Source organism: Lepisosteus platostomus, chromosome 16, assembly GCF_059453375.1.
Source record: "Lepisosteus platostomus isolate fLepPlt1 chromosome 16, fLepPlt1.hap1, whole genome shotgun sequence".
NCBI classification, from domain to species: domain Eukaryota; kingdom Metazoa; phylum Chordata; class Actinopteri; order Semionotiformes; family Lepisosteidae; genus Lepisosteus; species Lepisosteus platostomus.
In genome coordinates, this window is record NC_142626.1 from 19,873,710 (window position 1) to 20,017,888 (window position 144,179).

Below are 144,179 nucleotides of genomic sequence, written 5' to 3' on the forward strand. Positions count from 1 at the left end.
TTATAAATCATGTTCAGATATGTAGCACTGCAGATATTATCATCATCATCCAGCAGAGGGCAGTGCTCAACACAGTGTCTTCAACCTCTGCCTGTAAACTCTTTTACTTTTTATCGAGTGTCTCTCCTCTGACCTGGATTGCAAAGAGGGAAGAGTATGCTGGTTGCTCACTGAATTCATCTTGCCAGCCTGGGCAGCTGTGTTTTTTGTTGTGTCTGTTCTTCCTTTCTTCAGCAGCCATTTTGATACAGTGACCGGAGTAGCTAGTTTTCAGTTATATCAGAATATGAGACTGCTTGATGCCATCAGCGCCTCTAGCTGTTCCACACGGTCCCAACTGAGTGCTTCTGCTCCTCCTCCGGTAACTCTGCTCACTCACACTCTTCTCCTCCAGTAACTCTGCTCACACACAATCTTCTCCTACAGTAACTCTGCTCACACACACTCTTCTCCTACAGTAATTCTGCTCATTCACAATGGAGTTTATTTAATTAAAGTTCGGGAGGGATGACAACAACCACGCTCAATCATCCCCAGCTGTCAGCGATTAGCAATCACTCCCTTTGTCCTTCCTCCACCGAATGCTATAAATACCAAATGCAATATCTCCCTCTCCCTCACGTGCGACTTTTGCATCCCACCTCCACCCCAACTCCACCTCTGCAACTGCCCCTTGGTTACCTTGTGGGGGGGTCCTGGCCTCCTCGTCCTATGGCCAGGAGGTTGGCCCTCAGTCAAGTGTGTTAAGCCAAATATTCACTCCACAATAGTTCGCCACGCTCTGATTTTGGGGCGTTGTCATTCCTCGTGAACTCCTCTCCTTCAGTAACTCTGCTCACTCACACTCTTTCCTACACTAACTCTGCTCACACACACTCTTCTCCTCCAGTAACTCTGCCTACTCACACTCTTCTGCTACAGTAACTCTTCTTACTCACACACACTCACATGTCCATGTCTCTTCAGTGATTTCACACAAACCAAGGCTATTTCCCTTTGAAGATTCAGGTTCTCCAGTCTGTATGCAATAACTCAATCTGATGTTCAGGTGTTCTAAATAGTATTCTGTATCAATTGACTGATGAACAGGCTTTGTGTGTTTTTACTTCCTGTCATTTACTTTACCCAAATCAGGGCTGAGGAAGAGCTTATCCCATACAGAAACTGCCCTGGTCAAAGTCACTAACGATCTTCTAATAGTTTCTGATTCTGGTTCTCTTTCTATACTCATCCTTCTTGATCTCAGTGCTGCTTTTGACACTGTTGACCATAACATCCTACTTTCTCGTCTTGAGACTGTGTTTGGAGTTTCTGACACTGCTCTCAGATGGTTCAAATCTTACCTCACTGATCGCTGCCACTTTGTCTCTCTTAATGGGTACAGGTCTGAAATTAATTCTTGTTAAGTCTGGTGTTCCTCAGGGCTCAATACTGGGCCCCTTGCTCTTCATCATTTACATGTTTCCACTTGTTCAGCTTTTAAGATCACATGGCCTCAGCTTTCATTTCTACGCTGATGCAAATATACATCCATACCAAACCTGACACTGATGTGGCTGTCTCTATTCTATCTAATTGCATCTCTGACATAAAAATTTGGATGACTCAAAACTTCCTTCATCTTAACTGTGACAAGACTGAAGTCATGCTTATTGGCACCCCCATCAACTTCGTAAAACCAGTCCTTTAACCCTATCTATAGATGGTTCTGTACTTGAACTTCAATCTAAATTGAAAAACTTTGGGGTTATATTCGATTCTGGCTTAACATTCGACCCACATGTGCAGCATACTGTCAAAACATCTTTTTTTCACCTCAGAAATATTGCTAGACTACGTCCTATGCTATTACTAACTGTGGCTGAAAAGCTGATCAACACATTTGTGTTCTCTCGAATTGACTACTGTAATGCTCTACTTGCTGGGGTATCTAAATCTACTTTGAACAAACTGCAGTACAGTATGTCCAAAACTCAGCAGCCAGAATCCTGACCAGGTCTAGTGCAAATGATCACATTACTCTTATCCTGGAGTCCTTACACTGGCTTCCAGTCAAATTAAGTGTAGACTTTAAAATCCTCATGCTCACCTATAAGGTTCTACATGGCTTGGCACCTCAGTACCTGTCTGAACTATTACCGCCCTACTCCCCACCTTGCAACCTTCGTTCTTCTAATTCTGCTCAACTTACTGTCCCCAAAGCCCGTCTACATTGTATGGGTGACAGGGCCTTCTCCTGTTATGCCCCCAAGCTCTGGAACTCTCTCCCCAAGGATATCAGAGAGTCACCTTCTCTAAACTCCTTCAAATCCAGACTCAAAACCCTCTTCTTCAGAAAAGCCTTTACTTAACTGGTTCCATTCTTCACCCCTCTGCTTTTCTTAGTACCACCATCCACGGTCTCCTCTATATATTGTAATTGCGTTTTATCTTGTGTATTCTTTTTATTTATTGTTGTTGTGATTCTGTAAAGTGCTTTGAGAAGCCACCTTTAAAGGCGCTATATAAAATAAAGTTTTTTATTATTATTATTATTATTATTATTATTATTATTATTATTATTATTATTATTATTATCCCAGCTGACAACAGGCGCAGGGCAGAATACATGCTAGGTGGGACACCAGCAAACACACACCAGGGCCAGTTTTCCCAGAAGCTAAGTCAGCTACCAGTACAGTAAAGAAATAAGTAAAGGTTGAAACCTTTACTTGTTCCTTTGCAGCCTACACATGCTGACACAGCTGCCAACTTGAACTACCAGTACAGTATGTCTTTGGACTGTGGGGGTAAAACAAAGAATCTGGAGAAAACCTACAGTAAGCAAACCTGAGGAGAACATTCAAACTTCACACAGATACCCACCTCAGGTTCAGAATTGAACCCAGGGTCCCAGTCCTGTGAGGCAGCAATGCTGACCACTCTGTGACCCACTCAGAAATTTCACCCTACATATACAGTATATACACACACACATTACTAATGACTGAGCATGGCAAATTGTCCAATTTCAGGAAAGGTTCCATTTACACACAGATATTATTGCTACTGTACTATTATTATTACTACAATACAGTTTATGGAATATTAGTAAATACATTAAAATGTAATCACTTATAACTAAGAAATGTATTTAACACCGTTAAACATGTCTTCACGGCACATTCACACATACTGTACATCAGTAAAATTAGTCACACCTCATAGGAGATGCTTAAACCACCTAATTACTGAAATATGTAGTTAATATTTATAAGCCCTCAGTGACTTTTTATATAAAGTGTTATTGGGAGTTATGTTTAAAACATTCTGACCAGACCCATGACCTGCTCTCTTGCTTTCCTACTCATGAACAGGTGCAGTTCTCTGACACCCCCACAGTATGACACTTCCCTCAACCAGCCCATTCTCCCCTTGCTAGGCAAATCAGCCCAGCTGCGCTCAGCTCAGACTGTCCCCGGGGTATTTTTGGCTGTGAAATCGCAAGATGTGGCGAGAAACTGAAGCTGTTGCTGGGAGGATTTGCATAGACAGGATGAGCCCTGCAGCTGGGCCAGGGCAGGACAGCCCAGATGGAGAAGAGTCTCCAGGGGCTCCTCTCCCTTTAACACTGCTGTCTACATCATAACACAAGGGCTGGGTTTAACTATCTTCTACTGTACCTGCTCTGAGAGTCTGTCTCTCCCTCTCTGGCACCCAGAACAGCTGACAGGTCCCTTTTAAAGACTCTAGATAATTATTAATATTCATGTGCACTAATTATTCTATTGCAGCATAACTCAACAAAGTCAAACTGTGATGAAGACTGAAAGAAACATTGAATCCACCTGATGGTTAGAAGCTTGATAATCCAGGGTCTTACTGCTGACTCTTCAGCTCACTGTATATACTCTGCTGCTAATAGTTTGTGCTCTGTCCTGTTGTTTTTGAGAAAATTGATAAGAAGGTACTGATGATCTGTGTTCTACGTCTTACCCAGACAAAATAAAATACTATCCACTACAGGGCACAAAGCAAGGGCTTGATACTGTAGTTCCCAACGAATATCAATTCATTATCTACTATTATTTTTATTGATAATTACCAATCCTATCATTATGTCACAAAAGAAGGAAACACCTCAAAGTGTTTGGCATTACAAAAATATTTAAACAATACCAAGCATGAATACATAAATGTTCAAAAACACAACATATACAATATAAAATCATAACTATTAAAGGACAGCAAAGAGAAAGGCAATAGGTTTAGACCTCAGGAGGACACTGCTGTTGGACCTTTGAACTAAAACCTTTCATTCAGATTGCTCGTACACACCCCGCAATATAAACATGTCTCTCAGTTGTCATTGAAAACAGAACTTGTCCTCAATTGACTCAATTTATTACTCATCTATCTTATTTAATAAAAAACATATTGCAGATAAAGTGAAAAAGTGGTCTTAGTAACTTTAAACAGTTAAATTGCACAGTCCAAACTAGGATAAATACTCCTGACAGACAGTCCTATAGCCTATAAAAAATCCCAGTCTGATCTGCCAGTGTTAGTAGGAGTTTTTCTCAGGGACTAGAAAACTGTGCCTTCCTTGGAAAATCGGGTGATGGCAGATTATCCATCCCTCCATTTTCTAAACATTTTTACTCAATATAGGGTTGCAGAGGACACAGAACCTATCCCAGTAAGCAAAAGGCACAAGGACATATTGCAGAACAGACAGACAAACACACACACACACTAGGCCCAGTTTTCCCAGAAGCCAATTAACCTGCCACTATGTCTTCTGACTATGGGAGGAAACTGGGGCACCTGGAGGAAACCCACACAAACATGGGAAGAACATACAGACCTCAATGGAGATAACCCACCAGGAACTGAACCCAGGGCCCACATTCTGCAAGGCAGCATTGCTAACTACTGTGCCACTGTGCTGCCCTTTTGGAAGAACTACCTTTTGATTTGGATCTTGTGGATCTGACTGATGTGATAATCAGGTGTAGGTTGTTTATTTGCCTTTTGCGATATTGTTTATCTTGAGTATTGCCAGTTTCTGTCAGATGATCAGTCTCCTGCAAGATCATTTACAATTTGAAACACTAGTAAAGACAACGTGAAAAAACAAGCCATCAGGGAACACCCTTAAATGTACAGAACACTTGAGGGTAAAACTAGAAGGATATTTAACTCAAGGTGTTACATGTAACTGATCCCTGGTGCTTGACTGCCAACCTCATGCCCCAGAAAAGCCCTGTTCCACTGAAGTGCACCCCTGTACCCCAAAACAGAACAGATAGTGACCACTGTGGTCTTCACACCCATGATCATGCAGCTCATTAACATCTCAGGTGATGACAATATGGTCATTACTGGGAGACTCAAGCTGGAGCAGAGGGTTCAGAGTGAGCAGAGAGGTGATGCTCCATTAGACCCAGAAAATCATTTAACCCCCTGAGTCTCCAGTCTCTGCACAAAAAAAATATCAGTAAAACTATCAAAGAAGGATCTGCATCAGGCATCTCCAGCTCTATTCCTAGAAGACCTGAAGTCTTCTGCTTTTTGTTCCAACCTGGACAGTTAATTCAGCCAATTATATTCCGAGTTACACATGGAATTCTTGTTACTGTTTGTGTAACACCACTGCACTATCCTGACACTCCAGGAAGTGAGACTGAGACCCCTAATCTTCTTGCTGACACAGAGGCAGATTTATCAGGTTTTTCGCATAACTGTGTGTAAGTTTTCCACCATGCAACACATTCTTACTGGCAGCAGTTCAAACTGAAGGCCAGAGGCAGCACAGCACCATGAACAGAGCTGTCTGAGGCTTGCTGTAATACTTGTTTTCATCAGTAATCACTTCTGTAAAACATGAAAGAATACCAACCATCTAATTTTTTTTTACAATTACTCCTTCATATTTTGGTTATTTTTTCTTATTTAAGCTAAGCAATGTGATGGGTAGCAGAGAATGATCTTTTTCTGGCAGGATTACACTTCTTTATAGAAAAGGGTGACAGTTAGACCTGCTCTGTCAGGGATCATCAGCAGTGTTCTTTATAATTCCTAACGTGCACTCACAGGTTGTTTTACACACCATTAGCGTCTGCCAGTCTTGAACACCCAGCTATAAATAATTCACAATCAAATCAGAACAACATGCATTTATGGGGTGCTTTATTTATAATAAAGATCAGGACGAATAATTTCATGATTCAAAAATTCTTTATTACTATTATTTTTCTCTCACTAACAGCACGTACAACAGGACTAAACAACACGCACACATGGACAGCGGCTGATGGAGAAGCTCAGTGCGTCTAAAACGTTGCTAACAAACATGTCTGAGTACTGAGCGGCGCAACAAGGTTACAGTCACAGAGATAAAGCTAAAACACAACACAGCCATCAGCAATGCGGCGCTGCCCTCTGTATGGGCTACTCTGGGCAGTCGGATTTGTTCAGGGTCTTCTGGACAGTAGCCTGGGACCCCTGGCTGGCCTCGCAGGTCACGGAGTGCAGCGATTTCCAGTCGGCCTCGGACAGCGTCAGGGTGCTGCTCCAGCTGTAGGTGCCGTCGCTCTCCAGGATGCCGGGGGTCTTGGTGACGCTGCTGCTCTTGGAGCTGCCGTCGATCTTCCACTGCAGGCTCCAGTCGGACGGGAAGCCCTTGTTGGCCAGACACAGCAGCGTGGCGCTTCTCTTGGCGCTCAGCTCCACAGTGGAGGGCGGCAGGAGGGACAGAGACGGCAGCGCGTTACCTGCAGACGGAAACCGGTTGGAATGAGATCAGAGAGACTCACAGCCGCCTTGGAGAGACTCTCACCGACCCACAAGGAGCAAGAACCCGAACTGTCGCAAAATAGACATTATTTCACTATTGACAGATAGCTGAAAAAAGGAAAAGGAAGTTTAGAGTTCTACACGTTTGTACAGGGTTTGAATAACTGTTTCAGGACATTCAGGACTAAAGTTCTTCAGTTGGAAATACATGTATTTAAAATTCATTAAATACACCTCATTTTGGTAATGTCTGAAAGTTTATTTCCCTAAATGTGTTTTAACCATATCTTGCTTATTGAGGACTACAAACTAAAGCTGTATCCCTGCTGCCTCCTGTGTTAAAAGCCCAACGTGGCACCTCTCGCCTCCCGCTAAATAAAACTGACCCGTAACGACATGATCGTTTCACTGTCTGCAGGATCCATCAGCACCGGCGGGTACTAAGGCTTTATAAGTACAAGACGCTACAAATAACTGTGAAATTCGCGAGTGTATTCACCTGGAGAAGAAAACATATGCCTGCTATGAGATATAAAGTACAAATAAAACACTTTTTTTAATTAAGTGTTTAATAAAACACTTCTTGTTGGATTAAGCATTTTTGGAGCTTAATATGATGACTGTACAGTTACTACAAAAAGTATATTTTCTTGTCTTCATTTCCGCTGTCCCTACAGCTTATTCAAAATCTTTCAAAGTGCAAATCCAAAAGCAATTATGAACCCAAGAGCAGAGATCATTTAGCGAGACATAAAACAATCGAAAACAATATTATTCAATTTTTAAACCGTCAAAGCTTCGTGTAGCCCCTGAATTGTAAAATAATTATTAACGCTAACGGGAACATTGAAACGACACTAATCTACTTCAACACTTAGCTGATCTGTACACATTGAATTATGATTTTTCTGTTCTTCAAAAAAAGATTTAAAAAAGATGCTTTATGTTAATATGTTGTAATTGAACAGCAATAACTCGAGTGCATACTGTATATACGAATTCATATTCCTGATATTTGAGTTTGGGTTCTGTCAGCCCCCGGAGTGCAGCGGGAGCGGAGACGCACAGCCCACAGCCCACACAGCCCGCGCCTGTCAGCTCTTCTCCGCCTGAAATGGACCCGAGTCAGCGGCTACACTGCGGCATCACTGGTCTCACTTGGACTGGCAGGGTCTGAACACAACAGTCTCAATCGGGTTTCAGACCATGGGAAGTGGAAACATTCCGCTGTGCGCTTTTGACACCAACTCTGTATCTCCAGTACCAGCAGGATTAATGCACATTTAACGTTGAAGCCTACTCAAAATAGAAGCATTCATACTATAAAGCAAACATAATAAATTGACACTCAGGATTTACACGAGATGAAGCCTGTAAAGTATCCCGCACTGTAGAGGAGCGCCGCAGCTTAGCCGGGCTGAGGCTAACCGAGCTGACACCACGCTCCCGAATCGCTCTTCTCAACTCAACACTCTCCAACTTTATAAAGTAAGAACTTTAAAAAAAACGCCTAACATGAGCTTCAGAGTTGCAATTTCTGTGACAAAAAAATAATTTCAGAAAAACACACAGAAACAGCGCTGAAAAGACGGAGAGATCACTTACTTCCAACGCTCAGTCTGGTGCCGCCGCCGAAAGTGTACCACAGTGCTTGAACCTGATTCAGCGCTCGTACAAAAACCTGCTCCCGGACCAGAAGAGCATCTACAGCGTTTCTACAGGTTTATATCTTCCTTTATCTCGCCTGGAAACCCAAGGATCCTGACGTTTAAACTATTTTATATCCAGATCGTGGAAGGTGTTAAATACAGGACATTAATAATCTCAACATTAAATATGATCATAAAAGCGCCCGTGTTTCTCTAAGAGCCGCGCAGTCCTGCGGGGTTTGTCTGCGCGGAGAGCCCGGGAGGAAGACGGCGAGGCTGTGCTGTACTTACTGCCCACACTCAGTCTGGTCCCGCCGCCGAAAGTCCACCACGGTGATTGACTCTGATAGAGCGCCTGTACAAAAACCTGCCCAGCGCGCCTGGAGCTGCCCCCGGCGCTCACACTGGACAAGCTACCTCCCCGAGCTCTCTGCCCGGTAAAACTGCCTTGTTACGATTCTGGTTTTAGTGAACCGAATTATTGATACGTTTTTAAAATCTCTCACCTGTCCGTTTTTAGTGCTATTTAGTTTATCCTTATTGAGTCGTGACGAACCCGGCAATCACAAGTCGCAAGCCGAGATGTCTCCCTGGACTGGACGCAGGAGTATTTTACCACAAACATACAAAAAGGACGAGGCTGCATTTTTCCCATCAGCTTCATAAAGTGTGAACAAGAAAACATAAAACAACTGTAGCGTTTGCAGGTTCTTCTCAGAACAAGGACGAGTGGAGACGCGATTAACAAACAAGCATTAGCTTTATTCGTTTACAACCACACAAAACCAAACAGAGGATCTACACACACATGAGGAGACTGACGGAACACGTACAAATATTTAGGGTGGTAATTACCTAACAACACACTACCCTTTTACAGGACTACACAGGGCACTAGAATTACTAGGACATTATTTACACAGGTAAGGTCAGCCGCTGGTCATCGTGCTGACCCTCGGACTCTCCCCGGTTACCACTCCCAGCATGCCCAGCGGTACTACGAGCGCCTAGGGGCACTTCCTCCTCACCACCAGGCGAGGGCGTTACACTGCCCCCACCTGAAGCGTCTGGCGTCTCGCTGACGTCGAACACCCCCCTCAGGCTGTACTCGTATTCGGCCAACTGCTGCGGAACCCTGCGTGAGCGGCCGCTGCGCCGCGGTGACGGCTGGCGACCCACGGACGCCCCACTATCGGCCGGCTCCAGCCCCGGCTGCTCCTCTAGAGCCTCCCCACACGGCTCCTCCTCCCGGGCCCGGTAGGGGGCCAGGCGGTCTCGGTGCAGGACCACCACTCTCCCCCGTGTTCGCAACCGGACACGGTAGCAGACCTCGCCCACCACCCCGAGTACCTCAGCGGGCCCCTCCCACGACGGCGCCAGCTTAGGGCTGAGGCCTTTGCGGCGGCGCGGGTTGTACACCCAAATCGAGTCCCCGGGCTGGAAGGCAGGCCCCCTGCAGCGCAGGTCGTAGTACCGCTTCTGCCAGACCCCCGCCTGTGTCAGGTGGGTCCGTGCAAAGCTGTGCACCCGCTTCATCCGCTGCCGCAGGTCCCACTCGTAGTCCGGTCCAGCCGGCGGTGCCGACCCGTCTCCGGGCGGCGGGCCGAAGACCAGGTCCACCGGTGTTCGCATTTCCCGGCCCAGCATGAGCGAGGCCGGGGTGCACCCGGTGGATTCCTGGACCGCGGTCCTGTACGCCCAGAGCGCAAGGGGGAGGTGGCGGTCCCAGTCCCGTTGGTGCCGGGACACCAGGGTGGCAAGCGTCCGATGAAACCGCTCCACCAACCCGTCGCTCTGGGGATGCAGCGGTGTGGTCCACGTCTTAGTGATCCCCAGGCGCTGGCACACTCTGGCGAAGACCTGGGACTCGAAGTTACGCCCCTGGTCACTGTGTAACTCCTCCGGCACCCCCAGCCTGGCAAACATCCCCTCCAGCAGTGCATCGGCCACCGTGGGGGCACTCTGGTCCGGGAGGGCGTAGGCCTCCGGCCACTTCGTAAAATAATCCATGGCCACCAAGACGTAACGGTTCCCGGCCTCGGTGTGCGGAAACGGGCCCAAAACGTCCACCCCCACCCGCTCCATAGGAGCCCCCACCTGGTGTTGTTGGAGGGGGGCCCGGGAGCGCTCGGGGGGACCCTTCTGCGCCACGCACACCGCACACGTTCGGCAGTACCGCTCCACGTCCCGGTGGCAAAGACCCCAATAAAAATGGCCTCGGAGACGCTGCAGGGATTTTTTACCGCCGAAGTGCCCCACGCCCGGCTGGCCGTGCACCGCTCGGAGCACCGCCCCGCAGAGCGATCGAGGCACCACCAGCTGCCACCGTACCTCGCCACTGGAGGGTACCCGCCACCCCCGGCGCAGCACCCCGTCCTTTACCTCCAAGGCCTCCCACAGGGCACAGAGGGCCTTGACGGACTTCGGGTGCGGGGCGAGCTCCTCTCGCGTAGGCCGCACTCCTGCTGCCCTCCAGCAGAGCACCGGCCCCACGTCAGGATCAGCTGCCTGACGCTGCGCCAGGTCTGGCAGGCCCACCCCCAGCGGCCCCTCCCGGGCCGTGGCCGCGGTGCTCACCCCCGCCACGGTGCGGACAGCCTCCTCACGCTGCTCCCGCCGGGCGCAGTGGTGGCAGTCCGTGGCCTCGCAGGGGCGCCACGAGAGAGCGTCAGCATTGAGATGGCGAGACCCCGCACGGTGCACGACAGTGAAGTCGTACTCCTGCAGGATCTCTATCCATCGCGCCATCTGCCCCTCCGGCTCCTTAAAGTGGAGCAGCCAGGTGAAGGACGCATGGTCGGTCCTCAGCCGGAACCGGGTCCCGAACAGGTACGGCCTGAAGTGGTGGACCGCCGCCATCACCGCCAGCAGCTCGCGACGGGTCACGCAGTAGTTCCGCTCAGGCCTAGTCAAAGCCCGACTATAGTAGGCCACTACGCGCTCCCCATCCGGCCCCTCCTGCGCCAACACCGCGCCCACCCCCGAGTCACTCGCGTCGGTATCGAGAACATACGGCAACCGCGGGTTGGGGTAGGCCAGCACGGGGGCCCCCACCAGAGCTTCACGCAACCGGCCGAAGGCAGTCTCACAGCCCGAGTCCCAGTCAAAACGGCGGCCCTTGTCGGTGAGGCGGTGCAGCGGGGCAGCGATGCTGGCAAAGTCCCGGACGAACCTCCGGTAGTACGAGGCCAACCCCAGAAAGCTGCGCAGCTCCGCCTTCGGGCGAGCATCAGGAGCAAGCGGTACCTGCCAGTAGCCGCAGCGGAGGTCCAGGGAGCTGAACCAGGTCGACCCAGTGATGTAGTCTAGGGCGTCATCTATCCTCGGCAGGGGGTAGGAATCTTTCCGGGTGACCTCGTTCAGCTTGCGGTAGTTGACGCAGAACCTCCACGAGCCGTCTTTTTTTTTTACCAGTACAGCTGGCGCCGACCACGGGCTTGCGGAGGGCTCAATCACCCCCGCTGCGGCCATCTCCCGGATCTTTTCCTCGGCGGAGGTCCGCTTGGCGTGAATCATGCGTCCCGGTGGGATGCGGATGGGCTGAGCGTCGCTGGTGTTGATCTCGTGTTGGACCAGGGCAGTGCGGGTGCAGTCCTCATCTCTCGCCGCAAAGAGATCCTCGTTCTGGGCGAGTAGTTCCTGGAGCCGCTGCCGCTGGTCCTGATCAAGGCCCTCGCAGCTCCGCTGGTAGAGATCCTCAACGGCGCGCCTCGCTTCCACGCAACGCTCGGCCCCCGCCGCCGCCGCCTTGTCTGGCCCCCCGGCTGACTCGGGAGCAGGATCCGGCACGCTCGCTACCCGGCTCACAGGCCTGGTCTGCCCCGGCGACTGCCGCCGCCGCCACTGCCTCTTTTTCTCCCGGCTCCGGCAAGCCCGCGTCCCTCGGCTTTCGCCGGGCCTGCCCTCCACCAGGTGAAGTCGCTCCCCCTGCCACACCAACTCCTGCCGGCTCAAGTCCAAACTGGCCCCCACTCGCTGCAGTACATCCAGCCCCAGAATGCAGTCCTCCTGGATGGGTGCGAGGTAGCAGGGGTGGCGCACCGTCGCTGCACCTAGACGGAAGGCAAGCACCTGTTTCCCCCGGACTGCAGCAAGCTGTCCCGTCACGGTCCTTAGCCGCAGGCTGGAAGCCTCCCATCCTGGGGGGTTGGTGCCCTCGGTGTCGGGGAGGACGTCCGGCCGGAGTAGGGTTACCGATGAACCGGTGTCGAGTAGGGCCAGGCAGGGTTGGTCCTCGATTTTGCAGTGGAGGTACAGGCCCCGGCTACAGCCGACTCGCCCCACGGTGGCGTGAGGGGCGCCGGTCTTAACAGCGCTCTCCGGAGCGGGGGTTGAGGTGTTCGAGGGGCGGCCTTCCCCACGCTGAGCCGCCCCGTTCCCGTTTCCCGACGCCGATCGAGGAGTGCGAGGTTCGGGTGCCCGGCAGAACAGGGCTCAGTGTCCCCTCTTCCCGCAGCGGTTGCAAATCAGCGTGCGGGGCTGTTCCGCGGGGGTCGCTGCCTGGGCTGGCTCCTCTTCCCCCTCGCTGGATCCCTCCGTCGCCGTCTCGGTCAGCCGGCAGGGCGCACTGCGTCTGCTGGCGCTTCCAGCCACCCCGAACACGGCCTCAGCCCGTGTAGCAAGGGCCAAGGCCTGCTCCAGCAATGTTGGCGCGGCCAGCTGCACGTGGCGCCGCAGCTCCTCGGGTGAGAGGGCCTTGAGAAAAGCCTGGAGAGCCATCTCCCGCTGCGCCTCCCGGGGGAAAGTTGGGTATCCTCGGCGGGCGAGGAACGCGACATCAGCGGCAACCGGGCCCAGTTGCTCTCCTGGTTGGCGCCGCCGCAGGACCAGCTTCTCCCGCATCAAGTCCGGCGCCTCCTCCACACCGAAGCGCAGCTGGAGAGCCGCCGCCAGCGCCGTGTATTCGCCTCTGTCCTCCTCCGGGACATCCAGGAGCGCCTGGCAGGCCGCTCCTTCCAGCGCCGCCGCCCGGCTCCAGCCATTCGTCCGGGCCGCGAGCTGGAACTGCGCCTCGTAGATTTCCCACGGCGCTTCCCCATTGTAGCGACCTGGTCTCACCCGCGCTGATGGGTGTGGGAATCGCTGATCGGCTCCGGCAGGGAGAGTATCCTTTATCTGGGGTGCTCGCTGACCAGGAGTAGCGGCCGGTTGCCCCAAATCTACCGGCGGAACCACTATTGAATAGCCCTGGTAAGGGCTGTGGCCACCTGTGGCACCCAGGAGTTGCTCAGGCTCCCTATGCGTGCTGCCGATGGGTTTGTTTCTCCCAGCGTCAGCCGGCGCTTAATAGAATCGGGTACTGTCTGCCACGAGTTGTCCATTCTGCCCGCTCTGACACCAATGTAGCGTTTGCAGGTTCTTCTCAGAACAAGAACGAGTGGAGACGCGATTAACAAACAAGCATTAGCTTTATTCATTTACAACCACACAAAACCGAACACAGGATCTACACACACATGAGGAGACTGACGGAACACGTACACATATTTAGGGTGGTAATTACCTAACAACACACTACACTTTTACAGGACTACACAGGGCACTAGAATTACTAGATTACTAGAATATCTGGATCCAAGCTGGACAACTTTAGCCTCATGTCCGGAAGCAGACGAAGACATCACATCAAGCACACCTTCTGCTTCCTTGCACATCACATTCATCAAGCTCTTGGAATTAGAATTCCAGCACTGCTGGTATGGTTCACAAATTACCTCACTCACATTTTCACTTCTATTCTGCATCTTACTTGCACCTGTGCTGTCACTATCGTCGCTATATTTGCATTTCAGAGTTCCAGATTTGAGCCAGTGCTCCATAATAAGCCTTCTGCTTCTTTAAATTACACTCAGAACTTTCAAACTCAAAGTAAGACATTATAATAATAATTAATAGATGCTTATACTTATATAGTGCTGTTGTAACAGAAGAAACAAGGTTCTTGATCCCGAGATGAAGTAAAACAGATGAGTTTATTGCATGCAAGGAACAATAAAGCCGAAGTCTTGTTTCTCGCAAGAAACAACAAAACCGAAGTATTGTTCCCCGTATTGTTACAAACTTTTGGGTTATATACAGTTTTCTTCTCCGTTTCTGACGTCACTCGGTCTGATGGTAAAGAGGGGGGTTCATGGTATTTGGCCAGTTTATGATGTTCTGGGCAAATGGTCAGTTTAACATTACACCCAGGGGGGTTCCTAGCTGGCATCTGCACTCCTTATCAGTTAACCCCCTTTCCTGCCATAAACCCCTGCTTGTGACTTGGAAGTCTAAACCCCCTACAGAAAAGATTAAATACAAACCCCCGTCTTCACATCTTTCTTCATTCCCCCCTTATAAAATATGGCATACGTCAGTGTAGCCTATTTTTATACATACAATGTCAGGGCAGATCTTTCCTTTCTTGGCGAACAGGTATGTATTGCCATGACATTGTTCGTTCCACGGTTATGGCAAGATGTGATACATGTTTTTGTGCACGTGATGATTACAATTACACATATAAACAATACTATTCCTACAAATAAACACTGTAAAAAAGTTCCGCCCCAGGCCCCAAACACAGACTTTACCCAAGATCCAATTCCCCAATTTTCAGTATAATAGTCCTGATATTTCTGTCCCTCATTGTAAATGTGTTGGGCCAGATCTGAGATGTGCTCAGAATTATCAGGGATATATGTGCAGCATTCAGTGCCAATTACTGCACAAGTTCCTCCTTGGGCCGCCAGTACATAATCTAAAGCTAGTCGGTTCTGCATGGCCACTGTTCTGAGGGCTACCATCTCATCATTAACAGCCTTCAGACTAGATGAGGTAGAATTTGCTAATTCTTCTAAAGTCGAAGCCATTTGAATTAACTCTCGACTCAGAAAGTTCATGCCGGCTTGTGGAAATATTATACCTAAATAATATTCCCAATCAGCCAATTTTCTTTGTGGTCTGTGGTTAGGTCCGAAGGGGGTGTGGGTTTGAACACGGATATGAGGAACCACATATCCTAAATAACATGAGCCAGACCACTGGGCTGGCAACCATGGGTAGGCTCGTTTTCCACAAATGAAATATGTTCCGTTTGGCGCTCCCCATGCCTCTGAAAATAAGAAACTTATACCGAATTGTGGGGTGTGCCGATCCCATCCTGGAATTTGGAAGGTAGAGGTGGATATATTTGCAGCGATGGTAAGGTTGCAACGACTCCATCCAACCAAGTGCAGACCATTAGTGTGCTGAAAGCATATGTTTCCCTCACGTTCCTTATTTAGAGTCAGGTATGGTGGTGTATGGCTTCTGTTATATTTAGGAGCGTAAGAGCCTGTGAAACTCGTGGGCTCTAAGCCTCGCTCCTGTAGATACTGTAATGTTGTGCAGGTTAAAGTCGTGTTATGGCAACCCCCATAGTTTGTCATATTAAAATCTCCTAAATTATCCCTCCAAATGATCATGCCTATGACTTCCTCGAGACGCCAAGGAATGGCCCCCATAGGAAGTCCTCCCTGTACATATTTGGGTAATGCGGCACACACCCAGCAGGCACTTTGGTTGGTTTTCTTAGCTGTCAGATAGGAGAGGCCTAAAAAGGAATTAATTCCATGTTCTCCTTTGTGGGAGAGATGATCATTAATCCCTGCGGAACATAGTTCTACAGCAACAATTATCATTATTGACAGAAATGTTTTCATTCTGGGTCCGGGGATGAGGCTCGTCGGCAGTGTGACGCGTGGATCCAGCGATCTTTTCCTTCCACTCGAACCGCAGACTCGGTTGTCAACAGGATCTGGTAGGGTCCGTCCCACCTGGGCTGGAGAACCTGTGAAGGAAATTTCCTGATCCACACCCACTCTCCTGGGATGAGGTCGTGCCCTCCTTCAGGTGGTGGTCCCCACGCCTCCAGGACCTGCTCACGGGCTCCTTGGGTGGCCTCTGTCAGCAACTTGCAATACTGTAACAGAGAATCAGTTAGTATACTCAAGCCTACTCTGTCATGTCCTGGAGAGTCACTCAGTCTCATGGGACGCCCCGTGATCACCTCAAACGGGCTCAGCCCCACTATTCGATTTGTCCCAGCCCGGATGCTGCACAGTACGGCGGGCAATGCATCCACCCAGGGGATCCCTCCCAAGTGGTACTTTGTCAATTTAGCTTTCAAAGTCCGGTTCACCCGTTCCACCATGCCGGAGGACTGCGGGTGATGAGGGCAATGCAGGTCCCATTTGATCCCTAGTAGGTCTGCCACCACCTGACACACTTTTCCAGTAAAATGTGTGCCCTGGTCTGAGTCTATGCGACACGGGAGTCCCCATCGGGGAATTACTTCTGTCACGAGATATTTGGCAGTTGTCTGCGCAGTCTCTCGTTTGACAGGGACAGCCTCCACCCATCTAGAAAACTGGTCCACCATCACTAGGAGGCCTGTTTTCCCTTTACAGGGTGGCAGTGAACAATAGTCTATTTGCCAGTGTCTAAAGGGCCCCTCGGGTGCAGGACGTCGAAGATTAGGAGCCCGAACCGGCGGTGCTCCAGAGGCTTTTTGGCACTCTCCACAGCGTTGTACCACATCAGCTGCGAAGGGTGTGAAGCCTGTGCCCACCCAGCTCTGAGCAAAGCGTCGAGTCATTTGGCTAACGCCTGGGTGCCCTGTGGAGTGTATTTGTTGTGCCAGGTAGGGCATTAGTTGCTTGGGACAGGCGGGTCTGCCCGTACGCTGGCACCTCCAGGTCCCATCCTTCTGCAGCCCCACATTGCGTTCCATCCAGGTCCATTTCTCAATCCTTGGAGCCTGGGCCTGGAGCTCGCTGAGCTGTTCCGTCCGGAGTGCCTGTATGTTCACTGTGCAAACTGAAATAATCTGAAGAGGTTTTTCTATAGCCCACTCCTCCCATTGCCCCAGGGCAGCTTGACGTGCTGTCCAGTCTGCTAGCTTATTGCCCCTGGCCTCGGGAGTGTCCTCTCTGCTGTGGCCCTTACATTTGACTACAGCTACCTGCTTTGGGAGTTGGAGAGCCGCAAGCAGCTCAGACACCAGATCTGCATTCTTTACCGGAGTGCCAGCAGAGGTTAAAAAATCCCTATTACTCCATAACCTTCCAAAATCATGGCATACTCCAAATGCGTATCGTGAGTCTGTGTATATTGTGGTGGTCTTGCCTTTTGCTAATTTACAGGCTTCCACCAAAGCTTTCAGTTCAGCTCGCTGTGCTGACGTGGGTACTTCAAATCTTCCCCCACATTGGATATCATGTTCTGTAGTCACAGCCCAACCCGCTTTCCTCTCCCCACTAGAATTTATGAATGAAGTTCCATCAGTGAAAAGGATGAGGTCTTCATTCCTTAGTGGTTGCTCGGCTATTTTGATGCCCTCATCTTCTCCCATTGCCCAAACATCACAGCTGTGTTCTAACATGTAGGCTTCTGATGGGTCAGGTAACAATGTGGCTGGATTAAGAGCTCCTTCACGTTCAATGGTAATATTTGGAGCCTCTAACAAGACCTGCCACTTGCTCCATCGTATCGCATTAACCTGACTGACCCGATTCAGGGACATGAGGGTGTGTACCGCATGTGGGCATCGAACAATCAGTTGTTGATCTAGCACTATGTTATTGACTGCCTGTACTGCTAGACAGACGGCCTGAACGGCTCGTAGACATGGTCCCCAGCCCCTGGCTACCTCGTCCAAGGATCCAGAGTAATACCCTACCGGGCGGTACCTACCCCCATGTTCCTGTGTTAGTACAGCTGTCCAAAATCCATTCTTTTCACTTACGTAGAGGTAGAATGGTTGGTCTGTCTGAGGAAACCCCAATGCAGGAGCCTGTAACAGAGCTTGTTTTAAATCATTAAAAGCATGTTCAGCTTCAGGACTCCAAGCAATAGGATCAAGGGACCTCCCTCCCCCCTTTAATAGGTCTGTAAGTGGTTTGGCCCTTTCAGAAAAAGCATCAACCCAATTTCTATTGAAATTGCACAGACCCAGAAATGATCGGAGCTCTCTCACCGTATTGGGACTAGGGTGTGTTCGGATTGCCTGGGCCCGATCTTCTGTCAATTCCCTTTTTCCCTGACTAATCTTTTGTCCCAAGTAAATTACGGTGTCTAGGCATAACTGTGCTTTGCTATAACTAGCCTTGTGTCCTTTTTTAACCAAATGGTTGAGAATAATTTGGAGGTCCTTCTTGTGGGTTTCCTCGTCAGGAGACGCGATTAAAATATCATCCACATATTGGATAACGACGGAGGACACTTGAGGCAGCTCCCGGAGATGCCTCCGAAGTGCCATGTGATACACGGTGGGGCTGTTATGAAACCCCTGTGGTAACCTGGTCCAAGTATATTGTTCTCCATCTACAACAAAGGCGAACCAATCTTGTACCTCTGGGTGTAGAGGAACAGACCAGAACCCATTAGCCATGTCAATTACTGAAAACACCTGGTGCTCAGGGGTCAGTAGTTGAAAAATAGCAGAGGGGTCTGCTACTAAGGGGGTGAGACGGTTGATGTGTTGATTAGCTTTTGAGTAATCAACTGTGAATCGCCATGCTCCGCTGGCTTTCTTTACGGGCCATATTGGACTGTTGCTTGTACTATGTGTTTTTCGTACAATGCCTTGAGTCAATAGTTTTTGTATTACTGGTCGAACCCCTTCCTCCGCCTCTTTGTTGATTTTATATGGCTTTGTGTATGGCGGGGATTTCCCAGTAAATGTGGCGGGTTCCATATCCAGAAGCCCGCATTCGTCCTTATCCATAGTCCAAATTGGATGCCCTTTTAGTTCGTCTTTTTGGAGGGACCAGATGTTTACCTCCACCCTCTCCTCATGTACGGTTAATGTAACCCCTTGTAGGTATTTCAGAGCATCCCATCCCAACAGATCTGGGGTAGATCCTACCCACATGACAGCATTAAATGTTACCTCCCCATCTCCTAGTCTAATCTTGAGTTCTTGAGTTTCTCTGAGTGTTATTCTATTCTGATTTCTCCTTCATGCTAATCTGCCACCTCAGGTGTCGGCCGATCACCAGGGCTGCAACTAAATCTTTGTTTTTGTTCCAATGTTCGTACGCTTTTTTACAGGCATCTTCGCCCCAAACTCCTTCTGACAGACTCAGCTTCTTCCTATATTTCTCTTCCCTTTCAGTCAATTTACACTTTTCTGATATGTAATCAGATACTTCCACCACTTTCTCAAACACCCAATTAGCACACATGTTTGGTTTCTTTAAGATTTACTTTTGTCGTGTGTGAGGTAACAGCTCATTCAGTAGGGGGATGTTTTCACTTGGAAAAACCTGTGCATTACTGCACTCATTCAGCTAAGGGCGTCTGTTACCTCCAGATCTAAATGCCTCTCCGAGACTTTAGAGAGGACTTACACCGCACTGTTCACAGGTAAGAAACGAGACCTCGAAAACCCCCTTTCTTGATCAGTAATTCACCATCCCCAGAACGCCAGCATCGCTGCTTTTGCCCCGGGGTGGACTTACGCACTGAGCTCAATCAGGGCGATTCTCGGGTCTCAACGTCCTTTAAATCCTGCTACTTAATGCTTTGCTCTTTTATTATGAGGTGTGTTTATGTTAGTGTAGTGCGTGTGTATATGTATTTCACAAACAAGGAAAACACCAAAAACATACATACATATATCTCTTCTACTCCTGTTTCCTTTAAAACAAAAAAAAAACCACGCCACGCCAATCTGTGCACGATCAAGGCGTAGCTAATCTCAGGACCCCGGGCGTAATTAAAGCCCACACCAATCCTGGATTATACGTGCATTTAATGCACCACTCAGCTCCAGAACCCCGGGCGCAATTAAGGCCCACACCGATCCCGAGCCACAGAACTCCGGGTGCAATTAAGACCCACACCAGTTCTGACCTTCAGAACTCCGGGTGCAACTAAGACCCACACCAGTCCTGAACTACGTGCATTTAATGCACCACTTGCTCTAGAACCCCGGGCGCAATTAAGGCCCACACCGATTCAGAGCATCAGAACTCCGGGTGCAATTAAGACCCAAACCAGTTCTGACCTTCAGAACTCCGGGTGCAATTAAGACCCACACCAGTCCTGACTTCACGGTAAGGGTCCAAAACCCGTTCAAAACTCCACGCGCAATTAAGGCATACACCAGCTTCGAACGCCTGTACACAATACCGCGGAACCCCTGCCAGACCAAATTCTGGGCTTACAGCAAACAACCCATTACATACACCGGTGCCTTCCCCGGGCCAGAGGAATTCAGAAACTCACGTTTACTCCGTCATCTCGGGCGATTCTCGCAGGGAGCAGAGATTTCCCAATCGGTTAGAGAGAGTCGGGACTTTTAAATAAAAGAGGAGTCCTTACCTCTTAGTTATGTGCGCGCTGACCGTCTCTCCTGCCGATGGGAAGTTCTGCGCCTTCTGGAGCATCCGCCGACTACGCCAAATTTGTTGTAACAGAAGAAACAAGGTTCTTGATCCCGAGATGAAGTAAAACAGATGAGTTAATTGCATGCAAGGAACAATAAAGCCGAAGTCTTGTTTCTCGCAAGAAACAACAAAACCGAAGTATTGTTCCCCGTATTGTTACAAACTTTTGGGTTATATACAGTTTTCTTCTCCGTTTCTGACGTCACTCGGTCTGATGGTAAAGAGGGGGGTTCATGGTATTTGGCCAGTTTATGATGTTCTGGGCAAATGGTCAGTTTAACATTACACCCAGGGGGGTTCCTAGCTGGCATCTGCACTCCTTATCAGTTAACCCCCTTTCCTGCCATAAACCCCTGCTTGTGACTTGGAAGTCTAAACCCCCTACAGAAAAGATTAAATACAAACCCCCGTCTTCACATCTTTCTTCAGTGCTTTTCTTCACACTCCACTCAAAGCGCTTTACAGGTAATGTAATCACCTGCATCCACCTTATAAGAGAAATTCAGGCTCAGAGTGGAAAGTGCCCTTTGTTCCCAGCACAGCAGAAAAGACACTGGCACACAAATACAGCGTCATCGGGCTATAACACGCTCGGGACATTTGGGGTACAGGTACTATAGGGTGGTTAAGTGGTTACAGGTATAAAGGGGTATAAACCGGGGATAACTATTTACATGGCAGCCCAACAGCCCACTTCAATGTGCAACCACACCAGATGGTCAACCCGCGCTGGCCAGTAGCCCTCAGTCCCCCCTTTGTCTCCTCCTCCTATCCTGCACCTCTCCACGCACCTCAGCTGGGCGCTCCTCGGCCGCAATATTCAAAAGTAAGAACAAAATGGTACGAACAATAAGAGCAATGGTCGAACCACACTCGCATATCAAAACGTAAACAGCGTAACCACGCAGTCATGATAACTTGTGATGCGTGGATTCACTTGTTTTAAAAAAAAAGATTTTAGATTGGGTTGGGCTGGTGACCCGTGCATCACTAACAACAATACACGGCGCCAAGGACATCACTGCCAAACTGACTCGTTTTCAATGTGTGACATAATTTCACTCGTGGTGCATAAAACTAAAACACTGAAGCAATAGGCGCTGATGGGGAAAATAAAGAGGCGAGGTGGTCTGCAATAACTCAGGCTTCATTAAAACACAAAGGCAACAGAAGGGTACAGCCAAGGAGAACGAATGGAAACTTTGTCCTTTCGGCAAACCCTCAAGCCAGCCAAGCCTATGACTAGGCTGGTGCTCGCCCCATTACTGACACACACAGTCCATCCCCTCAATGGCTGGTGAAACTCCAATACCTAGAATCAACACACAAGTCCCTCCTCCCACTTTTTACAGCTTGCAGTTCTTAGTAGCGAACACTACAATATTCTTTCCTCTGACTTAAACTTAAACAGCGTAGACTTGTTTTAAGAAAGATGATTAGGTCAGCCCGTGGACCACCTGGCGCATGCTCCCAGATGACTGGTGGTCCGCGGACCACACTTTGAGAACCACTGCTATAACTAACGTAGTAGGAAACCAGCAGGTTGTTAAAGGTGGAACATAAGGATGAATTATCTTTTGTCATTTACTGTCATCTTTTACCCCATTTTTAGAAGTGTAAAAGTCCCCTTTGCAGCAGGGATAAGATTCTGTGATCATGGCAGTGGTAAGGATGCAGCTCCGACTGCTCATAGAAAACCTGTAATCCTGTCTCTTGGGGATTCAGAGCTGCAGGAAGGACATCTGGGTGTTTATGCTGATTCTTCAGGGTCATCAGGACAGTCTCGGGTAAAACACTGACCGACAGCTTTTGTATTTGGCACAAAGAGTGGAATTTAAACCCAGAGTAGATCTTCAATGCACTAGTAATACCTACTGTAATGCAGAACAGCCCTCTGTTTTACTCACTGCACCTCAAAGTGATTTTATCCTTAGAAAGAGCTGGAAGAATAAGAATGGTCCTTGGTCTCTATGGATAAACCATCAGTCAGTCGGTTTCTATAGAGACAGGTTAAAGGAGCTTAATCTCTTCAGTCTAGAACAAGACAGACTTAAAGAAGGTTTGAACAATCTCAATCCTGACAGGGGCAGCTCAATGGACACTTCAGACCCTGTAGCTCATTGAGGATGGAAGATCACATTCAGAAAATAAAATGCTCCACCCAGGTGGTTCAGGTCCAAGGTCTGGTCTCTCCTTCAAGAAGCTTCTAGATACAATTTGAGATTCACTCGTTTGAAAAGTCACATGAGCAAGATGGACCAAATGGCTTCCTCTTGTTTACTGTTCTTTGATAATGTTATTTCCAATGCTTAGCTTGGAATTAAGAAGTGGTTGTAAAACAGAAAATGAACCCATGGTCTGGGTGAAAGAGAGACAAGAACAGAAGACTGTGGACAGCACAGACAGACAGGGCCAAGTTGTGGTGAGCATGCAGGCACGTGTGGCGCAGCACAGCCTGGGGACACCAGCAGAGACTGGTGCAGGCAGACAGTCCAGATCTGGGGTCAGAAGCAAGTGTTGCCCGATGCCATAGAGACACAGTGAAGGTACTAAGGGGAAAATGGCCAATCCAGAATCACAGTTAAGACAAGCAGGCAAAGGTCAAGCATGAGTAATACACAGGTTGTTAGCACAAAAGGGAAATCCAGGTGTGATGTGCTCAGAGCAAAGTAAGAGTCAAACATCCAAGACACAGCACAAGGTATTAGAGAACTAGGAAACTAAGGAACTCGAGATGAGGAATACAGGGTTGCTCTGAGCAGACTCAATCACAGAGCCAAACTCTACACCAGAGCACCATGTATTGTCTCAGCAGACCTTAATTATTCTGCACCACCAGGTGTGGATGTAAATTGCCTGCAGGTAATACAGGTTTCCTATCATAAATCGTAACTGACACTGAGTGACAGGTGAGTTACCATGACAAATGCCAGCTCACTCAGCAGTCCCCCTGCAAAAGTGAGCTTAGATTATTTTACACTTTCAAAACCAAACTGACTTCCCAGTGGGACTGTGTCTTTCAGTTAGAGAGGCACTGGACAGTCTAAAGCTGAGATCTGACACTCTGCTCCTGAAGAGATACACTGATGTCTGGTTTTCAATCTGATTATACCTGTTAAACTCCGACTCAACAGGTACAATCAATTCACTTCAGGAGTACTTAAGGACTTAAGGTGATTTTCCAAAACACTTTTTTAAAAAAGGACTGATGACTTCAAGAGGACCTTCAACACGTAACCACCTGGAAAGACCACAGTCCCAAATTCCGGGAGGATTCCTGCTTGATTTTGGAAAAGGGTTTAATAAAGACTCAGACTTCTGTACAATAAACACTGATGTAGAGAGGGTAACTACCAAAACTAAACCACCTTTACAGGATATAACTATTATGCCTGCTGACCACAGAAACTTTTTCCAATCACACTTAACTTAACTCAGAACTTAGCTCCTCACATTTCTTTATTGGGAGTCACTGATAAGGAGGATGGAGCTGTGCTGCTATATTTCATATGAGGAGAGATCTCAGGAAGCTGGATTGCATCACACTGGTTATGTTCTAAATCAACATTAATATGCTTATAAATGTATATTTAACTCTTACCAGATGAAATCATTCACACAAAGGATAAATGAGTAAGGTGAGTTTAAAGGCACAAAGTCTGAAATGCAGAGACACAGATTACTTATTTTCTAAAAAAACATTCTGAATAAATGCTGGAATTTTGAGTCTGTCAAAATTAAGAAGTTTTCCAGTATGGGACAGTTTTTCTCAATATGGCAGACTGACAAACTCTGAGCTTCTCTCCAGACATTTTCTGTTTGCTTCTAGTTATTCTTGTGCTTCTGACTCCCAGTGAAAGGTTTGTTTTATTTATTATTTCCAATGTCCAGATGATTTTTTTTTCTAAAGAAACAAAAGACAATTTCCTTTTATATACAGGTTATTAAAGGTATTTACACCATTCTATATGACTTTATATAACATTAGTTCACTGTTTCAATTTCTTTGAAAACTTGCTGTTTGAAAACGTTAACACAGGCTTTACAGGCTTGACTGGTGATAACAGTCTCTGTTACTGTTCTGTTGGATTATCACTCAGAAAGAAGAGCTGCACCAGAATTATTTGCATAGAAAAGGCACTTTGCATTGGTGGCACATGCTTCAGTGCTCTGGGAGTGTTTATAGCCCTCTGAGTTTAACACTTCATGACTGAGAACTGTCCTTCATGGCAACAGAACCCACAGCAACAATGACTTTAATCACCATCTTTATCTGGGCACTCTTCATTTCTACTGAGGGTAGGAATGCATTTGATTTGAAATATTTAATGAGCATGCTATTTAATTTAATAGAATAAATTACTACGTGTAATAATAATTCTTTGATGTTTATAGGTCAAAAGATGTTTTGTTCAAAGAAGGAAATCATACAACAAAAAGACATAATATTATATTTCCTGACATGTTTTTACAATTGTAACTATTTACCGTATGCTCTGTGTCACGCCCTCTGCAGCCAGAGGGCACTCCTTCTCTGTCCTGTCTCTCATTTCCGGTTCTCTGCTGTCCTTCCAGTGTTTCTCTCTCTCTGGGACTATATATTTCCGGGTCTTTCATTCTGCCTTTGCTCAGCATTGACATTTGGATGTCCTGAAACCCGCCTAGCACCAGGTCTCCCCACGTCCAGTACCTGGAGGCATAGGTTTCTACACGGCATACCCTGAACAGCTGAGCCCGGGCTAACCTCCATCCCGCAGCTACGCATAGGGTCTATTCGCTCTCCTGCCATTCTACGGTTCGTCCCTTCCGACATCCGTGACACTCTGTCTTATTTACACATTTCAGAAGTTGGAGGACAGGTTACTGTGATTCAGATTCCAGTGAAATCTACTGCTCCAGGACAGACAGTCACTGTGAACTGTAAGATCAGTCCTGCAGTGAACATATATAATTCTAAGCATGTATGAGCCTGGTTCCAACAGAAAGCTGGAGAAGCTCCTAAACTCTGATTTATGCAGCAACTACTCGTCAAACTGGGATCCCAGAGCGTTTCAGTGGCAGTGGATCTGGGATTGACTTCACCCTGACCATCACAGGAGTCCAGGCTGAAGATGCAGCAGATTATTATTGTCAGAGTGAGCACAATCTCAGTGGTGCCTATGTGTTCACACAGTCTTATACACCCACACAATATCCTCACACAGTGAGCTCTCAGCAGGACAAAGGCTGAACTGTTGCAGCTGGGTCCTACTGCAGGTGCTGAAGGTGAAGGCAAACATACAGCACACAGACTGTGGAGGATCTCAGCTGTACACAAGCACTGAGCTAAAGTGACAAAGCAGGACTATCTGCATTGGCAGGGTTTCCTGTCAACGTAACTCTTAATAATTGAGTTGAATTCATCCCTCAAAACTGCATGATTAATTAGACATTTCTATTGTGTTTCTGCACTCAGTCCTTCATTTCCTAGCTGCAGGTCCATTTCTTCCAGAATAATTTAGTTAAGGCAAATCGTCTGACACAGTCAGAGGACAGTCAGCTTTCACTACTACAGAGTTAAATGGCAGTAATACAGACCTGGATCAATTCACACCCTGACAGAGCAAGGAAATAATCACAATAGCTGGTAGAAGAGGTAGAAATTGGGAGACAGTCTCTATGTGTAGTGGTACATCATCAGTGTGTGGTGATGCACAGAGATGAGCAGTGTCAGCAGAAACAGGGTACAGGTTGTAGATTGAAAGACCACTTGAGCCAGTGGTACCAAAGAGAAGGCAAACAACAGAGGTGACAGTGGGCTCCTAGAGAGACACACTGGGAAGAACTCTGACTGCCTGTCAGCTCCACTGATGAACAGTTGGCATCTAACACTTTAACCACATTGCTGAATCCTTAACTAAGACCAATATTATCTAGACAAACCATAGATGTTCCCACTTGAGCTGATCAAGATCATTCTTAACATTTAATTTAAGTTCAAGTTCACATGTATTTGTCATTCCAGCCATATACAAGTATACAGTGGAACGAAATATTGTTTCTCCTGTTCCACGGTGCAAATACAGGCAGGACACTGACATAGACATTGAAGACAGGATACACATAGTGCAAATTACTAAGGCAGTCTACAAAGGATATACACATAGTGCAATTTAACTATTACAGAATAGTACAAGGAATACATCATACAATATACACTAAACACTGGGGGAATTTAAACCCTGTTTCTGGAATTGGAGTGGGTGCAAGTACATTCCAGGGTGTTGAGGAGCCCGACAGCCTGCGGGAAAAAGCTGTTACAGAGTCTGGTTGAGCTAGCCCATATAATGCGATATCTTTTTCCAGATGGTAGGAGGGCAAATAGTTTATGGGAGGGATGGGAGGGGTCATCTACTATACTGGAGACCCTGTGTAAGCAGCGTTTTTGACAGCTGCTGTGCTTTCTTGGTTAGGGAGGTGGTATTGAGGGAATAGGTGAAGTCATCTGTAATGTGTACACCAAGAAACTTGGTGCTTCTAACTATCTCCACAGGGGAGCTGTTGATGGGCAGTGGGGAGTGATCAGCGCGGGCCCTCCTGAAATCAATGATTATCTCTTTTGTTGTATCTACATTAAGAGACAGGATGTTGTTTGTGCACCAGTCCACTAGTTGCTCCACCTCCTCTCTTTATGTCGGTCATCAGCAAACTTGATGATGCAGTTTGATCTGTGCTTGGCAGCACAGTCATGAGTCATCAGTGTGAATAGTAGTGTGATGAGCACACAGCCCTGGGGGGTTCCGGTGCTCATTGTGATGGCGCTGGAGATGTTATTACCGATCCGGACTGTCTGAAGTCTCTCGGTCAGAAAGTCCAGAATCCAGTTACAGAGGGAGGCATTGAGATTCGGCAACCTCAATTTTCCTATCAGCTTCTCGGGGATGGTTGTATTGAATGCTGAGTTGAAGTCAATGAACAGCATTCTTACATAAGTGTCTTTCTTGTGCAGGTGGGACAGGGCCAGGTGAAGGGCAAGAGATATAGTATCATCAGTAAACCGGTTGGGGCGATATGCAAACTGAAGGGGGTTCAGAGGGGTAGGGAGTCTGTACTTTATGTGGCCTTTCGAAACACTTCATGATAATTGTTGTGAGCACCACGGAGCGGTATTCATTGAGGCAGAACACAGCTGACTTATTCGGCACTGGTATAATATTGGTGGATATGAAGCATATGGAGATGACTGCCTGGCACAAGGAGATATTAAAAATATTTGTGAGGACGTCAGCTAGCTGTTCTGCTGTTCTGCACATACCTAGTTGCATGCTCAAGGAATATTATCAGGTCCAGCAGCCTTATGTGGATTAGCTTTGGCTAGTGTCCTCTTCACATCAGCTGTGGACAAGCAAAGCACCTGATCATTGGGAGGAAGTGTAGTTTTCCTCGCAGGCACAACATTCAGTTCTTCGAACCATGCATAGAAGTTATTCAGCACATCTTGAAGGGAGGCATCACTGTCACTGGCATGTGGAGTAGTCCTGTAATCAGTAACGGCCTGGATGCCCTGCCACATACACCGTATGTCTCTAGTGTCCAGGAAGTGGCCATGGATTTTCCGTGCATAGGTTCATTTTGCCTCCTTGATGGCATGAGACAGGTTGGCCCTCGCAGTCCTGAGGACTGCCTTATCGCCTGATCTAAATGCGGCATCGCGGGTTCTTAGCAGTGCACGGACCCCTGCAGTCAGCCATGGCTTTTGGTTGGCCCTTGTGATGATAGATTTAGAGACAGTGACGTCATCTATACACTTACTGATGTAGCCAGTCACAGGTGCTGCATACTCCTCTAAATTAATGAGATGATCATAGGTAGCAGCCTCCCTGAACATATTCCAGTTTGTGTGCTCAAATCAGTCCTGTAATGCTGAGATGGCTCCCTCTGGCCATACTCTGATTTGTTTCAGAACTGGTTTGGCACGTTTGAACAGCGGTCTGTATGCTGGAATAAGCATAACAGAGATATGGTCAGAGTAGCTCAGATGGGGGCTACTCCTTGTATGCATCAAGGAGCCTTGTATGCATCATGGATATTTGTGTAAACTAATTCCATAATGTTCTCCCCTCTGGTTGTAAAATTAACATATTGATAAAATTTAGGAAGAACTGTCTTAAGATCGGCACGATTGAAGTCAACGGCAACAACGACAAAGCCATCTAGTGAGCAGTTTGCAGATCGCTGATGGCCCCGTAAAGGACTCGCAGCGCCTCTTTAGAGTCAGCGCTGGGTGGGATGTACACAGCCACAAATAGAACAGTAGTAAATTCCCTTGGTTAACAGAAGGGTTGACACGTGACTTATTAATTCCGCTGATGAGGAGCAGTGACTGGAGACTACTGCAGCATTTTTGCACCATTTTTTGTTTATATAAACACACAAACCACCTCCGAGAGACTTACCGATCACTGAAACTTTCCTGTCCGCATGGAAGGAAAAGAGTCCATCTAGCTGAATGGGCATATCCAAAATAAGGTCATTTAGCCATGTTTCAGTAAAAATAAAGATGCAGCACTCCTCCATCTCTTGCTGAGTAGCCAGTTGTAATCTAAAGTAATCCAGTTTGTTTTCCAGAGAACGTACATTGGAAAGTAAAATTGACAGGAGAGCCTGTCTGCTAGGATTAGCTTACATTCCAGCCCTCTTGCCTCGTTTCTGTTTCCTTTCACACTGTTTCTGGCACCTCCTCTCTCGGACAACTGCAACAGGTTGAGCCGCTGTCCCGGGACCTGACGCTCTCAGTAAGCCACATAGGCTACATAGCTTCTCCGTCAGAATACTCGGCAGATAATCCTTGCATTTTTTCCAATTTCCAGCAGGGTCAGACGACCATAGACATTTGAAAAATTAGGACAAGAGACAAAATTTTACAGTAGAACAACATTTAGCACTGTTTTTTCCAGATCCGGATCACCTGCTGCATCCGTGCATGTTGCCATCTTAAATTTCAAGATTTCAAGATCTTCCATTTAGCCGAAGATCGGTAGAGAGGGAGACTGTAGACCCATATATGACATGCAGGAGGTGTTGAATGTTATCAGGTGAAGCTCTCTAAAGGTTTTTGTCCCACCCAGACTCTGCCTAGATCAGACTGTCCCTCCAAACTGAGCAGCCAGAGGCCTACAACAGCTATGAAAAAACTACATAGTTCAATGGCACACTGTGCCTTCTTTATAGTATGGTGTTCCAATTACTGTACTGGGTCATTATGACCTACTGGTCTAACTATAACCTCTTCCAGCAGCAACCTTAACTTTCCCAGGAGGGCTCCAATCCAGGTACTGGCCAGGCTCACACTTACTTAGCACCAACAAGTTGCCAATTGTGAGTTGCAGGGTGATATAGCTGCTGGCTGCCTTTGAGTCAACAATATCACTCAAGTGTGCTAGCTTTAATGTCAGAAACAAGAAGGATACCATTAATGAAATATTGAAGCCATTACTGAAATAAAATTCAGCACAGTGTTACTGCAAAACATTCATGAGACTAAACTGGAATTTTTGGTCTAAATAGAAAGTGTTACACCTGGCACAACCCCAAAAGAGTCCATCACTCAGTCAGCAGCAGCCCTACTGCCAAGCATGGTGGAGCAGCTTCAGGTTATAGTTCTGCTTCTCCTCAGCAGGAACAGGGAGACTTCACTAGGAATGACAACGCCCAAGATCAAAGCGTAATTAACTATTGTGGAGCGGATATTTGGCTTAACCCACTTGGCTGAGAACCGACGTCCTGGCCATAGGACGAGGAGGCCTGGACCCCACGCAAGGTAACCAAGGAGTAGCTGCAGAGGTGGAGTTGGGGTGGAGGTGGGATGCAAAAGTCGCACGCGAGGGAGAGGGAAATCGCATTTGATATTTATAGCATTCGGCGGAGGAAGGATGAAGGGAGGGATTGCTAATTACCGACGGCTAGGAATGATTGAGCATGGTTGTTGTCTTCCCTCCCGAACGTCCGTTAAATAGACTCCATTTGTCAAGAGTGAGGGGGCAATTAATGGAGCAAAGTAGCAGATATCAGAGTAAAACCTGCTTCACTCTGCTAAAGTTCTCATTTCTGAGATGAAAATTCAACTTTGAAAAGGACAATAACCCAATTCATAAGGCTAAATCAGCATTGGAGTGATTCAAGAATAAGAAAGAAAATGTCAATGGGTAACCAAGTCAGAGGACTAGAATTAAAAATTGCTGTTGATCAGAGCTTGGGTATATTTGTAAAGAAGAACATATAAAGAAGAACAGACAAAAATTGCACCATCATGAAGTGCACAGTTGGCAAAAACGTATCCAAAAAGAGTCACAGATGTACAGTAATTGCTTTTCATGTTGCTTCAACCAAATTTAGACTTTGTGGGAGAATACTTATGCAGTGGGTGTATTTTAGTTTTTGATTTTTTTTTGCAGTTTATTATTGAAATTTAACTTCATGTTTGTATTAACATTATTCACTTTAATAAAATAAAATAAAATAGTAATCTTTTAATAATACACATGAAGCTCATTGTGTCTCTTCACAATTTAGCTCCCCCACAGGCTGTGTCTTTGTCTTCACCCTCAGCACCTGCAGGAGGTCCCATCTGCAGCAGTGCAGTGGCTTTGCAGTCCTGCTGAGGGAGGTTTTTGTACGGGTGTGTAACACTGTGTGTACAGACCACTAGTAGAATGAGCCAGACAGTAATAATATGCTGCATCTTCAGCCTGGACTCCTGTGATGGTCAGAGTGAAGTCAGTCCCAGATCCACTGCCACTGAAACGCTCTTGGATCCCAGTCTGACAGATAGTTGCTGCATAGATCAGGAATTTATGAGTTTCTCCAGCTTTCTTTTGGTACCAGGCTAGTAATCTGTTATTGTATAGTGCTGCACTGGTCTTACAGTTCACAGTGACTGTCTGTCCAGGGAGAATAGATTTTACTGCTGGAGTCTGAGTCACAGTTACCTGTCCACTGGATTCTGCAAATGACAAAGAGAACATAATTAAATTCAAATAGTAAAGATCATAATATTTTTTTCATTGACTTCCTGTTTTATACAAAACATTTCATTTTTACCTATAGCTGTAAACTACGTTCATCAAGTATTTCAGACCCATTCCTATCTTGAGAAGAGATGAGGAGTGTCCAGACGAAGATGGTGATGAAGGTCATTGTTGCTGTGGGTTCTGTTTCCCTGAAGGGCAGCTCTCGGTCATGAAGTGTTAAACTCACAGGGCTATAAACACTCCCAGAGCATGTGCTGCCAATGCAAAGTGTCTTTTCTATGCAAATTGTCTTTCTGGCTTTAGCAGCACTTGTAGCCGGTCAGAGCTGGAAACACAGGCTTGGTGCTGTGTGCTGTGACAGAGCAAGAGGAGCATTTTAGCATCAATACTCCCAGGATATCAGGACAGAAAGCATCTATTTAAGGAGCAGAGGATGAGACACAATCAGCTGAGCCCTTATTCCAATCAACACAGCTGGAATGGAGTGAATTGTGGAGAGTCTGGTTAAAACAGCACTTGTCTCTGGGTGTTCAGATACAACAGGATTACTGTATGCATTCAGAAACAATCATCATCTAAAGGTAAACCAGTGGTCTGCAGTGTCTTTCAATTACATGACTTGCAGACAGAGACAGAGAAATCTTAGCTCCTGCCCCTGACTCTAGAACTGCATCAGAAGGTATCACTACTGTGTCTCCTAATATGTAAATGCAAGTAACTAGATAACTAGATAAGTGCCTGTATAGTGTTAAATAACAACAGCTCCTTCTCTAGTCTACTGTAGATACAGTCACAAGAACATTAAAACATGTTACAAACTACAAGAGGATGTTTGACTCATCTATCTCAGTTCACAAATGAAGCATTTGTGCTATAATCATTATAGTTAAAGTGATAAGAATAAATTATTTAGTGTAAAACAACGCTGAAAGTTTAAATTATGTAATGAAGTGTTTAAAATATTTTACCATATGCTGTTTGATTTTTTAATTTCATAATCCGGTGAACAGGTGACTCTGACAGATAGTCACTGTGAGCTGTAAAACCAATCCTGCAGTGTAACTTAATGACTCTAAGCACGGACTAGCCTGGTATCATCAGAAAGCTGGAGAAGCTCCTAAACTCCTGATCTATGGAGCAACTACCCTACAGGCTGGGATCCCAGGGCATTTTAGGATTAGTGGATCTGGGACTGACTTCACTCTGACCATCACAGGAGTCCAGGCTGAAGATGCAACAGATTGTTACTGTCAGAGTTATCATGAGCTCAATAGTAGCTGTCTCTCCCCCCAATATTACACACATAGAAATAACTCCCTCAGCAGGTCAGCTGAGACCTGAAGCTGAGGCTGAAAGTAATGACACAGGACATAAAGTAAAAACTGATAATAACCAAACCAATATATCGTGACAGGTTAAAGAATAGAAATAAGAATAGAAATGCCTTTGTTGTACCTTTTTCACATCACAACTCTTTCAATATTCGCTTGTCCAATTCAGGGCTTCTGTGGCCCAGAGCCTATCCTGGCAAGCACTGGGCACATGGTGGGATACACCGTGGTGGAGAAGGGGGTTTTCATTTGCTGTTACAATTAAAAATTGTAACAGCAAATTGTGAGAGGATTTGTGTCATGATTGTCATCCCTCCTCTAAAGGGCGCTCCGACCCTTTCCTATTTTAGTTCATTATGTGCACCTGTCCCATGTTTTCCTTGTTATTATTTAAAGCCTGGCGCTCCCACTATTCCCCGCTCTGCATTGGAAGATGGATGCACGGAAGCCCGCGTACCAGCGGATCCTGGAGAGACCCGACAGCATAGGCTTCATCACGGCATCCTGACCTGCTGAGTCCAGGGCTCGGAGCGCCTGGCCTCATTACTGTTTTTATCCTCCTGGTTCCCTGTTACTATTCTTTTTTTTAATCTTGTCTGTCTCGGATTGGATCTCCCGGCTCCTGGACCCTGGACTGCGCCTCAGTTTCCCCTTTGGACTACCTTAGGACTTGTTTGCATGCGACACGCCCCCTGAGCACCAGATCTCAGCCGTCACGCCCCCCTGTCTGTCATCCCATCCTGCGCCTGCTGTGTTTCCCTTGAAGTCTTATATTCCAGTCACTTCAGGATTATAGCGTCTGCATAGGGTCCAAAATACGCACTACTCGGGAGTCAGGACCGGCTCTCGTGACTATTTGACGACTTTTAGAAACCAATCAAACATAATAATTTACAGTCTCATGCAGGAATTACGAATAAACAACATACAGTTTATTGATATGATGAATACATGCATAACAAACAACAAGCATAACAAAATACATCTGAGAAACGATCTGCTGTGATCGTTAAAATATGCAGCGATTATAATGTGTTACAGTCTAGCTCGTAGGTTATATCAGTCTCGTAAAACTAAATCATATTCACATTCTCAGATACAAGTAAATGTGCATTAACTATCATGAACTAAACATCAAATGTGTGTTTGGAATAATAGCACACCTCTTGAGAATTATGATGTGAATAATGAAATTTTACTTTGGTCTTAAAAAGCAGTTTGTGCACAGTTTTTCCTCTAGGGGTCTGCAAGGTAGGCAAAAGGGGAACTTAGGTTATTTCGTGCTATAGTTTTTGTTCAGAGTGTGCTTGGATATTCTGGATGTCGACAAAAAGAGTCTAGCAGTCTAATTTTGTTGATTGTTGAAGATGACATTGGGTTTACAAACAGAAGATTTCTTCTGTTTCAGGAAGAATATCTTGGAATTCTGCACTTTACTGACACTCTCTCAGCCTGGCTTCTCTGAGAAAAGTTTAAGACCTGACTCGGACTGCTTGCAGTCCCATGGTTGAAAATTCAGTTTGCAGTTCAGTTGAAGAGATTGAGTCAGTGAGTTAACCAGTGGAAAATGACTTGAGTTTCAGTTTTGTAGTATCGCATCACAAGTTGGTGATTGTCTGAGATGCCATCAGGTATACCGCTGGTGCCCACCTTACAGGTCACTCATTGGTGGATCTTCCTTTGGGTGATTGAACATGCCCTGTGACTTTTAAGATCAGATCCAGATGTACCTATGGCTCTCAACTAGACATCCAGGCACTAGTAGTGTACATCCATCATGGGAGTTGAGATCGCCTCTGTTGTAGAAAGGATCGTTATCCAGAAGACAAACTCACCTCTCTTACTTTCCCACATGTGAAGACCAACAAGACATTCTGTGGCTGAGATCGCAAAGAGAGGCCTCTTTAGCTACATCCCTGTGTATTTACACAGGCAGGCACCAGGCTATATGGTCAAGGCACGCAAAGATTATTAGAAATCTTTAATAGTACCTTAATTCTAATTATTAAACGGATAGTTCCTGTCCTGAAATCTGATTGGCTGACACGCTTTTGAAGCAGTGCTATATTTTCTGAGATGCCAAAATTATAATTGCACACATCATTCTTAAATATATGATGGTTTATCATCATACCATTGGTGGTGGTGGAGGGGAGTCCCCATTACCTGTAAAGCGCTTTGAGTGGAGTGTCCAGAAAAGCGCTATATAAGTGTAAGCAATTATTATTATTTATCAGGGCACATAACACATTGTAACTGTACATTTCTACATTTCAACCTCTGCTATAAAAAATTACTTCAAAAGTTGGGCTCAATTTTTGTTTTGATGCCTGTAGTGCGTTTAACCTTTAAAACACACTGGATATTAGTAATCCCGCTATATCTTAGCAAGGCAGTTTAAACCAGTCTCTCCACTCTCTAATCCATTCCAGCTGTGTTGAGTGGAATTAGGGCTCGGCTGATTGTGTCTCATCCTCTGCTTCTTATAAAGCTGTTCTCTGTCTAGTCCTGCTGTCCTGGGAGTGTTCATGCTAAACTGTTCATGTTGGCGCTGAAACCTGATGTTGGAGAAGTGAGTTTCCACTTACTCCCCAGGGGGAGCCTGGATAGAGAGACAAAGCGAAAACAGAAAGAGGAGAAGGAGGGAGGTGGAAACTTTAGATCTGAGGGTCTGAGTGTTTGAGGTTTAAATAGAGACACAATTGAGGCAGAGGACTGACTCTTTCTACTGTCGGTTATCTAGAAGAACAGAAGACTGTCATGCAAACAGAGAGCACACTTCCCATGAGCATTAAAATAAGTTTTCAGTGTCTCTCCAGCCCCATAGATAAAACACACGTCTTTCCTTCAACACTGTGAGGTAAGGCAGTTAGTAATTGTGCTGCATCTGAACAAACAGAGCCAAGTGTAGTTTTAACCAGATTCTCTGCACTCCACCCCATTCCAGCTACAGTGCCTTGCGAAAGTATTCGGCCCCCTTGAACTTTTCAACCTTTTGCCACATTTCAGGCTTCAAACATAAAGATATAATTTTTTTATTTTATGTGAAGAATCACCAACAAGTGGGACACAATTGTGAAGTGGAACGAAATCTATTGGATTTTTGAAACTTTTTTAACTAATAAAAAAATGAAAAGTGGGGCGTGCAAAATTATTCGGCCCCTTTACTTTCAGTGCAGCAAACTCACTCCAGAAGTTCAGCGAGGATCTCTGAATGATCCAATGTTGTCCTAAATGACTGATGGTGATAAATAGAATCCACCTGTGTGTAATCAAGTCTCTGTATAAATGCACCTGCTCTGTGATAGTCTCAAGGTTCTGTTGAAAGCGCAGAGAGCATCATGAAGACCAAGGAACACACCAGGCAGGTCCGTAATACTGTTGTGGAGAAGTTTAAAGCCGGATTTGGATACAAAAAGATTTCCCAAGCTTCAAACATCCCAAGGAGCACTGTGCAAGCGATCATCTTGAAATGGAAGGAGTATCAGACCACTGCAAATCTACCAAGACCTGGCCATCCCTCTAAACTTTCAGCTCAGACAAGGAGAAGACTGATCAGAGATGCAGCCAAGAGGCCCATGATCACTCTGGATGAACTGCAGAGAACTACAGCTGAGGTGGGAGAGTCTGTCCATAGGACAACAATCAGTCTTACACTGCACAAATCTGGCCTTTATGGAAGAGTGGCAAGAAGAAAGCCATTTCTCAAAGATATCCATAAAAAGTCTCGTCTAAAGTTTGCCACAAGCCACCTGGGAGACACCCCAAACATGTGGAAGAAGGTGCTCTGGTCAGATGAAACCAAAATCGAACTTTTTGGCCACAATGCAAAACGATATGTTTGGCGTAAAAGCAACACAGCTCATCACCCTCAACACACCATCCCCACTGTCAAACATGGTGGTGGCAGCATCATGGTTTGGGCCTGCTTTTCTTCAGCAGGGACAGGGAAGATGGTTAAAATTGAGGGGAAGATGGATGCAGCCAAATACAGGACCATTCTGGATGAAAACCTGTTGGAGTCTGCAAAAGACCTGAAACTGGGACGGAGATTTATCTTCCAACAAGACAATGATCCCAAACATACAGCAAAATCTACAAAGGAATGGTTCACAAATAAACGTATCCAGGTGTTTGAATGGCCAAGTCAAAGTCCAGACCTGAATCCAATCGAGAATCTGTGGAAAGAGCTGAAAACTGCTGTTCACAAACGCTCTCCATCCAACCTCACTGAGCTCGAGCTGTTTTGCAAGGAAGAATGGGCAAGAATTTCAGTCTCTCGATGTGCAAAACTGATAGAGACATACCCCAAGCGACTTGCAGCTGTAATCGCAGCAAAAGGTGGCTCTACAAAGTATTAACGCAAGGGGGCCGAATAATTTTGCACGCCCCACTTTTCATTTTTTTATTAGTTAAAAAAGTTTCAAAAATCCAATAGATTTCATTCCACTTCACAATTGTGTCCCACTTGTTGGTGATTCTTCACATAAAATAAAAAATTTATATCTTTATGTTTGAAGCCTGAAATGTGGCAAAAGGTTGAAAAGTTCAAGGGGGCCGAATACTTTCGCAAGGCACTGTATGTTGGGTGGAATAAGGACATAGCTGATCAGCAGATCTGTGACAGTGTAAACGTATATAAAATGTGGGTTGCATGACTGTTTTTAATATGTGCATTTGCATGCTTCAGTCTCTGTAAAATATGGTTTTAGTTCAACTATTTATCCTGCAGTATCCGAACACACAAAGCCAAGTACTGCTTTAACCAGACTCTCCACAATCCACTCCATTCAAGTTGGACTCAGCTGATTGTGTCTCATCCTCTGCACCTTATAAAGCTGCTCCCTGTCTAGTCCTGCTGTCCTGGGAGTGTTCATGCTAAACTGCACATCTTGCTCTGTCACATCACAGCACTAAACCTGAGTTTCCAGCACTAACTGGCTACAAGTGCTGCTGAACACAGGAAACATTTGCATAGAAGAGAAACTTTGCATTGGCAGCACATGCTTCAGTGCTCTGGGAGTGTTTATAGCCCTGTGAGTTTAACATTTCATGAATGAGACCTGCCCTTCATGGCAACAGAATCCACAGCAACTATGACTTTCATCACCATCTTCATCTGGACACTCCTCATCTGGGCTCAGGGTAGGAATAACTTTATATTTATATTAAGTCCAAACATTAGGAAGATTTCATTTTTTTCACCTCATGTTTTGATTCTTCATTTTCAGAATCCAGTGGGGAGGTTACTGTGACTCAGACTCCAGGAGTGAAATATATTGCTCCAGGACAGATAGTCACTGTGAGCTGTAAGACCAGTCCAGCGGTGTATGGTAACAATTGGTTAAACTGGTACCAGCAGAAAACTGGAGAAGTCCTGATCTATGGAGCAACTACCCGTCAGACTGGGATCCCAGAGCGTTTTAGTAGCAGTGGATCTGGGACTGACTTCACTCTGACCATCACAGGAGTCCAGGTTAAAGATGCAGCAGATTACTACTGTATGGGTCATCACAACCTCAACAGCAAAGCTCTGTCCACATAGTGTTACACACCCATACAAAAACCTCCCTCAGCAGGACTGCACAGCGACTGCACTGCTGCAGCTGGGAGCTACTGCAGGTGCTGAGGGTGAAGGCAGAGACACAGAACACAACCTGTGAAGGAGCTCAACTGCACACAAACATACTTTAAATGTCACATAATTGTTTGGATTCAGTGTTTTAAATTAGTGTTGCCATTTTTTAGAAGTGTGATAGAAAGGGTTTTTGACCAATTTGCTGAATATTTACTGTTTTCAATTTACTGAATTTTACTGAAAAATGCAGAGATTATACACTAAAATAGGTTGTACATACACTAATAATACATATATTGTTTTGTCTGTAGTTATGAATCCATTTTTTGTACTGTATGCAGCACTGTAAATGTTGTAAGTGCCAACACCATATTGTCTGACAGTGTCTTGCAAACTCGGCCTGCAAAGTTTTTAAATTCCTGTTACTTGAGTGACTCCTCTCTGGCCTGGATTGCAGAAATGGAACAAAGTGCTATTCACTCTCCAAAGTTACCTTGCTAGTCTGGGTAGCTGCATGTATTGCTGTGTCTGTGTTGTCGTTCTGTCCTGATAGTCAGAGAATGGAGAAGCTCATCTTCAGATGTATCAGAATACCAGGCTGCCTGGTGACATCAGCTCTTCAGCTCTTCCACATAATCTCAGCTCAGTACTGCTGCGATTACTTCGGTTCCTCTGCTCACTCACACTCTTCTCCTCCAGTAACTCTGCTCACACACACTCTTCTCCTACAGCAACTCTGCTCACTCAAACTCTTCTCCTACAGTAACTCTGCTCACACACACTCTTCTCCTACAGTAAATCTGCTCACACACACTCTTCTCCTACAATAACTGCTCACTCACACTTCTCTCCTACAGTAACTCTGCTCACTCACACTCTTCTCCTTACAGTAACTCTGTTCACACACACTCTTCTCCTACAGTAACTCTGCTTACTCACACTCTTAAGTCCTTGTCTGTTCAGTGCTTTAACACAAATCAGCACAGTTTCCCTTGTAGGATTTGTGAAGTACTTTACTGAGTACATCGCAGGGGAGCTGGACATTATATTAACAAGATGCACCCTGGACAGGACAAAAATCCATCACATGGCAGAAACACAGAGATGCGTCCAAGTGAATCTCAGCGTGGGTAAACCTTTTGATTTGTGTATGATAAATCGTAAAATAGAAATTATGTGAATAATAATAAACACCAGCATCCAGGAATGAAAAATATATTTTATTCTGAGGAGAATTTATGCTGTGTACATTTAATCTGCCTGCATCACTAATCAGATTAATGTTCAAAACCAAACTGCACACTTTTTCAAACTGTCAAGCCAGCAGGACAGATGAAACTTGTTTTGAGTAGAGTTCATTTCAACACTGAAACAAGTCCCAAAAACAAAAGGACAGAAGATGCAAAGTCATTTTTTACAGTTCAATTTCACATGAAAACTCTGAAAACTAGAAAACCTCAGAAACAATATTTTCCAAATGGTGCTTCTCCCCAGTTGAATAGGTTTTCTATAAAATGCCAATGATAGTTAAATTTCCCTTCTAAAACATTTGAAATTGTACCTATGTGTAAACAGTATTCAGGTGTTGGAAAAATATTAAGACTGTGGCTACGCTTTGCGAGTGTAACGAACAGTTCTTTCCGGACCCTATGCGGACGACACAGTCCGACGGAGTGGGGAAACACTGGGGAAACGTCATGCAGGAAAACGGGGTTGAAGACAGGGGGGCGTGTCCAAGGTGCGCTGGTGCACGGGGGAGGTGTGGCCGAGGCGAACAATCCCAAAGAGTAATCCATAGAGTATCCAAAACACGAAGGTAAGTCCAAAACCAGGAGATCCATCAAAACGCGGCGTTAAAACCACGAAGGCCGTGTCGGAACCGGCGGACAGGGGACAAGGAACAGGAACAGGGGTTAAAATCTTAACGGGACCAGGCGCTTCCAGGTCCCGGACTCGCACGATATGGAAATCAGGTGCAGAGCCCGGATGAGCGTCAGCACCTGGCTTTTAAGGTGGGCTGGGAATGGGAAACAGGTGCACAGAATAAAGTCTTTAGTGAAAGGGCTGGAGCACCCTTAAGGAGGGGGGACTATAATCGTGACAGCGAGTTTCTGATTGAAATTAATTTTGCAGTCCATGAGAATATCTGGAGATATCTGAACTATTGCTGCAGCTGCTTGCGCTGTACTTTCTTACCACCAACTACAACACTGCTTGGGTTTGACCTTGGTCTGCCAGTCATTTTATTAGCGCAAGATTATGAGAGTCAGGTTGACTTTATTTCTGACTCTCCGATGAAATAACAGTTTAACGTACTTCCGGTTAATAATCTGAGAATCAGTGTAATTCAAGAGGACCTGTCTACCTGCTGATCGAGTGCTTCTGCACTTTACTGCAGCATATTTTTGTGAGACTGGATTTGCGTGTTAAACTGCCATGAAAACAAAACACATGAACAGACTTGATACTGCACCTGCTATGAGGATCCAGCTCTTCAGCAAGGTTCCTTATATTATCCCCTTGCAGGGGATTATACAGTTGGACACTGTCAAAGTATATTTAAATTCAGCCAGAAACCAATTCACCTACCAGAAACCAATTAACCTAGCAGCTTATCTTTGGACAGTAGTTGGAAACAGGAGCACCCATTTCCCCTGAAACAGAGGAAACCCACGCAAACACAGGAGAAAATCTAAACCATATAGACAGCACCCCAGAAATTGAACCCAGAGCCCCAGTACCGTGAGGCAGTTAACAATTATGCCACCCACTCATAGACTTGACAAAATATGAATTACCTATGACTGAGAATGAGAAATGGTCAAATTTCAGAATAGGCGCCAGTTATAGACAGATACAGTATCGCTGCTGCTGCACAATTATTATTGGTGCAATATAGTTAGTCTGCACTATTAAATATATCAAATATATCACTTATAACTCAGAAATGTAATCAGTACCTTTACCACTGTTATACAGGGGCAGTTCAAGTGTTCACCACTAATACATTAGTAAAACTTACTCACAGAGAAGATTAAAGCAACGAGCTGCTGAAGTATCTAGTTAATATTTATAAGTCCTCAGTACTTTTTCATATAAAGTGTTACTGATGTTCTGTTTAAAACAGCCTGACCAGACCCATGACCTGCTCTCTTGCTTTCCTGCCTTTGAACAGATGCAGCTCTCTGACACCTCTGCAGTGTGACCTCCCTCCACCAGCCCACTCTCCCCCACACTAGGCAAATCAGCCCGGTTACACTCAGCTCAGACTGTCCCCGGGGTATTTTTGCCTATGAAATCTCAAGATGTGGCGAGAAACTGAACCTGCTGCTGAGAGGGGAGATCAACTCCTTTTTGGAGAAACTGGGGAAAGCCATGGATTTCCCCAAACTCAGAGACTCAGACTGGCTCTGCGACTTTTCATTTGCTGTGGACATTTTCGCTCACTTGAATAACGTAAAACTGCAAGGAAAAGGTGTCTTTGTTCCAGAACTGTACTTGAATGTGAATGCATTCAGAGCTAAGCTCACCTTGTTCTCAAAACATATGATCAGCCACTCATTCACACATTTCCCCACTCTTGGGATACTAGATGTGTCACACGCTGAAGCACTAAGTTATAACAAGTACCTCAATTTTCCCGTCGATTTGCTGACTTTGGTAAAATTGAGACGTCTCTAACGTTGGTGTCATGTCCTCTGACTTTCAACTATGAGATGACAGCACAAGAATTGCAGCTGGAACTGATCGATCTGCAGTGTGACATAACTCTGAAGGAAAAGTTTCATTCTGTAAAGCTGGATGAATTCTATGCATCACTGAATGAGGCCAAGTTTCCCCATATTCGACAAGCAGCACAAAAGATACTGGTGTTTTTCAGGTCTACGTACGCGTGTGAGCAAACATTCAGCTTGATGAACATCAACAAATCACATCACAGATCACGGCTTAGTGACCACCACTTGAGCTGTGTATTACGGATTGCCACAACACAGCTATCAATGGATTTTGATGCTCTCGCAAAAAGAGTTTCAGGTTCAAGTTCAAGTTTATCGTCATTATACTCATATACAGGTATATCAGCAGAAAATTATGGGGAGTGAGCTTCTTGACACGTGAGATAGAGGTAGATTTCAATGTGTGTTTGAGTTTTGGTAAGAGAGAAGGCACTGTGAGGTTCAGATCGTAGGTGAGAGAGGCTGGGAGTTTAATAATTTGATAGCGCGGGGGTAAAAATAACTGGAATCAATTTCCTGTCGTTAAACTCTGTTTAGGGAAGCCTCCCTTCCACTAGCTTCAATCAAAAGCCCTCAGCCATGCCTCTACCTGATGGATTTAAACATAAAATGTTTAAGGGCACAGTCCTTTAGATGGAAATAGCCTCTGGAGTGTTGGGGTCTGATAATGCCTATAACCTGGTGCCCAAAAGCAAATGTAAATCTAAATCCCTAATAAATCTAAAAATGCATGACCAGATTAGGAGAGAAAGCCTTTAGTTGGAGAATACTAAAATAAAGGAAACCAGTATTTCCTAAAATAACAGCACAACATGCTCTCTATAATGCGGTTCAAGTTATGTAGCCAAAATCTGGTCTCAAGGATTGATCAGAACAGGGGACACTGGCGCCAGCTGCCCTTCTTCCTGGCCAGTCAAGTTTCTTCAAAATACATTCCCCCTTACTTACAGTACTTCAGAACACGTAATGGAGGTATAGTGGAGGTTTTAGTGTTATATCTTGAAAGGATTTGAACATGATGTTGAAAGGATATGAACAAAATGTTTTTCTGCATGTTTTGGATTGGAATTAAAGCCAGTGTTCATGTAGCTCTAATAAGGTGTTGGGAATCTGGGGTCTGGGATAGTTAAAATAAGAAATACCTATAAACTTCAGCTTTTATCAGTTATGATTACAGTTCATATGGAATAATTAGATCACTGTAAGGGGAATTTTCAGCTCATCTTCACACTTAAGTCTGATGAAAGCCTGTGCTTCTACCTATTGTAAGGCCTCATACTAACTTCGTGTCCAACCAACCAGTAAGAATATTTGAAGTAAATACACAACACCAGTGATACTTTCTCTTTAATTGCAAAAAACAAAAGGAGTCATATTTATTGAAGCTGGAGATGGAAGTGTAGCTCACAACAGTGGCGAAATGCTACTGCAAACTCAAATATCCCAAATATTCTGTAATGACTTTAAACTTCAACTAAAGAATCCAGCATGAAGCTCTTTAATCCAATACATTGTCATTAATGTTTTACTGGGAGAAGCTGGAGCTTGTAGAGTATAGGAAAGGGCCAGTAGGTGTCACGATATTAGTTCCCCCTCCTTAAGGGTGCTCCAGCCCTTTCTCTTAAGACTTCATTCTCTGCACCTGTTTCCCATTCCCAGCCCACCTTAAAAGCCAGGCGCTGACGCTCATCCGGGCTCTGCATCTGATTTCCATATCGTGCGAGTCCGGGACCTGGAAGCGCCTGGTCCCGTTAAGGTTTTAACCCCTGTTCCTGTTCCTTGTTCCCTGTCCGCCGGTTCCGACCCGGCCTTCGTGGTTTTAACGTCGTGTTTTGATGGATCTCCTGGTTTTGGACTTACTCGTGTGTTTTGGATACTCTATGGATTACTCTCTGGGATTGTTCGCCTCGGCCACGCCTCCCCCGTGCACCAGCGCACCTTGCACACGCCCCCCTGTCTTCTGCCCCGTATTCCTGCATGACGTTTCCCCAGTGTTTCCCCACTCCGTTGGACTGTGTTGTCCACATAGGGTCCGGAAAGAACTGTTCGTTACAGTAGGACTGTGCTAGGAGCCCAGAGTGTGGATCATGGTCCTTGTGGGTTTGCTGGCTTGGAAGTCTTCAAGGCCTGAAAACACAAACACTGCTGATTGGCTGAGAGACGCAGCCTCACAAGTGAGAGTTCAGCCCTGAGAAGACTGAGAGAAGAGGTGGTTAGTGAGAAGACTGACCAGGCTGAAAAGCAGAGGAGCTACTAAGGACAGTGAGGCCAGTGGTCATCCACTGTCAATGCCTCTCTGGAAGGGGTCATGGTAGCGCTGAAACCTGATGATGGAGAAGTGAGCTTCACTTACCCCTCAGTTGGGAACCTGGATACAAAGACAAAGCGAGAACAGAAAGAGGAGAAGGAGGGAGGTGGAAACTTTAGATCTGAGGGTCTGATTGTTTGAGGTTTAAATAGAGACACAACTGAGGAAGAGGACTGACCCCTTCAACTGTTGGCTATCTAGAAGAACAGAAGACTATAAGCAAACGGAGAGCACACTCCCCATGAACATTAAAATAGGTTTTCAGTGTCTCTCCAGCCCCATAGATAAAACACGTCTTTCCTTCAACACTCTGAGGAATGTCTCATGGGACCACAAACATATAACAAGGTATTTTGTCAGATCTGAACTGAACATTTGGCCTCTCTTTTATTGCCCCAAAGGTATTAAGAGTGTTTAATTCAGTGCAGTTAGTAATTGTGCTGCATCTGAACAAGCAGAGCCAAGTGTAGTTTTAACCAGATTCTCTGCACTCCACCCCATTCTAGCTACATTGGGTGGAATAAGGACATAAAGTAGCTGATCAGCAGATTTGTGACAGTGTAAACGTATATATAATGTGGGTTGCATGACTGTTCTTAATATGTGCATTTGCATGCTTCAGTCTCTGTAAAATATAGTTTTAGTTCAACTATTGATCCTGCTGTATCTGAACACACAAAGCCAAGTACTGCTTTAACCAGACTCTCCACAATCCACTCCATTCAAGTTGGACTCAGCTGATTGTGTCTCATCCTCTGCACCTTATAAAGCTGCTCCCTGTCTAGTCCTGCTGTCCTGGGAGTGTTCATGCTAAACTGCACATCTTGCTCTGTCACATCACAGCACTAAACCTGAGTTTCCAGCACTAACTGGCTACAAGTGCTGCTGAACACAGGAAACATTTTGCATAGAAGAGAAACTTTGCATTGGCAGCACATGCTTCAGTGCTCTGGGAGTGTTTATAGCCCTGTGAGTTTAACATTTCATGAATGAGACCTGCCCTTCATGGCAACAGAATCCACAGCAACTATGACTTTCATCACCATCTTCATCTGGACACTCCTCATCTGGGCTCAGGGTAGGAATAACTTTATATTTATATTAAAAGTCCAAACGTTAGGAAGATTTCATTTTTTTCACCTCATGTTTTGATTCTTCATTTTCAGAATCCAGTGGACAGGTTACTGTGACTCAGACTCCAGGAGTGAAATATATTGCTCCAGGACAGATAGTCACTGTGAGCTGTAAGTCCAGTCCTGCAGTGTATAATAACAACTACCTCAACTGGTACCAGCAGAAAGCTGGAAAAGCTCCTAACCTCCTAATCTATGCAGCAACTACCCGTCAGGCTGGGATCCCAGAGCGTTTCAGTGACAGTGGATCTGGGACTGACTTCACTCTGACCATCACAGGAGTCCTGGCTGAAGATGCAGCAGAATATTACTGTCAGAGTGCTCACAGTGGTGGTGTGTTTACACAGTGTTACACACCCGTACAAAAACCTCCCTCAGCAGGACTGCACAGCAACTGCACTGTTGCAGCTTTGACCTACTGCATGTGCTGAGGGTGAAGGCAAAGACACGGGACACAGCCTGTAAAGGAGCTCAACTGCACACAAACACACTTTAAATCTCACATTGTTGTTTGGATTCCGTGTTTTAAACTTGTGTTGCCATTTCTTAGAAGTGTGATAGAAAGGGTTTTTGACCAATTTACTGAACTCAATTTACTGAATTTTACTGAAAATGCCTAGATAAGACACTAAAAGTTGCCTTTAGTAGCAGAATCCTCTTAAAAAACCCAAAGTGCACACATTTCTAGGTCACCTACTCTGAACTTTGTCAGTTTTGATATTTACAGTTGTTAAGCACAAACTGTAATATTTATCATGTCTTTATTTGCAATGTGACCTCATCTATCCAGGTGCAGAGGAGACAGTGTGACCCCTAATGCCCCCACCCCACTCCAGCAGGTTTTATCGGTCACCAGTTTCTAAAGACCTCAGTTTCATTCTGATCAGGTGATCATTAAACAGGTCATTATTGCGCTAAGTAATTTATAGATCATTTAGAAAACAATCTGCTTACTTTAAAAAAAATATCTGACTATCTTATGCCATCTGGTCAGGTGACTGAGGACGACAGGTCTTTTCCCTCAGGCCTGTTGGGATTTAGTTCAGACAAGAGTCTTCATCTCCCAAAGAAATAGTTTTGATCAGCCTCAATAAATTTGAAGAATTCAGACTAATACACTGACAAGTGTTGATACTTTGTCTTGACAAAATGGTTTGACTACACTAAGCCTGTATCTAATTTAATCGTATCTTGATTGTAATGAAGTCTTAGTGCTATTGAAAGTCACATGTCAGTTCAGTCTGATGACCTTTTCTCAACTACAGACTGACACTGATCTGCAGTCTGCGCTAGAGGGCGCTGCCTTGAAGCTTTTGGACAGACCTGAGTCTGCACAATGGCTGCATTATGAACCTCTCTAAAGTTTAATTCATGTGTTAATACTTTTCTCGATACTAAGATTTAATTTTATTGTTTCAGATTTTATTAATGCTGCATCAACCAGACATTTTACAATTATACATAGATATCACTGTTAGACCATATTTATACTCAATCTGGATATGCGTAATTTGTAAGTTATCATGTTAGAGTCCATGCAATCAAAGATAGACATTACACAACAGGGATATTAGTAATAATGTTTCCACCAAAATAAAATGGTTTTCTGAGATTTAAATTTTTACAAACTCCAGTACAATCAAAAATCAGTCACCGGTCTGTCCCCACTCCACCCTGAGGCCTGAGCACTGTGCCTGCTGGGATGTTCAAATCCAGGTGACCCAGGGCAAAGATGATCTTGCTGTTTCTAAATTCCTGACGGCACACTGAAGTGACAGAAATTCAACCGCTTTCATGTGCAACTACTCTCTAAATCCTAAGAGCAAATATAGACCAGAGTGAGAGAAATTGTTAGACTCTGTCTAGAGTCTAGAGTCGGTGGTATGTGAGTGTTTACTGGGGTTTTGTATAGATGTTTATAAGTGTCTATAATGTGTCTGTGGATTGTGAGGCGTGTCTGTGTTGTGGAATGTCTTTCTCCTCTTTTTTCATTGGTAGTAAAGAAATAAGTTGTACATACACCAACAATATATATATATATTATTTTGTCTTTAGTTATAAATCAGTTTTTCATACTGTATGCAGCACTGTTAATGTTACACACATCTTCATCCATAAGGGGGCAGTGCCAACACCATATTGTCTGACAGTGTCTTGCAAACTCGGCCTGCAAAGTCTTTAAATTCCTGTTACTTGAGTGACTCCTCTCTGGCCTGGAATGCAGAAATAGAACAGAGTGCTATTCACTCTCCAAAGTTACCTTGCTAGTCTGGGTAGCTGCATGTATTGGTGTGTCTGTGTTGCCGTTCTGTCCTGATAGTCAGAGAATGGAGAAGCCCATCTTCAGATGTATCAGAATACCAGACTGCCTGGTGACATCAGCTCTACACCTCTTCCACATAATCTCAGCTCAGTACTGCTGCCTCTCCTACAGTTCCTCTGCTCACTCAGACTCTTCTCCTCCAGTAACTCTGCTCACTCACACTACTCTCCTACAGTAACTCTGCTCACTCACACTCCTCTCCTACAATAACTCTGCTCACTCACACTCCTCTCCTACAGTAACTCTCCTCACTCACACTCTTAAGTCCTTGTCTGTTCAGTGCTTTAACACAAATCAGCACAGATTCCCTTGTAGGATTTGTGTGCTTTCCACACAATTCCATCCATGTACTTTACTCAGTACATCGCAGGGGAGCTGGAGACTATGTTGTCAAGATACATCCTGGACAGGACAAAAGTCCATCACAAGGTACAAACACAGAGATTCACATTATGTGATCATTTATGTGAGCTCATCAGCAGCTCATGTGTCCATGTGAATCTCAGTGTGGGTAAACCTTTTAATTAGTGTATGATAAATAGCAATATAGAAATTATGTGAATTATAATAAACATCAGCATCCAGGAATGAAAAATATATTTTGTTCTGGGGAGAGCTTATGCTGTGTACATTTTATCTGCCAGCAACCACTAATCAGATTAATCTTCAAAAGCAAACTACACACTTTTTCAAACTATCAAGCCAACAGGACAGATGAAACTTGTTTTGAGCAGAGCTCACTTCAACACTGAAACAAGTCCCAAGAACAAAAGGACAAAAGATAAAAGGGCATTTTTACAGCTCTATTTCACATGTTCTCTATAGGAACAGGGTCTGTCTCTGAAAACTATAAAACATGCAGGCTTGCTCACAAAACCTCAGAAACAATATTTTCCAAATGGTGCTTCTCCCCAATTGAATAGGTTTTCTATAAAATACCAATTATAGTGAAAGTTCCCTTCTAAAACATCTGAAATTGTACCTATGTGTAAATAGTATTCAGGTGTTTGAAAAGTATTAAGATTGTGGCTACTCTTTGCGAGTTTTGGATTGAAATTAATTCTGCAGTCCATGAGAATATCTGGGGATATCTGAACTATCGCTGCCCCTGCTTGAGCTCTACTTTCTTATCACCAACCACGACACTGCTTGGGTTTGACCTTGGTCTGCCAGTCATTTTATTAGTGCAAGATTATGAGAGTCAGGTTGACTTTATTTCTGACTCTCTGCTGAAATAACAGTTGAACGTACTTCCGGTTAATAATCTGAGCAGCAGTGTAATTCAAGCGGACCTGTCTAAGGAGACACCTGCTGATCGAGTGTTTCTGCACTTTACTGCAGCATATTTTTGTGAGACTGGATTTGCGTGTTAAACTGCAATGAAAACAAAACACACGAACAGACTTGTGTAACGAACAGTTCTTTCCGGACCCTATGCGGACGACACAGTCCGACGGAGAGGGGAAACACTAGGGAAACGTCATGCAGGAAAACTGGGCTGAAGACAAGGGGGCGTGTCCAAGGTGCGCTGGTGCACGGGGGAGGTGTGGCCGAGGCGAACAATCCCAGAGAGTAATCCATAGAGTATCCAAAACACACGAGTAAGTCCAAAACCAGGAGATCCATTAGAGGAAGGGATTAAAAACCACGAAGGCCGGGTCGGAACCGGTGGACGGTGGACGGGGAACAGGAACGGGAACCGAGGTTAAAACCTTAACGGGACCAGGCGCTTCCTGGTCCCGGACTCGCACGATATGGAAATCAGATGCAGAGCCCGGATGAGCGTCAGCGCCTGGCTTTTAAGGTGGGCTAGGTAAAAGGGATCAGGTGCACAGAATGAAGTCTTTAGTGAAAGGGCTGGAGCACCCTTAAGGAGGGGGGACTATAATCGTGACAACTTGATACTGCACCTGTTATGAGCTCTCCAGCAAGGTTCCTTATATTAAGCAATATTGTGAGTAAACAATACAAAAACATGCATATTATATATAACTTATAATCCCCACAATTCCAAAGAATTGATTGTTTTTAAAAAGACCGACTCATGTTTTAGTCACAGAGCAAACTGGAGGGTTTTTCTGCACCAGGTGTTGAGGGCTATATAGATGTTAAATTAATCTGATGGGCCAGAAACACCTCTGTGTTGGTGTAGCTTCGTGCCTTATCCTACATATTTCCTTCCCTGATCAAAGACCCCCTTAATACAGACACCAGAAAATAAGCACACATTCATGGGTAACATGAGGGTTGCTTACAGGTTTGACTGGACCTGTGATTGAGAGGGGCTGGTTGAGAACAGAACAGGATGCGACAGAACAGTGTATCAGGACACCTGTCCCTCTGTGAAGAAGCCCTGGGCATTAGGCTCTGCACACATAATGGACTGTAGGGATGTTTCCAGCCCCCTGGGGAGAAGAGTAAAGAGCCACTTGCAGGGGATTATACAGTTGGACACTGTCAAAGTATATTTAAATTCAACCAGAAACCAATTAACCTAGCAGCTTATCTTTGGACAGTAGTAGGAAACAGGAGCACCCATTTCCCCTGAAACAGAGGAAACCCACGCAAACATGGGAGAAAATCTAAACCATGCAGACAGCACCCCAGGAATTGAACACAGAGCCCCAGTACTGTGTGGCAGCTAACAATTGTGCCACCCACTCATATACTTGACAAAATATGAATTACCTATGACTGAGAACAACAAATGGTCAAATTTCAGAATAGGTGCCAGTTATAGACAGATACAGTATCGCTGCTGCTGCACAATTATTATTGGTGCAATATAGTTAGTGTGCACTATTCAATATATCAAATATATCAAACACTTATAACTCAGAAATGTAATTAGTACCTTTACCACTGTTATACAGGGGCAGTTCAAGTGTTCAGCACTAATACATTAGTAAAACTTATTCACAGAGAAGATTAAAGCAACGAGCTGCTGAAGTATCTAGTTAATATTTATAAGTCCGTAGTAATTTTTCATATAAAGTGTTACTGATGTTCTATTTAAAAAAGCCTGACCAGATCCATGACCTGCTCTCTTGCTTTCCTGCCCTTGAACAGATGCAGCTGTCCAACACCCCTGCAGTGTGACCTCCCTCCACCAGCCCACTCTCCCCCACACTAGGCAAATCAGCGCGGCTGCACTCAGCTCAGACTGTCCCCGGGGTATTTTCGCCTATGAAATCTCAAGATGTGGCGAGAAACTGAAGCTGTTGCTGGAAACATTAACACAGGTGTAGTGATTCATAGCCGTTCAGGGACGCCAAATATGTAAGAAAACTGGCTCTCTGAAGGCACCAGTTCTGTAGGGTTTGGGCATTTACTGAGACAATTATTAATTGTAGCAGTAAATCACAAAGTTGATTCTTTTGATGGCTTTAGAATCCAACCATGCGACATAACTCAAACAACGCGCACACACAGGTACTAATACACGAGGATACATTTATTAATACATAGAATATGCATTAAACCTAACAGATCTTATCGAGAGGGTTATCAGAATACAAAAGATATATATTCAATCAGTTACGAAGTGTTACATACATCAAGAGGACATACGTTCAGTATATCATTCATTAAGACCGTTTCATAAATGAACTTGGTTATAACTTCTACATTAGATACTCAAAACAAGTACATAACTCTTAGGAATTAAATTGATATCAACTGGTTGGGATAACAATTGAATTCTTGAGCTGTAATGCATTGAAGTTGAATACTCATCCAATCTTTGGGGATTCAGATCTCCTGCGGGCACAAAGAAACAGTTGCAGGCTGTTGCTGTCCAATCCGCGCTCTCTGGCTCGGTGCCAGGCTGTGCTGTGCGGCTTGCGACGGTGCGCTGCTGATGCTCACTGACCGGCTAGTTAGGTTTGTGCACAGGAGAAAAGATGACTGTGGGTCCCAGCAAGTCAGGAAGAGGACCAGTTCGTTTATGATGAAGAGCTAGTTCTGAATAGTGATTCAGCTGTCCACAATTCCGACCTGTTCACGAGGCCTGCTGCTGGTTACTCTCTGGCAACCTCCACTCTAGACTCTTAGAACAAAGGAAAGTTCTGGCACTCGGACACACTGGCCATTCCGTGGTTGTCCGGGCTGAGTCTCAGGATGGTCAGGAGGCGCGCTGCGAGGATGTCCTGCCCTTGGGAGCCTTCTGCTCCTGGGCCGTCCTGCCCTGGAATTCTCCTTTGAATTCCCTTTAGAACAGTCCACAGAATCCTCTCCAGAATCCCTTCTGAATCTTGTTGAATCTCCGTGTTGCCTGTTTTTACCTGGAGGAACTTCAGCTCATTGATTGGCTGAAAGTTCCATGGGCATCAGAGTCCCACGTGGGTTACTCGGCCCTACCAGTCCCTGATTGGTTGATCAAGGTGAGAAATGAGTCACTTACTCCTGACACTTAGGAATGCAATCCAGATGTCCAACTCGCACTCCCTAGACAGATAGGCGCCAATAGATGACCATTGATCATGATAGCCAGGCTTAGCTAAGTGCATCCCCCTTTGGGAGCTGGTTTCTTATCACAAGAAAACATCTTAAATCAGCTTGCATGAATTCTTTCTCTGTGGCTGCACCACAGAGATGAACAGAGAAATTAGGCCTAATTTGGGAAAGCTCAGAAACACTTAATTCTGCCTTATTAATAAGCCTCGCCGCTACACAGGCTTCACAGGCTTGACTGGTGACAGCAGAGTCACTGTTACTGTTCTGTTGGAATATCACTCAGAAGGAAGATCTACACCAGAATTATTCCTGTGCAACTCTTATCTCTCCTTGAGAGAGAGGTTCACAGTTCTTCTGGCCTTTGAGGAGCCACAAGGAATAACAAATGTCCCATTATTCAAAGATGCAGGCATGCAGACTGACTTATTAGCAAGAAATGAGCACATATATCCCAGTGACAGATAGCATGGCTTATATGATCATAGAGTAAGTTAAGTTAGGAATTTTCTTTGTTTGCTGTATATGAAGACACAGAGATAATGCTGCTTTAATCAGACTCTCCACACTATGCTGTCCTGAGTGGAATAAAGGCTCAGCTGATTGTGTCTCATCCTCTGTTCCTTATAAAGCTGTTCTCTGTCTAGTCCTGCTGTCCTGGGAGTGTTAATGCTAAACTGCTCATCTTGCTCTGTCACATTACACAGCACCAAGCCTGTGTTTCCAGCACTGACTGGCTAAAAGTGCTGCTGAACCCAGGAAGATAATTTGCATAGAAGACACTTTGCATTGGCAGCACATGCTTCAGTGCTCTGGGATTGTTTATAGCCCTGTGAGTTTAACACTTCCAGACTGAGAGCTGCACTTCATGGTAACATAACCCACAGCAACAATGACTTTCTTCATCATATTTATCTGGACACTCCTCATCACTGTTCAGGGTAGGAATGGGTTTAGATATTTTATAGAATTTAAAATATTTTTATATTATGTGAATAAGAAATCAAGATTTATGTTAATTTAAAGAGAAAAAATATTAAAAAATTATCATAATAAATATCTTATTAATATATTCTGTTTTCATACTGTATGTCTATCATATAATGTATTAGTGATTTACAGAATAAATTGGTATTTTCAATACTTTCCCACTTTTTGTGATGTTTTTTCATTTTCAGAATCCAGTGGACAGATTTCTGTGACCCAGACTCCTAGAATATCTATTGCTCCAGGACAGACAGTCACTGTGAGCTGTAAGACCAGTCCTGCGGTGTACAATAATGATTGCCTCAGCTGGTACCAACAGAAAGCTGGAGAAGCTCCTAAACTCCTTATCTATCTTGCAACTACCCGTCAGACTGGGATTCCAGAGCGTTTCAGTGGCAGTGGATCAGGGACTGACTTCACTCTGACCATCACAGGAGTCCAGGCTGAAGATGCAGCAGATTATTACTGTCAGGGTCAACACTACCCAAACAGTAAATGGGTGTCCACACAGTGTTACACACTCATACAAAAACCTCTCTCAGCAGGACTGCACAGCAACTGCGCTGCTGCAGCTGGGACCTACTGCAGGTGCTGAGGGTGAAAGCAAAGACACAGCCTGTGGAGGAGCTCAGCTGCACACAAACACACTGAACTTCAATAATAAAACAAAACATAAACTTCTTCTGACACTGAAGTAAAAGATGATGAAAACCAAATTATCTGCTTTACTGTATCTCTAATGAATAAATCTTCACAGGTTAAAGATTAGAAGTAAACAGGCTTCAGCTGTATCTCTTACGTATCACATCTCTTTCAATTACCACTAATCCAATTCAAGGTCATGGAGGCCCAGAGCCTATCCTGTGAAGCTGGTAATGCAAGGCAGGAATCATCCTGGATGGGACACCAGTCCATTGCAGGGAACACACACACACACATCAGGGCCAATTTTCCCAGAAGCCAATTAACCTACCACATGAACACAAGGAGATCATACAAACTTTACACAGGTAGAACCCAAGGTCTGGAATAAAACCCATGGCCCCAGCACTGTGAGGCAGGTGTCACGAACGTCATCCCTCCTCCAGAGGGTGCTCCTACCTTTTTCATTGTGTTCCTCAGCCTTATTTATCCCAGCTGTTTCCTATTTCCCTATTTAAGCCTGGCATCTCCGTAGTTCTGGGCTCAGCTTTGGAAGATGGACGTCTGAAGGCCGGCCTGTCCACCAGGCTCAGGAGCAGTCCCAGGACAAGGGCTTATCTCCAGACGTCCTGACCTACTGAATCCAGGGCTCGGAGCGCCTTGTCCTGTTATGGTTTTAACCCTTTGTGTTCCTGGTCCCAGTTCCCTGTTCGTGCTTTTAGTCGCCTTCATCTCTGTTGGATCTCCCACCACCTGGACCTTGCACTGTGCCCTGAATTCCCCCATTGGACTTCCTTTCAGACTTGTTCATCTGCGCTTCCCCCATGCACTGGATCACAGTCTTCACTGCCCCCCTGTCCGTCATCCCATCCATTCCTCACTGTGTCTTCCCTTCTCCAGTCATTTCCTGATTATACCGTCCTGCATAGGGTCTTTAATAACACACTTCACGGGAGTCAGAATTGGCCCCAGTGACAGTAGGATTGCTAACCTCTGTGCCGGTGTTCCTTCTAAATGTTCATTTATTTATAAAAAAACTAAATTTTAGTAATTATCAGTTTCATGTGAATATGCTGTTAGTGGCAGGTGTGACCGGTGTGGAAAATGCAGGAGTCAGGAGCACACAGACACATTACAGGTGCTGCCACGATTCCTGTTCCTGTCACTGAGCCTATTTAATCCCATCTGTTGTACAGTCTCATAAGGAGCAATTAAAGTAACAAATACAACAAAGTAACAATGCAAATATTTATTCTTTTTGATTTTAACTAACCATTAACTGTTGAGGATTTAAATAACACTTTCATTTATGATTTTTAACTTTACTAACTACACTGGAATTAATCCTTAACTGGACAATGGGTCTCTTAAACAGAGACCAGGTGTTAAATATAACAGTAGAAAATCCCGAATGCACATATTAAATGGACTGTTAGTCCCACTTTAGCAATTAGCAAGTAGCAATTTTAGCAAGTAGCAATTTTATGTTGTTTCCTACCCCAGTGACAGTAGGCTTGGTGTAGAGAGATTTCCAGTCCTGCTTGGTCCTGAGCTGAGCTCCTATGATGCTGTAGATCCTTCAGTCAAGATCTCCTGCCCTGTGTAATAATTTCATCAACACTCTTGTCTGTCCCACAGCTCTGTGTTTAGAGAGTCAGAATGGCAGGAGAAGTGTTATGACAGTGATATTGCCATCAGTCTAGAGTGATTCTGTAATATTAATAATCTCCTTTTCTCATATTCTGTTTCAGACTTTAGTAGGTCACTGTCTCTTGGTCATGGTCTGTGGAGATTGAAACATTTTTTTTCAATTTTAATGTCTGTGACTAGTAAATCTCACTCTGTGTGCTGAGTTTTCCCTTCTGAGTGCTAACAGCTATTTGACAGCTATTTGACAACCTATTTGACAACCTATGTGTGGTCCCAGGTGTTGTAATTCTGTTGTCCCGAGGACACACCTGCACAGTCCCTGTACATTTGTGTGCTGTGCTCCCAGTGTCCTGGTGTGACCAGTAACCTTCCAGGACAAGACCATGTGCAGGAACCTCACTGAACCTCACAGATTCTTAATTCCTCGCACTCACATTTCATGAGCTCTGGTGTATCTACTGTCCCTGATACTTGCTCCAAGACCTTCAACTTATTTTCTAAATACACAGTGGTTGTCTTCTAAAATGTCTTTATTTTGTAATTATTCTTCTAGTACAGCTCTGTAACACAACTGAGACAGATTAGGATGTAGTTTCCTGGTTTAGTTCTCTCCGTCTTTCCATGTTAATGTTGTTGATTTGTACAGTGCAATGGGCAGGGGGGGTATTTCCATTCACTTTTTGAAAGTTCTCCCACATTTCCACGAGCTCTACTCTCCCCAAACGCCTATGTGCCAATTGTCTTCCTTTCCTCGCTCACTATTGAGGTTTCCTCCCTGAGTTCCGTACTTGTACGTTTCCAGCCCTTTCCTTAAGATATCTCCTCTCCCGGCATTTCAACTCTTCGCTCTCGTCCACGACTACAACTTCGCCTCCCGTTTTGGTACATCGCCTCCTCGGAACCTTCTTGACTTTTGACCCCAAGCACTCGTCCTCAACTGCGACTTCGCCTCCTGTTTTTGTACCTTGTGCTCTCGGAACCTTCCCGACTTTTGACCTCCTAGCTTTTGTCCAAGACAACATTTTCGTCCCTCGATTTGACACCGAACCACACTTACCAGAATAGCCACGCACAGGGTCCTACCTTATGTTGCCTAGTGCTACGTGACAACATCTCAGAAGAAAAACATTTGCAGTTCAGAATCTGGAACAATGGGGAGAAACTCAGCTATTTGTTAGTTGTACAGTATGTTGTATGAACTTGCTGTATGTGTATAACACTTTGTGTGGTGTAGTTGAGTGTTATTTTGAATAAATACTTGTTTATCTTAGTTTGCCTCCAAGTCATTACTCTGAATCCAGTGCTGTGTTAGAGAATGTACTGACCTCGCTGAATGTAGCTGCTCTCCAGCTGTCCACCCAACTGAACACTCATCCAAGTAACTCTCATAGAAAGCACACTGCTATTTTATTCAAAGAGTTTATTTGCATAAAAAGTGTGAAAAGATATTGCCAGAATGCAGATGTATAAGGATTGCCACACTTGTGCACTAACCTTATGTTACAACACAGCTTCCTCCTACAATTCTATATCACTTACTGTGATAAGACCTAAACTCAGAAAGTTGTCTACAGAATTACATACAACAAATAACAAAAACTACTACTAGAAGGAGCCATAACTATATAAAAATCATATGATTGTTTTTTTTAAATGTAGCCTTTTCGTTTTGCTACATTAAAATTGTTTCCAGAATGCATTTAATCAAGCAACAGCTGAGTGAGAGGTGACTTTTTTTTGTCTTTAGATGTTGCTGACATTTACTGTAAATTATCTGTTTAATCATGAATCAACATGTCAGCTGTGCTGTGGAACCTGACACTTTTTCACATTTGAACACAAGCTTCAGCACTTGATGAAGCAGTGCCTTATCCAGACCCCTTTTCTATTACAGCTGGCTTCTGCTGAATCCACACTCTCAGTTTTATTCTGTCTAGACCAGCCTCACAGCTGTGAAAGACTGTGCTTGAAGGCATTTACTTACAAGGTCAACATTGAGGAAGGTCTGGGAGAAATTTCTATTCCAAATACAGTAAACCCTTGGTTGAAAAGACAAGTACAGACGAAGGAGTGTTCATTATTGCATAATATATACTGTTTGGTGTTTTTTCAGCCCAGAAATACACTACTTACTGAAAATATATACAGTATATGTACTACGTTCTGTAATGCTTTCTTGATCTTTTGACATATTTTTCTTTTAATACTGTTACTGCAATCAACATAGTCAATGAAAAATTGTACGCCTTTTTATCATGAATATGCAAGCTCTTTCTTTCATGTGTTGTAAATATACTGTACACATTTTGTCAAAGTGTATGAAACACAAACATCTCCCATCGTAAGCAATAGACCTGCCCCTTTGCATTATTGATATTCCTGAATTTTAAACATATGAAGTTTTAAAGAATTGAGTCATGTTAAACTCTTTATTCAACTGATGTCAAACTGTGATGCAATCACTGTTGACTATATATACTTTAATACTTTTTTAAAATGTATTTTAAAACTCATTTATACTATTAATTTAGCTATTTTGCATATTTGTAAGAAAAGAAACCTAACCTGTTGTCTGGGCTAGCTGTCATAGTCCTTGGAAAAGGTGTGTAAATGTGAAAGAGTGCAGGTTATGAAACAGCTGTTATCAGTGTTCTCTGATGAAAGATATTTGGCAGGAATAAAGCGTGGGTGTAGAAATTAATGATCAAATAGAAGAGTATAAGAACAGAATAAGCTTTCTTGTACATCACATATAGTGTCAATTTTGATAAATTCACTAGTATTCAGCCTACTTCTAATTTATCATATTTACACTTATAATTTTATGTGTTCGGGATACTGTACATGAGCTGTACAAACATGAATTGTGCAGATTTTCGAGGGAAAGTCTACTTTTGGAAAAGAAAATATAAGTTCACAGTTCAGCCATGTATACTAATGTCTTCCCTTTGACTTGAAACAAAGAATATCCAAAAAGTACAAATGGACAGAGTCTTTAGTAAAAGATGCAAAAATGTTATAATAACCAGGGTTAGGGTTTAAACTGCTTTATCGTCACAACTGTGGCAATTTTAAAAAACAATGCAGAACTCTCATATATTTCCTGATGTTAAGTTGTGAAATTATTCATTATTATTTTCTTGAACACCAAGATTTTTTATTTTGTCTTCATTTTTTAACACTGGCTGTTGTTTTGTCATAATATTTTTAACAGTGAAATTGTTAAATAATTGAAAGAAATAGAATTGTATTTCAATGGATCAGAGCAAAATGCAAAAACGGGTAAATACAGCAACATCTAAGTGTATTAATGACTCACCACTGTGCTACTGGTTATTCATGTAACATTGCCCTTCTGAAACGTTTGTGCTGAAATAACCAGCAGTCGACTCAAGAGTAGCCTCCCACAGGCCATTTCAGAAAAAACCTCAACTCCTGTGATCCACTGAGGATATACGCTCTAACAAGTAACAGGTTTAAGGTTTCAGGGCTTTTGGGGGTTTTAGGGTTCTGCTAACACATCTCATAGGGTACAGATGAGTGTAGCACTACTTCAGTTACATCAGTGTTAGAGCACCTTTTCAGTGGCATTCCAGGGATTACAACTGGCCTGATTCATTGGGAGACTGAGTCCCTGATTGATAGTGGGATGGGTGTACAGACAGCAACCCCAGTGTGTTATAATGAGCCCAGGACTGGGCAGGACAAGTTCTAAGGAAGAACCACTTACACTTATGTTCTTGATCTGCTGCCAGGTCCTCCTGTTATGGTAAAGCTGCATTTATAATTACTTTTATTATAATGTATTGCTATATATTTATTAATTAATGCTGTATAAAAATACAGTACGATCACTTAAAGGCTTAAATGCAAACTCCACTTCAATACCATAAAGTTGTAAGTAAAGTGATTTAAATAATGTACATGAGTGCTCACCAAATTCAAATATTTTGTAATATCCTGAGATACTCCATTGCATTACATGAATAACTTTCACATTACATTTATCTGTGATTCTTTACCAGGCATCTTCTCTGGCTTTTGCAGAGGCTACAGTATTGTTCCTCTGCTTTAGAACAGATTTGTCCCCCTCATAGTTTTTGGTAAGGAACCATAATTCATAGTCACTGAAATAAGACGCATATAACTTATTTTCTTTTGCCAGGTTTTACTTGAGCCGATGAGGAATAATTGTGGTCTCCCCCTGTCTGCTCCCACCATTACAGGACCACTGTACAATATACAGTGCAGTTCAGTCCTTTGAATGAAAATGTTCCCTAAATGTAGCCAACCAAAAAGAGTGTGAGCAGACAAAGGCTAGGGAGGAATCATCAATGCAATAAAGAATGTATTCCTCTTGTGGGTTATTGTGTTTTTTTCCAAACATTTCTTTTTGTGTGAATCAACTAGTATAGTTGATTGACAATATTAGCATTATTGTATCATTTGTGTAATCGGTATTCATATATACAGTATACTTGTATACTGATGGAAAAAAACACAACATTTTCTGGAATGAGAATACTATAGTTATAGCTTATGTACTTTCACGAAAAGTAGTCAATATGTCTTAAGCCCTCTGACCAGCAATACAGCTTGTGCAGTGGGCATTGCAACTTGCCAATCACAAAAAAGCTTGTTAGGTGCACTTTTACCCAACGAGGTCCAGGTGGAACAATGCCTGATCAGGTCACCTTTAAAAAGGCCTTAATTCAAAGCTTAGGTCACTGCAAGAAAAAGGCCACACTTAGTCACTTTTCTGTGCATTACATAATGCCTAGAATGTCAACAGATCCAATGTCCAAGATCCGGTCGCCGTCAAGTGACTACACCAGAGCAGGACCGACAAACCAGACTGGTCCATCTGAGAGATTGTTTCAGATCTGCCACCCGTAATGCTGCTGAGACTGAAGGCAGACACAATGCCTGTATCAGTGACAGGACAGTGAGACTCCATGCTGCTGGACTTAGAGCAAGGTGACCTGTCAGAGACCCTCTGCTCTCACCTCCTAGACATCACACCTGACTGGCGTGGACCAGACAGAGGCTGTGATGGACTCATCAGCAGAGGCATCAGGTCCTCTTCACGGGTGAGTCATTCTTCAGCCTGTTCCATGGAAATGGGAGGGCCACTGTGTGGAGGAGGAGGTGATGCATTTCTTTTTTCCATCAGTATATATTTTCCATGAGTATTCCAAAACTTATTTAAAAAAACTGGGCCAGATGGCCTTGTGGTATAACACTTCTTGGATTTTAACCACTGAATCAGATGTGCCCTAGAACTTAACCAGTACACCAGCTGTCCTCCTGATCTAACAAGACTGGACCTAACCTATCAGAACAAGACTGGACCTGAACCACTGGACCAGCTGTCCTTCAGGTATAACAAGACTGGACCTGACATAAATACTTCACACAGACAGCACCCCAGGAACTGAACCCAGAGCCCTGGCACTTGATGGGAAAGTATCTCATGGAACCAGGGCAGACAGACACAAGCACGCACTCATACACACTTAACCCATGGTCAGTGGGTTAATGCCAAACACAAACCTACCTTTGTTAACAATATGTTGTCTAAAGAGACTGGACAACTCCACTGAAAGACACATCTAAAACATAGCTTGTTTCCTCACAAAAGAAACAATATGTTTTGAGAAAGATGTTGGAGAAATTTACAGAAAATCTAATCTTCATGCTTTGCTTCACAAGAAGAGGCTGTGTGATGGGACTGGGTTCTTTTAATTTCCTCAGGGGCTGGCAACATGTACATTTTGTCAAAGTATGAAGCTAGCTCTCACTTACTGCTGTTTTCCATGTTATGCAATCCTTTTTGCTTCCCATTCATTCTTTGCCTTTAATTCATCTTGTGTAATAAAAGCAAATTATCAATAAACAAAATGAATACTTTTTCCCGCACGGCTTCTTGGGCAAACTACTTTCTGGAAAAACGAGTTAAGTGACTGTGAGGCGCGGATGTCTTTCCTTCAAAGATTGCCAAAACAGATGCTCTCCTTCCCGCTGCAGAGAAGATATAAATACGAGGCACAAGGGCAACAGGTGGATTCACAACTCTGAACGTGACAAGATCATCCCTCCAGGTAAGTGACAATTAGAAACATTTTTCACAAGGGAAACCCAACAAAAATGCTATTATTTTGGATTCTAGTGATGGAAACATGCATGTTCTACTTGTGCACTTATTTTTAATGTCTCATTAAAATAATTATTCATGCAGCTCTTTTGTAGTTTTAAAATTGAATCCCACATAGCATAGCTGTGATAAAACAACCCTATTATTTAGAACTGTTGTCCTTCTGTTTCTTAAATGGACACACGGTAGGTGCTGAAGACATAATTATCCCCCTCTGGTTTAAACATCCAAACTGAGTCGACTTACAGGGAGTTTTGTAACAGGTACGCACTTTTCTGGGATTAATTGAGTAATTCAGCAAACTGCAAGGAAGTCTAGTGCTCGTCTCCACACCAGCAACTCCTACCAGTTGGACTCTCCGGTACTATATAGTTAAGATGGTACTGTACCTCAGTGCAAAGGTCTGATTGTGCTTGTTTTTTCTTTATAGAAAGGAAAAATGCAGCCTGGGACCATGGCATCATGTGCAAGTAACTATGTTTTTTTGATTCTCTCTCTAACGATTCTCATTAAATCATAAGCTATTCTGGAAGGTTTTCAGCTCAACCGCATTTTATGTTAAAACTAAATGTTTATTTGCAAATTAAAAGTGTAATTTACTTATGTAAAAATGAATAATTGAAAATCTTAAAGTTTGATTTTAATTTTAACGTTTCATTTCTAAATTTAGCTTCATCCAGTTTAGTGGTTGCAAAGGACATATTGTCCAGTTAGTGAGGCAGTTTTGATGAGATTGTCATCACAGAGCAATCCCTTAATCAAGCCTCCCAAACAGTTCACCTCCCAGACCTTGACTCTTCTCTCAAGCAGAGTGCTAGGTGTACAGTGTACTGGTGAGGGTTCAAGCAGGGAGCATCAGTCAGTGGGATGAAGAGAGACAAGAAAAGATTAATGACTTGATGTCTCTGGTGCCATTTGCCACACAGTGTTTCATTAACATGCATTTAGCTTTTAAGAAAATATAGAAAGGTCCTCCAGCCTGAGCTGTTCTAGAACCTAAGAATCTGAGTCACTGGGCCTTGTGGATTAAAATGTTAGTACCCCTGTATGTCTGTCAAACTCACAGAAACAAGTGTAGTCACTGTCTGGTTATTGATTTGTACCTCTGTATAGTTTTTTATAACTTCTTTGCCCTGTACGGCACATGTTAATGCTTTTGTGTCCTTTGCCTAACATGATATTGCTCTTCTCCCCAAAGTCGTCTTGCTGGGCTGCTTTGTGGCGCTCTTAGTACATGTGCAAGCAGGCAGCAGCGTCATTCAACAGTGCTTCCTTGATAACGATTACGAGCACCTGCTGGAAGACGTGAAGCAAGGCCTCATCAGGACCGGCCCTCCGAAGAACTTTGTGATTGTCGGAGCAGGGATCTCCTGATTAATCACTGCCAAACTCCTGGAGGATGCTGGACACAACGTATGATTTTCCCATACTGTCTCAGGAGGCAGGAGTCTCACCCTCAGCTCCTAGAGGGTCTAGCGTCTTCTGATTTCTGTTCCAACTCCATGATCTGCACAGTTAGACATCTACAGGCTGGTCTTGTACTTCTTAAGGTCCTGGACAGCTAATTAGTGAAAACAATCACATTGCTAATGGCAGTAAAAGCTCAGGTAATTAAATGACCCTACTTACAAATGACCATACTTATCCGGTAACATAGGGAGCAGTGGCACTGTGGCTAAGGATCTGTGCCTGTGGCTGGAAGGTTCAAATCCTGTGGCCGGCAGAGAAATCCTGCCCTGTTGGGCCCCTGAGGAAGGCCCTTAAACCCAGCTGCTCCAGGGGGACTGTATAAATGGCTGACCCTGCGCTCTGACCCCAAGCAGCTTCTCTCCCTGTCTGTGTGTCTCATGGAGAGCAAGCTGGTGTATGTGAAACGACAAATTTCTAATACAAGAAATTGTATATGGCTAATAAAGTGATCGTATCTTATCTTATGACATTAATCATGTAGACAAACTATGAAACGCAGGAGGAACAAAAACAGAAGATACTAGACGCTCCATGAACTGAGTCTCTGACCCCTGTTCTGATTTGTGGGGGACAGTTATTATAATGTTCCAGCCTTGTATTTCTAAAACATGTTGGTCTCTCATGTACAGTACATTATTCTAGTATAGAGCAGGTTAAGATTGGTTCAGCAATTCTGTCTCCGCCCAACTGCTTGACAATCCTCTTAGCAGAGCAGGCTGACATGGGATGCTGGAGGATGGAAGGTGTTAGAATCCTGTTTGGTGCTCGTGGTAACTGAAGTGGCTCAGGACTGAGTAAATCCTTCCACACCTCATCCACTGACACTATATTACTCTTCTGCTCCGGGTTGAATTTTGGAGACCTTAAGTTGCAATATTGATTCAGCAAAGATTTTATGGTCTGTTCCCATGTTTATTTATTTTCTTAAAAAACATCAATTTCATTCACAAGGGCCAATTTTGCTATGGTGCCAGGTGGCCATGAGTTGTTTGTTTTTTTTTTAATTAGATGTGATGTATAAGAAATGTATGGACAGATAGCAGCATATTTTGCAAAACAGGAACATTTTGTGGATGCTGTATTGTCAGTAATACAGTTAGAAAACAGCACCTCTGAAAAGAACACATTCAGGAATTCTTGTTTTCAGCATTTTTAAAAAATATTTCTTCACGCGGTTGGCTTGCTTTATTCCATTTGAGAACTGGAGTACCAGGAGGACACAAGCAGAAAGGATCCATGCATGAAAGGTGGAGCTCTCTCCTCTCTCAGCTGTTCGGAGTTGAAGGGCCACATAAATGCCACTTCCAGCACATAAACACTGACACGGAACACACTCGGGATTGATGATACCACATGGAGAATCAGGCACAGAATGGTGTTGAGCAAAGGAACCATTTAAATATCCCAGACAGGACACATTTTCTTTTCTATTGGCTACCATTCTCCACCACATTCAGATCACTTACAAATTTTTATTGCAGGAATATTCTTGCCAATATAGTATTGCAAATAGTACCCCAGCAGGAACCTGTCATTGCATTGTGTCAGCATTAATTAAGATTATCGTTTCAGCTGACCTGCCACTAGAGGTCATTAGGTCTTCCGTTCATCGAAAACTGCATTACATGATTCATCATAAGACTAATTAAATAACAGGTGAAGGGCTGCAGGCCATATTCTTACAAAGGATTAATTTAAACTTAGTTTGGTATATAAAGAGACACTCAGAGTGGTAGTAGGTGTTGGGTTTTGTGTTGAGTATAGTCCTTTGATTGAATAAAGTTTCTTTATGGTAATTTGATTTAAGTGTGTTTCTTTATGTGCTTGGTTCCCATCAGTCAGCAGCTGAGAGGTAGGCCTGTCACAGTCCTGTTACCCTTGTCCTCTGTACCCATAGTGACTTGTTCTCTACAGGTCCAGATCTTGGAAGCCAGTGACCGAGTGGGGGGGTGCATTCTCACCTACAGGAATGAGAGCAGGGGCTGGCATGCAGAGCTGGGCACCATGAGAATTCCTGCAACTCATGAGTGAGTGTTTCCCTGGAGTGCTAGCTTCAGGATTTGATAAGGCACAAGATTACCTGAAATAGTGCTGATGTTTAACTTTTTACTATTGAGTAAGTTGGTAGAACAAAATTGTGATTATTGCTACAGCTCAGATATTAAATGGTCATGCCAGGCTATTTAACAATATTAGCCTGAAATTGTGAACACATGGTTAGCATGCAGCTCCATATTAGACTAGAGTGCTACTTTAAGAACAATTGCAATGAACTTGGTCGCTGATATTAGTAAGCAGCTCTGTACTAACTTGTTCTCAATTGCAGTGAAACCAAAGTAACAGCTGCTGCCCTCTAGTCGTTCTAAAAGTAGGGAACTAACTTTAACCTCCTCATATACAGTAGTTTAAGCATCTTGGTAGCGTACTAAGCAGAACACTGGATCACGTTAGAATGTTCCGATATATAGTGGAAATGGAATATAATGGAACTGTCACTAAGAAATTCTCCAAGTGATGGATCATGTTGTAATTAATTAAAATTGCTTTCTGTTACATCACAATTATTCTTAATTAAGTTTATTAAACATTATTAGATACTTTATTAATTCTGTGAAATTAATTGCAGTGCAACAGCAGCCTGGCATAGTCAACACAGCACAGTGTAACAAAATGATACAATAATACAGTACAGTAAGTACAGACAGTGAGAAGTGCAGTTAAAAGTAAAAAATTGAGTATACAGAATTGCTCACAGTACAGAAGATACAAAACAAACCAGAATGTACAGTACACAAAAAGATGTATTGCACATTATAAATATATTGCACAAATCCCCAGCATATATTGCACAAAAATCAGTTGTAAACAGAGAATTTATTTTTAGTCTAAAAACAGGTCAATGTCAATGTTGCCCCTGCCCAGACACATTGTGGATGAGTTGAAAAGTCTTATGACAGAAGGCAAGAATGACCTCCTGTAGAGCTCCTTGTCACACCATGGTTGAATCAACCTATTGCTGAACGTGCTCTTCATTCTGACAAGCATGTCATAGAGGGGGTGGGAGACGTTGTCCATGATGGTCATTAATTTGGACACCATTCTCTTCTCAGCCACTACCTCCATGGGGTCCAGATCAGACCCAATGACAGAACTTGCTCTTTTGATGAGCTTGTTCAGCCTGTTGGCATCCCCTGCTCTAACCCCAGAGTCATTAATAAATGACTGTCTGTTACATTTACATCTAATTCACGTAGAGCCTTTAGAATGTGATGGTGAATATTCTGGCAATTGAAGGAAATACACTCCATTGAAATGTATCTACTGTAAGTGTTAAATGTGCTCAAATCTGAGTAATGAATATTTTTATTGGGATGGAACTCTACACTTGTGGTTCTCAGGGGAAATCAGGGATCTTGAGGGATTAGGGGTACAAAGAAATAGTTGTGTAGGGAAATTTGAGGGTTTGCTAAAGAGAAAAGAAACTGAAAGTGCATAAGACTCAACTTTATAGTACAGCTACAGTATATGAGAGCAGGGGCTGGCAGAGCTGGGCAGATCTGGGTGCCATGAGAATTCCTTCAACTCCTGACTGAGTGTTTCCCTGGAGTGTTAGCTTCAGAGTTTGATTTGGCACAAGAGGAGCTGAAATAGTGCTGCTTATACACAATAGAAATAAAAGCTATTACAATATGGTTCAATTCAAATCTATAGCTGCTGTACTAATTTCTTTCCTGACTAATTGCAATTCAGTTTTGCACTAGTACCTGTAGTTACAGACCCTCATTTGGTGTAGTTTAGCACAAATGCACTTCTTAAATTCTTAAATTAAAACTTTATTTGTCTGGGAATTACTCAGTTATATGAACATGAGACAGACAGTAATTATATTAACATGGCCTATATAATAACTTATTAATCAGATGAATTGAAATGCTCTGAATCGGGCGCCTCCAGCAGTTTGTGCTCATTAGAACAACATTAGAACAACAACATTAGAGCCCTCAGCACCGTACTAAGCACAAGTTCAGATGCTCTGCAGCTTTGTTCCACACATTTTGTGTTGCATGTGAGCTCAGAGCTGGAGATATACACCACAAGGTACCATATTAACTAGTCAGCAAAGTTAGAAAGTAGTTCTAGTTAGAAAGCAGCTGTGTGCTGTATCAAAGTCCATTGCAATTGACCTACAGTATTATATTCTGCTCAAGCAATAGTTAGAGTTCACTGACTGTGCAGTGCAGTGGTCAGCATTGCTGCCTTGCAGCTCTGAGTCTCTGGGGTCAATAATGGACCTGGAGCGCTGTCTATGTACAGTAGTTTGTTCTCCCTGTGTTTGTGTGGTATAGGCTGTGGCTGCCCCGTGACCCTGCACTGGAAAATGGATGGGTTCATTCTCTACACTTGCCTAATAAGGGATTTTCGATTTTCCTCTTCAAAAACATGCCTCAATCAAGAGGTTTTATTCTCCACTGGGATGTAACATGAACAAAGAAGTGATGGAGATGTTTATGCATTTCAAAATGGAGTTGAGCTCTTTCATCCTTGTGTGACAAGGCAACCTGCTCTTCTCTTCCAGAATGTCAGATTATTGACAATCACTATTGGGCCCCTGATAAAAGATTCTTCTTGCAGCTTCCTTTGTCACTAGTAACTGAATTGATCCTGGTCTTATTGACCTCAAGCTAATCAGCAACTAAACTTAACCAGATTAAAAGCATCCCCCAGCTCTTACAGGCTGGTACCTTAAACGGAACTACAATCCATTTTCTAACCTGTCTTATCCAGTACAGCCTTGCAGGGAGCTGGACATCATGAGTCAGGATACGGGCTGTCCATCGCAGGACAGACACAAACACAGAAATGCACACACCAGGGACAATTTTCCTAGCAATCAGCTAAGCTACCAGTACTGTGTGTTTCTGGACTATGGGCAACAACACACAGAACATGGTGAGAGCACACAAACTCCCATCAGAGAGCTCTCCACAGAGGTCTAGACCTGAACCCAGGGCTCCAGTGCACATCTAAGATGTTTTTTCCTTTATCACTCTAGGTCATGATAGGTCATCACTGATTAAAAATCAAGAGATTAAACAGCAGCATTCCACAAGAGTATAACAGGTTTCTCAATGTTTTCACTATATCTTCTTCCATAAACAAGTCCCAGCACTGCTTCCTTCTCCCTGCCTAGGATCAGGAGGGTTAGAAATAACAGAGCAGTGCAGACAGGTGGCAGTGTTGCAAATATGTACAGGAACAAGTAATATGTTTATTCCATGCTGAAAAGAGAAACATTGTGTTTCCTTTCTTCTAGGAATAAACCTATTACTTGTTCCAATATACTCCTATTAATCCCCTGAGCCCTGTGATCCTAGGAACTCATCCAATCCTAGGATATGTTTCCAATCTTGCGAGTATCTGGATTTCTAGGTAGCAGAATTCTAAGCATCCTGAAGAATCATCCACCTTCTCAAGATGTCTTCTTGACTAACAGATATGGTTTTCAAGCTTTTCAAAAGTCTAATCAAGAAACTTAGCTGTATGTTTTGAAGCCATATTTCCTTTACATTGAGTGAATGCCTTCCTCTGTAAAGGCAAGTTTTGACTTAAACACACACCCCAGGTACCTGAACAGGAGCTTTAAACAATATTTTGGACAAAATTTGTCTTGTCCTACTGTTGGATTTTAATAGGAGACTCAACAGTTTTGTGGCAGAACTATTATATCTTTATATTAACATGATCATATCTGTTAAAGACAACAGTTACCTAACAGAGGAATTTACATTCTGATATTTCTCACCTCTGCATTTAAATGTTCTGTATTCTGTTACTCTTGTCATATTATCAGACTAGTCCTTCACTATGTACAACACTATGGACTCAAATTATCTGAGTTCATCCACGCAGATGAAAGCACGTGGTACTTTACTAATGGGAAACTCCACCGGGTGCATGATATTGATAAGAATCCAGATCTTCTGGGCTACACTGTGGAGGATTCTGAAAGGGGGAAATCTGCTAAACAGCTGTACTCTGAAGCCATCAGAAAGGTAATATATCCATGAGAGTTCTGACTGTGATGTTCACAATCTAGAGGATTATGTCTAGTGGGGTAGATTAAAGGTTTTCAATGTGAACCCAGAAAAATGGGTGGGTAAATAGACCCCTTCCTTGAATCTTTTCTAACTTTTACCCTGGATTGCTGGTTTGGTGACCTGTATCTGAGAAGCAGGAACAAACTGGGGAGACTTGTGAAAATATGTCAGAAGGTCATTGGTGCTGATCTTCCAGCCCTCTCCATTCACTTGTTTTGCGTAAAGCACAATCCATCTGCGATTATCCTTCTCACCCCTTGTTTATTAATTTCCAGTTACTCCCATCAGAACGCCGATACCGGCTCCCCAACTCCAAAACCAACAGATTTAAGTTCTCATTCATACCTGTAGCCATATCCTTACTTACCCCTTGACCTTCAATGTAAATATGTCTGTATATTGTTGGTTCTGTCTTTTTTTCCTGTTTGTCTGTACACCAATGTACACCAACACTGCTGCTGTAAAACAACTTGTCCCCTGTGGATAATAAAGACACTCTCTCTCTCTTCATCACTGGCCTCATGAATACATTCTGGAATGTAGGATTTCCATAGTGAGACATGAGTGACCAATTGAATCCCAATGGCTGAGACCAAATGGACGAAAGCTGAAGCTGATGGTAAACCGGAATAGCAACCCTTATGTGGAGAGCAGAAATGGGTCTGTTCTACTTTAGAGGTGGTATGCTTCCTCTGGACCAGCTGTCCTAGATAGAACTGAAGAACTGGTGGATTTCAAAGTATACCAGGAGATTTTAGTCAAAAAGCAGTATCTTCTGACCTGAAGCTCAAGCCTGGTCACAAACAGAATTTTCAACAGGAGAACAATAAGAAGCTTGTATTAATCTCAATGTCCAGAAGGTTAAGCTCAAGATCAGTGCTGTTAATTGGTAATTGCAGTCTCTAGTGGCACATTGATGTGATAAGCTGAGTTTTAAAATGAGTGGATGAGAAGAGTCATCTAAGATTTTATGTGAAAGATTAATAATATGTCACTCTGTTAGACATGTTATTGAGCTCATGAAAAATGAGATTTTCATGGCCTTGATGATCTAAGAGAATATTTTGTCATCTAGGTCATTGACGAAATTGAGAAAGATCCATCACAGTGCCAGCGTGTCCTCAAGAAATACGATATCTATTCTGTAAAGGTGATGTTGGCTTTGAGTTCTGATCATGATGGTTTCTAGCATTAATTATCCCCACAGTGTATAGAGAAAAAAATGTTGATGACCATATTTTATGATAATAATCATGTTTGAGCCTTCTACACATAAATTCATAGAGTAAAATATACTGTAGATACACCTTACACTGTAATTTGGCAAAAGTCTAAAGATTAAACCACTTGTGTTTGTTTACAGATCTAGTTTAGTTTTTTTAAAACGATTGGTATCTGGTGGCACAGTAGTTAGCATTGACAGAAGACAACACATCCAACTACTAGTAATTAAAATAGATTAAATTAAAATAAATCTGTGATTTTTGACCATGTTGTCTTCTTTTACAAAGAGCTTACATGTTCCAAGCTTTAAAAACTGTATATTACCAGTCAAAATTGATTTTTGATTTGTCTGCTCTGTGTCTCAACAGCAATATCTAAAGAGAGAAAGTAACCTCAGCCGACATGCTATCCAAATGAACAGTCCCTGTTTTACACGGCCTTCAGCGAAAATCTGAGGAGGGAGAATGACATCAATGATGACGTCAAGTGAGATTTTTAAACCTGTGACATTTTCTTATGTAGTAAAACTAGGTTTGGAAGGAGGAACATTTTGCAATACTGACAATTACAATGATGACAGTGGACTAACTACAAAGTTATTCAATTTAATTCAAAATACTTTATTCATCCCCTAGGGAGTAATTTAACAGTCAGCACACAAACCTGAGTGACACACTGTCAGTGCACTTTGTTTATGATGTATACCTTGTTGGGGAGAAATACAGTATTTTTCAAATGTCATGCATTGCAATTACATCTTACTTATGTAAGGGTAAACTTGTTTAAACAACTTGTTTAAAAGGAAAGTTGGAGGAAAGTTCATTTAAGAATGAATGTGTATTGGGCAGTACAGTGGTGCAGTATTTAGCATCGCTGGGGCCCTGGGTTCAATCCCAGACCTGGTATGCTACCTGCACGGAATCTGTATCTGTATTTTCATCTTGTTTTTGTGTGGTTTTCCTCCCACAGTCTAAAGGTTTACTGGTAGTTTCACTGGCATCTGGGAAAACTGGCCCTGGTATGAATGTGTGTCTGTATCTGTGTTTTTGCTCTGTGATGGACTGGCGTCCCATCCAGGATGTACTGTACCCTACATTCCATCCGTTGCTTGCTGGGATAGGCTCCAGCTCCCCAGTGCCCCTGAATTGGAAGAAATGGTTAGAAAGTGAATGGATGGAGTTAATGTATCACTTTCAATAGTTTCTCTACAAACTACATTTGAAAGGTTAGAACCAAGAGGAGGCTATTCGGCATGTTTGGTAGTTTAGTAGTTAATTGATCCAAAGATCTTATCCAGGTGTTTCTTGAAAGATTATCAGCTTCAACAACATGGCTGGGCAGCTCGTTTCGTAGTCCCACAACCTTCTTCCTTTGCGTGAAAAAGATTCTCCTACATAGATCTGTGGAGCTGTTCTGATTCAAAAAATGGTCCCTTGAACAAGTTGCCTTAAACATGCTATCATACGGAAGTTCTTAACTGAAGTTAGGGAGGTGCTCAATTCGGCCCTGAGTCTATATGACATCCTACCTCTGGTGTCCTACAGCTTTAAACGTCTACTATCTCTTTTCAACATAATGTCTACATTCCATACGGTGCCTGTACACTTCTTCTGTCTCTGTTTTTCTATTGGTGGCATTGTGGTTCACTTGTTTCTTTCTGTAGGGTTGAGCCTCCTTATCCTATGGTCAGGAGGTTGCCTCTTAACCAAACGAGTTAAGCCAAAACTTATTATACTTAAACACTCAAATGTTTGCAAAGCATCAGAGTCTTGGACGCCATTATTGCTCATAAGGTATACAGTATGGTCCCCGATAAAGAACCTTGGACAATTTCTGCAATTCTAAAATTCAATTAGAACTCGTGACTGATCACTAAATCAAAGACAAACATGACCTAGAAGTGTCGCAATTTTAACATTTTAAATATTTTTTCCCTTGTTTTCATTAACAAGTTGATACCCCACCTATGTTATTGACGGGGCCCTCGCCTGAGGCAAAAACAGCCCTCGGATCAATTATTATTGATCAATTAGGAACTCCCAGTCTCAGAACCGCATTTCATTGTGGTTCACTGTGCTTCCCTACCACCCTAACACACTCTCTATTCCCAGGACTATTAACAACTTCCCCATCTTAAAGGATGATCTCTCCACTGTACTCCACTGTTTCCAACCACCCAATCATACTACAACCACCTAATCTGCATAACCTTCTTGTTGACAGTTCCCTAGACCGCCCTCAGCAACCATCCACACCAGGTACTTTCCCTTGCAACAGAACTTGCTGAATCACTTGTAAATATATATCCCATAGCACGCATATTCACATATTCATCAATTCCAGATCACTTCCGATGGCATCTTGTATTTCCAGCAACTTTATTTACTGCATCTCTTGCAGAAAATTCCCAGCTATTTACCTTGGTGAAACAGGCAGGAGACTGGGAGACCATTTCAGAGAATGAAAGATCTCTCTTTCACTCCCACAGTTTCCCATTTCACCTCTAACAGCCATGATCATACTTATCTCTCCGTCTCTGTCTCAAAGAGGGGTTTTGGAATTCCTCTTCCAGAAAGACATCCAAAACCAAACTTATCCTGAAACTAGGATCCCACCTTCCCCCTTCTCCCAACAACAGACTCTTTTCCATCTAATCCTCTCTTCACACCTCTCTTCACCTCTTTTTACTTCACACTGCCTGAGTGTCGATACTGCTTCTCTTCTGCTCCCACCTCTTCTCCACTCCTGGCGTTTGTTCTCCCATGCTTTATCAACCTTCCAGTTTTCCTCTCTCCCTCATCCTTGAAGAAGGCTGCACAGCCAAAATGTTGTGTAGCTTTTCTTTTCTTTTCTTTTCTTTTCAGCATGGAATAAACCTTTACCTGTTCCTTTGCAGCCTGATGAAGTAATCAACTTGAACTTCTGAGAGTACTGGAAAATCGTAAGTCAAATGAATAATAAAAATGCAAAGGAACAAGTAATAGGTTTATTCCATGCTGAAAAAAAGAAGAAAGAGAACACAACGTTTCTGCCGTGGAGCCTTCTTCAGGTTATTCACCTGACACCTGAAGAAGGCTCCACGGCCGAAACGTTGTGTTCTCTTTCTTCTTTTTTTCAGCATGGAATAAACCTATTACTTGTTCCTTTGCGGCCTACGCATGCTGACGCAGCTACCCACCTGAATAATAAAAATGATCTGTCCCTCTTATCTTTTTACCCCAGATTTTAGAAAATATATGGAGGCACAGATTGGCTGCCTCAGGCTGTGAGAAAAGACCTTCGGAGCAGCAGTGTGCTTCTGAATTCAAGAGTTTTGGAAATAAATCAGACCAGCGAGGGTGTCCAGGTTGCATGCAGAGACAAAACGGACAACTCGGTCAAAACGACCTCAGGGGACTACCTCCTGTTCACCGACACGGCCAAGGCGACTCTGAACGTCAGATTTAACCCCCCTTTCCCCCTGCGCAAAAGAGTAGCCCTGCGGAACATCCACTACGACAGCTCAACTAAAATCTTCCTGGTCTTCAAGGAGCGGTTCTGGGAGAAGGAAGGCATCCGCGGGGGCAAGTCCATCACAGATCACCCATCACGGCTTATCTACTACGTGAACGAAGCATTCGAGAGCGGGGTCGGTGTGGTGCTGGCCTCTTACACCTGTTCGGACGAGTCCCTGTTCTTCCTGGGGATGAGCGACGAGGACTGCCAGGAGCTGGCGCTGAGCGACCTGGCGGCCATCCACGGAGAAGGAATCCACGATCTGTATGAAGGAGGGGTGGTGAAAAAGTGGAGCCTGGATGAGTACAGCCTGGGCTCCTATGTGCTCTTCACACCCTTCCAGCTGACAGATTATTACCAGGACCTGTTCAAGCCATTTGAGAGAGTCTACTTTGCAGGAGAGCACACTGCTCTGCCTCACGCGTGGATTGAGACGTCCATCAAGTCCGCAGTGAGGGCAGCCTGGCGAATGAACAATAAGTCTGCTGAAGCTGTTTCACACATAAAGACAGAGTTTTAAGAAATGGCTTCTGGTGTCTTCTTTCCAAAGCACAGTGATCTCTAGAGGGCAGAGTTCTGGTAAGACCAGGCAAAGACCCTCCAGAGATCGGTGTCTAACTGTAGTTATTCCTGCATTTCCCTGGGAATGAAAAAAAAGAGTAGAACTTCCTGGGTCCTGTTGGAACACTGTGTCTGCCTGTTTTCATTCCAGCTGAGCTCTACACCTCAACTGCTTACTCATAACTTCACTGATGTGCTTATTTGTTTAAAAATTTACCAGGCTTTAGCTGAGTAATTAGCTGGCTGCGAATAGTTGAGCAACAATAGTTGATCAAGTAGCTCTCACTGGTTGATCAACTGAAGATAAACAGACAGGTGGGGGTAACATGGTAGCTGACAGGCCTACAGTGGGAGTGACACAATATTGGATATGCCTCCTTTGAGACATTAGACACCAACAAAGAAGCTTTTACTTCTACAGATTCAGTTGGTTACATTTTAGGCATTTACATTTCACAATGGTGAAACTCCATAGATGCAGGATTGGAACCTATTACTAATCCCTGTAACAACCAATAACATTTTTTAGGGTGAAAGCCAATTTAACCAACATACAAAACTTAATTCATTCAGTTTGTGATTAAGAACTTTGCTGGGGCAGAAACCAGGAGACAAACGGGGTTCCTCAAGGACCAGGTCTGGGTGCACTGAGTTACAGAACTGGGAGGAAGAGGCCCCCAGAACTTCTGTCAAATATCACTGTATTTGGGAAGGAGTGACCACAGGAAATTCCTGGAGTCTCTGAATAAAACTTGTTAGGTGTTACTGTCTGGTTGTCAATAACAAAACCTCCTTTCAGCAAAAATATGGAAACCCTTTCTATGAAATTGATAAAACTGGTGTTTTGTATTTGCTTTAGGTGACTGTTTTCGGGCATTATAGAGGTCTGTGCTTGTTTTTTTTTTCTTCTAAATTATAGTATAGTGCAATTTGCTTCATAGCATGTGTCTTATATTATTGTACTCAATATGTTCATGAAAGTCAGCAAATTTAAAGAAACAGGCCAAAGAAATGCTCTTAATAGGCAATTTAAATTACAAATGCTGTCAGATATAGATATGCGATGAGCTGCATTTAAAAATAAAAAGATTATATCTTGCAAGAATCCAGTATATCACTTTAGTTTGATGTCAGGTCAATCAAGGAATATTGTAATGCTGGCAGATTTAAAGTGCTTCACGGGAGCATGTCTAGTAAATTTTGGAATGCTGTTTGGAAAAAATCAACAAAAAACTCTCATTAAAAGCATGAAACACAACTGTTGCTATAAGTGGGAAGTTTGAGTCTCAGACATTTTTCAGGGTTTGCACAAGGCCAGTCAGTTCTGGTCTTGAGGTATTAAATTGTATTGGCTTAGAAAGGAGGAAAGTTTAATGAGGAAAATGCTTCAAAGCAGGTTTTGCGTTCTCAAGTTATTTCTGCAAAGGTTCCCCACCTGTTAGCCAGCCCTGTAGTTCTTTAATGAAACCATCCCCTTGCCCCGTGTGTGACAGTAAAGTACTGTAGCTTCTGGTGAAATACTGCAGACATTACTCATGGTGAGAACACAGAACATAGGAGAGGAAGAAGGGTCTGACTGAAATTTCTAATCCCAAAAGGGTGCAAGTTTATCAAACACCCATAATTTCACTTTAAATGTCAAGATCAACACCTGGAACTCCATGTATATATATACAATATGTATTCTTTATTTCTTTATTTGCAACGTGACCCCACATATCCAGGTAAAGAGGAGGCAGTGTGACCCCTCATGGAGGGCTCCCCAACCCAAGTCCAACAGGTTTTGTTTAGGTGTCTCTAAGGAATTTATAGGTCATTTTGGAAACAATACAGTACATTCACTCCACAGCTACAAGGCTTCCTTTACCTGTATAGTTCAATAAACGCACACAGGTGACATATAACACTGTGGCGAAACAGTCCAACCCTGGTTTGGAGGCGAGGACGGTTACACAGGATAGGCAGGAGGCAGGTTTGAAGCTTCACAAAGGCAGAGGGTTTTTTGACCTTTTAGTTACTCTCTTCTCCAGGGAGAGATAAGGAGAGAGACTGCACATGGAGAGAAAGGGGGTCACACTTTCTTCTAGCTCATCATGCGGTACCAAAATAGTGAGCTTTAAGGGCCTTGGACTCTATGAGGCCTGTAGACCCTAACCGTCTCTTGGGAACTGTACAGTTGTTTCTCGCCGCAAAGTCATAATTGTGCGGATACCTCTGTAGTGCTGTGTGGGTCTGTGTGGGTCCGTGTGGGTGGGGGTGGGACAATGTCCACAGCCACTGGCTCCATTGGCACGCTCACAGGAAAGGGTTGGAGGGATCTGGCAGCTCATGGTCACAAGGGGTTATCATTCCCATTCTCACTCCTTTCACAGTGCACAGTACTGACAGTCAGTTGTTGTACAGGGTCCTCGCTTTTCCGTGGAGCTCCTCATGTCAGTGCTACACCATCAACCCAAAGGTCTGGAGTTTGGCAATCCAGTAGGTGACCTGATCTTCAGGCTCCTTAAAGAACAGAAACTAATAAAAAGAAGAAAGTATAAAATACAATAACATACAATAAATATATCAATCAAACATTCCATTCAGGGATATAATTAATAACATGTTTAAAATTAAAATAATAATATGATTGATGCTCAAAATTTTTAATTCTACTGTGAGATTTCTGAAGGATAAAAAGGTAGACCAAAATTCAGACAAACCTCTTAGGTACATTTGATAATCATTACAACCAAAACAGTTACAAAACTGAAGCTTACTGCAAGTAATTATGTTTCTGAGTAAATGTTCATGTTCAAACAATTTCTAATGTAAACCCAGAGAGCAGTATGTGTTAGAAATGTAAACCCATGTAAATGGATACAACTTACAAAAGCAGCCATTCAGGATGCGGACCATTTCATCTAAACACAGCACTGTAACACACAGTTTAAACAGTATACAACTTAAATATTGTCCCAAGCATCGACCAGGATACCAAAAACAGGCATTTTCTGTTGACAGCCCAAATGTTGGGTTTACAAAGTAGTGCAGTCTTGCAACAGAATATTTTTAAAAGTGTGGCATAATTATTTGCTGTGCATTCTGAATGTCTGGATCTGTATTAATTGTCGTGTCCAGTTTTAATATTTTTAAGTAACACATGAAGCAATTACCCTATAGTTATCGCAAATTCAGTATTATCAAGGACCTCAACTTGAATAAATTTATAATAAAAATACATTTAAAGGCACTTTGAAAAATTAACTTTACAATGAAACCTTATAGAAAATTAAAGAATTATTATTAACCATGCCAAAATAGATTTTCTTACTGGGAAAGATTCATACGTTGTCTTTGTATAAGATCATTTATAATTAACCATTTATTGCACAATTGTTTCTTATATTTTATATTTGACCTTTCAGGGGAACAATGCAATTTAGATTCTGTCAAAAAGTATAACTCTTTGTTGCACAATCTTATCAGATGTGTTACATATTCTCTTAGAAATGTCACGAACACAGACTGAGATCCGTGTCAGGTCTTGTAGTAGACCCTATGCGATGCGGTAAGAGCTGGAGAAAACAGGAGGCGTGGTAAAAGGAAACACACAGGGGTTTAATAGTGCACAAAATACTAGTGACGGTCCGTGAGACAGTGTGTGGGGAAGACAAAGAATAGCATCCAAATCCAAACAGGTCCAAAAGCAGGTCAGGGCACAGTCCAAGAGTCCATCAGCGAGTAATCCATCCTGGGGCGCAACAAGGTTAAAATCCCCGGAAGGGGGGAACACACGGACAGACAAAACATGGAGGTCCAAGGGTGACGGGGCGAGATCCTCCCCGACCCTGGGCTCAGAAAGCGGGAGGTGTCGGGGATGAGGCCTATGCCCTCAGGAGACGGACGTAGGGTTTCCTGGTGCTAGGCGGGCCTCGCGACATCCTTACCCTAATGATGAGCCCCGAGGACTGGAGACGGCACAAGGGAAGCTGCAGAGTATGAGACCACGGAGGCAAGGAACTATTGGTCTAGGAACTGAAGACTACAGGAGACATTGGCTTTGGAACAGAGGTACTGTACAGACACATTTAATACCTGGAGGAAAGGAACAAAGAAACTGGCCCGGCTAGCTGATACAAACTGAGGGAAATGTAGCACAGCCCATGGGAGGATTTGTAGTAATACCCAAATGGAGACTGGGGAAGTTGGACTGAGTGGTATCCTCTAAGTGTCTGTTCTCCTCTGAGCCATCAAAGATGTTTACAGATACTAAGAAGAAACATTCTAGTGGTATCTCTTCAATACTTTAAGGAAAAGGACGGACGACACTCAGGAATTCAGTATGACCCTCGGAAGGACCTTTTGTTGCTGCAAATGCTGATTTCGTTGCGTCTTTAGTGAATGTGAATGTAGCATGGCTTAGTGGTCTAAGGCGCTGGCTTAAGGTTCCAGTCTCTTCAGGGGTGTGGGTTGGAATCCCACTGCTGTCAGGTTCTTCTGTGAAGACACTGCTTCTACTGACTCATGGGGTGGCTCTGTAGCTAAGGATCCGCGCCTGTGGCTGGAAAGTTGCCTGTTTGAATGCCATGGTTGGCAGAGGAATCCTACTCTGGTGGGCTCCTAAGGCCCTTAACCTCAACTGCTCCAGGGGTGCTGTATAAATGGCTGACCCTGTGCTCTGACCCCAAGCTTCTCTTCCTATCTGTGTGTCTCATGGAGAGCAAGTTGGGGTATGTGAAAAGACAAATTCCTAATACACGAAATTATATATGGTTAATAAATTAATCGTATCTTCTAAAATAAAAAGGGCATTTATATGATACAAATGCTTGTCACTGGTCTGTGTGTGCACTGGTGATTCTGGGAGATAAACAAAACCTGTGGTAATGTAGAGGGCCCCTAGCACCCTGTTTGTATTGCTAGGTGGCATAGTCGTATACGAGGCAGGAAATAATGGTTGTTTGAGGGGCGAACTCACTGTGACATTAGCAAGCTAGTAGATTTTTTTTTTAAGTAGAGGCCAAGTACAGAAACATTGGCAAGGAAATTATGGATGGCTCAGAGCTGCAAGTGAGCAGTTCACAAAAGGACCAATTCTCCACCAAGGGAGTCAAAATTCCCCTTCAGAGGAGGACTAAGAAAATATTGACGACAGAGGTTTGAATAAATGTGTAAATAAATTATTGTGTATTCAGGAATTTATTGAAATGTTCATGGAAAATATGATGTTGTTTTGTGCAATGCTATTATGATTACAGTATACAGTAACCTATTTGAATTGTTTAAACATGTGACATAGTGGAAGTTTATCTCTGCTAGTCACCTCTAGGCAACCCCTTAGACAAGGAATGCGGCATGCTCGTTTTTTTTTCTGACAGATGCATGGGCATGCACTGATAATTTCCTTGACTGCAACTACTCTGCTTATCAGTACTGTTATACCAGATACTCATATGGCTGCCTCAGCATTCGCCTCAGAACCACACATGTAGCACTTGAGCTCAGGCACACAGATCTCTCTAAAAAGGAGAACTATTTCCTCATCCCTAACCAACTGGATACCTATACACCAGTTCCACATCGATCTTCTACCTACATCTGGGGCATTTGACATAATACTGGTGCAAAATGCAGCTATCCACTCACTGTTACACGTCAGACTCTCTGCAAGCCTGTTTCATTTCTGTTGATGTTTTTTGAATGTATTTCATCAATTAGATAGAATACATCTGGAAAACACTGAACATACCATGACTAGTTGTGTAAACTGAATGCTAATAATGTGTGTATCAAAACACAGGGCGACTATACTTCAGATCTTGCAGTTTTTATTAATTGACAATGTTAAGCAGCATTGACTTGGAAATTTGAGGGAAAAAGAAGTGCACATTGTATTATTAGTAACAGAGTGTACATTGTATTATTAGTAGTACGACAAGGAATTCTAAATAACAAACAATGAAGATTCCTCAGAATATATTGTATTATTAGTAGTAGTTCTTCAGGGAATTTTAAATTACAAGCAATTAAGATTCCTTAGCATACGTCCAATGTTTAAGTGAGGATATCTATGATAATGTTTACAAATAATCTACAATGGTGCAGAAATGTGCCAAAAATGCTATTTAAGCAAAGAATGATTTCATCTTTACTGTATTTGTTGAAAGAATAGATTCTCCATTTTGATCTATTTGGTATCGAAAATAACCAGGTGTTGCTGTAAATCTACTTTGTAGTGTGGTCATGCCCTTCTTCATCCACCCAGGGGCCTGCTCCTAACTTGTGGATCTTGATGCTGTGGTCAGCTGCTGTAATGAAAGATTTTCCAGGAGTGACACTGTAGTTGAGCACAACGGTTTCCAGGTAAGTATTTCCGTCATGCTCATCTCCCACAAACACAGGGGCATAGTTTACACCTTTCTCAGGAAACGGTAAGTGTGTGTTGATATTGAGTTGAACGTATCGGTCCTTGAGTACAGACTTAAAAAACTCTCCACCATTGTGTAGCACCATTTCTTCAAGCTCCTTCTTATCCACTCCATAAAATATACGAAGTGGCTTCCCAGTTGCATTTGCCACGTGGAGTTTGGAGCTTGGTCTTGCAGACTGTGGAGTAATTATGCTGTTATTTACATTGCCAGTCACTGAAGCTCCAGCTCCCATATTGTCTTTCTGGTTATGCTGCTGAAACTGTTCTGAAAAGCAGAGACAGATACAGTATTAGTAAATTAAAATAATTTTAATTTTATTTACATTTTCAACTTTTTTTCATGTTTGTTTCATGCGTAGGAGAACAATATACCACACAGTCATTGCAGAGAAGAAAAAGGAACTTACAGTTGTGAGAAAGAGTGAACCCTTGGAACTATGTGCACTGTATTCCTGCATTAATTGCTCCTAAAGTGTGTTCTGATCTTCATCTACATCATAACAAACAATCTCATTAAACAAATAACACACAAATGTACTGTTTTAACACACAAATAACATACAAAAACACTTTGTCATATATACTTTACACATTACATATACTTTTTCCAGCATTGGCATTGAATGTTTAAACATTATGTTCAATATAGACAAGAAAAAGTACAACTGTTTGTGTGTTATTTGTTTAATCAGATTGTGTTTATTATTATGACGGAAATGAAGATCAGATCACGTTTTAGGAGTAATTATAGGAATACAGATATTTTTCAAAGGGTTCACAAACATTTTCTCAAAACTGCAAGCTTTTAAAGATTTTCACAAATAATGAGGCAGTAGTTTAAAGAAATAAGATGTAACATTGGCCTAAACTGTGATACTGTATGTACAGATGCAGCCATTCAAAATGCGTGGGCGATACCGCATTATTTTCCAGTACACTGTATGCAGTCTACCGCAAGTTACCGGTAAATACCGCAAGTTACCGGTAAATACCGCTAGCAAAATAATAGTATCCGGAATTTCCGCAAGGTGGAGCTAATAAAGCTCAACCTCTCATGTTTGAGCTGTGGCCATCAAAGTCTTTAACGAAGATATTACTAATAGTATTAATAATAAATGACCTTGGACAAGCTGTAAACTCAAAGTATTGCCCTGGTCCACATTCTTTTTTTCATTGACCGTCTTTGTAAAAGTAACACCACAGCATTTCGCAATCATGCAAAGTACAGTAATTTTTGAGAATCGATTCACCATGCCTTACACATGCTCATAAAAGAGATTGATTTAGGAACATAAACATATTACCGTATGCAAACTGTACTGTATACAGTATGTATATGTATATTTAATGTCTTAACTGTGCCCGTTTAAGTATTGAATATTTACAGTGCCTTGCGAAAGTATTCGGCCCCCTTGAACTTTTCAACCTTTTGCCACATTTCAGGCTTCAAACATAAAGATATAATTTTTTTTATTTTATGTGAAGAATCACCAACAAGTGGGACACAATTGTGAAGTGGAACGAAATCTATTGGATTTTTGAAACTTTTTTAACTAATAAAAAAATGAAAAGTGGGGCGTGCAAAATTATTCGGCCCCTTTACTTTCAGTGCAGCAAACTCACTCCAGAAGTTCAGCGAGGATCTCTGAATGATCCAATGTTGTCCTAAATGACTGATGGTGATAAATAGAATCCACCTGTGTGTAATCAAGTCTCTGTATAAATGCACCTGCTCTGTGATAGTCTCAAGGTTCTGTTGAAAGCGCAGAGAGCATCATGAAGACCAAGGAACACACCAGGCAGGTCCGTAATACTGTTGTGGAGAAGTTTAAAGCCGGATTTGGATACAAAAAGATTTCCCAAGCTTCAAACATCCCAAGGAGCACTGTGCAAGCGATCATCTTGAAATGGAAGGAGTATCAGACCACTGCAAATCTACCAAGACCTGGCCGTCCCTCTAAACTTTCAGCTCAGACAAGGAGAAGACTGATCAGAGATGCAGCCAAGAGGCCCATGATCACTCTGGATGAACTGCAGAGAACTACAGCTGAGGTGGGAGAGTCTGTCCATAGGACAACAATCAGTCTTACACTGCACAAATCTGGCCTTTATGGAAGAGTGGCAAGAAGAAAGCCATTTCTCAAAGATATCCATAAAAAGTCTCGTCTAAAGTTTGCCACAAGCCACCTGGGAGACACCCCAAACATGTGGAAGAAGGTGCTCTGGTCAGATGAAACCAAAATCGAACTTTTTGCCCACAATGCAAAACGATATGTTTGGCGTAAAAGCAACACAGCTCATCACCCTCAACACACCATCCCCACTGTCAAACATGGTGGTGCCAGCATCATGGTTTGGGCCTGCTTTTCTTCAGCAGGGACAGGGAAGATGGTTAAAATTGAGGGGAAGATGGATGCAGCCAAATACAGGACCATTCTGGATGAAAACCTGTTGGAGTCTGCAAAAGACCTGAAACTGGGACGGAGATTTATCTTCCAACAAGACAATGATCCCAAACATACAGCAAAATCTACAAAGGAATGGTTCACAAATAAACGTATCCAGGTGTTTGAATGGCCAAGTCAAAGTCCAGACCTGAATCCAATCGAGAATCTGTGGAAAGAGCTGAAAACTGCTGTTCACAAACGCTCTCCATCCAACCTCACTGAGGTCGAGCTGTTTTGCAAGGAAGAATGGGCAAGAATTTCAGTCTCTCGATGTGCAAAACTGATAGAGACATACCCCAAGCGACTTGCAGCTGTAATCGCAGCAAAAGGTGGCTCTACAAAGTATTAACGCAAGGGGGCCGAATAATTTTGCACGCCCCACTTTTCATTTTTTTATTAGTTAAAAAAGTTTCAAAAATCCAATAGATTTCGTTCCACTTTACAATTGTGTCCCACTTGTTGGTGATTCTTCACATAAAATAAAAAATGTATATCTTCATGTTTGAAGCCTGAAATGTGGCAAAAGGTTGAAAAGTTCAAGGGGGCCGAATACTTTCGCAAGGCACTGTATGTGGAATTTTACCACTGAAGGGAAATCTTAGTGCCTGAGCATAAAAAGAATAGGAGCATACTGCAACGCGTGTGAAGGCCATAAACGATATTAATTTTGGAACATAAACATACAGTATATGGCTGGTCTCGGTACTTTAAAGAAAACATACACGAAACATGGTTTCATTATGACCAGAATCGGTCTTGAGATATTTTTAACTTGATTTACAGTATTTGAGAGGTATGTCTTGACACCGATACTATGTAAATACTGCTCACGTATATGTTTCTAGGTTTATATTATGCATTTCATACGGTCAAATTACTTTTGAGCAACTGATAAGAAGCGCGAAACGGTATGCCCAGGGCGTTTTAGTTTCGTTTTGTGCGGGGACTGCTTTAACTATATCGCCGTGGATTGATTAGAGATATCAAGTACATACAAGTCATTTTTTAAATGTTGTAGTTTGTCTTGTAAAAATGTTACGAGAACATCATCTGTCAACAATTACACAGGTTCTGTTTCCATATTGCGGATTTTGGTTACGTAATATTATTTTCTAATTTCACGTTGTGAATATATGATTTGGGCAAACAGAGCCGCAAAGAAGGACATTATGGGTTGTTGTTTTTTTTTGCAATTTTATCTAGAACAAGCGATGCTTAAACCTTTGTCTGATTCTTCTGAAACTATCCACACGACAGTTACCTACAGTAGGAGTTGACTTCAGTGATGTCACTGATGGGATGTTTCTAAAAATCCATCCTCTGTAAAACGTCTTCTCTAGTTGTCCTGCATATGTATTCGCTAATGAAGCTGTGTGTTCTGAGCCTGGATCTCTACATTTCTGTATGAACCAGCTTAGAGGGCTAAAGACAGCTTGTGTTTAAATTGAGTGTAAGGTCATTTATGCTTCTAAAGTCATGGTCAGCATTTATTATTGTACTGTGCTGTAAACTTGTTCTGTGCCTAGTCACATTATTTTATAGCGTTTTTATAGCGTTATCAAATCCGGTGGCGCTGTGTGTTAGTTTCCTGACTCCCATGTCACATGGTCTGTGATTGAATCCCATGGAACTATGACTTTATATTTTAACAAACATTTCTTTGAAAAAATGAAACGTTTCCCTTGGTCAGAGATTAAATAAAGCCTCACTCGCACCAAACAAATTTATATTTCTAAATATCACAACATGATCGAATTTAAGTCTTTTTAATAACAATGAATAGTCACCTATGCGTTACAAAATAAACATTTATATTGATTTGAATCGCGTTTTGATTTAAATCGTAAACGCGTGTTTAAATATATGTGTTTAAAGGCGATATACTGTATAACAGCGCTGATTCTTATGGAGTGTGTTCCGCCGGGGATTCAAAAAATTTATTTTTTTTAATCGCGTATCTAAGGAAAATTGCATTATAACTTTGTTCATGCACAAACAGTGGCATGTTACATTATAATTTGGGTGTCTCCCCTTGCCAGAAAGCTCTAAATTGCATTTTGAGTGCGGTTTTTGACTTTTTCTAAATTGCAACCCATAAATAAAGCTGATAAAGCTTAGACTAACTGTATTCTAAACTGTATTACAACGTAAATTGCAAAAATGCACTTGGAATCTGTCCAAGCCCTCCTATGAAAATTATTTAAACTGCGACACTGATCATTCATCTCTAAATAAACTTTTTTTAGGCGAATAGGTAATTAGATTGCTCATAAACATTAATCGCTTTTTCTACATAAACAGCGTGATTGCTCTCTGAAAATGCTTTTCCTTTATATTTAGGCTCAGATTTCAACTATAGATCGTATTATTATAAACTTTCTTGGAAAAATGTATTTTATGTAAACCATGTTTGCTATTAATTCATTAAGGGCTAAAATACGTTCATTGTCTTCCAATCGAGTCGAGTTGATATTAGAAGCTTGCCACTCCCGGACTGTTACACCAACGCATTAGCATGTTAAAGCGACTTAATTGAGGTGTCAAGCTACCAGTTAACAGTGTGCTTCCTACTTTAAAAATACTTGTGAAACCGGTTTAATTCATCACAGCCAGCACTCCTGTAGAGAGGGGGTTGTACTCGTAAAGTAGAAGCAGGCGAGATTTCCAGCGAAAGACACCTCCCCCCCGCCCCCCTCAAAAACCCAGTAAGCAGTAAGGCTTTATGTTGAAAATTGAGGTGGATTTTGTTTATGATAAAGAGGAGAAACTGGGATGGGAGGAGGGTTTGGTTTTGCATAAGGGGCAGGATTATGATAATTGGAGGAATTTGCGAGAGTATAATGGTTTGATATATTTGATTTTGTATTGTGGTTGTTATCTATGTTTTTGGTTGGTATTATGTTTATATGGTTGTTTTTGTTGGTTGGTTGTTATTATGGTTATTAATAATACGATCTATAGTTGAAATCTGAGCCTAAATAAAAAGAAAAAGCAAGTGATTAGGTTTATGAGCAATCTAATTACTTATTCGTTTAAAACGCTATATAAAATAAAGTTTATTATTAATTTGCTGGACAGAGCGGTGAACATTATTATGCATAAGACAAAGATAACGATCCTGATCAGTTTAGAAATCTGTGTACGCTGTAAGGTTTTTACTTCTTAAACTTTTAAAATACACGTTTCGAATAGAAAGAAATCCTTTTCCTGGTACAGTCGCATGAAGAGAGAGGCGAAACAGCCCTACACAGCCCTGTCGCAGTACACGAATATAATCATATCGTTATTAAATTCTTTAGATACGCGATTCCATATTAGATTAGCAGAAAAGGTTAAACTACCACTTTTTCACACGCTATTTCACGTTAGTTAAATTTAATTTATTTATATATTATATATTTATATCTTTGACCAAGGGAAACGTCTCATTTTTTCAAAGAAATGTTTGTTCACAACGGCGACTGTCAGAAGATAGGACACAGCGGCTCAGGCACCCGCTGAATGGAAAAGGGGCACTTTAATGTTCTGTATGGCTAATACTAAAGCCAATACTAATATTCAATACTTTAATATCCTTTTCTGTATGTTTAACAATAGTGGGTACTGGCCTAATTCGTCCCTGCTCCCGTTGTTAGGTGTTAATGTGTTGTTAAGTGTGAATTTGTAGCTGTTTCCCTGGGGTCTGGCTTTTTTTCTGGAAAACCATAACTGGTCTTGTCCAGATTGACTGTCGGCACCCAGGTCTGACAGTGCTGCTCCAGCAGTGCCAGGTTCTGGCGCAGCCTCTGTTCTGTGGGCGACAGCGGGACCAGGTCGTCTGCACAGAGCAGGAACTCGATTTCCATAATTAATGCAGATCAGTAAATCAAGGGACAAAACAATTATTGCGCCCGGGTCCTCAATGGGCTTTGACGTGCTAATGCGTTGGTTTAACAGTCCGGGTGTGGCAAGCCTCTATTGTCTCACGACTTTGAAAACCAAGTAATAACTTAACTATATGTGCAAACGTTTCATATGTTGCTGTTGTGGATGCCTGTGGAGTGTATCTTATTTGCCGCGCGTCCTCCCCCCCTCTTTCCCTCAATTCAATTCAATTCAAGGTGTTTTATTAGCATGGCAGATGGGTTCAATCAGTGTTGGGTATTTACTTTGCTTTGAGATTCCACTTTTAAAGGTGATATATAAATTTTTGACTAAAATAAATTGATATCTTTGTCTTCTAAGCTCTCTGTGTACAGTGGAGCCTCCTGTCCAGCCAGCACATGTCCACAGACATTCACAACAGCGACATATCATAAAACGTTTGCACATATAGTGTGCAAAAATGCACTTTATTTACTAAAAATAAGACAGAGATACTGTATCAATTTATGTTGCATTAGCCTGATTATGATTGAAAAAACACATATAATTAAACACGCGTTTGCGATTTAAATCAAAACACGATTTAAATCAATATAAATGTTTATATTGTATCGCATACTGTCCAGCCTCCATTTCTCTATAAAAATTTACCCTATTACACACACACACAATAGAAGCAGGAAGCAGAAGCAGGGACCGTTCGTGTCGCAGTACACGAATATAATCATAACGTTATTAAATTCTTTAGATACGCGATTCCATATTATATTAGCAGAAAAGCTTAAAACTACCACTTTTTCACACGCTATTTCACATGCTAGTTAAATACTTCGATGCTTGAAAATTTTAGGGAGAAATGGAATACCTGTGTGTATTTTTCCTTTAAAGTAGCGATTCCTGGAATCTGACTGGCTGACACCCTTCTGAAGTGGTTCCATAAAATCTGGTATACGGAAAAGAAAGCATTGATAAAAAAAGCCTGGATTCTCATGTATCTCATACAAGTATCTTTTAATACAGTCTTTGCTGTGCTCTTGAGGATCCTTGTGATATTTTGAGCTCTAGTTGAATGATAAGTGTCGCATTTTAAATCATTTTCGTAGTTAGAAATTATGAAACGCCCTGTTAAAAGCAAGGGAGTTTTTATGCCCGTTGAAGTAAAACAAAATGCCTGACAAAGTATGGCTTGGACATTGCTTGTACAAATGTGCTAAAGAAATTATACTTTGAGTATACAGCTTGTCCAAAGTCATTCATTATTAATACTATTAGTAATATCTTCGGTAAAGGCTTTGATGCATAAATATTTCTGATAAAGGTAGGTTGTGCACTTTTGTCCAGCTGAGCAATTTTGCTTTCATAAAATATATATGCGATTCAATATTATATTCCCTTTTAATCAAATTCTAAAAGTATGCTTGTTGACTCCGGTATCTCTTTAGTTAAAGACTTCGATGCTTAAAATGTTTAGGGAGAAATGGAATACTGGTGTGTATTTTTTCTTTAAAGTACCAAGACCAGCCATATACTGTATGTTTATGTTCCAAAATTAATATTGTTTATGGCCTTCACACGCGTTACAGTATGCTCCTATTCTTTTTATGCTCAGCTACTAAGATTTCCCTTCAGTGGTAAAATTCAATATCTACAACGGGCACAGCAAAGACGTTTACTGTAAGTCTTTCTACGACAGACCAACGGACCACGAGTGCCCCTGTCGGTCAACCAATCACGTACTGCGGTGCCGCGCGTCATCTTGCGTCACAATGCGCGACTCCACCTGCGGTACGTGTCTGTAACGCGCACTTTGAATGGCTGCATCTGTATATAAGATATGATGATGTGTTCCTGCGTACACATTGCACAACTTTAAAAGCTATAAAAACAGGTTTCGATTCGTGTCTTTTTCACATTATCTGGTCAGCCTTGTTTGAAGAACCAGAGATCATCTCACTTTCAAAGGTCAGCACATACTTTGAAAAGACCGCAAATGTATTAGCAAGGGTTCATTGCACTATGGACCGCACAAAGAAATGTAAAATAGTCTTCTTTAGGTGTGAGGGCAGGAGTGGATCGCAGCAGGCATACTCAGCAAATAACAAGAAAACAAAGAACAGGGCAGGTGAGACAAGTATCCAGACAGTGGGTGATCAGAAAAAGGAAACAATTGTTATGCCCGGGTTTTCGACGCAATTTTTTAAAACTTGCTAATGCATCAGACACATTTCCTGGCGTGTTGTGTTTTAAATAAAATAGGAGTGTCTTTCCTGGTATTAGCTCATCGGTATGATGTAAGTTTTATCTGTACCATACTGTATACAGTGTAGCGGCGAGGCTTAATAATAAGGCAGAATTAAGTGTTCTGAGCCTTCCCAAATGAGGCCCCATTTCTCTGTTCATCTCTGTGGTGCAGCCACAGAGAAACTATTCATGCAAGATGTTTTCTTTTGATAAGGACAGCTCCCAAAGGGGGATGCACTTAGCTAAGCCTGGCTATCATGATCAATGGTTATCCATTGGCGCCTATCTGTCTAGGGAGTGCGAGTTGGACATCTGGACTGCATTACTAAGTGTCAGGACTAAGTGACTCATATCTCACCTTGATCAACCAATCAGGGACTGGTAGGGCCGAGTAACCCACGTGGGACTCTGATGCCCATGGAACTTTCAGCCAATCAATGAGCTGAAGTTCCTCCAGGTAAAAACAGGCAACACAGAGAGCCTGAGAGATTCAGATTCAGATTCAGATTCAGATTCAGAAGGGAGATTCAACAAGATTCAGTAAGATTCTGGAGAGGATTCTGTGGACTGTTCTAAAGGGAATTCAAAGGAGAATTCCAGGGCAGGACGGCCCAGGAGCAGAAGGCTCCCAAGGGCAGGACATTCTCGCAGCGCGCCTCCTGACCATCCTGAGACTCAGCCCGGACAACCACGGAACGGCCAGTGTGTCCGAGTGCCAGAACTTTCCTTTGTTCTAAGAGTCTAGAGTGGAGGTTGCCAGAGAGTAACCAGCAGCAGGCTTCGTGAACAGGTCGGAACTGTGGACAGCTGAATCACTATTCAGAACTAGCTCTTCATCAGGAACGAACCGGTCCTCTTCCTGACTTGCTGGGACCCACAGTCATCTTTTCTCCTGTGCACAAACTTTGCTAGTTAAAGCCAACAGTGAACATCAGCAGCGCACCGTCGCAAGCCGCACAGCACAGCCTGGCACGGAGCCAGAGAGCGCGGATTGGACAGCAACAGCCTGCAACTGTTTCTTTGTGCCCGCAGGAGATCTGAATCCCCAAAGATTGGATGAGTATTCAACTTCAATGCATTACAGCTCGAGAATTCAATTGTTATCCCAACCAGTTGATATCAATTTAATTCCTAAGAGTTATGTACTTGTTTGAGTATCTAATGTAGAAGTTGTAACCAAGTTCACTTTACGAAACGGTCTTAATGAATGATATACTGAACGTATGTCCTCTTGATATGTGTAACACTTTGTAACTGATTGAATATATACCTTTTGTATTCTGATAACCCTCTCGATAAGATCTGTTAGGTTTATAGGCATATTCTATGTATTAATAAATGTATCCTCGTGTATTAGTACCTGTGTGTGTGCGTTGTTTGAGTTATGTCGCATGGTTGGACTCTAAAGCCATCAAAAGAATCAACTTTGTGATTTACTGCTACAATTAATAATTGTCTCAGTAAATGCCCAAACCCTACAGAACTGGTGCCTTCAGAGAGCCACTATGATTACATATTTGGCGTCCCTGAACCGGTTTTCCCTACAACAGGTACAGACTTCAAGCTGCACCACTGTATCGCTTTGGTAAGGAGACAGACTATGGCCAAAATCACGAAGACTCTCTCACACCAAATAATGAAGATGGAAAGAAATGGGAAGTCAACACGAGACATTGTACAGCATTTGGCTTCGATGGACATCTTCGTTTGTGAAAGCAGAGTGAGACGACATTATAAAGGGGAGAGGAGGCAAAGAGAATCTAAACCGAGGACGATTCAATGGTAAATAACTTTCCAGCGAGCTCTCCCGTGCCCCGACCAGAGAGAAACACATGACGAGCCCTGCTAATAAAGCACCTTGAATTGAATTGAGAGGGGGGGGCGAGCGAGTAAATGAACAAGATAGAGAGAAACACCCAGGGGTGCAGAATCATGGAACTATTTACATATTAAAACTATTTCCCAAATTTCATATGTGCTTTTCTATATTTATTGTCAATTAATTGTCCATAATATTGTTATTCTATTTTTTCAAAGAAATGTTTGTTAAAAGAAAAGTCACAGCACCAGCTGGATTTGAACAGTCAACCTGTTGGTTACTAATCTGGCACCTAGACCACCAGGCTACCAGCAAGGTCACATGAGCAGAGGTGAAACAGCCCTACACATAGAGATTCAACAGACATTGTACAGCATGTATTACTGTGTTGCAGTATATGAATATAATTATATTGTTGTTTCTTTAGATACGCAATTCCATATTATATTAGCAGAAAAGCTTAAAACTACCACTTTTTATACATGCTATTTCACGTTAGTTAAAGACTTTGATGCTTAAAATGTTTAGGGAGAAATGGAATACTGGTGTGTATTTTTTCTTTAAAGTACCAAGACCAGCCATATACTGTAATACTGTATGTTTATGTTCCAAAATTAATATCGTCTATGGCCTTCACACGCGTTATGCTCCTATTCTTTTTATGCTCAGCTACTAAGATTTCCCTTCAGTGGTAAAATTCCATATAAATATTCAATACTAAAACGGGCCCAGTAAAGACATTTAAATCTTTCTACAACCGACCAATGCACCACGAGTGCCCCGGTCGGTCAACCAATCACGTACCGCCGTATTGCGCGTCAACGTGCGTCACGATGCGCGATGACATAGCCAATTACCCGCGGTATGTGTCTGTGCCACGCACTTTTAATGGCTGCATCTGTACATCCTAACCTTTTGGCTTCTTACAGGCCTCAACTGGTTGCTGCTGCGTGAGAGCTCTGACAAGATCAATCATGTGAGAGCCCTCAATGGGTGTCCCCTTGTACACAAATTCTCCTTTTTCATTCCAGGCTATTAACGGTTCATTGCGTGCTATAGTCTTTAACAATATCTAGGCATTTCTCCGGAACCGCTGAGACACGCTGTCTAAAATATATCCAAAGTTAGCATCGATCGATGACGGTTGTTGTGGTAACGTGTGTGATAGTTCGTCGGCTGCATTTTCGGGTAGTTCAACAGTGAAAGTCCCCTTTTCAGAAGTCTCGTGGCGTACTGTCAAATACCTTTGTCACACCTGACTATACAGTTTCACTTTTTCATATTCGGCCAGATGCGAGTTCTGAAGAATGTCTCTCATCTCATTATCCAACCTGCGGGTTGTTATTTTTCTCACATCGCTTTCGTTGCCGGACTGCTCTCGGAGTCGATCGAGCTGTTTCTGAGGTACAAGGTACATATTTTCAGCGTGCTCCATTATTGGTGTTGTAGAAGCCCCGTAATCAATGGTACTACAATACTCAACAGTGTCCCGATAAAAACACCAGACTGGTTCACCAAGAGCCTTTTTCTTTTAAGACTTTCTTTTCAACTCAAAGTTGAAAACAGTCAACCTGTTGGTTACTAATCCAGCACCTAGACCACCAGGCTACCGGCAAGGTCACATAACCAGAGGTGAAACAGCCCTACACATACAGAATCAACAGACATTGTACAGAGTGTATTACTGTGTTGCAGTATATGAATATAATTATATTGTTATTTCTTTAGATACGCGATTCCATATTATATTAGCAGAAAAGCTTAAAACTGCCACTTTTTATACATGCTATTTCACATGTTAGTTAAAGACTTCGATGCTTAAAATGTTTAGGGAGAAATGGAATACTGGTGTGTATTTGTTCTTTAAAGTACCAAGACCAGCCATATACTGTAATACTGTATGTTTATGTTCCAAAATTAATATCGTCTATGGCCTTCACACGAGTTATTCTTTTTATGTTCAGCTACTAAGATTTCCCTTCAGTGGTAAAATTTCATATAAATATTCAATACTAAAACGGGCCCAGTAAAGACATTTAAATCTTTCTACGACCGACCAACGAGTGCCCAAGAAAATCTTAAAAATACCACTTTTATACACGCTATTTCACATGTTAGTTAAAGACTTTGATGCTTAAAATGTTTAGGGAGAAATGGAATACTGGTGTGTATTTTTTCTTTAAAGTACCGATTCCTGGAATCTGACTGGCTGACACCCTTCTGAAGTGGTACCATAATCTCTGGTATATTGAAAAGAAAGCGTAGATAAAAAAGCTTGGATTCTCATGTATCTGATACAAGTATCTTTCAATACAGCCTTTGCTGTGCTCTTGAGGATCCTTGTGATAATTTGAGCTCTGGTTGAATGATAAGTGTCGCAGTTTAAATAATTTTCGTATTTAGAAATTATGAAACGCTCTGTTAAAAGCAAAGGAGTTCTTATGTCCGTTACAGTAAAAGAAAATGCCTGACAAAGTAGGGCTTGGACAGATTCCAAGTGCTTGTACAAATGTGCTAAAGAAATGAGCAAAAAAAGGCATTTATTCCTTTATCGTATTGGCTAGCTAATGTCCTGTCCTCGTTAGTTAGATCAACGAAATGCTGTGGTGTTTGTCAAAGAAAAAAATAAAAGTATTTTCGTTTAAAATGACGGTTAGAAAGAATGTGGACCAGCGTAATACTTTGAGTTTATAGCTTGTCCAAAGTCAGTAATTATTAATACTATTAGTAATATCTTTGGTAAAGGCTTTGATGCATAAAATATTTCTGCATAATTAAAATATTTATGATAAAGTTGTACTTTTGTCCAACTGAGCAATCTTGCTTTCATAAAATATACCAACTTTTTAATGACTGATGATTAACATGCTGTAATACACAGTTTAAATTTAAAAGCTCAATTGCTGTACATGAGAGGTTAAGCTTTATTGCCTCCTTCTGGCAGTTTTACAAGCTGATTCCGGATACTTTCCGGCTTGACGTCTGTAGCGGCAATGCTTGTTAATAAGACAGAATTAAGTGTTGCTGTGCTTTCCCAAATGAGGCCCCATCTCTCTCTTCATCTCTGTGGTGCAGCCACAGAGAAGCTATTCATGCAGGCTGATTTAAAGATGTTTTCTTTTGAAAAGGGACAGCTCCCAAATGGGGATGCACTTAGCTAAGCCTGGCTATCATGATCAATGGTCATCCATTGGCGCCTATCCGTCTAGGGAGTGCCAGATGGACATCTGGACTGCATTCCTAGGTGTCAGGAGTAAGTGACTCATATCTCACCTTGATCAACCAATCAGGGACTGGTAGGGCCGAGTAACCCACGTGGGTCTCTGATGCCCATGAAACTTTCAGCCAATGAACGAGCTGAAGTTCCTCCAGGTAAAAACAGGCAACACAGAGGGCCTGGGAGACTATTCTAAAGAGAATTCCAAAAGGAGAATTCCAGGGCAGGACGGCCCAGGAGCAGAAAGGCTCCCAAGGGCAGGACATTCTCGCAGCGCGCCTCCTGACCATCCTGAGACTCAGCCCGGGCAACCACGTAATGGCCAGTGTGTCTGAGTGCCAGAACTTTGCTTTGTTCTAAGAGTCTAGAGCGGAGGTTGCCACGAGTAACCAGAGGTTCCACCCAAGGTTAGCACTAGCAGCAAGCCTTGTGAACAGGTCGGAACTGTGGATAGCTGAATCAGTATTCAGAACTAGCGCTTCATCAGGAACAAACCGGTCCTCTTCCTGACCTGCTGGGACCCACAGTCATCTTTTCTCCTGTGCACAACTGTGCTAGTTTCAGCCAAAACTAACTATCCGGTCTTCAGAGAGCATCAGCAGCGCACCGTCGCAAGCGGCGCAGCACAGCCTGGCACGGAGCCAGAGAGTGCGGATTGGACAGCAACAAGCCTGCAGCTGCTTCTTTGTGCCTGCAGGAGATCTGAATCCCCAGAGATCGGATGAGTATTCAACTTCACTGCATTACTGCTCGAGAATTCAATTGTTATCTCAACCAGTTGATATCAATTTAATTCCTAAGAGTTATGTACTTGTTTTGAGTATCTAATGTAGAAGTTGTAACCAAGTTCAATTACGAAACGGTCTAAATGAATGATATACCGAAAGTATGTCCTCTTGATATGTGTAACTCTTTGTAACTGAATGAATATATATATATATTGTATTCTGATAACCCTCACGATAAGATCTGTTACATTTATATGCATATTCTATGTACAGTGCCTTGCGAAAGTATTCGGCCCCCTTGAACTTTTCAACCTTTTGCCACATTTCAGGCTTCAAACATAAAGATATACATTTTTTATTTTATGTGAAGAATCACCAACAAGTGGGACACAATTGTGAAGTGGAACGAAATCTATTGGATTTTTGAAACTTTTTTAACTAATAAAAAAATGAAAAGTGGGGCGTGCAAAATTATTCGGCCCCCTTGCATTAATACTTTGTAGAGCCACCTTTTGCTGCGATTACAGCTGCAAGCCGCTTGGGGTATGTCTCTATCAGTTTTGCACATCGATAGACTGAAATTCTTGCCCATTCTTCCTTGCAAAACAGCTCGAGCTCAGTGAGGTTGGATGGAGAGCGTTTGTGAACAGCAGTTTTCAGCTCTTTCCACAGATTCTCGATTGGATTCAGGTCTGGACTTTGACTTGGCCATTCAAACACCTGGATACGTTTATTTGTGAACCATTCCTTTGTAGATTTTGCTGTATGTTTGGGATCATTGTCTTGTTGGAAGATAAATCTCCGTCCCAGTTTCAGGTCTTTTGCAGACTCCAACAGGTTTTCATCCAGAATGGTCCTGTATTTGGCTGCATCCATCTTCCCCTCAATTTTAACCATCTTCCCTGTCCCTGCTGAAGAAAAGCAGGCCCAAACCATGATGCTGCCACCGCCATGTTTGACAGTGGGGATGGTGTGTTGAGGGTGATGAGCTGTGTTGCTTTTACGCCAAACATATCGTTTTGCATTGTGGCCAAAAAGTTCCATTTTGGTTTCATCTGACCAGAGCACCTTCTTCCACATGTTTGGGGTGTCTCCCAGGTGGCTTGTGGCAAACTTTAGACGAGACTTTTTATGGATATCTTTGAGAAATGGCTTTCTTCTTGCCACTCTTCCATAAAGGCCAGATTTGTGCAGTGTAAGACTGATTGTTGTCCTATGGACAGACTCTCCCACCTCAGCTGTAGTTCTCTGCAGTTCATCCAGAGTGATCATGGGCCTCTTGGCTGCATCTCTGATCAGTCTTCTTCTTGTCTGAGCTGAAAGTTTAGAGGGACGGCCAGGTCTTGGTAGATTTGCAGTGGTCTGATACTCCTTCCATTTCAAGATGATCGCTTGCACAGTGCTCCTTGGGATGTTTGAAGCTTGGGAAATCTTTTTGTATCCAAATCCGGCTTTAAACTTCTCCACAACAGTATTACGGACCTGCCTGGTGTGTTCCTTGGTCTTCATGATGCTCTCTGCGCTTTCAACAGAACCTTGAGACTATCACAGAGCAGGTGCATTTATACAGAGACTTGATTACACACAGGTGGATTCTATTTATCACCATCAGTCATTTAGGACAACATTGGATCATTCAGAGATCCTCGCTGAACTTCTGGAGTGAGTTTGCTGCACTGAAAGTAAAGGGGCCGAATAATTTTGCACGCCCCACTTTTCATTTTTTTATTAGTTAAAAAAGTTTCAAAAATCCAATAGATTTCGTTCCACTTCACAATTGTGTCCCACTTGTTGGTGATTCTTCACATAAAATAAAAAATTTATATCTTTATGTTTGAAGCCTGAAATGTGGCAAAAGGTTGAAAAGTTCAAGGGGGCCGAATACTTTCGCAAGGCACTGTATTTATAAATGTATCCTCGTGTATTAGTACCTGTGTGTGTGCGTTGTTTGAGTTATATCGCATGGTTGGATTCTAAGGCCATTAAAAGAATCAATTTCATGATTTACTGCTACAATTAATAATTGTCCCAGTTAATGCCCAAACCTCTACAGAACTGGTGCCTCGTGAGAGCACACTACACGTCTAATGATGCGTTACACCACGTGATACTGTGTTTTCATGCGACACGCCCACCGCGGTATACCGCGGAATACCCCACGCATTTTGAATGGCTGCATCTGTATTTATGGAGGCTATGGCCAAAATCAACGTACTGGGCACCTTGCTAGCCAACGCTGGTAACCTAGAGCTACTTGAAAAACTCAAGTCTGCCCCGCTGGAGTGTGCAGCATCTGTCAAAACTTTAAAACCCCCTGTAGAGATGTCGACGGCCAACCCGATCTTTAAGATAACTGCAGAAACGTCTAGGAGACAATCATTAATACCCACATGGTTGTCTTTGTAACATTTTTTCTCTCACCTGAGGCTATGTGTGTTTGTGATAAATGACTTGACTTGAAATGTATATTAAAAAAGCGTGAGCTTTATAGTTACTGTAAAAATGTTTGTAATAAATGACTTGGATGCAATGTGTATTAAAAAAGCTTGAGCAATATAACCTTATATAACCGTGAATGTATAATAAAAATATTGTATTGATTTTAATTCATATTTTGTGTTCTTTTTTTAAAAAAATAATAACTACAAAGACAATGAAATGGTTCGAATTCATTTTTATTTTAGACGGGTGATTAACATTTATGACATGTTTTAAATTGTCATAAGCACACACATAATTGAGCATTCGTATTTTCAAATGGCTTAAAAGGGTACAGAGGTCTCCGTCTCACACGTCGTCAGTTTATCAGAAACATTTCAACCATGCAATCATTCTGGATTGCATTCGTAGAATAAAGTTCTAAAATGTGTCTAAAAGATAAGCATTTACATCTATGGTATAGAAAAAAGACACAATGTAGTCCTAAGGTCACTGCAAAAGTATCTTGCAATTGTCTGATGTTGTAAAATTTTGAATTGGCATTTCTGTTTAAGAAATCAATAATGTTCTTGGGAAAGAAAAGGCTTCGGGTGAAAACCCGTAGGAGTAGAAAAATTCTGCTCCGTTGTCATCTGGTAGTTTTATAGCGAGCCAATGTTCGCCGGGGAGGTCGTGTGGGTGAGTATTAACTATTAAACTAAAAGGACGCCACTCCAGTCTCTCGATTGGCAGTGCATCGCCGGGGAACACACCTAGAAAACTGTCTCTGGTGTAGCGGTCTCGGGTTAGAATGTCTTCCAGCTGTTTGGTGTTCATCTTTATGTGTAGGTTGTGTGTCCCCCGTTTTTTTAGCTGAAGTCGTAAATGACTTGACGTCTCATATCAAGCTCTATCACGTTGTCGAACAGAGCGTACACGACCATGTTAACTGTAGTGGGTAGTGGTTGTGCGAAGCGTATTTCAGCTCTCAGATTACCCGTTTTGATAAGTGAATAATGACCTGTGCACTCATCGTCGGGGCTGAGGTTGAAAGCGAACAAAGTGTAACCGCACGCATACTCCTCGCGGTCCACCAGAAGAGCTTTGTCTTTCAGACGCTTCCCGGCTGTTTCCACCAGATTAAAATATTCACGGACACAGTGTCCATTCTGGAAGTCGGGTTGAAGCGGTTTAATGGGGATTTGTTTACCGTCCGCGTAGAGAGACAAAAAGTTAACATTGTAGTGTTTAAAATTGAAGGGGTTTTGTGTAAAACTGCCACTGAATGCTGCGTTGCCCACAAATGCCAAAATTACTACTTTGGGCCACTGCCCGAGAAAGAGGTTTTCTTGGTTACACACGCGGCTCCCTGCAGGCAGACTGAAGACTTTCATCTGTACACAGTCTATGAGGTATTTAGCGTTGGCCGTCAGGAGTGCTTCGGCATGTCCGAGTCTGACCCCCGGTGACACTCTGACTCTTTTCACAAACAAAGACGCCGAGAGTACGCTCAGTTTGTGTTCTCCGACTTTGTTCATTAAGCAGAAAACATCTCTGTTGCGCGTGAGTTTTATTTTCAGGTCAATGCCATTTAGTAGTAGTTTGTCCTGAAAAAACAGGTCTGCGTGAATGTGACCCAGGAGCTCCAGTTTTCGGCTTTTCGTTGTGTATGATGCTCTTTCTCGGAACCCCAGATTGGGTCCATCCAAAATTGTGGACTCGTGTTGCCCGGCTGTGTCTTTGTAAAAGAGCCCGGATGAATACTACGTCTTCAGTGTCTCTTCGCTGTAGTTCAGGATAGACTCTGTAAAGGCCCTGTATGGATAACAGTTGATGCTCTGGATGATCAGCCGGTCTCCCACGGTGATGTCAACCTGGCTGAAGATGGCAGCGATGGGGTAATTCACCAGACTCACACGGGCTGCCGCATCAATGTTTCTGCTGTCTGCTTCCGTTATTTTACAGGTCAAATAGAGCAGCGTGTTGTTTAAATCTAAATAATCTTCTCCGTTGCCTGCAATGTAGAATTCCAGAGGTGCGTTTTCTGTTAGGGCCGTGAGGGGTGGAACTTCTATATAAAAGCTTTTCTCGATGCTTGTTTGGGTAGGCGCTAGTTGAAATATGTCCAGCTCTGACTTTTCGCATTCTGCAGACCCGCCGTGAACAAATGTCATATTTAAAATATGTCTCATTTTGTGTCTCGTTGATTGCGTTGTGTCATGGCCCTCTTCTTGGTCGACCTGAAGCTTTTATGAGATGACTGTCTTCTCTTAGCCGTTCTTTTATCAGGTTTCGGCGGCCCCCGACGATGAAATGATGACGTCTGTCTTTTTCTCCTGACACCGCTATGGATGTATGCTAGACCCAAACCTTCCTGCTGATGTGCTGCCGCTTTAGACATGACCGCACTTGTAACGTTGCTAACCACGTCTTTGGCGAGGTTTTTAGCTGCCGATGCCATGTGCGGCTTAGCTATTTCAAACCCTCGTTTCAGAAAAGGCATGGCTTTTCTAAATAGTGCTCTAAAAATATCACCTATACCAGCGCCGTACTGAACTGGTAGCGAAAATCCTGGTAATCTGTAACCAGCCTGTTGTTTGTAGTAGTGTGTATACAAAGAAGGATCCCCGTAGCTCTTGATGACCGTCATCCTTTTAGATATTTGTCGCTTTCACAGGTCTGAAATGCAGCTTGACGATGACCTTGCCAAATGCAAATGACACGTGTTCGTTTTGATCCATCTTTACTTCAATTTTGATGGTGTTAAAATGGTCGATGCTCACTGGCACGTAATGGGGATTGTCATACAATACTGTGACAAATTCTCCATCCACGCCTTTGAAGGGCACACAACGCAAAAGCGGTGCGTAGACGTCGCCTATTAACTGGTGTTCTATGATATCTGTGTATATATACATGGTGTTAAATCCACCAGTCATATCGACGTGTTACGGTGATTTTACACTTCCGACACCTGATTTGAAACCCAACACCCTCGCCAGACGGTTATGCATGGTGATAACTTGTGCATAACAAGCCGGTTATCACCAACAGTCTTTACAGACCGGCTAATGGGGTTGTATTTAAAACTTACATTAGTTAACTTGGATTTTTCCGCAGCACGTTTCATTGCTGCGAAACAGCTGCTCGATGTTGCTGTAGTACCCTGTAGGTAAGGTACATGTCCATATAGTCTTGAGCTCTTCGCTGACTAACAGAAAATCTTCATCTTGATCAAACATGTTTAGCGTATGTGGATAGTGTAGCTCGACCAGACCCACTTCCCAGCCCCCGTCCAGGTCAATCGCCTTTGCTAGATACTCTGTGAAGTAGGTGCTGGTGTTCTTTGCAAACATCTTTGAGGATGAATTACTGGCCAGCGTAACATAGAAGCCATCGGGGTTCATTTTTCACGACCTCTATATGTCTCTGACCTCGGAGGCCTTTACCCAACTATTGAATTTATCGCTCCAGCCAGGCCACTTTACCAGAAGCTGTTTGTTTTTACCACGCTCCCTGGCTGCTAAAATCTTTTGGACGCAATAGACGCTCTCAGCATTGGGGTTTATCTTCTGTAGCTCTTCTGCGTAGAAGGAGCCCTTGATGTCATCACCTGCGTAGTCCTGCAGTTTGTAATAGGGTCTCAGAGTCGAGGGCCGCTCTTTGACAATGAAAATTTCATCTGTGAAGGTCTGTTCATACCCCTTCTCAAACACTCCCTTTATTTTGGACACCCACACGTGATCACCTGCATTAAATGAAAACTTTTTTTCTCTTAAAGTGTTCGCCATAGACAGTTCTCCACACCTCAAGGGAGTTGTCGGTCATAACAGAAGCCGGGGTTCGTTTAATAGTCATGTGGTAACTATGATTATAAGAGTAAATAAGATCAGATAGGACGTCGATTAACGAAAGGTGTTTTGTGTGTCAGGTACCGCCACATTTTTGTTTTAATAGTTCTGTTAAACCTCTCTACCACACTAGCCTTCACATAGCTGGCCATAACGAAATGTTCAATATTCTCACGTTTGAGAAAATTTTGGAAGGTCCTGTTAAGAAATTATTTTCCCTCGTCCGTTTGTAGCTTTTTAGGAGCTCACCAGACACCCCACGCCGCCGTAACTCCCCGATTCCCTAGGGTTATAATAGAGTGCGCTCAACCCCGCGGCAACTATGATCGCCTTCCAACCCTCGTCGCTTATATGCGCTTTAGCCACTTATTTATAAATCGAGGGCATGCGTTGGCAAGGCATTTGGACACTGAGGCTCAGGACCACTCGGTAGGGGGAAGGCGGGACATCCACCCATAACGACACACCATTGGCTAGGGAGGGAGCGGGACATCCCACCATAACAACTCGCCATTGGATGAAAAGGGGTCGGGACATCCGCCCACCGCAGACCCCCATTGGCTGAAAAGGAGGGCGTTGCACCTGTTGAAAAGTTTGACGAAATGTGTCGCTTTATACTACTAGGGTTTATGGAAGCCAAATTGCATCACTTATTACCCTTTCACACATTTGCTTTATCTAATACAGACCAGGAGCCTATCCCAGCAAGCAACAGAATGAAGGCTGAATACACCCTGGACAGGACGTCAGTCAAGCACTGGGCACACACAGACAATCATACCGGTGCCAATTTTCCCAAAAATCAATTAACCTCTCAGTATGTTGTTGGAAGAATCCAGAGAAACCAGCGGAAAGGCACATGATCACGGGGAAAATACACAAACTCCATGCAGACAGCACCCCAGGAACTGAACCCAGGACAGGCTGTGTCTTTGCCTTCACCCTCAGCAGCTGCAGGAGGTCCCAGCTGCAGCAGTGCAGTCAGTGTGCAGACTTGCTGAGGGAGGTTTTTGTACAGGTGTGTAACACTGTGTGAACACACGGTTACTGCTGGGGTAGTGGAAACTCTGACAGTAATAATCCGCTGCATCTTCAGCCTGGACTCCTGTGATGGTCAGAGTGAAGTCAGTCCCAGATCCACTGCCACTGAAACGCTCTGGGATCCCAGGCTGACGGGTAGTTGCTCCATAGATCAGAAGTTTAGGAGCTTCTCCAGCTTTCTGTTGCTACCAGGTTAGGAGATTATTGTTATAAACTGCAGGACTGGTCCTACAGCTCACAGTAACTGTCTGTCCTGGAGCAGTAAATATTACTGGAGGCTGAGTCACAGAAATCTGTCCATTGCATTCTGTAAATCAATAAAACACAATGTGATAGACATAAAAAAAACAACATATTCAAAAGATATTCACAATTTTTGATTTTGTAATTTCGTTGTCTTCAACTAAATTAACTTAACTCCTTATTTTTCCATATGAAATAAAAATATGGTAAAATCTTTAAAATATCCAAGCCCAATCCTATCCTGAGCAGTGATGAAGAGTGCCCAGATGAAGATGGTGATAAAAGTCATTGTTGCTGTGGGTTCTGTTGAAGTCTTGAAGTGTTAAACTCACAGGGCTATAAACACTCCCAGAGCACTGAAGCATGTGCTGCCAATGCAAAGTGTCTCTTCTATGCAAATTGTCTTCCTGGGTTCAGCAGCACTTGTAGCCAGTCGGTACTGGAAACACAGGTTTGGTGCTGTGTGTTGTGACAGAGCAAGATGAGCTTTCAAATATTTTATGAACATTAAAGTTAAAGTGAAAATAATTACTTTGTGTAAAACAAGAAAACACTGAAATCATAAATTGCTTAATAAAGTGTTTTATAAGTAAGTATTTTGTTCAACAATACTGTGTTTGATCTTTTATTTTTAGAATCCAGTGGACGGGTTACTGTGACTCAGACTCCAGCAGCGAAATCTGTACTCCCAGAACAGACAGTCATTGTGAGCTATAAGACCAGTTCTGCAGTGCACATAAATTACACTAAGCACTTACTAGCTTGGAACCAACAGAAACCTGGAGAAACTCCTAAACTCCTGATCTATGATGCAAATACCCATCAGACTGGGATCCCAGTCTGTTCCTGCCCGGCACCTATTATGCTTTATTATGCTATTATGCTTTAGTTTATTTGAGATGCCTTGTTTCATTATGTAATTCATTACATAACCTAAAACAGACAGACCTAAAACAGAGTGTCTTAGAGCCACCTTCAGAGAAACCAAAACCAACATTAAGATAACTTCTTTGTGAACAAGTAACACTTAGAACCCTTGATGATCTCTTCAGGGTGATGAAAATCAATAAGACCTCTGCAGCCAACATTTGGTAGTGACTATGTGTGCAGTGAAAAATTGTACTTACACATCACACAAACACCTTTACACCTCTTGTTAAAGCTACTGTAATGTCTTCATAAAGACTTTCACACTGGACTTTACTTTTGGCATGTCATGATTTGGACATTGATTGTAAGTAGAATGCATTGATGCCCCAGATGCTCCATGCATTGCAGTAATCAATTCTAGAGAAGACAAGCATGTCCCAAATATCACACTCAAGATTTCAGGTACAGTGCCAATTGATGGGAGGTGCCAAGAAGCATGCCTTTAAGTCTTTTCAATATAAGTCAAATAAATTTAAAGTCATCCAGGTTTTTATGTCAGAGATGCAATTAGAGAGTGCAGAGACAACCACTTCATTTACAGGTTTAGTATATACAGTGGTGTGAAAAAGTGTTTGCCCCCTTCCTGATTTCTTATTTTTTTGCATGTTTCAGATCATCAAACAAATTGAAATATTAGACAAAGATAACACAAGTAAACACAAAATGCAGTTTTTAAATGAAGGTTTTTACTATTAAGGGAAAAAAAAATCAGAACCTATATGGCCCTGTGTGATTGCCCCCCCTGTTAAAACATAAATCGACTGTGGTTTATCACATCTTTGGAAAGCTGAGTTCAATTTCTCTAGCCACACCCAGGCCTGATTACTGCCACACCTGTTCTCAATCAAGAAATCACTTAAAAAGGACCTGCCTGACAAAGTGAAGTAGACCAAAAGATCCTCAAAAGCTTGAGCAAAAAAAATATAAAGGCTCGTCTCAGTTTTGCCAGAAAACATCTTGATCCCCAAGACTTTTGGGAAAATACTCTGTGAACTGACAAGACAAAAGTCGAACTTTTTGGAAGGTGTGTGTCCCATTACATCTGGTGTAAAAGTAACACAGCATTTCAGAAAAGGAACATCATACCAACAGTAAAATATGGTGGTGGTAGTGTGATGGTCTGGGGCTGTTTTGCTGCTTCAGGACCTGGAAGACTTGCTGTGGTAAATGGAACCATGAATTCTGCTGTCTACCAAAAAATCCTGAAGGAGAATGTCCGGCCATCTGTTCGCGACCTCAAGCTGAAGCGCACTTGGGTTCTACAGCAGGACAATGATCCAAAACACACCAGCAAGTCCACCTCTGAATGGCTTAAGAAAAACAAAATGAAGACTTTGGAGTGGCCTAGTCAAAGTCCTGACCTGAATCCGATTGAGATGTTGTGGCATGACCTTAAAAAGCGGTTAAGGCTCGAAAACCCTCCAATGTGGCTGAATTACAACAATTCTGCAAAGATGAGTGGGCCAAAATTCCTCCACAGCACTGTAAAAGACTCATTGCCAGTTATCACAAATGCTTGATTGCAGTTGTTGCTGCTAAGGGTCCCCAACCAGTTATTAGGTTTAGGGGGCAATCGCTTTTTCACACAGGGCCATGTAGGTTTGGATTTTTTTTCCCTTAATAATAAAAACCTTCATTTAAAAACTGAATTTTGTGTTTACTTGTGTTATCTTTGTCTAATATTTCAATTTGTTTGATGATCTGAAACATTTCAGTGTGACAAACATGCAAAAAAATAAGAAATCAGGAAGGGGGCAAACACTTTTTCACACCACTGTATATCTGATTATCAGCAGCATAGAGAGGATCATTCAGACCATGTGATCTTAATAGCTGACTAAGAGGTAATATGTAAGTGTTGAATAGTAGCAAGCCCAGTAATGAGCCTTGAGGAACACCAGATTTATAAGATTTATAAGAACCCAACTTCAGAACTGAAACCCCAGGAGAGACAAAGTGTTGGTGATCAGAGAGACAAGAACTTAATCATTTCATAGCAATGTCTGAAACCCCAAATATAAATTCAAGATGGGAAAGTAAGATGTCATGGTTAGCAGTGCCAAAAGCAGTGCTGAGATCAAGAAGAATAAGGATAGATACAATTAATCATCATAATTGCAAAAAGGTAACATGATAGATAAATAAGACTTTATTGATCCTGAAGGGAAATTCTTCTACCCGATCACTGGGCCAATACTATCATGGATGGCAGCTGATTTTTAGGCAGATTGTTTTCAATTTCCCCAGATTGATAACTTTATTCTACTCAGAAGGTTTTGAGCAATGGTGATAGAGTTGCTGTATAAATATATCTGTTCCTGGTTCATGAGGACAATAAATATGGATTAAGACACAGTGACACTCGATGTGCTTGTTTGCAGCAGAGCTCCTCTGTCTGTCTGCAATCACTGCGCAGTCCTGATGAGGGAGGTTTTTGTATGAGTGTGTAACGCTGCATAAACACACCACACACTGTGACAATAATCTGTTGCATCTTCAGCCTGGACTCCTGTGATGGTCAGAGAGAAGTCAGTCCCAGATCCACTGCCACTGAAACACTCTGGGATCCCAGTCTGATGGGTATTTGCATCATAGATCAGGAGTTTAGGAGTTTCTCCAGGTTTCTGTTGGTTCCAAGCTAGTAAGTGCTTAGTGTAATTTATGTGCACTGCAGAACTGGTCTTATAGCTCACAATGACTGTCTGTTCTGGGAGTACAGATTTTGCTGCTGGAGTCTGAGTCACAGTAACCCGTCCACTGGATTCTAAAAATAAAAGATCAAACACAGTATTGTTGAACAAAATACTTACTTATAAAACACTTTATTAAGCAATTTATGATTTCAGTGTTTTCTTGTTTTACACAAAGTAATTATTTTCACTTTAAATTTAATGTTCATAAAATATTTGAAAGCTCATCTTGCTCTGTCACAACACACAGCACCAAACCTGTGTTTCCAGTACCGACTGGCTACAAGTGCTGCTGAACCCAGGAAGACAATTTGCATAGAAGAGACACTTTGCATTGGCAGCACATGCTTTAGTGCTCTGGGAGTGTTTATAGCCCTGTGAGTTTAACACTTCAAGACTTCAACAGAACCCACAGCAACAATGGCTTTTATCACCATCTTCATCTGGGCACTCTTCATCACTGCTCAGGGTAGGATTGGGCTTGGATATTTTAAAGATTTTACCATATTTTTATTTCATATGGAAAAATAAGGAGTTAAGTTAATTTAGTTGAGGACAACAAAATTACAAAATCAAAAATTGTGAATATCTTTTGAATATGTTGTTTTTTTATGTCTATCACATTGTGTTTTATTGATTTACAGAATGCAATGGACAGATTTCTGTGACTCAGCCTCCAGTAATATTTACTGCTCCAGGACAGACAGTTACTGTGAGCTGTAGGACCAGTCCTGCAGTTTATAACAATAATCTCCTAGCCTGGTACCAACAGAAAGCTGGAGAAGCTCCTAAACTTCTGATCTATGGAGCAACTACCCGTCAGCCTGGGATCCCAGAGCGTTTCAGTGGCAGTGGATCTGGGACTGACTTCACTCTGACCATCACAGGAGTCCAGGCTGAAGATGCAGCGGATTATTACTGTCAGAGTTTCCACTACCCCAGCAGTAACCGTGTGTTCACACAGTGTTACACACCTGTACAAAAACCTCTCTCAGCAAGTCTGCACACTGACTGCACTGCTGCAGCTGGGACCTCCTGCAGCTGCTGAGGGTGAAGGCAAAGACACAGCCTGTGGAGGAGCTCAGCTGCACACAAACATTGATATTAGTTCAATAAATATGCAAAAATACATTCAGCATGTCACTGTACTAAGGGAGGCAATATAATAATACTGATGTTAGTTCAATGGATATTATGAAGCTGACAAGAACTCCATACTCATGAGTTAATCTGAGAGTAGTTTGCGTTGTTATTATTTTTAACCTACAAAGAAATATTGTTTCTTAAGTTAAAGCACTGTGCCTCACATTGCTGGGGACCTGGGTTCAATTCCTGGGGTCCTATCTATGTGGAGTTTGCATGTTCTCCCACTTTTTGTATGGATTTCTTATGAGTGCTCAGGTTTCCTCCCACATGATGCTAGAATAATCATCCATTGGTAAAACTGGCCCTGCTGTGAGTGTGTGAGTGTGTTTGCCCTGCGATGGACTGGTGTCCTGTCCAGGGTGTATCCTACCTTGTGCCCAATGCAACCCCATGCTGATTAAGAAAGAAAGAAAATGGATGGATAAAACATTTAGCTGGATTGATGGATTGACAGACCAGAGGTAAAAATTTCTCTCAAGCAGGACAGGAAAACATTTTAAATATCAGAGATGTCAGATGTGATCAGTATCTGTCTCTTCCCTTTCACACTTAAAATTATTGAAAAGACATTGCTTTATTTACATGATTGTCAAAAATGATCTAACATATTAACAAAATAATTGCTAAGTGCACCTGCATGAGGTCCCAGCTGCAGCAGTGCAGTTGCTGTGCAGTCCTGCTGAAGGAGGTTTTTCTACGGGTGTGTAACACTGTGTGAACACACTGGGGTAGTGGAAACTCTGACAGTAATAATCTGCTGCATCTTCAGCCTGGACTCCTGTGATGGTCAGAGTGAAGTCAGTCCGAGATCCACTGCCACTGAAACGCTCTGGGATTCCAGTCTGTCAGGTAATTGCATCATAGATCAGGAGATTAGGTGCTTCTCCAGATTTCTGTTCATACCAGGCTAGTCTGTGCTTAGAGTCATATATGTACACTGCAGGACTGGTCTTACAGCTCACAGTGACTGTCGGTCCAGGGAGAACAGATTTCACTGCTGGAGTCTGAGTCACCGTAACCTGTCCACTGGAATCTGAAAACAAGACAAAACACAGTAAATGCAGATAATTGATAAATAGAATGTTTGAAGACTTTTAGGAATTTCACACCTTTCTGTTCACCTGGTTCACCTAATTTGCAAGAATCTACATTGTTAAAAACTAAGTGTTAAAGAATATTGTGAACAGTGATGAGGAGTGTCCAGAGGAAGATGGTGATGAAAGTCATTGTTGCTGTGGGTTCTGTTGCCATGAAGGGCAACTTTCAGTCATGAATTGTTAAACTTACAGAGCTATAAACTCTCCCAGAGCACTGAAGCATGTGCTGTAAATGCAAAGTGTCACTTCTATGCAAATTGTCCTCCTGGGTTAAACAGCACTTGTAGTCAGTCAGTGCTGGAAACACAGGCTTGGTGTTGTGTGTTGTGACAGAGCAAGATGAGAAGTTTATCATGAACACTCCCAGGACAGCGGGACTAGACAGAGAGCAGTTTTATAAGAAGTAGAAGATTAGACACAATCAGCTGAGACCTTATCCCACTTAACACAGCTGGAATGGAGTAGAGTGTGGAGAGTCTAGTTAAAGCAGCACTCGGAGACTGAAGCATGCAGTTACACAGTTTTATTTCATAATCCACAATCAGCTATCACTCAAAATCACATTTTACTTACAGATGCAGCCATTCAAAATGGGTGAGGTATTTCACGGCATACCGCGACACGCCCACCGGGGTATCACGCGGTATCACGTGTGTCACGTGACTAGCTATCCGGCGTCGCCTTGTAAAACCGCCAGGGGGAGCTTAACCTCTCATGTACAGCATTCGAGCGTTTAATTTTGAACTGTGTATTACAGCATGTTAATCATCAGTCATTCAAATGTTGGTATATTTTATGAAAGCAAGATTGCTCAGTTGGACAAAAGTACACAACCTACCTTTATCAGAAATATTTATGCATCAAAGCCTTTACTGAAGATATTACTAATAGTATTAATAATGGATGACTTTGGACAAGCTGTATACTCAAAGTATAATTTCTTTAGCACATTTGTACAAGCACTTGGAATCTGTCCAAGCCATACTTTGTCAGGCATTTTGTTTTACTTCAACGGGGCATAAAAACTTCCTTGCTTTTAACAGGGCGTTTCATAATTTCTAGCTACGAGAATGATTTAAAATGCGACACCTATCATTCAACTAGAGCTTAAAATATCACAAGGAAAAATACACACCGGTATTCCATTTCTCCCTAAACATTGTAAGCTTCGAAGTCTTTAACTAACGTGATACCGGATACGTCAACAAGCATACTTTTAGAATTTGATTAAAAGGGAATATAATATGGAATCGCGTATCTCAAGAATTTAATAACGGTATGATTATATCCGTGTACTGCGGCAGAACTGTGTAGGGCTGTTTCGCCCACCTGATCATGTGAGCTGTCTTGTAGCCTACTGGTCTCGGTGTGTGACTACCAACTGGCAGGTTGTGTGTTCGAATCCAGCTGGTGCTGGACTTTTCATTTTTATTTATTTATTTTTTAATCGCGTAACATAAACATATTACCGTATGCAAACTGTACTGTATACAGTATGTATATGTATATTTAATGTCTTAACTGTGCCCGTTTAATTGAATTAAAAAAAAAATATTTAACACGAACATTAAGCTGTTTACATCTTCCGCCTGAGAACAGTCACCCGTTGCTACCCAACGCAGAATGGTGATTGGCTGACACTATCTGACACCCCTCTGATTGGAGAAAAAAGACGTGCTGGTGTGCTATACCAGGAAGAGGATTTCTTTCTATTCAAAACGTGTATTTTAAAAGTTTAAGAAGTAAAAACCTTACAGCATACACAGATTTCTAAACTGATCAGGATCGTTATCTTTGTCTTATGCATAATAATGTTCACCGCTCTGTCCAGCAAATTAATAATAAACTTTATTTTATATAGCGTTTTAAACGAATAAGTAATTAGATTGCTCAAACCTAATCACTTGCTTTTTCTTTTTATTTAGGCTCAGATTTCAACTATAGATCGTATTATTAATAACCATAATAACAACCAACCAACAAAAACAACCATATAAACATAATGGTGGTGCTGGACCTTCCAGTTTTATTTATTTATTTTTTAATCGCGTAACATAAACATATTACCGTATGCAAACTGTACTGTATACAATATGTATATGTATATTTAATGTCTTAACTGTGCCCGTTTAAGTATTGAATATTCATATCTAATTTTACCACTGAAGGGAAATCTTAACATAAACATACAGTATATGGCTGGTCTCGGTACTTTAAAGAAAAAAATACACACCAGTATTCCATTTCTCCCTAAACATTGTAAGCTTCGAATGAAACCACTAAATAAAGACATAAATATAGAAATCTTAAGATTTGTTTTATTTAATGTTGGTAGCAGGATGAACTGTCAGAGTGTATATTTTGTTGCAAAGTTGCTACAAGATGTTAACAGTGAAAAAGGTATTTAGAAATGAGTTATTTCAAGATGAAAAAGAAAACATACACGAAACATGGTTTCATTACGACCAGAATCGGTCTTGAGATATTTTTAACTTGATTTACAGTATTTGAGAGGTATGTCTTAACACCGATACTACAGTGCTTAAGTACTGCTCACGTATATGTTTCTAGGTTTATATTATGCATTTCATACGGTCAAATTACTTTTGAGCAACTAATAAGAAGCGCCAAACGGTATGCGTTTTAGTTTCGTTTTGTGCTGGAACCCGTGGATTGATTAGAGATATCAAGAACATACAAGTCATTTTTTAAATGTTGTAGTTCCTCTTGAAAAAATGTTACGAGTACATCATCTATCAACAATTACACAGGTTCTGTTTCCATGTTGCGGATTTAGGTTAGGTACAGTATTATCAAATCCAGTGGCGCTGTGTGTTACTTTACTGAGTCCCAATCTGTGATTGAAACCTGTAAAACCGGTTTAATTCGTCACAGCCAGCACTCTTCAGGTGTGAGGGTCTTCTGCTCAGAATGAAACGCTAAAATGTTTGTGTATATTCTAATGGTAGTGGGGGCAGGGTGTGTGGGAACAGGTTTGTTCTTCACACCTGAAACATTTTCTCTGAAAGGATTTTCTTCGAAGTTTAACCGATCTTGTTACAGCATGTTACAGTTTACTATTATTAACCATATTAATTTTAAGTGCTTAATGTAAAATCTTGTAAAAATATATTTTCATTGTTCAAATATACATTAATATACATTAAGTCTGACTATCATATAATAAGTTAAATACAAAACTAAAGAAAAAATAGGGTTAAATATAATTCAAAATATTTTGCTAACAATGTTAACTGTTTATGAATAATAAAATGTATTAACTAAGGAGTAGGATGGCACAGTTGTTAGTATGTTTTTTGTTTTGTTTCTTTTTCATAAATACAACAGTAGTACCTGATGTCTCAGTGGCTTTCAAAATTAAATTATGCATGCAAACCTGTGAACTAGAAAGATAACTAAGATTTTAATACTAATTAAATGACCGCGGGCACTTCCCACCCCCTCTACATTCTCAGAGTAGAACAGACTAACCTTCTAATGAAAGACGGTCCACCCCCCACGGACAGGAAAAGTGCCCACAGGCACTTAAACTTAATATGGTCAGTAACGGTAAACAGTAACATGGTAAGAAGGAGCACGTACAAACGTTTTCGAAATAACCACATGTAAGACTCTGATCCTAAAAATGTTTAGGGAGAAAGTGGAATACTGGTGTGTATTTTTTCTTTAAACTACCAATACCAGCCATATACAGTCTGTAACGTAGGGATTTCTATATGTCTTTATTTAGTGTTTACATTAGTGACAAAGGCTAAACTTTTAGCTTCAGTAACGTGTACATATCTCCCCTTTTTATAAAACGACTTGGTTGAAAACTGTTCCAGAGCCACTGTTGTTTCATCAGTGAAAAGTACATCATGAAATGTCTCTCCCTGTTCAATCCACTGGAAAAAAGAAAAGGAGCATAAAGCTTCTGATGGTCATAAACGATATTCATTTAGGAGCAGCATCAGAGGTATGTTTTTAACTGCACTGCATTGGAGAGAATACCATAGTGTGTTTTTTTTTTACTCCCTGGCGGAAACTGGCTTCCAGAAGAATCAGTATGGCTCAGAGATTAAATAAAACTTCACAGACATTAACGAAGAGCATAACGCGTGTACTGTATACACTGCAAGTACTGTACAACCCAACTCTCTGCAGGAGTGCTGGCTGTGACGAATTGAACCGGTTTCACGGGTATTTTCAAAGTAGGAGGCGAGATTTCCAGCGAAAGACACCCCCCCCCCCTCAAAAACCCAGTAAATACAGTACTTACTAGTTAAAGGCTAGGCTCCCGACTACGGCGAAAGGAACCCTTCTTTCATTAGAAGACAATGAACATATTTTAGCCCTGAATGAATTAATAGCAAACATGGTTTACATAAAAGACATTTTTCCAAGAAAGTTTAGCCTTTGTCACTAATGAAACCACTAAATAAAAACATAAATAGAAAAATCTTAAGATTTTTAAAATACATGACTTTGCTAAAATTTATTTGAAAATAAAAACAATTACAACCGCCAGGGGAGAGAGAGAACAGGGGAGTGATGTTGGTTTTGCATAAGGGGCGGGGCTATGTTTGGGTATGTTTGGGAATGTGTAGTTACATGTTCTGGCTGTTTGTGAATTATCGTTGTTGAGTATGGGGTGTTGAGGTATTGATTTTGTGTAATGCTTTATGTTGAAAATTGAGGTGGATTTTGTTTATGATAAACAGGATAAACTGGGATGGGAGGAAGGTTTGGTTTTGCATAAGGGGCGGGATTATGATAATTGGAGGACTTTGCGAGTGTAAAATGGTTTGATTATTTGATTTTGTATTGTGGTTGTTATCTATGTTTTTGGTTGGTATTATGTTTATATGGTTGTTTTTGTTGGTTGGTTGTTATTATGGTTATTAATAATACGATCTATAGTTGAAATCTGAGCCTAAATAAAAAGAAAAAGCAAGTGATTAGGTTTATGAGCAATCTAATTACTTATTCGTTTAAAACGCTATATAAAATAAAGTTTATTATTAATTTGCTGGACAGAGCGGTGAACATTATTATGCATAAGACAAAGATAACGATCCTGATCAGTTTAGAAATCTGTGTACGCTGTAAGGTTTTTACTTCTTAAACTTTTAAAATACACGTTTTGAATAGAAAGAAATCCTCTTCCTGGTATAGCAAACCAGCACGTCTTTTTTCTCCAATCAGAGGGGTGTCAGATGGTGTCAGCCAATCACCATTCTGCGTTGGGTAGCAACGGGTGACTGTTCTCAGGCGGAAGATGTAAACAGCTTAATGTTCGTGTTAAATAATTTTTTTTTAATTCAATTAAACGGGCACAGTTAAGACATTAAATATACATATACATACTGTATACAGTACAGTTTGCATACGGTAATATGTTTATGTTACGCGATTAAAAAATAAATAAATAAAAGTGAGAAGTCCAGCACCAGCTGGATTCGAACACACAACCTGCCAGTTGGTAGTCACGCACCTAGACCAGTAGGCTACAAGACAGCTCGCATGATCAGGCAGGCGAAACAGCCCTACATAGCTCTGCCACAGTACACGGATATAATCATACCGTTATTAAATTCTTTAGATACGCGATTCCATATTATATTCCCTTTTAATCAAATTCTAAAAGTATGCTTGTTGACTCCGGTATCACGTTAGTTAAAGACTTCGAAGCTTACAATGTTTAGGGAGAAATGGAATACTGGTGTGTATTTTTTTCTTTAAAGTACCAAGACCAGCCATATACTGTATGTTTACGTTCCAAAATTAATATCGTTTATGGCCTTCACACGCGTTACAGTATGCTCCTATTCTTTTTATGCTCAGCTACTAAGATTTCCCTTCAGTGGTAAAATTCAATATCTACAACGGGCACAGTAAAGACGTTTACAGTAAGTCTTTCTACGACAGACCAACGGACCACGAGTGCCCCTGTCGGTCAACCAATCACGCACCGCGGTATCGCGTGTCATCTTACCTGCGGTACGTGTCTGTACCGCTCACTTTGAATGGCTGCATCTGTAAGCTAAACACCTAAATAAAGGCTTCTTGTTTAATTACAGCTCCACAGTTTATATCTCAGACAGAGGTTCGATCTTTCTTCCCTTGGCTGGCTAAGGGCTGGATTCTCTAACAGGTTAGATTGCATCATTGATTTTTATAGTTCTTTCAACACAGAAGTTGTCAACAATCCACATATCCAGACTGACTCTGTCTTTCATGATCGTGAAAAGAGTGTGTTTATAAAGGGTTATGCCTCAGATCTCTTCAGATGAGAGAGATTCATCAGTCTTACTCTGCTGACCACACTCAGCTGAGAGAACCTCATCAGCCCTTTTCAACCATTCACTTGCGACGCCAAGTGGTTTAGGTCTATAACTACAACCTCTCCACAGTTTCCTACTGCCAGCTAGTGACTATGTCACAAACCATCATTCCACTTATACTATAGTTAGCTAGCTATTGAAGTTAATTGACCAGTTTTGAAAGTAGTGGGCACCACCATTAGCATTGTCAGCTCTAAGATCATACACATGCTGATCTCTGGGTTTACATTGGAAACATTAAGACACACGCAACTCTCTGGGTTTACATTATGTACAGTTAGACACAATCTGAGATACAGCATATCAGCTATATCACCAAGTAACTCCTGGGAAAGAGAAGGTTGCTGCTGGAAGAGGTGTTAGAGGGAACAGTAGGAGGAGCTAACCCTGCAGTCTGTGTGGGTCCTCATGCACCAGTATAGTGATGGTGATGCTATACTACAAAAAGGTGGCGTCCTTTGTGTAGCGGCAAGGCTTATTAATAAGACAGAATTAAGAGTTGCTGTGCTTTCCTAAATGAGGCCCCATCTCCCTCTTCATCTCTGTGGTGCAGCCACAGAGAAGCAATTCCTGCAGGCTGATTTAAAGATGTTTTCTTTTGATAAGGGACAGCTCCCAAATGGGGATGCATGATGTTGCCACGAGTAACCAAAGGATCCACCCGAGGTTAGCACCAGCAGCAAGCCTCATGAACAGGTCGGAACTGCGGACAGCTGAATCAGTATTCAGAACTAGCGCTTCATCAGGAACGAACCGGTCCTCTTCCTGACCTGCTGGGACCCACGGTCATCTTTTCTCCTGTGCACAACTTTGTTAAAAGTCCTGCCATCTGGATCCCTTCCACCACTGCGGGGTGGTGGTCCTGACCCCTCTTGGCACGGAGCCAGAGAGCGCGGATTGGAGAGCAACAAGCCTGCAGCTGTTTCTTTGTGCCCGCGGGAGATCTGAATCCCCAGAGATTGGATGAGTATTCAACTTCACTGCATTACAGCTCGAGAATTCAATTGTTATCCCAACCAGTTGATATCAATTTAATTCCTAGGAGTTATGTAGTTGTTTGGAGTATCTAATGTAGAAGTTATAACCAAGTTAATTTAAGAAATGGTCTAAATGAATGATATACCGAACGTATGTCCTCTTGGTATGTGTAACTCTTTGTGACTGACTGAATATATATCTTTTGTATTCTGATAACCCTCACGATAATCTGTTAGGTTTACATGCACATTCTATGTATTAATAAATGTATCCTCGTGTATTAGTACCTGTGTGTGTGCGTTGTTTGAGTTATATCGCATGGTTGGATTCTAAGGCCATTAAAAGAATCATTTTGTGATTTACTGCTACAATTAATAATTGTCCCAGTAAATGCCCAAACCCCTACAGAACTGGTGCCTCGTGAGAGCACACTACATTTGGATGAGTCCTAAACTAGGTGCTGACTCTATATGGATGTTTAAAAATCTCAGCGTGTTTCTTGAAAAGTTTAGGGGTGCCACCCCGTTGTCCTGGCCAAATTTCCCATTGGCCCTTACCCAACATGCCCTCCTCCTGTCGAATCATCAAGGCGCAGGTACACTCTGCTTGTAGTGGAGGGGAGTCCCTATTCCCTGTAAAGTGCTTTGAGTTTCCAGAGAAGCACGAAATAAATTAAATAATAATAAATGGAGGTGGACTTTGTCAGGCAGCTCCAATCCCCCAAAGGAAATAAAGATGCAGCCATTCAAAGTGTGCGGCACAGACACGTACCGGAGGTAATTGGCTACGGCCTCGTGCATCGTGACGCACGATGACGCAAAATACCGCGGTACGTGATTGGTTGACCGACAGGGGCACTCATGGTCCGTTGGTCGGTTATAGAAAGATTTAAATGTCTTTACAGTGCCCGTTTTAGTATTGAATATTTATATGGAATTTTACCACTGAAGGGAAATCTTAGTAGCTGAACATAAAAAGAATAGGAGCATAACGCGTGTGAAGGCCATAGACGATATTAATTTTGGAACATAAACATACAGTATATGGCTGGTCTCGGTACTTTAAAGAAAAAAAAACACACCAGTATTCCATTTCTTCCTAAACATTTTAAGCATCGAAGTCTTTAACTAACGTGATACCGGAGTCAACAAGCATACTTTTAGAATTTGATTAAAAGGGAATATAATATGGAATCGCGTATCTAAAGAAATTAATAACGATATAATTATATTCATGTACCACAACACAAGAATAGTACACGCTGTACGATGTCTGTTGATAATGTTTCTTTAGGGCTTTTTCAACACTCTTTATGTGACATTGCCAGTGGTGCTGTGGGTTAGCTTCCTGACTCATACATCACACTTTGGGTGTTTGAATCCAGCCTGAGTCATTACTTTTTTTTTAACAAACATTGCTTTGAAAAAATAAAACTTTTCCCTGGGTCGGAGATTAAATAAAACTTCACTCGCACCAGAAAAATTTATATTTCTAAATATCACAACATGATCGAATTTAAGTCATTTTAATAACAATGAATAGTCACCTATGTGTTACAATATAAACATTTATATTGATTTAAATCGCGTTTTGATTTAAATCGCAAACGCGTGTTTAATTATATGTGTTTTTTGAATCATAATCAGACAAATGCAACATAAATTGATACATTATCTTTGTCTTCTAAGTATCTTAATAAACTTTCAGCATAGCTTTCTCTCCGTTTAGATTTATTTTTCTTGGGATCTTGGGATCAAACGTGGAAAGATTAGATTGTAATCGTTTTTATTTTTCAAATACATTTTAGAAAAGTGTAATCTATACTAAAAAGCTGTACACCACCTGCTATAAAGATACATATTGTAATACTTTTGGGTTCAGATAGGACGGACACAAGAACTCAGACTTGCGGAGTTAAAGGAAGTGAAAGCCTTTATTTTTCTTCTCCATCACCACCTGCTAGCCCAGCTCTCCCGCGCCCCCGCCCGCCAACAGCGTGAGCCAAAAGACTGCCCACGCACCCGAGAGAGAGAGAGAAAAGAGAGAGAGAATAAGAACCAGGGGTGCAGAAGCAGGGAACTACAAGGAAAACGGATACCTCCCCAGACTGTACGCCCGCTTCACTGTGGGACAGCCGCACTGGTCAGCGGCCTTCCTAAACCCCGCCCTGACCACTTTCACTCCTGTCCTGCTCTTCCCCGCGCACCCCAGCCATGCGCTCTTCAGCTTCTGCCCGGGGCGAATGTATATTTTGATATTTAGATGAATGGAAAGGGGCACTTTAATGTTCTGTACGGCTAATATTAAAGCCAATACTTTAATATTCTTTTCTGTTTGTTTAACAATTGTGGGTATTGGCCTAATTCGGCCCTGAACCCGTTGTTAGGTGTTAATGTGTTGTTGTTAAGTGTGAATTTCTACCTGCATTTCTATTGCATTTTGAGTGCAAAATTTATTAAGATACTTAGAAGACAAAGATACTGTATCAATTTATGTTGCATTTGTCTGATTATGATTCAAAAAACACATATAATTAAACACACGTTTGCGATTTAAATCAATATAAATGTTTATATTGTAACGCATACTGTACAGCCTCCATTTCTCTATAAAAATTTAAAAGATCGTGTGTGCAGCCTAAGAGGGGGGGTCTACTGTCAGTGACAGCTGACAATCCTCCATACACCCATGTGAAAAATTAATATTGCCAATGTAGACGTCGTATTTACAATTTGTTGATAATAGGAATGTTAAGTTCTCTAAAGCTTTGTGATAGTTGACCCAGGCAGCAAAAGATCAGCTGCACTGGTAAGATGCGACACCGAAGATATGATTAATAACCTTTTAAATCTGAAGGGAGATCTAAAGGGATCCCCCCCACACACACACACACAATAGAAGCAGGAAGCAGAAGCAGGGACCGTTGTCAGAAGGGAAGAAGGTGACTATTCATTGTTATCAAAAATGACTTAAATTCAATCATGTTGTGACATTTAGAAATATAAAGTCAATAAATTGTCCATAATATTGCTATTCTATTTTTTCAAAGAAAAGTTTGTTAAAAGAAAAATCACAGCACCACCTGGATTTGAACACACAACCTGCAGGTTAGTAATCAGGCACATAGACCAGTGGGCTACTAGGGAAGTCACATGAAGAGATATCGTTATTAATTTCTTTAGATACGCAATTCCATATTATATTAGCTGAAAAGCTTAAAACTACCACTTTTTTACACGCTATTTCACATGTTAGTTAAAGGAAGGGAAATCTTAGTGCCTGAGCATAAAAAGAATAGGAGCATACTGCAACGCGTGTGAAGGCCATAAACGATATTAATTTTGGAACATAAACATACAGTATATGGCTGGTCTCGGTACTTTAAAGAAAACATACATGAAACATGGTTTCATTATGACCAGAATCGGTCTTGAGATATTTTTAACTTGATTTACAGTATATGAGAGGTATGTCTTGACACCGATACTATGTAAATACTGCTCACGTATATGTTTCTAGGTTTATATTATGCATTTCATACGGTCAAATTACTTTTGAGCAACTGATAAGAAGCGCGAAACGGTATGCCCAAGGCGTTTTAGTTTCGTTTTGTGTGGGGACTGCTTTAACTATATCGCCGTGGATTGATTAGAGATATCAAGTACATACAAGTCATTTTTTAAATGTTGTAGTTCGTCTTGTAAAAACGTTACGAGTACATCATCTGTCAACAATTACACAGGTTCTGTTTCCATATTGCGGATTTTGGTTACGTACTATTATTTTCTAATTTCACGTTGTGAATATATGATTTGGGCAAACAGAGCCACAAAGAAGTACATTATGGGTTGTTGTTGTTTTTTTGCAGTTTTATCTAGAACAAGCGATGCTTAAACCTTTGCCTGATTCTTGTGAAACTATCCACACGACAGTTACCTAAGAGTTGACTTCAGTGATGTCACTGATGGGATGTTTCTAAAAATCCATCCACTGTAAAACGACTTCTCCAGTTATCCTGCATATGTATTCGCTAATGAAGCTGTGTGTTCTGAGCCTGGTTCTCTACATTTCTGTATGAACCAGCTTAGAGGGCTAAAGACAGCTTGTGTTTAAATTGAGTGTAAGGTAATTTATGCTTCTAAAGTCATGGTCAGCATTTATTATTGTACTGTGCTGTAAACTTGTTCTGTGCCTAATTACATTATTTTATAGCTTTATGAAATCTGTACATTGTCTGTACATAATGTTTCTGTAGTGCTTTTTCAGCCCTCAGCATGTGACTGCGCTGATGGCGCTGTGGGTTACTTTCCTGACTCCCATGTCACACGATTTGTGATTGAATCCCATGGAACTATGACTTTATTTTTTAACAAACATTTCTTTGAAAAAATGAAACGTTTCCCTTGGTCAGAGATTAAATAAAACCTCACTCGCACCAAACAAATTAATATTTCTAAATATCACAACATGATCGAATTTAAGTCTTTTTAATAACAATGAATAGTCACCTATGCGTTACAAAATAAACATTTATATTGATTTGAATCGCGTTTTGATTTAAATAGTAAACGCGTGTTTAAATATATGTGTTTAAAGGCGATATACTGTATAAAAGCACTGATTCTTATGGAATGTGTTCCGCCGGGGATTAAAAAAATATTTTTTTTAATCGCGTATCTAAGGAAAATTGCAGTATAACTTTGTTCATGCACAAACAGTGGCATGTTACATTATAATTTGGGTGTCTCCTCTTGCCAGAAAGCTCTAAATTGCATTTTGAGTGCGGTTTTTGACTTTTTCTAAATTGCAACCCATAAATAAAGCTGATACAGTTTAGACTTACTGTATTCTAAACTGTATTACAACAGCACATTGGACAATGCAATGTAAATTGCAAAAATGCACTTGCAATCTGTCCAAGCCCTACTACGAAAATTATTTAAACTGCGACACTTATCATTCATCTTTAAATAAACTTTATTTTATATAGCGTTTTAAGCGAATAGGTAATTAGATTGCTCATAAACCTAATCGCTTTTTCTACATAAACACAGCGTGATTGCTCTCTGAAAATGCTTTTCCTTTATATTTAGGCTCAGATTTCAACTATAGATCGTATTATTATAAACTTTCTTGGAAAAATGTATTTTATGTAAACCATGTTTGCTATTAATTCATTTAGGGCTAAAATACGTTCATTGTCTTCCAATCGAGTCGAGGTGACATTGGAAGCTTGCCACGCCCGGACTGTTACACCAACGCATTAGCATGTTAAAGTGATTTCATTGAGGAGCCTAGCTACTAGTTAACACTGTACTTCCTACTTTGAAAATACCTGTGAAACCGGTTTAATTAGTCAAAGCCAGCACTCCGGCAGAGAGGGGGTTGTACTCGTTAATGTCCGATGACATACAAGTGGAAAGATTACAGATTTTAATCGACTTTTTTCTGAACCAGGGAAAATCTGATGTTTCTCTATAACAATAATAAAAAACTTTATTTTACATATCACCTTTAAAAGTGGCATCTCAAAACAATACAGTAGATGTAAACCACAGATTACAAGGTAAATACCCAGACAAACGCAAACGCGTTTTTAATAAAGCTTTCATTCATTCAACAGAGAGAGAGCGTAAAACCTGGGTGTAACAGCTGTTCCTTTTTCTGATCACTCGCTCTCTGAGATACATGGGAATCCAGGCTTTTTTTATCAACGCTTTCTTTTCCGTAAACCAGATATTATGGAACCACTTCAGAAGGGTGTCAGCCAGTCAGATTCCAGGAATCGGTACTTTAAAGGAAAAATACACACCAGTATTCCATTTCTCCCTAAACATTTTAAGCATCGAAGTATTTAACTAACATGTGAAATAGCGTGTGAAAAAGTGGTAGTTTTAAGCTTTTCTGCTAAGATAATATGGAATCGCGTATCTAAAGAATTTAATAACAATATGATTATATTCGTGTACTGCGACAGGGCTGTGTAGGGCTGTTTCGCCTCTCTCTTCATGCGACTGTACCAGGAAGAGGATTTCTTTCTATTCAAAACGTGTATTTTAAAAGTTTAAGAAGTAAAAACCTTACAGCGTACACAGATTTCTAAACTGATCCGGATCGTTATCTTTGTCTTATGCAAAATAATGTTCACCGCTCTGTCCAGCAAATTAATAATAAACTTTATTTTATATAGCGTTTTAAACGAATAAGTAATTAGATTGCTCATAAACCTAATCACTTGCTTTTTCTTTTTATTTAGGCTCAGATTTCAACTATAGATCGTATTATTAATAACCACAATAACAACCAACCAACAAAAACAACCATATAAACATAATACCAACCAAAAACATAGATAACAACCACAATACAAAATCAAATATATCAAACCATTATACTCTTGCTAATTCCTCCAATTATCATAATCCCGCCCCTTATGCAAAACCAAACCCTCCTCCCATCCCAGTTTATCCTCTTTATCATAAACAAAATCCACCTCAATTTTCAACATAAAGCATTACACAAAATCAATACCTCAACACTCCATACTCAACAACGATAATTCACAGCCAGAACATGTAACTCCACATTCCCAAACAGACCTCATTTCCATAGCCCCGCCCCTTATGCAAAACCAACATCCCTCCCCTGTTCTCTCTCTCCCCTGGCGTTTGTAATCGTTTTTATTTTCAAATAAATTTTAGCAAAGTCATGTATTTTAAAAATCTTAAGATTTTTATATTTATGTCTTTATTTAGTGGTTTCATTAGTGAAAAAGGCTAAACTTTCTTGGAAAACTGTCTTTTATGTAAACCATGTTTGCTATTAATTCGTTCAGGGCTAAAATATGTTCATTGTCTTCAAATGAAAGAAGGGTTCCTTTCGCCGTGGTCGGGTTGAAATTAGAAGCTTGCCACACCCGGACTGTTACACCAACGTATTAGCATGTTAAAGCGATTTCATTGAGGAGCCTTGCCTTTCTTAACTAGCACTGTACTTACTGGGTTTTTGACGGGGGGGAGGTGTCTTTCGCTGTGAAACCAGTTCAGAAAAAAGACGATTAAATTTAATAAACGATTAAGGGTATTTACCTTTTAATCTGTGGTTTACATCTACTGTATTGTTTTGAGATGCCACTTTTAAAGGTGATATGTAAAATAAAGTTTTTTATTATTGTTATAGAGAAACATGATCAGATTTTCCCTGGTTCAGAAAAAAGACGATTAAAATCTGTAATCTTTGCACTTGTACAGTATGTCACCGGAAAATACAAGAAGTTTCTGCTTTGTGTAAGGATGGTTTCAAAAAGTAATGTAAGTGGTGAGAAAGCTGTGCTCCTCAAAGCGCTTTACAGGATAAAAACAATAACAACAATAGTGGCTGGGCAAACGATTTTCTTTATAGAAATACAAAATGAGATACTGTATAATGATGTGCATGAACAAAGTTATACTGCTATTTTCCTTAGATACGCGATTAGAAAAACTAAATTTTTTGAATCCCCAGTGGAACACATTCCATAAGAATCAGCGCTTTTATATATCGCCTTTAAACACATATATTTAAACATGCGTTTACGATTTAAATCAAAACGCGATTCAAAACAATATAAATGTTAATTTTGTAACGCATAGGTGACTATTCATTGTTATTTAAAAGACTTAAATCTGATCATGTTGTGATATTTAGAAATATACATTTGTTTGGTGCGAGTGAGGTTTTATTTAATCTCTGACCAAGGGAAACGTTTCATTTTTTCAAAGAAATGTTTGTTAAAAAGTCATAGTTCCATGGGATTCAATCACAGACCGGGTGACATGGAGTCAGGAACCTAACCCACAGCGCCACCAGCGCAGTCACATGCAGAGTGCTGAAAAAGCACTACAGAAACATTATCGACAGACAATGTACAGCGTGTACTATTCTTGTGTTGCCGTACATGAATATAATTATATCGTTATTAATTTCGTTAGATACGAGATTCCATATTATATTCCCTTTTAATCAAATTCTAAAAGTATGCTTGTTGACTCCGGTATCTCTTTAGTTAAAGACTTCGATGCTTAAAATTTTTAGGGAGAAATGGAATACTGGTGTGTATTTTTTCTTTAAAGTACCAAGACCAGCCATATACCGTATGTTTATGTTCCAAAATTAATATCGTTTATGGCCTTCACACGTGTTACAGTATGCTCCTATTCTTTTTATGCTCAGCTACTAAGATTTCCCTTCTGTGGTAAAATTCAATATCTACAACGGGAACAGCAAAGACGTTTACTGTAAGTCTTTCTATGACAGACCAACGGACCACAAGTGCTCCTGTTGGTCAACCAATCACGTACCGCGGTATCGCGCGTCATCTTGTGTCACAATACGCGACGCCACCTGCGGTACATGTCTGTAATGCGCACTTTGAATGGCAGCATCTGTATAAGACATTTTTTGCAAAAAATGCAAAAAAAAATCTCATATTGAAATCTGTCAATAGGTCTTCACCCATAACCTCTGTAAGAAAACCGGCTCAGGGACGCCAAATATCAATGTAGTTGGAGCAGAATAATCACAATTTGTTGATTAAAGTCTAAATATTCCCAGTAATGTTTCTTGTAATCAGAATTCTGACTGTATCATCTGTTTCTATTATAAATAAACGTGTAATTCCAGATAAAACAAGTGATATCTATTGACATTTTCTTTGATATCTCTTGTGACTTGAGGTTTAATGCAGTTGATTGTATTTCTTTTCAGGATAAAAATGTGATTTTAACAGAATTTTTACATTTACAGAATAGTAAACGTTGGTGTCTATATGAATTATATTAAGGTATTTTACCCTTATTCTTAAAACTGAAGCTTAAAAAAAGGTATTTGTTTTGCATTCCTTGTCTCTGGAGAAAGGGGTCTCTTTTCATGATGTGAGAGCCACCAGGCCTACTTTGTTCATGGCCAAAAGGTTTTATTTCTACGTCAGTGCAACTCTTATCTCTCCTTGAGAGAGAGGTTTGCAGTACTTCTGGCCTTTGAGGAGCCACAAGGCATAATAAATGCCCCATTATTCAAAGATGCAGGCATGCAGACTTAACTATTAGCAAGAAATGAGTACACACACCCTGGTAAAAAATAGTATGGCTTACATGATCATAGAGTACGTAGAGACATTGTTGTTGTACATGAAGACTCAGAGGTAAGTGCAGCTTAAACCAGACTCTCCATACTCTGCTGTCTTGAGTGAAATAATTGCTCAGCTGATGTCTCATCTTCTGCCCCTTATAAAATTGCTCTCTATCTAGTCCTGCTGCCCTGGGAGTGTTGATGCTAAACTGCTCACCTTGCTCTGTCACAACACACAGCACCAAGCCTATGTTTCCAGCACTCACTGGCTACAAGTGCTGTTGAACCAAGAAAGACAATTTGCATAGAAGAGACAGTTTGCATTGGCAGCACATGCTTCAGTAGAGCACCCAGAGCGGGTGTATTTATAGCCCTGTGAGTTTAACACTTCATGACTGAGAGCTGCCCTTCATGGCAACAGAATCCACAGCAACAATGACTTTTATCACTGTCTTCATCTGGGCACTCTTCATCACTGCTCAGGATAGGATTGGACTTGGATATTTTAAAGATTTAACAATATTTTTATTTCATATAGAAAAATAGGGAGTTAAGTTAATTTAGTTGAAGACAACAATATTACAAAATAAAAAAATCGGAATATTTTATTAATATGTTGTTTCTTGTATGTCTATCACATTGTGTTTTATTGATTTACAGAATGCAATGGACAGATTTCTGTGACTCAGCCTCCAGTAATATCTAGTGCTCCAGGACAGAGAGTTACTGTGAGCTGTAAGACCAGTCCTGCAGTGTACAGCAATAATTACCTAAACTGGTACCAACAGAAAGCTGGAGAAGCTCCTAAACTCCTGATCTATTATGCAACTACCCGTCATACTGGGATCCCAGAGCGATTCAGTGGCAGTGGATCAGGGACTGACTTCACTCTGACCATCACAGGAGTCCAGGCTGAAGATGTAGCAGATTATTACTGTCAGAGTGCTCACTACCCCAACAGTAAATGGGTGTTCACACAGTGTTACACTCTCGTACAAAAACCTCCCTCAGTATGACTGCACAGCGACTGCACTGCTGCAGCTGGGACCTACTGCAGGTGCTGAGGATGAAGGCAAAGACACAAACACTGATATTAGTTCAATTAATATTATGAAGCTGAGAAGAGCGCCATACTCATGAGTCAATCTCGAAGTAGTTTGTGTTGTTTTTATTATTATTAACTCAAAAATATATTATTTCTTAGGCTAAAGCATTGTGCCTCACATTGCTGAGGACCTGGGTCCATATCCTGGGGTGCTATCTATGTGGAGTTTGCACCTTCTCCCAGTATTTGCATGGCTTTCTTATGGGTGCTCATGTTTCATCCCACATGATGCTAGAATAACTATCTGCTGGTAAAATGGTAAAACTGGTCCTGGTAAGAGTGTGTGAGTGTGTTTGCCCTGCGATGGACTGGTGTCCTGTCCAGGGTGTATCCTGCCTTGAGCCCCTTGCGACCCCGTGCTGAAAAAAACAGCGAGAAAATACACAAATGGATGGATAAAACATTTAGTTGGATTGATGTACTGACAGACTTTTTAGTCTAGGTAAACATTTCTGACAAGCAGGAAAACAAAACATTTTAAATGTCAGAAATGTCAGATGTGATCATTATCTCTCTCTTCACTTTCACACGTAAAATGATTCAAAAGAGAAGTTTTTTTATTCACATGATTTTCTAAAATAATCTAATATAATAACAAAATAAATAAAATTAAAATTAAATTAAAAGTGCACCTGCAGTAGGTCCCAGCTTCAGCACTACAGTCTGGTCAGAGTGAAGTCAGTCCCAGATCCACTGCCACTGAAACGCTCTGAGATCCTAGTCTGATTGGTAGTTGTTCCATAGATTAGGAGTTTAGGAGCTTCTCCAGCTCTCTGTTGATACAAGGCTAAAATGTGCTTAGAGTCATATATGTACACTGCAGCACTGGTCTTACAGTTCACAATGACTGTTTGTCCAGGGAGAACAGATTTCACTCCTGGAGTCTGAATCACAGTAACCTGTCCACTGGATTCTGGAAACATGACAAAACACAGTAAATGCAGGTATTTGATCATTAGAATCTTTGAATTACCTTTAGTAATTTCACACCTTTCTGTACACCTGGTTCACCTAATTTGCAAGGATAGTTTACAGCATAGTTTTAAAAAGTAAGTATTAAATCATACCCTGAGCAGAGACAATGTAGATAGTGATGAAGGTCATTGTTGCTGTGGTTTCTGTTTCCAAAAAAGGCAGCTCTCAGTCATGAAGTGTTAAACTAATAGGGCAATTAACACTCCCAGCGCACTGAAACGTGCTGCCAATGCAAAGTGTCTCTTCTTTGCAAATTGTCTTCCTGTGTTAAGCAGCACTTGTTGCCAGTCAGTGCAGGAAACACAAGCTTGGTGCCGTGTGCTGTGACGGAGTAAGATGAGCAGTTTTGCATTTACACTCCAAGGACAGCAGGACAAGACAAAGAACAACTTTATAAGTAGCAGAGGATGAGACACAATCAGCTGAGCCCTTATCCCAAACAACACAGCTAAAATGGAATAGAATGTGGAGAGTCTGGTTAAAGCAGCACTTGTCTCTATATGTTCAGACACTTTACTGGTTGAGTAATGCAACCCCTAGTGGTTTAACAACTGTAACTATAGTATCTCCACAGTTTTCTACTGCAATCTAGGGGCTATATGACACAAACCATCATTCCTCTTACAGTTAACTAAATATTGGAGCTAATTGATTAGTTTTGAAAGTAGTGGGCACCATCATTAGGATTGTAAGCTCTAAGATCATACACATGCTGATCTCTGGGTTTACATTATGTACACTTAGACACAGTCTGAAATACAGTATGTCTGCTATATCACCCTGTAACTCCTGGGAGAGCAGAAGGTTGCTGCAGGAAGAGCTGTTAATTGGACCAGCAGGGGAAGCTAACTCTGTGGTCTGTGTATAGTGACGGGGACAATGTACTGTAAAAAGATTAAATCTGTTCGATGAGACCTAACCAAGGTGCTGACTCTATATAGTCATTAAAAATCCCATAATTCAAGTGAGTTCCTTGAAAAGAGTAGGGATGTTACCCCTGGTGTCCTGGACAGATTTCCCCCTGGCCTTTACCGATCATGGCCTCCTCTTGGGGCACTGAGGACCTGGCTGTTGAATCATCCAGGTGGGCTACACTCTGGTAGTGGTGGAGGGGAGTTCCTATTCCATGTGAAGCTTTGAGTGTCCAGAGCACAGCCATATAAATTAAATAATAAAAATAATAAATGGAGGTGGACCTTGTCAGGCTGCTCCAATCCCCCTAGGGAAATCACCAGCACGCTATTGTGTCGTGATATAGAGGTGGGGGCAGAAGAGACCAAGACTGTACTCCTCATGGAATTGACAGTCCTGTGGGAGGAAGGAATATGAGAGGAAGAGGCTGAGATTATCAGAATGTAGAGAAGGTGGATGGAGACTCTTCATCTACCCTGTGGAACTGGGACACAGAGGCTTTACAAGTGCAGGTACATCGTCGTTATGCCTCCTCAGGGATGTGGGAGTGGAGGGCATAACACTGAAGATGGCAGTCAAGGATCTAATGGAAGACGAAAGAAAACGAATGGTTCTGGCTGTGGCTGAGGAGAAGAGCTGGAGGCCCAGAAACCCTAACAAGAGAGACACCAGTAGGAGATGCAGCAGGAAAAAGCCATACAGGTTAATATCCACCTAAATAGATTACTTTATCATCATTATTATTATATTTAAACAAAAGTTGAAAAATTGAACATTTTAATGGGTAAAAGACATTGTTTGCAAGAACAAAAATCAAATCTCATACTGAAATCGATCAATGGGTCTTTAGGTTGAGTATTAAAATTAAGATTTAAAAATTCACTGGACTGATGGGAAGAGATCATTTGTATTTCAACACAATGGGATGTCATTGGAAGGGGGTGAAAATTTTTGCAAGTCAGTGTATATTATTCAAGTGAATAGATGATGCGGTTTCTGTATAGAGACATAGATCCAACAGTAAACACATCTCTATTCATTCTCATTTTTATTGTGAATATCTGTCAATCTAGGCCACCAGGGTTATCACTTCTGTTCATTCAAAAACCATGATGGGATCTTTAATGACCAGGTAGTCAGGTCTTCAGTGTGACATCTCATCAAGTGGACAGTATCTCCTACAGCACAGTGTCTTCTGTCACTTTTTTTCTGACTCAGAGACGTTCATTCATAATCCTACAGAAGGCAGCTTCACACCACTGGCTCCTCAGCCAAGACCAGATACTGCATTTCTGAATCTGCGGATCTCCTGGAAATATGGTCCAAGAATTCTGTTCCACCTGTTGGTTCACCAACACCTCTCACAGCAGCAAACTGGTTTGGATTGGAGATCTCTGATCTCAATGCTGACACTGTCTAAACTTGCTGAATTTCTGAAAACTGATGAGATCAAGCTACAAGGTGGAAATGCTGTTGTTGGACTTCCACTGGAGTCTTCCAAGAGAAAAGAGAAAAACTACCCTGATTCACATCAGCAAGGGAGAGGGCCATTGGCATGCTGCAGGCAGGCATGTCATGTGCCAGCATTGCCAGACACTTTTTATAAGCTGCTCCTCTGTGTCCCGACTGCAGAGAATGTTTCAGCAGACCGGCAGGACAGATGACCATCCAAAATCCTGTCACCTTCAAGTGACCACACCAGAGCAGGACCGGCACATCAGACTGGCCCATCTGAGGGATAGTTTCAGATCTGCCACCTGTACTGCTGCTGAAACTGCCGGCAGACACAATGCCTGTATCAGTGACAGGACAGTGAGGCTCCATGCTGCCGGCCTTAGAGGTGACCTGTCAGAGGCCCTCTGCTCACACCTCCTAGATGTCACACCCAACTGGCTTTGGCTAGATAGAGGCTTTGATGGACATGTCAGGAGTGGCATCATGTCCTCTTCACGAATGAGTCACTCCACAGCCTGTTCCACAAAGATGGGATTTAATAACATGACCTATGCCATTAATATTCCACATAATAAACTTATGTGAACTTGTCATTGACAATCATAGAAAAGTCTAAAACACTGATCCTTTACGCTATACATTACAAAAACTTCAATGATGCTGAAAACCTGAGAGAAAAATAAATCTGAAAAAAGAAACAAGAAAAAATTACCCCCCACCCTGAGCCCCGTCCCCATATGACTAGGAACAAACAATCTGAACAGGTCACTAAGCCCGATCAATAAGCAAATCAATAGAGATGTAAACAGTGAACACATCGGAATATCTGCAGCAAAAGCAGAATTCGGTCCCACCTAACATGAAAAAACAAAAGTGTAAAACAAAACCTGGCCCTAAATAACACACTAAATATTAAAATACTTGCGTAATGCCAAATTACACCATAACAATGTATATATATAATACTGTAAAATTAGGATGACTACATCTGGAAATTACAATTTTTTAAAGAAATTGGAAAAGATTAAAAGAGCTAATTATGGTGCAGTAACATACTAGATCTTTTCAAGTCTATACTACTACAATTTTCTCTGATTGAATGACAGTAAACATAAAGAGGCCTAAAGTCCAACTTCTCTTCTCCGTTTACCTCATTCCACCGATTTCAAAAAGTAATATGAAGTATTGGTCTGTGATATTGTCCAAACATTCCTTCACAGAAGCTGGCGTGAAAAATACATGTCACTTAACATTATGAATACAGCGCAGTCTGGCCGGGTAAGCAAATCCTCGAAACATATTCCTGTGGGCAAGGGATTTCCTCACTGCATCAAACTTCCGTCGTTTCTTCATGACCTCAGTCGGGAACAGGACCTGGTGATCTCTGGGCACGTTCAATGTCTTTAATTTTGTCCGAGGGAAAATGTAGCCATTTCGGTAGCATTTGACTGGAGGAATTTTATGAGCGTTGTAGAACCCTCTGACCTCTCCGGCAGGCCCACGATTTTCATGTTTTTGCACCAACCCCTGTTTTCCAGATCATCAATTTTATTTTGCATCTTCTCAATTTGCCGTTTCAAATTATTCAGCTGGTTTTCTTGCGTTTTTCCGGCATCTTCTATAGTGGAAATCCAATTTTTAGCTTCCACCATCTGTGCCTCAGTAGAGCTAACTCGCTCTGTTAAATTAGTTTGGGACCCATACAGTGAGCTGATTGAAACAGCAATTGAGCCGAGTCAACCGTCGGCCGTCTACACGTGAGCCAACGGCCCTAATTTCAGTAAGCACTGGGTCCGTTTGGATGGCAGGTGGCTGCGGGCTTTCCCCAGAGTAGGAAGTTTTGTCCTCCTGTTCTTTTTTCTATGAGGTACTCCTATGAAAAATGTATCGGTGGTGCAATTAGTAACAGAAAAAAATTTAATGGAGAAGATTTGATAAAATAAGGAAAAGGTGAAGCGGATCACAAACTCAAGCAGCCATCTTACTTCGGGTCACGTGACACCCCAGTTTACCTTTTTCTAAGGGAATGGTATGTGATGTAGCAACTCAACTAGTGCGTCATCCATTCTTGGCAATGAGAGGGTGTTGTACCTCATTTTGCCTCTGGACGGATGACACGGTTTTCCACCCTTGGGTCCTCAATCAATGTATTTGGAACAGAATAATCTATTCATTAAATTCTAAATTCTTACAGTAATGCTTCTTCTAATCAGAATTCTTACTGTTTCATTGTTTCTATTATAAATAAACATACTGTATAATTCAACATCAAACAAGTGATATCTATCATATTCATTGATATCCCTTCTCTCTTGAGGTTAAATGCAGTTGGTTGTGTTTCTTTTCAATATAAAAATGTGATATTTATAGAATTTTTACGTTTACAGAATGGTAAACGTTGGTGTCTGTGTGGATTTTTTTAAGGTATGTTCACCCAGTTTCTTCAAACTGAAGCTTAAGGTTCACAGTTCTTCTGGCCTTTGTGGAGCTACAAGGAATAACAAATGCCCCATTATTCAAAGATGCAGGCTTGCAGACTTACTTATTCGCAAGAAATGAGCACATACACCCTGATGATAGATAGTATGATCATGGAGTAAGTTAAGACATTTATGTTGTTGTATATGAAGACACAGAGATAAGTGCTGGTTTTACAAGACTCTCCACACTCTGCTGTCTTGAGTGGAATAAGGGCTCAGCTAATGTCTCATCTTCTGCCCCTTATAAAACTGCTCTCTATCTAGTCCTGCTGTCCTGGTAGTGTTGATGCTAAACTGCTCATCTTGCTTTGTCACAACACACAGCACCAAGCCTGTGTTTCCAGCACTGACTGACTACAAGTGCTGCTGAACTCAGGAAGACAATTTGCATAGAAGAGACACTTTGCATTGGCAGCACATGCTTCAGTGCTCTGGGAGTGTTTATAGCCCTGTGAGTTTAACACTTCATGATTGAGAGCTGCCCTTCATGGCAACAGAATCCACAATAAACATTATTTTTATCACCGTCTTCATCTGGGCATTCTTCATCACTACTCAGGGTAGGATTGGGCTTGGATATTTTAAAAATGTTACAATATTTTTTATTTCATGTGGAAAAATATGGAGTTAAGTTAATTTAGATGAAGACAAAAAAATTACAAAATCAAAAATTATGGATATCTTATGGATATATTGTTTTTTGTATGTCTATCATATTGTGTTTTATTGATTTACAGAATGCAATGGACAGATTTCTGTGACTCAGCCTCCAGTAATATCTAGTGCTCCAGGACAGACAGTTACTGTGAGCTGTAAGACCAGTCCTGCAGTTTATAACAATAATCTCCTAGCCTGGTACCAACAGAAAGCTGGAGAAGCTCCTAAACTTCTGATCTATGGAGCAACTAACCGTCAGACTGGGATCCAAGAGCGTTTCAGTGGCAGTGGATCTGGGACTGACTTCACTCTGACCATCACAGGAGTCCAGGCTGAAGATGTAGCAGATTATTACTGTCAGAGTTTCCACTACCCCAGCAGTAACCTTGTGTTCACACAGTGTTTCACACCCATACAAAAACCTCCCTCAGGAGGACTGCACAGTGACTGCACTGCTGCAGCTGGGACCTCCTGCAGCTGCTAAGGGTGAAGGCAAAGACACAGGACACAGCCTGTGGAATAGATCAACTGTACACAAACACTGATATTAGTTCGATAAATATGCAAAAATACATTCAGCATGTCACTGTACTGAGAAAGGGAGGCAATATTTTGGACCACTGCTACACAACAGTAAAAGGAGCATACAAAGCACTTCCCAAACCGAGTTTCTACAAGCTTGACCACATCGGCTGTAGTCTCACAGAGATTAAACAACTCTGCCGTGGTAGAATTCTGGCCATCACAGAGGACAGTCACCACCCCGGGCATGAGCTCTTCACCCCACTGTCCTCAGGCAAGAGATACAGGTATAAGAGCATACGGACACTTACCACCAGATTCTTCAATAGTTTCTATCCACAAGCAGTGCGCTTGGTGAACATATCTGGCCATTTCCCTCGGACCACAACTACACCATCTACCTCTTTATAATGTCTTATTTATTGCACATCTGCAGTCATTGTTTACATGTCTGCAGTGTTTACATTCAAACTGTTTCATTGTTTACTTGTACATTGTCTACTGTCTTTATATTTTCCTGATGCACTGTCTGCAGTTTTTTACACTTTTTTTACAATGAGACTTTCTGTCTGTACGACTTCCATTGTACCAGTACATGTACCATTTACATATATAAATAAAGTTCAAGTTCAAGTTCATTATGATGCTGAGAAGAGCTCCATACTCATGAGTCAATCTAAAAGTAGTTTGTGCTGTTATTATTATTAACCTGCAAGCAGATATAATTATTTATTAGGTTAAAGCAGTGTGCCTCACAGTGCTAGGGCCTTGGGTTCAATTCCTGGGGTGCTATATATGTGGAGTTTGCACGTTCACCCAGTATTTGCATGGCTTACTTATGGGTGCTCCAGTTTCCTCCCACATGATGCTAGAATAATCATCTGTTGGTAAAACTGGCCCTGGTGTGAGGGTGTGTGCCCTGCTTTAGACTAATGTCTTGGCCAGGGTGTATCCTGCCTTGAGCCCCTTGTGACCCTGAGCTGAATACAAACAGCAAGAAAATGCACAGATGGGTAAATAAAAAATTTAGTTGGATTGATGGACTGACAGACTTTTTAGTCTAGGTAAAAATTTCTCACAAGCAGGAATACAAAACATTTTAAATTTCAGAGATGTCAAATGTGATCAGGATCTCTTATGATTGCACCTAAAATGATTCAAAAGAGAAGTGTTTTTATTCATATGATTGTCTAAAATGATCTAATATAATAAGAAATTAAATTTCTAAGTACAAGTGCAGCTTCAGCACTACAGTCGAGAGTAGTCTTGCTGAGGGAGGTTTTTGTATGGGTACAACACGTGGTGTTGAGGCAGTGAGTGCTCTGACAGTAATAATCTGCTGCATCTTCAGCCTGGACTCCTGTGATGGTCAGAGTGAAGTCAGTCCCAGATCCACTGCCACTTAAACGCTCTGAGATCCCAGTCTGACGGGTAGTTGCATTATAGATCAGGAGTGAGCTTCTCCAGATTTTTGTTGATACCAGGCTAGTCTGTGCTTAGAGTCATATATGTACACTGCAGGACTGGTCTTACAGCTCACAGCGACTGTCTGCCCAAGGAGAACAGATTTCACTGCTGGAGTCTGAGTCACAGTAACCTGTCCACTGGATTCTGAAAACAGGACAAAACACAGTAAAAGCAGATAATTAATCATTAGAATGTTTGAAGACTTTTAGTAATTTCACACCTTTCTGTTCACCTGGTTCATCTAATTTGCAAGATTCTTAATTGATAAAAAATAGGTATTAAATCATACCCTCAACAGTGATGAGGAGTGATGAGATGAAGATGGTGATGAAAGTCATTGTTGCTGTGGGTTCTGTTGCCATGAAGGGAGGCTCTCAGTCATGCAGTGTTAAACTCACAGGGCTATAAACACTCCCAGAGCACTGAAGTATGTGTTGCCAATGCAAAGTGTCTTTTCTATGCAAATTGTCTTTCTGGGTTCAACACCACTTGTAGCCAGTCAGTGCTGGAAACACAGGCTTGGTGCTGTGTGTTGTGACAGAGCAAGATGAGCAGTTTAGCATGAACTCTCCCAGAACAGCAGGACTAGACAGTTTTATAAGAGAGCAGAGGATGGGACACAATCAGCAGAGCCCTCAACACAGCATGAATGGAGAAGAGTGTGGAGAGTCTGGTTAAAGCAGCACTTGGCTCTGTATGTTCAGACACATTACTGGTTGAGATGATACCATGTTTCACAGAGACTGAAGCATGCAAATACAGTTATATTTCATAATCCACAATCAGCTATCACTTAAAAGCACATTTAAGTACAGACTTATTTTTTTCTTGTTTGTAAATCCTGTGTTACATCTAAAACATGTGTTGTGTAATTTTGGGAACTCAACCACCAAACTCAGCTCCTCAATGTGAGCTCCCTATTCTTGCTTAATTACAGCAGCTCTACAGCTTACAGATGCAGCCATTCAAAGTGCGCGGTACAGACACGTACCGGAGGTAATTGGCTACGGCGTCGCGCATTGTGACGCAAGATGATGCGCGGTACCGCGGTACGTGATTGGTTGACCGACAGGGGCACTCGTGGTCCGTTGGTCTGTCGTAGAAAGATTTACAGTAAACGTCTTTACTGTGCCCGTTGTAGTATTGAATATTCATATGGAATTTTACCATTGAAGGGAAATCTTAGTAGCTGAGCATAAAAAGAACAGGAGCATACTGTAATGCGTGTGAAGGCCATAAACGATATTAATTTTGGAACATATACACCATATACAAAAATATACACCAGTATTCCATTTCTCCCTAAACATTTTAAGCATCGAAGCCTTTAACTAAAGAGATACCGGAGTCAACAAGCATACTTTTAGAATTTGATTAAAAGGGAATATAATATGGAATCACGTATCTAAAGAAATTAATAACGATATAATTATATTCATATACCGCAACACAAGAATAGTACACGCTGTACATTGTCTGTCGATAATGTTTCTGTAGTGCATTTTCAGCACTCTGTATGCGACCTTGCTGGTGGTGCTGTGGGTTAGGTTCTGGACTCCATGTTACATGGTTTGTGATCAAATCCCACTGGAGCTATGAGTTCTTCTTTAACAAACATTTCTTTGAAAAAATGAAATGTTTCCCTTGGTCAGAGATTAAATAAAACCTCACTTGCACCAAACAAATTTATATTTCTAAATATCACAACATGATCGAATTTAAGTCTTTTTAATAACAATGAATAGTCACCTATGCGTTACAAAATAAACATTTATATTGATTTGAATCGCGTTTTGATTTAAATCGTAAACGCGTGTTTAAATATATGTGTTTAAAGGCGATATATAAAAGCGCTGATTCTTATGGAATGTGTTCCGCCGGGGATTCAAAAAATTTATTTTTTTAATCGCGTATCTAAGGAAAATAGCAGTATAACTTTGTTCATGCACATCATTATATCTCATTTTGTATTTCTATAAAAAAAATCGTTTGCCCAGCCACTGTTGTTGTTATTGTTTTTATCCTGTAAAGCGCTTTGAGGAGCACAGCTTTCACTTAGATTACTTTTTGATACCATCCTTACACAAAGCAGAAACTTCTTGTATTTTCTGATGACATACAAGTGGAAAGATTACAGATTTTAATCGTCTTTTTTCTGAACCAGGGAAAATCTGATCATGTTTCTCTATAACAATAATAAAAAACTTTATTTTACATATCACCTTTAAAAGTGGCATCTCAAAACAATACAGTAGATGTAAACCACAGATTACAAAGTAAATACCCAGACAAACGCAAACGCGTTTTAATAAAATGCTTTCATTCATTCAGTAGAGAGAGAGCGTAAAACCTTGGTGTAACAGCTGTTCCTTTTTCTGATCACTCGCTCTCTGGATAAACATCTCGCCTGTCCTGTTCTTTGTTTTCCTAATTTGCCGATTATGCCTGCTGCGATCCACTCCTATCCTCACACCTAAAGAAGACTATTTTAAATTTCTTTGCGCGGTCCAGTGTGAAACTAACCCTTGTTTGTGCTGTCCTTAAGGTAATATCAGATAAAGGTGATATGTAAAATAATGTTTTTTTATTATTGTTATAGAGAAACATGATCAGATTTTCCCCGGTTCAGAAAAAAATATCTAAAGTATACTAGTTAAGAAAAATAAATCTAAACGGGGAGAAAGCTATGCTGAATGTTTATTAAGATACTAAGAAGACAAATATATCAATTTATTTTATATATCACCTTTAAAAGTGGAATCTCAAAGCAAAGTAAATACCCAACACTGATTGTACCCATCTGTCATGCTAATAAAACACCTTGAATTGAATTGAATTGAGGGAGAGAGGGGGGGAGGGCAAGCGAGATAACCAGGACGTAAGGCAAATAAGATACACTCCACAGACATTCACAACAGCGACATATCATAAAACATTTGCACATATAGTTAAGTTATTACTTGGTTTTCAAAGTGCAATGAAATACAATATTGTTGTTGTTGCTGTTCTTGTTGTTTTTATCCTGTAAAGCGTTTTGAGAAGCCACCTTTAATGGCTATATACAGATGCAGCCATTCAAAGTGCGCGGTAAAGACACCGCAGTACAGATACCGCAGGTAAGATGACACGCGATACCGCGGTACGTGATTGGTTGACCGACAGGGGCACTCGTGGTCCGTTGGTCTGTCGTAGAAAGACTTACTGTACTGTAAACGTCTTTACTGTGCCCGTTGTAGATATTGAATTTTACCACTGAAGGGAAATCTTAGTAGCTGAGCATAAAAAGAATAGGAGCATACTGTAACGCGTGTGAAGGCCATAAACGATATTAATTTTGGAACGTAAACATACAGTATATGGCTGGTCTTGGTACTTTAAAGAAAAAAATACGCACCAGTATTCCATTTCTCCCTAAACATTGTAAGCTTCGAAGTCTTTAACTAACGTGATACCGGAGTCAACCAGCATACTTTTAGAATTTGATTAAAAGGGAATATAATATGGAATCGCGTATCTAAAGAATTTAATAACGGTATGATTATATCCGTGTACTGCGGCAGGGCTGTGTAAGGCTGTTTCGCCTGCCTGATCATGCGAGCTCTCTTGTAGCCTACTGGTCTAGGTGCGTGACTACCAGCTGGCAGGTTGTGTGTTCGAATCCAGCTGGTGCTGGACTTTTCATTTTTATTTATTTATTTTTTAATCGCGTAACATAAACATATTACCGTATGCAATCTGTACTGTATACAGTATGTATATGTATATTTAATGTCTTAACTGTGCCCGTTTAATTGAATTTAAAAAAAATATTTAACACGAACATTAAGCTGTTTACATGTTCCGCCTGAGAACAGTCACCCGTTGCTACCCAACGCAGAATGGTGATTGGCTGACACCATCTGACACCCCTCTGATTGGAGAAAAAAGACGTGCTGGTGTGCTACACCAGGAAGAGGATTTCTTTCAATTCTAAACGTGTATTTTAAAAGTTTAAGAAGTAAAAACCTTACAGCGTACACAGATTTCTAAACTGATCAGGATCGTTATCTTTGTCTCATGCATAATAATGTTCACCGCTCTGTCCAGCAAATTAATAATAAACTTTATTTTATATAGCTTTTTAAACGAATAAGTAATTAGATTGCTCATAAACCTAATCACTTGCTTTTTCTTTTTATTTATGCTCAGATTTCAACTATAGATCGTATTATTAATAACCATAATAACAACCAACCAACAAAAACAACCATATAAACATAATACCAACCAAAAACATAGATAACAACCACAATACAAAATCAAATAATCAAACCATTTTACACTCGCAAAGTCCTCCAATTATCATAATCCCGCCCCTTATGCAAAACCAAACCTTCCTCCCATCCCAGTTTATCCTGTTTATCATAAACAAAATCCACCTCAATTTTCAACATAAAGCATTACACAAAATCAATACCTCAACACTCCATACTCAACAACGATAATTCACAAACAGCCAGAACATGTAACTACACATTCCCAAACATACCTACTTTCCATAGCCCCGCCCCTTATGCAAAACCAACATCCCTCCCCTGTTCTCTCTCTCCCCTGGCGGTTGTAATTGTTTTTATTTTCAAATAAATTTTAGCAAAGTCATGTATTTTAAAAATCTTAAGATTTTTCTATTTATGTCTTTATTTAGTGGTTTCATTAGTGACAAAGGCTAAACTTTCTTGGAAAAATGTCTTTTATGTAAACCATGTTTGCTATTAATTCATTCAGGGCTAAAATATGTTCATTGTCTTCTAATGAAAGAAGGGTTCCTTTCGCCGTAGTCGGGAGCCTAGCCTTTAACTAGTAAGTACTGTATTTACTGGGTTTTTGAGGGGGGTGTCTTTCGCTGGAAATCTCGCCTCCTACTTTGAAAATACCCGTGAAACCGGTTCAATTCGTCACAGCCAGCAATCCTGCAGAGAGTTGGGTTGTACTTGCAGTGTATACAGTACACGCGTTATGCTCTTCGTTAATGTCTGTGAAGTTTTATTTAATCTCTGAGCCATACTGATTCTTCTGGAAGCACACCAGTATTCCACTTTCTCCCTAAACATTTTTAGGATCAGAGTCTTACATGTGGTTATTTCGAAAACGTCATTTAATTAGTATTAAAATCTTAGTTATCTTTCTAGTTCACAGGTTTGCATGCATAATTTAATTTTGAAAGCCACTGAGACATCAGGTACTACTGTTGTATTTATGAAAAAGAAACAAAACAAAAAACATACTAACAACTGTGCCATCCTACTCCTTAGTTAATACATTTTATTATTCATAAACAGTTAACATTGTTAGCAAAATATTTTGAATTATATTTAACCCTATTTTTTCTTTAGTTTTGTATTTAACTTATTATATGATAGTCAGACTTAATGTATATTTGAACAATGAAAATATATTTTTACAAGATTTTACATTAAGCACTTAAAATTAATATGGTTAATAATAGTAAACTGTAACATGCTGTAACAAGATCGGTTAAACTGCGAAGAAAATCCTTTCAGAGAAAATGTTTCAGGTGTGAAGAACAAACCTGTTCCCACACACCCTGCCCCCACTACCATTAGAATATACACAAACATTTTAGCGTTTCATTCTGAGCAGAAGACCCTCACACCTGAAGAGTGCTGGCTGTGACGAATTAAACCGGTTTTACAGGTTTCAATCACAGATTGGGACTCAGTAAAGTAACACACAGCGCCACTGGATTTGATAATACTGTACCAAACCAAAATCCGCAATATGGAAACAGAACCTGTGTAATTGTTGATAGATGATGTACTCGTAACATTTTTTCAAGACGAACTACAACATTTAAAAAATGACTTGTATGTACTTGATATCTCTAATCAATCCACGGGTTCCAGCACAAAACGAAACTAAAACGCATACCGTTTGGCGCTTCTTATTAGTTGCTCAAAAGTAATTTGACCGTATGAAATGCATAATATAAACCTAGAAACATATACGTGAGCAGTACTTAAGCACTGTAGTATCGGTGTTAAGACAAATACTGTAAATCAAGTTAAAAATATCTCAAGACCGATTCTGGTCGTAATGAAACCATGTTTCGTGTATGTTTTCTTTTTCATCTTGAAATAACTCATTTCTAAATACCTTTTTCACTGTTAACATCTTGTAGCAACTTTGCGACAAAATATACACTCTGACAGTTCATCCTGCTACCAACATTAAATAAAACAAATCTTAAGATTTCTATATTTATGTCTTTATTTAGTGGTTTCATTCGAAGCTTACAATGTTTAGGGAGAAATGGAATACTGGTGCGTATTTTTTTCTTTAAAGTACCGAGACCAGCCATATACTGTATGTTTATGTTAAGATTTCCCTTCAGTGGTAAAATTAGATATGAATATTCAATACTTAAACGGGCACAGTTAAGACATTAAATATACATATACATATTGTATACAGTACAGTTTGCATACGGTAATATGTTTATGTTACGCGATTAAAAAATAAATAAATAAAACTGGAAGGTCCAGCACCACCATTATGTTTATATGGTTGTTTTTGTTGGTTGGTTGTTATTATGGTTATTAATAATACGATCTATAGTTGAAATCTGAGCATAAATAAAAAGAAAAAGCAAGTGATTAGGTTTATGAGCAATCTAATTACTTATTCGTTTAAAAAGCTATATAAAATAAAGTTTATTATTAATTTGCTGGACAGAGCGGTGAACATTATTATGCATGAGACAAAGATAACGATCCTGATCAGTTTAGAAATCTGTGTACGCTGTAAGGTTTTTACTTCTTAAACTTTTAAAATACACGTTTAGAATTGAAAGAAATCCTCTTCCTGGTGTAGCACACCAGCACGTCTTTTTTCTCCAATCAGAGGGGTGTCAGATGGTGTCAGCCAATCACCATTCTGCGTTGGGTAGCAACGGGTGACTGTTCTCAGGCGGAACATGTAAACAGCTTAATGTTCGTGTTAAATATTTTTTTTAAATTCAATTAAACGGGCACAGTTAAGACATTAAATATACATATACATACTGTATACAGTACAGTTTGCATACGGTAATATGTTTATGTTACGCGATTAAAAAATAAATAAATAAAAATGAAAAGTCCAGCACCAGCTGGATTTGAACACACAACCTGCCAGCTGGTAGTCACGCACCTAGACCAGTAGGCTACAAGAGAGCTCGCATGATCAGGCAGGCGAAACAGCCTTACACAGCCCTGCCGCAGTACACGGATATAATCATACCGTTATTAAATTCTTTAGATACGCGATTCCATATTATATTCCCTTTTAATCAAATTCTAAAAGTATGCTGGTTGACTCCGGTATCACGTTAGTTAAAGACTTCGAAGCTTACAATGTTTAGGGAGAAATGGAATACCGGTGTGTATTTTTCCTTGTGATATTTTAAGCTCTAGTTGAATGATAGGTGTCGCATTTTAAATCATTTTCGTAGCTAGAAATTATGAAACGCCCTGTTAAAAGCAAGGAAGTTTTTATGCCCCGTTGAAGTAAAACAAAATGCCTGACAAAGTATGGCTTGGACAGATTCCAAGTGCTTGTACAAATGTGCTAAAGAAATTATACTTTGAGTATACAGCTTGTCCAAAGTCATCCATTATCAATACTATTAGTAATATCTTCAGTAAAGGCTTTGATGCATAAATATTTCTGATGAAGGTAGGTTGTGTACTTTTGTCCAACTGAGCAATCTTGCTTTCATAATATATACCAACATTTTAATGACTGATGATTAACATGCTGTAATACACAGTTCAAAATTAAAGGCTCAAATGCTGTACATGAGAGGTTAAGCTCCCCCTGGCGGTTTTACAAGGCGACGCCGGATAGTTAGTCACGTGACACAGGTGACACACGTGATACCGCGTGATACTGCGTGATAGTTTGACACGCCCACCGCGGTATGCCGCGAAATACCTCACCCATTTTGAATGGCTGCATCTGTATACTGTAAAAGCGCTGATTCTTATGGAATGTGTTCCGTCGGGGATTCAAAATTTTTTTTATTCTTTTTTTAATCGCGTATCTAAGGAAATCTCAGTATAACTTTGTTCATGCACAAACAGTGGCATGTTACATTATTAATTTGGGTGTCTCCTTTTGCCAGAAAGCTCTAAATTGCATTTTGAGTGCGGTTTTTGACTTTTTCTAAATTGCAACCTATAAATAAGGCCGATTGCAAAAATGCACTTGGAATCTGTCCAAGCCCTACTCTGTCAGGCATTTTCTTTTAACGGACACAAAAACTCCCTTGCTTTTAACAGAGCGTTTCATAATTTCCAACACCGAAAATTATTTAAACTGTGACACTTATCATCCAACCAGAGCTCGAAATATCACAAGGATCCCCAAGAGCACAGCAAAGACTGTATTAAAAGTATACTAGTGACAAACTAGTATACTTTAGATCTTTTTTTTCTGAACCGGGAAAAATCTGATCATGTTTCTCTATAACAATAATAAAAAAAATATTTTACATATCACCTTTATGTGATATCACCTTAAGGACAGCACATACAAGGGTTAATTGCACAATGAACCGCGCCAAGAAATTTAAAATAGTCTTCTTTAGGTGTGAGGGTAGGAGTGGATCGCAGCAGGCATAATCAGCAAACCAGGAAAACAAAGAACAGGACAAGTGAGACGTGTATCCAGAAAGCGAGTGATCAGAAAAAGGAAATGGTGTTACGCCCAGGTTTTCGACCCAATTGTTTTAACTTGCTAATGCATCAGAACCATTTCCTGGCGTATTGTGTTTTAAATAAAATAGCAGTGTCTTTCACTGGTATTAGCTCATCGGTATGGTGTAAGTTTTATCTGTACCATACCATACAGTATATAGGTACAGAATTCAAGCTGCACCACTGTATTAATTTGGTAAGGAGACGGACAATGGCCAAAATCACGAAGACTCTCTCACCCAAATAATGAAGATGAAAAGAAACGGGAAGTCAACACGGCTGACTGATGAAAATGATGAGCTACCG

The 144,179-nt window shown here is 41.8% G+C and overlaps 1 protein-coding gene, 4 long non-coding RNA genes and 1 pseudogene across 7 annotated transcripts; 5 read left to right on the plus strand and 1 right to left on the minus strand.

Annotated features, from left to right (window-relative positions):
* Window positions 1–6,200: 6,200 nt before the first annotated feature.
* On the minus strand, window positions 6,201–103,561 carry LOC148646998 (immunoglobulin kappa light chain-like). Its single transcript, XM_088609479.1, has 4 exons — window positions 103,535–103,561; window positions 103,025–103,214; window positions 8,383–8,418; window positions 6,201–6,755 (listed from the first exon to the last, which is right to left on the minus strand). The coding sequence occupies exons 1-4, from the start codon at window positions 103,559–103,561 to the stop codon at window positions 6,433–6,435; spliced, it is 576 nt and encodes a 191-aa protein (XP_088465605.1). The 3' UTR covers window positions 6,201–6,432.
* LOC148646999 (uncharacterized) lies at window positions 25,034–39,067 on the plus strand. 2 transcript variants are annotated; one of them, XR_015927810.1, is made up of 4 exons: window positions 25,034–25,138; window positions 30,498–30,638; window positions 33,576–38,324; window positions 38,411–39,067. It is a non-coding gene; the product is annotated as an uncharacterized LOC148646999 (long non-coding RNA). The 2 variants fall into 2 exon arrangements; XR_015927809.1 differs by having other exon boundaries at window positions 25,044–25,138; window positions 30,495–30,638.
* On the plus strand, window positions 45,827–46,268 carry LOC148647000 (uncharacterized). The gene is made up of 3 exons (XR_015927812.1): window positions 45,827–45,880; window positions 45,969–46,046; window positions 46,137–46,268. It is a non-coding gene; the product is annotated as an uncharacterized LOC148647000 (long non-coding RNA).
* On the plus strand, window positions 51,441–54,413 carry LOC148647001 (uncharacterized). The gene is made up of 3 exons (XR_015927807.1): window positions 51,441–51,500; window positions 52,934–53,651; window positions 53,889–54,413. It is a non-coding gene; the product is annotated as an uncharacterized LOC148647001 (long non-coding RNA).
* LOC148647002 (L-amino-acid oxidase-like) lies at window positions 61,991–76,096 on the plus strand (annotated as a pseudogene). The gene is made up of 7 exons (XR_015927805.1): window positions 61,991–62,090; window positions 62,574–62,613; window positions 65,528–65,640; window positions 69,524–69,666; window positions 70,787–70,861; window positions 71,304–71,421; window positions 74,158–76,096. The product of XR_015927805.1 is annotated as an L-amino-acid oxidase-like (transcript).
* Window positions 103,562–107,282: 3,721 nt separating the features above from the next.
* On the plus strand, window positions 107,283–107,988 carry LOC148647003 (uncharacterized). The gene is made up of 2 exons (XR_015927808.1): window positions 107,283–107,361; window positions 107,537–107,988. It is a non-coding gene; the product is annotated as an uncharacterized LOC148647003 (long non-coding RNA).
* The last annotated feature ends 36,191 nt before the right edge of the window (window positions 107,989–144,179 follow it).

Excerpts from the sequence above, each read along its gene's own strand:
- LOC148646998 (XM_088609479.1), bottom strand. The coding sequence starts at position 103,561 with ATGACTTTTATCACCATCTTCATCTGG. Across the intron at positions 8,419-103,024 it reads CCCCAGCAGTAACCGTGTGT|ACACTTTCGGCGGCGGCACC; the intron begins TCACACAGTGTT and ends AAGCACTGTGGT. Across the intron at positions 6,756-8,382 it reads CACCAGACTGAGCGTTGGAA|GTAACGCGCTGCCGTCTCTG; the intron begins GTAAGTGATCTC and ends TTCCGTCTGCAG.